Source organism: Lissotriton vulgaris, chromosome 4_2, assembly GCF_964263255.1.
Source record: "Lissotriton vulgaris chromosome 4_2, aLisVul1.2, whole genome shotgun sequence".
Classification (NCBI taxonomy): Eukaryota; Metazoa; Chordata; class Amphibia; order Caudata; family Salamandridae; genus Lissotriton; species Lissotriton vulgaris.
In genome coordinates this window covers 497,439-641,617 of record NC_141692.1, presented here as the reverse complement: position 1 = coordinate 641,617, position 144,179 = coordinate 497,439, and the positions used below count along the sequence as shown (strand labels likewise).

Genomic DNA, 144,179 nt, shown 5'->3' with positions numbered 1-144,179 from the left:
TTTTTTCCAAGCCTCTCTCAAGATCCTTGCTCTGTAGCCTCTCTGTTTGAATTTATTGAGGGTCTCTACGCTTGCTTGGCAAAAGTCATCTGGTCTGGAACTGTTGCGCTTGATGCGCAAGAGTTCCCCATAGGGGATACTGTTCTTGAGGCTTGTGGGATGACTACTGCGTGCATGAAGCACTGAGTTTCCCACATTCGGCTTTCTGAAAAGTGCTGTGTGCAATTTGTTTTCACTGACAAACACTTTAGCATCAAGATAGGTTTTCTCAGTCTCGCTAATTTCTCCAGAGAATCTCAGATTTAAGTCATTGTTGTTGAGATGTCTGATATACTCTACAACTGACTTTCTGTCCCCCTTCCAGACCAAAAAGAGGTCGTCAATATAACGCCTCCAAATTATGGTCTTGTCGACCCAATGGTCACAGGAGTCAGACCATGCCACCCGCTTCTCCCACCAGCCAACAAATAAATTTGCGTTGCTGGGGGTGAAGCAGACTCCCATGGAAGTCCCCCGTCGTTGGCAGTATAGTTGCTCCTGAAAGGTAAAAATGTTGTTAAACAGACAGAAATGTAAAAATTCAATGAGCATCTCACTATCCTCTCTGAGTTCATGTGGTCTCTGCAACAAAGTCTGAGTGATAGCATCTATGCCTTGTTCATGGGAAATGCTGGTGTATAAACTAGCTATATCTAGAGTCACCATCAAGAAATCTGGATCCCAAGGACTTCCCTCAATGTAGCACAAGAAGTCTTTGGTGTCTCTAGTGTAGCTGGTGAGTTCCTCCACAAAAGGAAACAGATAGAAGTCTATAAATTTGGACATGTTTTCTAACAATCCTCCGATTGAAGAGATTATAGGACGGCCTGAAGGTTTCAACTGGTCCTTGTGCACCTTCGGGAGGTGATAGAAGGTAGGTAACCTGGGTTCAGGAACCTGCAAGAATTGAAATTCCTCAATCTATAACATCCCTTTTTGGTGCCACTTTCTTGTCAGTGTTCTATATTGCATGATGCTCTTCAAATAATCTTTCATAGAAATTGGGGTGTGATTGTCACGATTGCTCAGTTGAAACAGAGCTTCCTTGCAATAGTTTGTTCTGGTCTGCAGAACCACATTGCCACCCTTGTCAGAGGGTTTGATTATTATGTTTCGGTCCGCTTCCAAGTTCTTCAATGCACTCCTTTGTGCGAATGTCAAATTTCATTGTGGTCTGGTACTCTCCAATGGGTAACCCCTCATTTTTTTGAGGTCACATATTACATGTTCATGAAACAAGTCAATCATATCCATAGTCGTTGGTGGAACAAATCTAGATATTGGTTTGAATGGGCTGGGTTGTAGTTTTTGAACAGTATTGCTGGAGGGTGTAGGAAGAGTGCATTCTTCTTGGCTTGCTGTTGAGCCTTCCACATTCAGGTCTTCCATAATGGCCAAGAGTTTCAACTCCTTTTCATTGATGGTAGTCTAGTTGGAACCTGTTATCATCTCCATTCCGTTTAGATTTTTAAGTTTGAAAAATGTATGTAATTTGATTTTCCTAACCAGTTTGAAAATGTCTATTCGTGTTTGCACAAATTCGAAGCTACTGGTAGGCCAAAAAGTTAATCCTAATTGTAGGACTGTAGTCTCTGCAGGTGTCAATGTTTTTGGAGTCAGGTTGATGATTGTCAAGTTCTCCGTTTCACTTGATAGGCATTACATAGATAGGCATTGATAGGCATTTCATTGATTACATTGATTACATTGATTACATTGATAGGCATTTCATAGGCATTACTGGGTTGGGTTCTTCTTCTTTTTGTTGTAATTGTTTGCACCTCTTTTTGGACAGGTGTCCCCCACCTCTCCTTGTGCGCCTGTGGCTGGTTCAGGTGGTCTCCCCTTTCCTCCCCTCAGCCACGCTAGCCTGACAAGTTCGATTTCCTCACAAAAATGGGAGGTAGTTGGTGTGCTTACTCCTGATGCTCCTGGTGCCTTGTTATCTGAAAGCTCAGCACCAGATACCTCCGATTCCGAGGTTGCCGGTGTGGTAGTGGGAAGCTGTTGTTGTTTCAGACGATTTTTTCTCAGATCCCTCCTTGGAGCATCATATTTACGAGCGAACGTCAGAATTCTCCCTTGCTCGTAATCTTGCGCGTCTCTTTCGAACTTTTGTTGTTTGCGTTGTTTTATTTTGCCCTCATAGGATTCCAGTCTCTTCTTCATGGCAGCTCTTAAGGCGCCATGTTCATCTTTCTCCTCCTCTTCAGCAATTTTAGTTTCAAACTCACTAATCTGATCCAAGGTTTCTTGTCGGTCAATCCACGCAAATTTTACTAGGATGACCAATAGACCTTTGGAGGAAGCCGCAGTGTACTCCGCCCATTCATCCAGCAACTTGGGATTCGGGTTTTCGTATGCCGGGATAGTATATATTCTTAGTCCTCTGGGCAGACGATTAACATCTATGTAGTGTTGAAGCGATGTTGCCTCCCACCACTTCCTGGTTTCACGTTCATACAGCCTTTCCAGGGTATGATACTTGGCTTTGAGTCCTTGCAGGGGCTGAGTTGAAGTCCCCGGGTCTACTGTCTGACGAGCGTCAGTTCTCGTCTTAAATATGTTAGAAGCAGTGTCGCGGCGGTCCGCCTCACTGTACATTAGATTCATTAAAGAAAAGGATTCTCAGTTGTGCTTTCCCCCCTCGCTGTGCTCTCAAATGCCCCAAAAGTCAATAGTCTGCCAAATTTACGTTGGGAAGTCATCAGCAGTGCATTGCGGGCGCGCGAGATATAGTTAGCTGAAGTAACTATAACGGGGGAATTTCAATGGTTTTATATCAGTGAAATGTCCAGCTAACTATAACATGTCTTAGACCTATGGTTTTTTCGGTGAATTTCATAGGTTTTGTAAATGCTACTTCCTAACTATAATGTGTGTAAAACCTATAGTTTTTTCAGTGAATTTCATAGGTGTTTTAAATGCAACTTCCTAAGTATAACGTGTTTAAAACCTATGGTTTTTTCAGTGAATTTCATAGGTTTTTTGAATGCTACTTCCTAACTATCACGGGTTTAAAGCCTATGGTTTTTTCAGTGAATTTCATAGGTTTTTTAAATGCTAATTATTAACTATATCATGATTGCAACCTATAGTTTTATCAATGAATTTCAGCAAATGTTTTTATCGGAAAAAAACAGTTTTCTTGACTAGCAGAGTTATTTAGGGACTCCTTGTAAAGCTCTAGTGGATTAGGGAATCTCTACCTTGCCTTAATTTGAACGTTTTGAAATTTGTCAGTAAATGGAGGAGATCGCCTTTCTAAACTTTCGTGCGTGACCGGGTGCGCGCACCCCGCTATATATTTCGAGGAAACATTGCAGTTTCGACTCATCGAGTTTCTTCATAGACCCCCAAGAGAAGTTATAGTAGGTCAAGGAGACTGTACCTTGCCTTCTTTTTAACGTTTTGAAACTTTTCACTAAATGGAGCCAAACGCCTTTTTAACCTTTCGTGTGCGACCGGGTGCGCGCACCCCGATATTTTTTTAAGAATAAAAAAAGGTTTTATACTTTATCAATATTCTTCTTGGAGCCCCCTGAGAAGGTGTACAAGATCAGGGAGTGTCTACCTTTCCTACTTTTCACGTTTTGAAACTTCAGTAAATTAGCCCGATACTTCCAAATGACGTACGTGACCGGGTACTGTCACCGCGTACACGTCCTAATGCGCGCATGTCAAGTCATGTGACTCAAAAACAACACTTCCAAATGGTTCTTAGTAGTTTCTGTTCTGGAATTTTCTCGGACCCCACCCACTTCCCTCACTATCTTCTTTACTCTCAAGAGAGAAGAACGTTTTACATCTTTCCGAAGACTTTGGTGAAATGGCTGCAGCACAGAATTCATCTTCAGAATCTGACGAAAATTATCAGCTACCTTTAACAAAGAAGAAGGAATCTTTCATCTGGCAATTTTTTACTTTTCCTAAGGAACAAAAAAAAGTGAATGCGCCCAAAGTTACTTGCACAATATGTGACGCAGTTCTTTCAAGAGGAAATCATTCGAAAAAGTATTTGTTTTCAATACATACGATGATGAGGCATGTGAGACAAGTGCACCCTGTGCAATTTGCACAAGCACCAACAAGAGCTCTGGCAACACAACTACCATCAGCTGTGGACAGCACATCTTCTAGTGGATGACCTGCATCTCCATCCAGTGCACAGATGGACTTGAGACCATATTTGTCAAAGGTGCATATGAAATGCAACTTGTGTGGAGAAATTATACTGTACGGAGAGCAGAGCCTCACTCTTATTAAAATAAAAATTGATAATCATCAATGCTGCGACAAAAGATGATTTTTTTCATTTCATTTTGATCCTGTTTCACAATTTTAGAGTTCAAAATTTCGGTTCCAGTTTAAAAAAACAAAAACAATATAAAACTTGTCAAAAAAAAAAAATGTTCTTTTCAGAACTAACTCATTGTACCAAAAAGAGCTCTATTCACAAGCTGAAGTATCGACACTTTTTTTCAGGACAATTATGCAAAAAGCGACAATACTTGAGGCATATTATGAAGGAGACGTAATACATTATCATCGGTTTCATCGACAGGACACTGCCGATAAAACGACGATAATAACCTTCATAGTATGTTCTACGAATTGCAACCAAAACCTATGTTAGTTGTCTTTATATCTAACATCAGGTTCGATTGCAATTCATAGAGCATATTATCAAGGCCGTTATCGCCGCTATATCTGCAGTTTTCCCCAGATTAAAGCGGCGTTAATGTTTTGCCTGTCCTTGAAAATATTCCCCAGCACCTTATTGAAAACGGCATTACAACGCCTACCGTAAGACCACATTGCATATGTGCCGCACAGTAAGTTAATGACATGCAAAGTGGGCGTACGTCAAAGCACATGCAAAATGTGGTTGGAAGGGAAAACACCCTATCACGAAAACAGGCGTTGCGAGAAAAAGAGGTGGAATAAACTTGTTTATCGTAGGACTGCTCTAATCAAGCATTCGGCAGCGTTAACATGGGGGTGTGGAAAATAAAACTGAATCCACCCCGTCCCCTTATTACAAGGCACACATTAGTGCGTGAAAACAACGCTTGTTTTCACGCGGTAATTTTAAATACCGCCGGCTGTTACAGGATTTACTATCACATATGTGTTCGCATTGATATTAACGTACTAATACCGCGGAAAATTTCGCCAATAGCGTCGATATTTTAAACGCCGAGCAGCGGCGATTTTTATCGCTTAGGAGCCTTCCTATTATGAAGGTTTATCTCCTAAGTCTGTAATTCCCAAACTGTGCACAGCGGCTCCCCTATGCGCCGTAATGAGGTGCCTGGGGCGCCGCGCACAGTCTAGGGTGACTAACCGTCCGTAAATTCCACGGACATCCCTACCCTGTTATCTGTAATTGTGGCCATCACAGGGAGCAGTGCTGCTCCTCTCTAAGAAGCCTAACTCCCACTGCTGCAGTGGCCTCGCTCTCCTCCAGGAGCACAGGAGCAGCCCCTCTCGCCCATTGAACTTCTGTATCGGGCTCATTGCCACTTACTGAATAAGAATGGGGAAGTCAAGGATGTTCAAGTATGTGGCGCTCCTCCTGCTACAGCGTACAGAAGGGATTGTGTTAGGTATAAAAAAGGGAAACGCCCACGCTACAATGTTATAGAACACTTCCTTTAAAGAAGCCTGTGAAATAAGTTTAAATGAACAGGTTACCGTTCTTTTACTGTCTCATAATTCTTGAACATAAGTATTTACAATATTATAATCAACAATGCCATGGTTGCTGCTTTTTTATTTTAAGAAACTAGCAACCATTGACAAAGCCAATAGTCATAGCTTGTTGTTCGTGAAAAAATACTTGCTGTATTATATATCTGCATTGAATGACAGAAACAACATAACACTGGTCGGGCGAAACACTTTGCTAAGTGCAGATTTTTAGCCTACGTCTTTTAAACTGCCCTCTGAATTACATCCACACTTCCTTTGAAGATACCCCCCCATTTTTTAAACACCTCTTAAAGCCCTGGAAACAACACTATTTAACATTAACCTCAAATCCTGGCACTGTAGAGCCTGTGTGACTCATGACTTCTACGTTTTTAGTCTGCCTATTTTCAAGGGCATAGTGAACTCTCCCCCACCGCACCCCACCCCTTGCTGTATTTCGTTCTTGATAGGCCTCTTCTCCCTCCAACTCTGAAGACAAAAGCTCACCTCATAATGTGGAAAAGTGGGTGAGTAAATAAGTATGGAATGTCCGAATGGTTGGATGTATTACTGAAAGGATGAATGGATAAATGAAAGGTGAATAAATAGGTAATGAAACAAAGGATGGATAGATAAGCGAATGAGTGGAAGTATGGATGAGAGAAAAGGTTTATAGATGGATGTATGGGACAAACGGTTGATGGATGGGTAAAAGGATGAATGGGTGTGTTAAAGGATGGAAAGAATACTGAAAGAGCACCTGATGGGTGAGTGAATTGGTGCATGGCTGTGTGAAACGATAGATGAATGGATGAATGAAAAGGTACATGATGGGAAAGTGAATGGGTGGATGGATTAATTGATAAGTGAAATGTTGAATGGATGGATGAGTGAAAACGGTGAATGTAAGTATTGATAAGTTAGTGAATGGGGGTACATGGACAAAAGAAATAGATGACTGAAGTAAAAGGGTGGATGGATGAGACAGTGGAAGACAGAATGTGTGAACAGATGGTTGTATAAGTGAAAGAATGGGTCCCAATTACTTTAAGGAAGATAACAAGAGGTACATACCACCCACCGGAAAAAAAGGTAGGGAGCCACGGCCAACTGCTGATTAGGTCAAGGGAGCTACAGGTTAAAAAAGTTTTGGAAACACTGTGTTAAGCGATACAAATCGGTCGAAATGCATGATTATTGCTGTGAAGTCAGCGATATTCATACATTATCGAGCTACTGCTCTTAGTCATGTTATCCACCTACCATTGAGTAACATAGGTAAGAACTGCTCAGGGGCAGGTGTTAGTTTTTGGAGATATTCACACTTAGCGCAAATGTCTCCAAAAGTGGGAAGTTAGAGATAACAAAGTCACCGACTGTTTCCAGTCGCTAACATTTTGGCATGCCCACTTTGCATGTCATTACTGATAAATATCACTGACAAGCAAAGTGGGGCCCAAGATGGTCGCTATCTCCTACTAGATATCGCTAACTGATGTTTGCAACAGCTAGGTAATAGCAACATAATTTTATCTCTGCTTTTTTGTTTTTTAAAACCAAAAAAGTGGAGATAAACCCCCTTGATACTATGCCCCAAAGTTCTTTAACACACATCATTTACCTCCAATGTTTTCATATATCAGCGTTGCTGAACTCACTCAGTAAAATGTCGCTGATTTCATAAAATCACTTTTAAGGCACTCCTTATGACAGTGCACCCAATCCTGCGTGGAAGTCCTCACATAAAACATGACACTGGTATGACCAGGATAGACAAAGAAATAACACAATGATGGAAAAGTTTCTTTATTTTTAATACTTACCTAAGAAATAGTAACAAAGTAAAACTAAATTTCTTTAACAAACATAGTATCTGTGGAAGAAAAATAAAAATAAGGTTATAATGTACATTTCATAAAACAAAACAAAGTAGGAGTGAATGAAACAGAAAGTGAAAGAAAAAAGACTGAGGGAGAGTAAGAGACAGAGACTGAATGTGTAGTATATAAACCAATGAGTAAGATAATTAATTGAAAGAGATAATAGCACTGAAGGAATGACTGTCTAAACGAAAGTAAAGTGAGAGACAAAATGAGAGTATGATCAGTGATTGTACACAAAATAAACAGTCTCTTAAAGAAACGGCCTAAGAGTACGGGAATGTCTTAAGGAGATAGATAAAATAAAGGAAAAACAGTAAGAGAAACAGAGTGAAAAAGGGTGAGTAACAGAAGATGAATGGAGTAGAAATAGACAAGGACTGTAAGAGACAGATAAATACAAATGAAGTAGGGTAAGTGAAGTAAACTATAGATTTAAGTTTAGGAATTGAGCATAATTAATGAAAGCAGAGTAAGGGAACAAATATTAAGGTACGGTAAGACAAAGGAATTAAGATTCAAGAAACAAAGGTGATACAGGGTCAATAAATGTGCATCACCATGAGACAACGGAAGTAACAAACTGATGAGATAGATAGACTGAATGAAATAGTGACAGAAAAGATTTTAGAGAAACAGGAGAGAAAATTAAACAACGCAAAATGTGAATGAGTTAAAGGGAATAAGCGTGATTGAACAGTACTGACAAAGAAAGGGGATGAAAGGAATAAGGATAAGAGTGCAGAGGAAACTCTCGGATGTTATTACTTGTACTTACCTTATAAATGTAATGTCTGTGGAAGACAATAAAAAAAATCTGTTATAATACATATTTCTAAATCCAATGTAACAAAATAACTTAGACAACATGTAACATGGTTTATTTTTGCCGTCCTCAGAATATATTGATTTTCACTATAAACAGTGATTTCAATAGTAATCATCATGTAACAGCAGGGGAAAAAAACACAATCTAAATGATTGTGTTTAAAAAACCTGTTCAAGATCTCTATACGTTATATAAATACCTGAAAAAAACATGTCTTAAATGTTTTTCTCTAATTCGCAATTTCTTGAGTAAGCACAGTACATCTTCCACAGTTACAAACTAATTAAACCATACCACTTATTTTAAAATATGTCTCAATAAAGCTCCGTGCAAGTATGTTCTTAAAACATTTATCTTAAGTACACATTTTCTTCTCTCATACCTTTCCATGTGGCCAAATAGTATGAGTTAACTCGTTATTTTTTAAAAACCTCTCAACAAACTTCCATCCAAATATGTTCTAAAACATTTATCTCAAGTACACATTTTGTTGTCTCATATTTTTCCGAGTGGCCAAATAGTATGAGTTAAGTAGTTATTTTCTCAAATTACTTAATCATAGTCTTATCCATTCTTTTCTCAACCTTTCGAGTAAAAATTCTATTGTGTTCTGTACCATCAAACATTAAGTAAACTTGTACCTGATGCTATCACTATGCCGAATACAAATTTCATTTCTAGATTTGCACACCCTCAGTCACATGATATTTCTAAACAACAGAGTTTCATATCTTTATAGTATTAATCTTCCTACACCAAGTAATTTTACTGAAATTTGGGTTGCAAAAATAGCAGATAAGAATTAGTTAAGTCAAAAGGCAAACGTTTCGTAAAAGTCAATTGACTATCATTACAGAGCGTCCAGCCTCTTCGAGACTTCAAATAAGCTGTGTAATGTCCTGATGATGTTGAAGGCCCTTCATGAAAAATAATGGCTACAGTTACAAATGTTCTTCTAGCAATAGATACTTGAGAAGCCACCACATTTTTAATTAAAGTTGACAATTTACTCCCATCAGCTCTGCATCATTGAAACATTAAAATTACATATTGTCCATTTCTGTGGAAAAATAATGTTGATAACATTTCAGAGTTACATTGAGAGAGGACCATGTTCTGATGCGCATCTTTAACTAGTTTATTAAAGGACACTTCTTTACAGTCTGGTAATGTTAAATATATAAATCTTTCAGTGTGTATATCAGTACTACTTGAAAATGAACAATTATCGCAATTATGTTCCCATTTATAAGAAAGGTCAAAAAGACTATCAATATCTACACCTTCATCTTCCAAAACTGTAAGCATATACATAATAAATTCCTGACAATCTTGCTGAATATTCTGAGAAAATTGATTTAGTCCTGCACATAAGTCTAAAACATTCCTTAGTTCTGAAACACTTGCAACTTCACTATTACCACTGCTACATTTTTCAAATACAGAATTTAACCAACAACAAAATGTTTGCTCCCGATTTTGTACAATCTGTTGCTGACAATATTTTAGAAAAAAAACAACATTAACTACTACATTTGCATAGCAGTTGACACCAGACCTGTTTTCAAACTTGAATCCAACAATCTCTTCAATACTAACCTTTTTCTTACTGCTACCAATGACAGCTACATCTTTTTTTCTTAGTTTCGCTACTACTTCGGTACATTTTTCCTCATTTCTCCTTTTCAGACCAACCATACACTTTTCAATTAAAGGATATTGAGGTATTCTCTTCTTAACCTATTATACTCCTTCACACAATTTAAATCTACACTAATCTTTGTCTCATCAAAATCAATTAGATAAAGTCCACATAAAGTTCTAACTCGAGATAAAGCAACATACGCCATACCCTCTTTGATTATAGTGCTTCCAATATGTACCAAAGCACAATCTACACTTAAACCTTGAGATTTGTGAATAGTCACTGCATGATTGATTGATTGATTGATAAAAATTTATAATGCGCATAAACAATAACCCGCAGGTATCAAGGCGCCCTGCATATGCCAAACAAATTGGAAATTGCTTCAGACGGACAAATAAGTCTTTCACAAGCAAAAAACAAGTTGAACAGCGACTGAATTGTTGAACTTCCTCAATTCCATCAAATGTGATTCTTAAAAATTCAATCTCATCTCTATTTGGGTAATTGACAAAACCAACAACATTACCCATTGCTCCATTCACCAAACCTCTTTTACATGTAAATTTCTCCGTAAATTAATCAGACAATTTAAACATACATACAGATTTTTTTCTAAGACAGCAGTTTTAGATATACATTTCTGAAGAGAATCCAAATTTAACTTCAACTTTTCAGACAAAACAATTGTACTTCCTTCATGCTCTATTCTATCTTTAGCTTCCAGTTTCTTAATTTCTTGATTTTCTAACTTCAAAATTTTTTCATTGAAAACCGAACATTCTTTGAGAGTTGGCATCAAGCATATGACTGACCTATCTGCTACCTCTTTACTATATATTTTCTCAGGTACATTATCTTCATTAGGAAACAGCTTGGAAAGTAATCGTGTTCGTAGAGTTTCTTTCGCATCTTCAGTTAGTTTTCCAATACTTATCTTGAAGAATTTTTCCATATTTAGCATCCTTTGCCTGTTGCATATTTTGAATCAGTTCAGTACATTTGAAATGTGACCATATATTAACATTTCTAATACTGCCCAGGCACTTTCTGGTCTCTTCATGCGTTGAAATACAGGTTGTCCTTTCACAGGAGTTAGCTGCAATAGGTCTCCAAAAACTATGACATGTTTACCTCCAAATAACACATCATACTCTGTCTTAAGTATCTGTTGCATTCTTAAATGCACAAAAGCAAGCATTACATTGGATACCATGCTTACCTCATCAATAATGAGATGTTTCATTTTTTTAAGGACTCTAGAAACTTCAAAACAAGCTTCTCCAGATAGCTTTGTGATATTGTAATTTATTCTCATGTTCAACTGGCAGCATCAGTAAACGATGTAAAGTAATACCTTTAATATTATGTGCTGCCAATCCAGTTGGAGCAGTAACAAAACAAGACAGTGTTGACTGAGTTCTTTGCTGTAGATATGTAGTAATTCCTTTAATTAGGAAACTTTTACCAGTTCCAGCTTCTCCACTTACATATAGTCGAATAGGTTCAAATGACATACATGAGCATTCTTTTTTCTCATGACGAAAGCCATGCTCAATGTGCTCTGTCACTTCATCATATATCTGTCTTTGCTCAAGATTAAGTTGCTTCTCCAATTCTTCTAAGTTTATTACTTCCTCTTGACCTTGCTGCATTGCTCTTTCCACCTCATCCATGGCAGGGCTGCTTCATTTTGGATAATTGGTTGTCCCAGTGGATCTTGACTTAACGAAGCTGAACTTTGACTACCTTGTGAACTGTCTCTAGCAATCTCCACTGCAATTGTTCCTTCTTGCTCTGTTTCGTCATTCAACATTTGGAGATAATTACTGGAAACAGGACATTCAATACTACTTTTAGATGCGTTAAATGAATCTTCATAACTATAAAAGTCACCAAGTAGTTCCTCTTCTGTACGCCATGGTTTAAAGAGTTGCAAGAGAGCTAAATAGTAAAATTATCTTTTGTCAGGTGTTTCGCAACTCAGTTTTCGGTGATTAATCAAGTGTCCTTTTCTTTGTTTCACCAAACATCCTTCATGTCCAATTACAGCGTGTACACCTTTATCAATATTCTCTGTAATATTCCTTTTAAAACTGTAGTTTTGAAGTATTTCATACAGACAAATGTTTTCAAGCAGAGTACTTCTATTTGGATAGTATGTTTTCAGGATGACTGTACTGTGTGGTTCTTTCTGTGCTAAATATTCAATTTATTGCACAGGTTTCAGAACACGGTTTCGTGTTTCTGCAAGACCCAAACTCACCCACAGGATAGTTCTTGATTTTGCATAAAGACTTGCTGATGATGATAAGCGGTCACAACATTCATATGCTCCAATTTCTTGATGAGATAACATCTTCAAACTGTACGTATACAATTTCTTGCTTAGGCTCTTTTCATGAGAAATGTCTTCCCACATCTCCTTCAGTTCCGTCTTTTCAGATTTTGTGATGTAAGACGTTACATATCAAGCCACAGCAATAGAGTTGTCTGCAACATATTGTATATCCATGTTAGCATTCCACATGGACAAAATGACTGGGTTATAGTCATTTATATATTTGGATTCTTCACCTCTTCTTAAATTGTACGTATTTTTAGGTGACCTTCTTGTGTTGTTATGTCGCAAAGATGACATAAAATTGTTGACTCTTCCTTTTGAAAGTACCGGTCGTGCAAATCCAAAACGACATTTGGTGTAGAATTTAGCCTTGATTTGAATTTTCGCCGACAATATTTTCCACAACGATGACTTTGAAAGCATAACACTTTTCCTCTTAAGTCCTTATCAGTTGTACTATTAGGTATGTCACAAGTAGCATATTGTTCAATAAAAGACAGTACAGTCTCATCCGAGTCTGTTCCAAATTTGGGAGCATCCTTGATCCATAACAGCATATGAACAAGAGGAGCACCTCTTGCTTGATATTCTTTTCTCCAAAAGAAATCCAGAACTTCACCAAGAGGTGGATTTTTCTTGTTTGTAATAAAATACATCATACCTTCAAATCTATGATTAAAATATCTGCAAACATTAACCGGATCCAACGAACACAGTTCTCCAGGTGTCTTGTAGTTTATATTTTCCATGTTTGCATTCGCCTCCCGAAGAAATTCAAGTAAATCTTCCCAAGCATAGTCTGCACAGCTTAGAGTAAAAAACCATGTAGGTGCTCCTAAGTTTCTAAGCATGCATTTCAAATCTCCATGACGACGGTACCAATACTCAATATTTCCACGCTGACAAGCCATTAAATTAATTAGGTGTGAATCCAAAACACTATCTTTCTGTTGCACTTTATCCATAAATTCCTTTGCTGAAACATTTTGCAGATGCACTCCACTTTTTAAGATATGGTTTACTGCATAAGAAAGACCAGATAAGTCACTCTCAAACAGAAGATGAAACAAATATGGAATACATTGACAAAATCTCGGATCTTCTGCATATAATCTTGTTGTCCGGTACTCAGATGCAGGAATCTGCATAGGTCGATCATCATATCATGTACCTTCACCTGTAGGGAATAACTTTGGGAAACAACGACCTTCCAAACTTTCTTCCCATACACTTATAGGACTTCCTTTTGCTTTTTTCATCTGAAATAATTCAATAGCATTCCCTATTGCTTCTTTGGAATGCGGTGGATGAACACTGTAATGCTCATAAATTTCTTCACTTCTGGATAAGTCAACTTTTTCAATTTGTCCAATAGACAAATCATTGTCCTCTTCTTCACTTACTTCTTCTTCTTCTACGTACACATTTTTATAGTATTTATTGTTTTTGACTAAATACAATGTTGCCTTTTTGACTTTTCTAACATCCACTAAATCTTTCCAGATTTTCTTACTCTTTGTAGGTACACCATTAACTAGAATAACTAGAGGTTCCTCTTCTACATTTTAAACACCAATTGTCTCCATATTTTTTTTAAATCAAGTGGCAAATATACAACTCTACCCTTTAATCCTCTTTGTAAATCTGAAGGATTTAATTTGCCAGTCTTAGGCTCCATACGAACAATAGCCGGAAATGGATGTACACATTGAATCAGAATAGTCTCATTAAATCCATCAGTTCCGATGGAATATTTATCAACTCAAGATTATTATGTACAGCTCTAGCAGGCATTCTATTTTCATTCAATTTATTATAACAATACTTACAAATACATTGCTCAAAACCCAAATCAAAATAAATTTCTACCAACAAATAAGTTGCAAAATCTTTCCACGGACTATTATTTTCATCTTCACTTTTTAAATATAAATCAACTAACCTAGTTTGACTTTTGAAATGAATGCGTCGACAACACACACAAGGAAAATTTGGTTTTTCACCTGCAATGACCTTAAACTTTGTTATTTCCTGTTCAAAATTATCAGTATTAAAATCTCCAACATTTTCTAACACATTTCCTTCTATAACTATTTCAGTTTCGGCATTGTCTTAATCTGGACCAAAATAACTTACCTCAATTTCTGCACAAATCTTCTTAACATCTAATTCACATCAATGCCAAAGAGCACTATTTAACTGTTTAAGTTTAAGTGCTGGACTTTTTGCATAATAGAACTTTCTCACTAATTTTCTCATTTTCGTATGATGCACTGCTAACATCCTGAAGTGATGAAACACACTCTGGCATATTTTTTTAGGAACAAGGGGTGGTGATGGACAGAGTTTCTGAATTAAGCAGAATACTCTCACCCAGTCAAGAGATCAGGGCTAGATCCAACTCCGTTGTTTAGCTCACTGCACCATCCCAGCTCAGAACCTGGCTATATGCAAATTAGTCTGTTCCTGTCCCCGTGCATGATGGGAACAGGGCAAACCAAACTACCAAGCCAATTCTTACACTGGGAAGGAAACAAGCTTCCGGGGACCAGTTTCTGGCATTTCAGCCATCTTCGGCCCGGCTTGCTTGAATCCTGATGGTGCAATGAGCAAGGGACTCCTATCTGAGTATACCCTTCCACGCTTATGGTGGACAAAATATTTAACAACAAGGGGTGGTGATGGACAGAGTTTCTGAATTAAGCAGAATACTCTCACCCAGTCAAGAGATCAGGGCTAGATCCAACACCGTTTTTTAGCTCACTGCCCATCCCAGCTCAGAACCTGGCTATATACAAATTAGTCTGTTCCTGTCCCCGTGCATGATGGGAACAGGGCAAACCAAACTACCAAGCCAATTCTTACAATGGGAAGGAAACAAGCTTCCGGGGACCGGTTTCTGGCATTTCAGCCGTCTTCGGCCCGGCTTGCTTGAATCCTGATGGTGCAATGAGCAAGGGACTCACATCTGAGTATACCCTTCCACGCTTATGGTGGACAAAATATTTAACAACAAGGGGTGGTGATGGACAGAGTTTCTGAATTAAGCAGTATACTCTCACCCAGTCAAGAGATCAGGGCTAGATCCAACACCGTTTTTTTGCTCACTGCACCATCCCAGCTCAGAACCTGGCTATATGCAAATTATTCTGTTCCTGTCCCCGTGCATGATGGGAACAGGGCAAACCAAACTACCAAGCCAATTCTTACACTGGGAAGGAAACAAGCTTCCGGGGACCGGTTTCTGGCATTTCAGCCGTCTTCGGCCCGGCTTGCTTGAATCCTGATGGTGCAATGAGCAAGGGACTCACATCTGAGTATACCCTTCCACGCTTATGGTGGACAAAATATTTAACAACAAGGGGTGGTGATGGACAGAGTTTCTGAATTAAGCAGAATACTCTCATCCAGTCTGGAGATCAGGGCTAGATCCAACACCGTTTTTTAGCTCACTGCACCATCCCAGCTCAGGACCTGGCTATATGCAAATTAGTCTGTTCCTGTCCCCGTGCATGATGGGAACAGGGCAAACCAAACTACCAAGCCAATTCTTACACTGGGAAGGAAACAAGCTTCCGTGGACCGGTTTTTGGCATTTCAGCCGTCTTCGGCCCGGCTTGCTTGAATCCTGATGGTGCAATGAGCAAGGGACCCACATCTGAGTATACCCTTCCACACTTATGGTGGACAAAATATTTAACAACAAGGGGTGGTGATGGACAGAGTTTCTGAATTAAGCAGAATACTCTCACCCAGTCAAGAGATCAGGGCTAGATCTAACACCGTTTTTTAGCTCACTGCACCATCCCAGCTCAGAACCTGGCTATATGCAAATTAGTCTGTTCCTGTCCCCGTGCATGATGGGAACAGGGCAAACCAAACTACCAAGCCAATTCTTACACTGGGAATGAAACAAGCTTCCGGGGACCGGTTTCTTGCATTTCAGCCGTCTTCGGCCCGGCTTGCTTGAATCCTGATGATGCAATGAGCAAGGAAGACAAGATAGAGAATGGCCTTGCAGACCTATTTTTTCTCGCACTCTGCAATGGTCTAATTCTTGCAACATTACATTTTTTTTTTAAGACTTTCCTTAGTGTACTTACATAAGAAATTGCAAAAGAAATCAATTGAATCCTGTCGTACACTGCAAATTCTACTACAATTCCAACAGTAAACAGGAACATTAGGACGTCCCTCTAAAACTTCTCCAGCTATCACCTCTTCTGCATTTCTAACCACAATTTTCTCTTTCTCAATAGCAGAACCATCCTTCACCTCATATGCTTGACCACTGGTGTCAACTGCATGCAACAAATCGTTGCTTTGAAAGTAACTCTCTTCATTAAAAAATGGCTCAGAAGTTGAAGTATGCATCCATTTCCCAGAAAACACTTTACAAAAATTACTTCTATTTATGTGTCTCTTCCATTTACTCTTAGCTTTTAAAACTCTGATTGCCTTATTTAGTGTATTTATTCTATTAATTACTAAAATAAATAATTTTCTTTTTGTCTCAAACGCGCGCTCAACAACATCATCTATATATTTTTTCTTCTTATAAAAAGCAGATTTTCTTTTAGAAACTTTTCCCTTTTTTAATAAATTCGAAACTACTCTGTTATAAAACATACGCTTCCTGATTTCCGTAAACTGATTTGTACGTCTTTTACTGTACATATGTTCCTCTTTGCTGATTTGAGAAACATTTTGCTTTTTTCTAGCATTTGTCCTTGTAGATACTGGTAACTGTTTTTCCTTTTGAGATTATCCTTTGCATTTTTCCTTTGACATAATCTTTTTAAAAATTCCTTGCTTTTCTTACCAGGAGCACTCTTCTTTTTGTTGTTTTGATAATTCTTCTAATTCTTTCCTCTTCAAATGGTATGTCCGTTTATACAGCTTTCTTTTTTCAATTCTGGTCGGCATACTAATTTATGTTTTTGATAAAAATGACAATCTGTAAAGAACAAAGATAACAAATATTATAGGTAGACCGCTACTAACATATAACATACAAATTATAACCACAGGTTCATTTTATAAGTAGAATAAAGACAAAGAAACAGTCTCTGAACAGAGTAGGAAATCCTGTAGTGAATGTTGGTTCTAAATTTATGACAGTCCATAGCTGTGTCAACATTATAGACGTATTTTCTGATTCTAATTTTTAAAGCATACAAACAGTACACTGTTTTTCAAGAACTGTCAGTGATCCTAGTGCTTTTAATTTTTTTTTACTATAATCTCTTATACACTTCATGAGAACATGTATTGTCACTCTCATAAAGCAGATCAACGACGAATAGTACAAGAAAACTGTCTTCAAGAATGCTTCAGTATGAACAAATAATTTTATTTATTTAAAAGTTCATATTCTAGAAGGACTTGTAGCATTATTTCATCGGGTACTTCTTCAGATTCAAAATTCTCATCCTCCAAACTCTGCTCTTCCCCTTCCACCATCTCTAAATAGGCACTGTCCAGTGTATTATCCATAAAGTCCTCATTTTCAGTATCATTGTCCTCCTCAAAAACTCCATCTAGTAATTCCTCCAGTAGTTCATTAGCGATTTCAAAGTTTAATTCACTTTTCTCAGAATAATTCTCCATTTTTGTAATCTTTTTTTGTCTTCTGTATCCTTTTAAAAAAATATAAAGACTAAATTATATCTGTTTCATCAAAAGATAACTTAAAACTACCTTTACTAATTTTTAAACTACATACATTTTTATACTTTGTAACTCATTAACTACATATATTAAGATAGCACCTTCCTCTTGTTTGAAAACAAATTGACACTATGAGCCTAGACATTAACACTGTTCCTTTTTGTCATTAAATAATTACTGCTGTAAAAAGACATCTTACTGTAATATCACAACTATTGCTATTCAAACTATATACAGTCTGAATGGGAGGCTCACATTGTACAAACCATAACATTTACTTAACAGATTACTACTTCACGCAGAGACAGTTGCTTTTATGTTTCAACAGCATACTCAGCATGTGAATTTCATAGCATGTACAAAATGTCATTCTAACCATGAGGAACCACATCATAATAAAGCTCTGCAAATGTATATAAAACAGTGCACACAGATAGTACAGTCACAGATATGCAGAAAAGATGCCCATCACACCAAGAGCCATATCATAATACACCTCTGTAAATGAAGAAAAAAGACTGCCAAAGATAATACAGCATGAGTTAGAGAAATAATGAAGACTTAGCAAGAATTATTCCATCAAAACAGCAAAGAATTATAGTCAAAGGATAGATGAACCATAACTGCATCGAAAAGAACACATGGACCAGGCCCATAAAAAGATAGTGTCAACAGACAGTGGAAAAGTATCTCAAAATACATATCTAGTGCAAGCAGATACACACATGGCAAAATAGAAGATAAAATCATGCACCAAACCGAAACTTTCCAAATATTCTAAAAAATCTTGCTTATTATTTTAATCTGCACCCCAAAAAATAGCCTTACAAAAATACCAACTCACCTGAAAAAAAGAATGTGATTGCTGAAAATTCGATAGCGTGGAATACAGGTTGTTGCTGTTCAGCACCAAACACTATAAACAAGAGAAATACTTAAATTGAATTAACATATTACAGACATATTTATTACACAACATACACCCATTGTAGCAAACAACAAGCCTAACAGATAAATTCCCTAAGATTCTCTACCATTAGATATCCTAATGCCTAAGTAAGTTCAATAATTGTTTTTTCACCACATCAAATTACTAAATATTAAATAAAATATTAAATATAGAGTAGAAAAGAGACACATGTCATAAGAGATACAGACTACAAGAGAGAGAGACACAGTAGCAGGGAGAGCAACATGCAGAGACAGACCAGCATTCTAAGCACAAATGAAGAGACCGAAAAAAACAGGAGCATAGAAAAGTCAAGAAAGAGAAGGATGGTACATTAAAGTAAAAGATGAACATAGAAAGGGAGTCACAGAGTATAAATAACAGATAGAGCACAAAGGAGACAAAAGGCAGGAGGCACAGGGACAGAGTGGACAGCAGGCAAACAGTATAATAGGAAGAGACAGAGCGGAAAGAACACAGAGATGGACAAGCAGAGCAGAAGAGAGAGATAGATGGAGAGAAGAAGAGTGAATAGGAGGGAGAGAGATATACACCACCATACAGACAATGTAGGAGGAAGACTGAGAACAGGAGACAGAGAAAGATACAAAAAGAGCACGAGAAGGAGAGAGATATCACAAGGGAGATTGAAGGTAAGACTGGTTTCAGGCCAGGACACAGAGTGAGGGAGAACAAGAACTGCATAGAGAGAAAATGTATGAGACACTGGAACGGTAGAAATCAGAGGTTAGGCAACATGGAAAAAAACTGCAGAGTAGACAGAGATACAGAGGGCGAGCCAGACACACTAAAATATATGAAGTAGGCAGCACAAAAAGAGTATGTTGAGAAAAGGAAAACAGCAACACATATATAAGTATACTGACTCCATTAACTTAGTGCAAGAACGTATCTGTTGCAGGAACTTCTGCATAACCTCATACTCACAACTCTTTGTTTCCCTTTAGCCCCAACCCTTTCCCCTCTGACCTCTCACCCACCAGTGCAGCTCTCGGCCACAAACCACACTGTAAATTTTGCCCTCCATATTTTTGCATGTAGGTATTGTACAACATATAACATCATACCTACAGCAACTGAGTACTAATACCTTTGACACAGATTCATAGCTGCACAAGTTAAGTAAACAGTCTGCCTACGCCAGGCCTCAAAAGTGGAGCCCGATAGACAGCAAGCCTACCTTTAACATACTGCCTATTCTGAGACCCGAAGAGACCCGGCCAACTTAAAGGCCTGAAACTATCTTAATGTCTCCTCTCTCTTTAAACCTTTACATTTCACTTTCAAACCACTTTTGCTTTCCATGACACATGCTTTTTTTCAGTGTTCCACATTCAACGCCTAGACACTTTTCCCTTTTTAGTATCCGAAGCCACAACTGTAACATGCCTAATGCACAAATTAATTAGTCTATCTTTCGTGTTTTTTCAGTGTTCAAATTCTATAAATTTCTTCACATAAATAGATACGAGCGGCTCAGTACCTCCTACAGTCATAAAACCAAGTCGCTCCCTTTCACTTACAAATGCCTTGGAGACGGCAAAAAAATGTCGGGCAGATTTACAATCCCCTTACGACACTTTATCTTCACTTTTAACATGGGACAAGTGAAGCAAAAGTGCCGCACAGAGCATGTTAATCTTCCCCTATATCTGTATACAGATAAGTGTACTGAAACATGTAATTAGTCGTTCACATCCAGGCACTTTCAATTACCTGACTTATTTAACTAGAAACGCTGTAATGTTGCATGTCTTTTCAAAGATACACCAGTGCCTGCTATAATGCCGACTTTTTCTTTATTCTTCAACAGTGGTTATTTTTTTTTCATGTAATGAGAATTATTATGAGTTTTTAAACGACAAAGCGTACGCGGTAATAGTCACTCTGCATATGCTTCCCTGTAAGAATGTAGTTTATCCACCCCCGCATGGGAACCTTGATGTTTCCATCTGGCCGCGAATTCCGGCCTTGAATTCAAAGTTGAATCACAAGACATGAACAGGAGCCTTATTGTCACAAATACAAGTTACCCTACCATCTGTTCACAAACATATCTCTTTCACTTAGCTAACATTCACAGCGAAGTGCATTCCTTATAAAATAGTGACCTTCCTTTACAATTTGCTGAGGTGACTCCCATAATCTTTCACGCATCCTCCACTTCAGGGCAGGCCTATTTTTTTATAACTACTAAGCAATGGTTTAGTGACATCTTTGCCAGAAATTATTTGAAGTCATTTTGCTACTCTTCACTCCATAGTCGCTGACTTATTTTTCTGGACTTCCTGTTCTACTACCAGTGGCTGCTGCTTTTGTGTTCCTATTTTGTTTATTACAAAATGGATGTCCGTCCTGTCTTCGCAAACGAGCCGAAGCACTTAGAACTGTTTCGCCAGAGGATGCTTGAATACTATGGCATCCTGCCACTCGCGACTTTGAGTGCATCATATAGATTATCATTTCGATTTCCCTATTTCATCTGTGTGCAGCCTGTATTTCATTGCCTGAACTGTGATTTCATGTGGGCCCTGGACTTATGTCTCTGCAACTTGGTATCTCCTGAAGTGAATTACTATCATCTCATGAATCCGTTAATTGACCATGAACAGCTTTGTTCCGACGGAGGGATTATGGCCTTTGCAGCGATACATGGAGTTCTGGGTCATTAGAATATATTTGCAGCGGCGAAAGATTTTTTGGCACACAGCTACATAGGAAAGGTCACCGAGTTGTCCTTTGATAGTACTAGAGGCTCCGGTAATTCAAGAGCATGTATGTTCTTTTCCTCTTTTCAATTGGATGGCTGACATGTTTTCGGATGATAACAGTGATTTCAGAAGCGGTAGCTGCTTATTTCGGCTACTCAATTGCTGGATGATTCTTATGCAAGCCATTGACGTCTACATTTTTTTCCCTCCCTATTTTTTTGACGTTTTCTTGGACTTCTTTTTTTATATGAACAGACCTATTGGCTTTACTAACAGTGGACATTACAATTTCGTGCTGGTCAGATTTTCATGTTTTATGTGGACTACATTTTTTTTCCTCACCTACTCCATTTCAAACTAAACTTTATAATGAACTCTAATTTCAACAGTTCAGTTCCATATCTTATCTTATCTTCTTTGAAACGTACTCGGAGCAAAGCAGGGTGATATATACTACATGTGCCCTGATTAATGTGTAAAGTTAGCATGAGTTTTTTATAAGTTTAAACACCATTTTCCCTTTCAGCTGCTTATTTGCGCCTCACACACCTCTGCTGCTTTAGTTTTCCATGTACTGAAGTATTTTCAATTCATAGGAGAAAAATATGTTCTTACACTAATATTAGCCTTACTTTTCGAGCTGTATCTCAGATGGAGTACTGAAACCTTCAAAAGATATGTCAATACAGTAGTTCTTCTCAACACTGATTTTCGAGCGTTCCAACAGATAGCATACATGCAGCTCCAGCCAACTTGTCGCTTTTGGCGTGTTTGTTTTTCCTTACACAATAGCATAAAACAAAGTTGATAGTGCTTCGCATGCAGAGAGCTGATTGTTAATGAGCTGTTGTCTAACCACTAGCATTTTCATGTATCGTTGCTAAACTTTAAGTCAAGACACCTTCTTAGATTTAATAAAATGTAATATACTTCCTCAGAATGGTGTAAAATAAATTTTGCTAAACCGTATTCATTTTACATCATACTATGCTTGCACCGTTTGTATTCTATCGACTAGTGACTATGCCGATTACTTTGTTTCTTACAATATCTGTACTCGGATTAGATAAAAAACTTCCCTTGAAATCAGTGCATTACTGAATAAACATTTCAAATATACACGTTGTCTCTTTTAATCTATATTATGAACTAACATGATTGTATACTGAAAGAGTATTCATGTATTCATGTGTTCCACATAACCTCAGCTGTACTAAGTTCATGTTTTCTTTTGTCGACCTGAGTTACTAATACTGTAACCCGCAGGCCTATGACGGCCCGTTAATCCTTTCTTAGCGGGTCGCGGACCATGCAAACAGTCGTACCTCTGGTAAGAAAATAATTTATTACTGTTACCAAGCACCCCCGCACTTCCGCTTCACTCACAGTGTTAATCACTGCTCCCCCGCTTTTACAGACCAGACACTATGTCGTATTTCACTACCTATCACGCTTTCATCTCCACTATAACAAACACTTCTCCTCCAGCCACCAGAGAACAGAGTGGAAAAGCGAAGGCACTAAGAAGTCAAATACGACATACCCTCTGCTCTGAGGAGCCAACCGAGCGGTAATTGTGAAAGTAGACATTCACTAGCGCTTCAAAAAAGCATCTCAATTATATAAATAGTTTTTTGAAAACCTGCCAAATACTTTGATGCCACTATCTGTGTGTGCCTGCAGAGCAAACTTCCTCAGCCCGAACTGTAAGCAGACACAGACAGACACACACACACTAAGATAACACAGGGAATGGAGATCGAAAGCCGGAGGGAGATAAAGATGGAGTCAGACGGCAGGAGGGAGAAAGATCTATGTATACTCCGTCTGCTACCTCAATGTATGAAGACATGTACTGCACGAACCTGTGCACAACCTCATGGTCACAAGTCTTCATTTTTTTTTACTCCGCCCCCCTCTCCCTCTCACCCCACCCCCACCAGTGCAGCCCGCGGCCACAAACCACACTGTAATTCTGTCGTATGACAGAAAGTTTATGAATACCTTAAGCATTAGCACTTTTTGATGACGGTATCACATGTAATGTACCCTTTCTCTCTCTATCTGCATTATCTGTGTCTCTGCTAATACCATTTTTTCATCTCTAAACCAACTTCTCTGAATATATGGAAACGCTTCAAAATCACACAAATAATTACTGTCTATTTTAAACATATTTTATATTCCATTTTTTGCTGTACACCAACATTATATACAAAACTATAATTTACACTTGAAAGAATGTGAAGAAAAGGCGCGCAACCCCCATTAAATTCACAGGACTTCAGGCCCCCACCCCTCTCCCGTCTGGTCTGGCAGCCCAAGGTAACATATATATTCCAGATACACACACAGCCACACCTGAACGTTTCACATCTCTGTAAACATCCATTTGAATGTTAATTAGGCCTTGCAGTTGTTTTACCCCCTCTAAAACCCCCTAAAGCTTTACTCTGCCTACTTATTAAACATTCATGTACGCCTAACAATTTTTTTTTACTTTGCCCCCCCAAAATTTAATTTCAGTTTTGTCTCTGACTGACAGTGAATTAAAAAAACTAACAGTAAAAGATTACATAAGAACATGACTGAAGACCATTCAGCTTATTGAAATTTATAATTCAAAATTTTAAACTAATAATTGCAAACAAATAATGTTGTTAAAGACTAATGAAACAAAATGGAAAAATAGTTTTAAAAATACAAGACATTGTCACAGTCAAAAATGAAGTTATTCAGAGACTGTGAGGGAAATGAACCAATTATAGTGACTAAACCACATTTTTCGGTACATGACAAAAGAAACAGTTACAGACTTACCTTTACCAATGCTTTGTAAGATGTAGAACAGTGACAGTCACAAAACAGATATTTGTTTGACGGAACTCGCAATACTGCTTCTATCACTGCAACCAAAATTCAATGGCACAGATATCCTGTCAATACAGACTCATATATGTCTCTTCAACCAATCATATTTCTTCCTGCACAATTTTAAAATCAAATTAACATTTCGGTTGGTTGTCTCTTTCAATATTTTCAAAGTCACATAAAGGTCACCCATCACCCTCTGCCTTCTCTGGCTGTTTCCATGGTAACACCTCATTCTGCACCTGGCTGAAGGCAGAGGTCAAAAGTTCATATCTCAACGTTCTACATCAAACCAAGAATGCTGATTTCCCTCCAAAAACACCTGTCTATCCACTCCTTTGTTACATGTCATTTTTTTTGACACCCAATAGTACTTTTCGTTTTACATAAACATTAACATGCAATGTAGTCTTCAATCTTGAGGTATTAGAATCAACCAATCCTTTTTAGTTTTTCAACCACACAAAGCCTTATCCACTTTTTTATCCTGACTTTCAGCTTCTAACTGCCATTCCACTTCCAGAACCCATCGGAATACTACTGCATCTGCCTTGAAAATGAAGGTTTGGCTTTTAGAACACAGCTATATTCACTTGAGTGAAAAATATGCAGCAAACAGACGAATTTCCAACCTTGATTTACCAAATGTGGACATTACGTGGATTGGCCAGAGAGGATTGAGATGTCACCAATTGATACCATTGGTGAAAACTTTTATGCATCTCCCAGAACCTGACCTTATAATTGTGCACTGTGGTGGGAACGATCTAGGCACATTGACTGGGGTAGGTCTGGAAATGCTTCTAAAAGACACCTTCGGCAATTGATGACACTTTTTCCTCGAACTGTCTTGGTGTATTCCAATATATGCCAAAGACAGAAATGGAATTGGTCCAATCAACATTGTCCACAGATTGAGAAAGCAAAGAAACATGTAAATAAATCTGTTTCTGCTTTCCTCAGAGATTATAGCATGGGTTCTATATACCACAACAACTTGCGTTACAACATGCAAGACAGCTATAGGGGAGATGGTGTTCATTTCACGGATGAGGGAAACAGAATCTTCCTCTGTAACATGAGACTCTGCATCGGTACTTACTTATAAGTGCAGAAAAAACTCAATTAACACAAGGGCTCTTTTAAGAGCCACCTTATATCTAAGCACTCAAACTTCTGATTTATCTCCATCATTCCTTTTATTTTTGTTCTTTGTGCGCGATCGGGTGCGCGCACCCCGCTACATTTTTGCAAAAAAAAAGCTACTTTGAGACTTTCTACGACCTTAATAAACCCTTGAGGAAACCTACCACATCAAACACTCTCCACCCTGCTCCTTTTCCATGCTCTACACTATAGTTTTTCACAGTCTTGTAAATAGGTGTGCGCGACCGAGTGCGCGCACCCCGCAACTTTTATTAAAAAAAAAAATCTTTTCGCGTTCAAGGGCCTTACTGCACCCCCTGAGAAAACCTACGCGGCCAGACAATCTCTACCTTGTCCCCTTTCCATGTTCCAATGCTTTGCAATGTACAATATATTCACTCACACTAACAAAATGGCAGTCAACACTTCCTGATTTCCTCCGAATCGAACGTTGACAGACGTCAAACAGCAAAAAAAAATTCCGCTCGTGCACAGCTGCATTAGTACGCGCACCCGTGCTATATAACTGAGTTCAACTTTAATTTTCTCAGCAACTACTGAACGGATTTACACCATTCAAACAACATACCCGGTGGGGGTTTCTGGAATTAGTCTGTACACTAATCCTACAGTGTATGTTGTCTAAATGCACAGATCCCATATAGATTTATAGGAACTACACAATACTAACACCAGAACAAAAGGCTTTCCGGATAAGGGACCTGAGATTTATTGGGAGAAAAGAGGATCAAAAGATACAAACATAGAGCCTGCAGGGCCATAGGCAAATCCCTGGAAGTACTAATAGGCAAACGTCTCGGATGCATTTTGGAAAATTCCGTAAACAACTGCTGATCTAAATCTTGGGAATCCATCAGAGTACCTCAGGGAGCTAAAAAGGCCCTGGTCGTAGCCCAGTGCAGCTTCTGAGTGAAAGGAGACACTCCTAACGAGAACCTTTCTTACTGAGACTGAAGGATGTTTGGAATCTGGAGACAGAGGCCTAACCTTCTGTTTCCCACACCATTTCCCAAAAGAAACCCAGGGCCTTATTTATGAGAAGTGACGCATCCCTGCGTGAAACCAGCGATGCGTCACTTCTCAGTGCACCCTCCTTGCAACATGATTAATGCGTCATATTTACTGTATGATGCATCATGTCGCAAGGAGTTACAGATATGTCAGTATTTGAGACGTATCTGTATGGAGCAAAAGTGCCCAGTTGCAGGAGTGTGCTACAAAAGTGACGCAACTCCTGCAATGTGTCCTTTCACATGGGGTTATCCCCATGTGAAAGGGCTTGCATCAGTCTTATGCCTGCTGTGAGGCAGGTGTAAGATATTGACGCATTTGCATCCTAGAAGTGGCGCAGTGAAATCTGGTGGATTTCACTGCATCACTTCTACAACCTTTTCTTGAGTGGGAAAACCCCACCTGCATACATTATACCTGGCGCAGGTATAATGTGGCGCACGGGTTTACAAAGTGATGCATCTACCTAGATGCGTCACTTTGTAAATATGGTGCAAAAAGGCACATTTTTACACTGCTGGTGCATCACAAAAAGTGATGCACGGAGGTGCAAAAGTGACGTAAAGGCTCATAAATAAGCACCCCTGTGCCTAGAATAGGAGGCCTTAGTCAAAGGTTTCCTAGCATCTTGGATAGAGGAGGACACTGAAACAGAACAACCCAGCACCATTAAACCAGACCACTCAGTCTCCAAACCGTCAAATGCAGCCAAATCAGAGACTCCTCATAAAGGACCCGTAAGCTCAGAAGGGAAGGGATTGTAGGCAGCCACCACTCCTTGTTCCTCCTCATCCTCACCAGAAGAGGAAACCAAGAAGAGCAACCCCATGCAGGAGCAACCAGGACTACCTCTGCTCCCTCTCTCCTCACTCTGGTCAAAGATTTCTGGATTAAACAGAAAAGAGGAAAAGCAAATAGCAGGCCCTAAGGCCATGCACAGTACAATGCATCTATGCTGACTGTTCCATCATCCTTTAACAAAAACAAGGATGAGGAGAGTTTTGAGACTCTGCAAAAAGATCCATCAAAGGGAACCACACAGCTCTGTCAAATCTGGTGGTACAGAAGGGGCCAAAGATAATAATCATGAGTTGAGGTAATCACCCTGCTAAACAGATCTGTCTGGGAATTCAGAAGACTCTGACTATAAATCACTGTCAGAGACAAGAGACGGGACTAACACCAATAAAAATGCAATCCAAAATGAGAGATAGGGACCTTGCCTTGGTTGCCTCCTGTCTGTTAATGTAGGACTTTGCTACAGTGTTCTCTGTCCTGATCAGAATACCCCCATTCAGAATACATGGAGAAAAATGCCAGTAGGGCTTAATTAATTGCTTTCAGTTCCCTCCAGGTTGCTGACTTTTCCCTCTCGGATAATGTCCACAGGTCCTGTACCTGATGAGAGTTCATCCAAGCCCCCAACCTTTCATGCTGGAAACAATTACCGGAGTAGAAGGAGATAAGAGGAAACTCTTCAAAAGATGCCAGGGATCCAACAACCAGGCAAGATCCTGCTGCACACATCTCACCATTGGACTCCCAACAAGTGCTTAACCCTCGGAGAAGGGGAACACAGAATGGCCATGAGATGCAATTGAATCATCTCGACAATGAATAGTTGTCTGGGAGAGTAACTATTCCAAGGTCTGTTCAAAATCGAGCTCCGATGAAGGCACGATCCTGAGCCAGAATCAACTGTAATTTCTGAGAGTTGATCAGAAACCCATGAGAAAATAACATCTAGATCACCTGGGAAACTGGCTCCACTACATGATCAGCCGATCCTAACATAATCAGACAAAATCATGCCCACTTAGAGACTGATTTTTACATAATGAAACAAGAAAGCCTGGAGAAATTGCGGCTTCCCTGTTTAATTTTGTGATCTGAGGCATGTATTTTATTTCACAAGCACTTTCAAATACATGATTTCAGAATACCAACTGCACTAAATCCCACTGTGTTTGATTGAATAGATCATAATGTCATTTCTGGGTTGAATAGGGAGCCAGAGAGGTGTCATATGAGATATTACCACCAGGAAAATGTCTACATGCAAATAAGGAAGGCTTTTGCTGCTTCTGTTCATGTAGTACTTCTAAGGTTTTGAATACATGTTTTTTTTATTAAAAAGCCAAAATGTTTTCTTTCTTCATTTTCCTCTCATGCATTCTCTCTTTTTCTTTTTCAATCCTGAAATCATTCCTTGTTTACACTTCACTCTTTGCAGTATTTCTCCATTATTGTTATTACTGTGATGCTTTGCTCTTCCTTTTAATTCTGTGTAATTTGTGTTCTTTTCATTCCATTTCCCTAAAGTAATCTTTTTGTTTCACTATAGCATTTGCATTGGATTACTGACTTGGTTTGCAAACTCTCTCTGCACCATGTCAGCCAAAGCTGAGGAGAGAGTCCACCTCCAAGCCTTGGTTCACCCCTGAGTTGAAGACTTTGAAACATACTTGTAAAGTATTCAACAGAGCATGGCGTTCCAGCGGTTATTGTTCCACTGCCAAACATGCTCTTAGAGCCAAACAAAAACTCTATTATGGGGCTATCGGAGTGGCCACAGGCCAGCATTACTCTGGACACATTGATCGGGCAATAACAATTTTAAAGAAATGTTTGCAATTGTGCTGAGTTTCTTGGACCCCAGCGCCCAGGCTTCTGTGGCACCTGCCTCGAACACCTGGTGTAACACCTTGGCGAAATTCTTTAGGGACTAATTAATCAGCATACAAGATACTTTTTCGACCACTTCCGGAAAGCTTATAGTCGCCTCGCTAGGGAGGCAGGTGGCAGATTCTGCGTCCATCTTTTCCACATTTAGACCTGTTGATCTGCCTAGCTCTCTCAGAATCCTCACGGCACTAAAGTCGGGATCACCATTACGACCCGTGTGCGTCTCTTCTGTCCGAAGTGGCAGATATTATCAATCCAGAGGTAAATTTAATGGTCAACAAGTTGCTTCGCGAGGCATGTGTTCCAATGTCATGGAAGCAGAGGGTGATTCTTCCCCTCTTCAAAAAGCCATCACTTGACCCTCTGCTACCTGAGAACTACCGCCCTATCTTGCTCCTGCCAAGCTAACCAAATATGTAGAGGTGTCAGACCTGCTTCATCCGGGACACAATCTGGCTTTCGCGCCTCGTATAATATGGAGTCAGCATTGTTAGAGATGACAGAGGCGATCCAGGACTGCTTGGATGCCGGCGGGAGAGAAGCTTTGGTTATGCTAGACCTCTCTGCGGCACTCGACACTGTGCCCCACTCTCTGCTCCTTAATCGTCTATTAGAAATAGATATTTCTGGATCGGCTCTGCAGTGGATCAGGTCCTTCTTGGAAGGCTTGTCGCAACAGGTCTGGGGTCCCTCCGTGTGCCTCCGTGCCTATGCAGGTGATAACTGGTGTGCCGCAGGGGTTTTTAACATCTATGTGACTCAGTTGGTTTATCTCATGGAGTCATTAGGGGCTAAAGTGATGGCCTACACAGATGATACTCAGCTTCTGTTTTCCTGGATGAAGGGGGACGACTCAGTTGTGGCTGCGCAGCACTGTTTGTCTTTTGTGTTTCACTTGCTTGCGAATGCACAGCTGAAGTTAATGAAGGAGAATCTTAGGTGCTCCTGTAAGGCTCTTTCCAAGCGGACTTCAGAGAAAGGCTGTGGCCTCCTGGCTTTCCCCGGCCCACTGCAGGAAATACTGCCACAAAAAATCTTGGTGTCTGGTTCAATAAAAATGTGAATTTTTTGACACAAGTGAAGAAATTGGCAGGGACCTGCTTTGGCACTATGAAAACCGTGAGGAAGTTTCTCCCCCTTCTCCCTGGAAGTGACAAGGAAACTGTGGTCCACGCTCTGATCTTGTCTCATTTGGACTATGCCAACGCTCTGTTGGTTGGTAGGCTGCTATTGGGTTTGTCAACTAGACAGAGTATTCGCACCCACTTGCGTAACCTGCACTGGCTCCCAGTTAATTCTCTTCTAAAATTCAAAATGCTGTCCATCGCGCATCGGGCCCTCTATGGCTTAGGCCGCATTTACCTTCAGAAGAGATTTGTATTTTATAAACCTAGGAGACAGTGGCGCTCGTCTGATCAGTTACTGATACAGACTCCCAGGTTCAATCCTCAAAGGCTCGTTGGGAGCTCCTTTGTTTGGAAAGCCGGTCTGGCCTGGAACATGCTGCCCTTAGTACTCCAGGTCACACAAGATCCATTGCTTTTTAAGTAAAAACTAAAAATGTTTATGTTTATGTTTATGTTTTTGAGATTTTTATTGCGCACGAATACCCTCGGGTGTCTCGGCGCATGCAGAACTTTTTAATAACAGAAGGCATCTAAAGGGATCACTGGTTAAATAACCAAGTCTTCAAGAGCTTGCGGAACATGATGAGAGTAGGGCAAGTTTTTATAGCCAATGGGAGGGAGTTCCACAGCCTGGGGGTTGCTACCAAGAAGCGCCTGTTGCTCTTTAGCTTCTGATCTGTGTGCATCTTTCTTTCTGGGGCAAGCGCCGGGACACTCTTGAGTAGCCATGCACTGTATATATTAAATATAACATAGCATACCATACTCTATAATAATCTGTTATTATTTACTTCTCTAGGCAGTTGTGGAACCCCAAGAAGGCTTTTCAGCCTTCCAGGGGTCCCTCGGCCACAGGTGAAGATTCCTGGCATGGAAGGACATTCATAGCTGTAAAAGATATCTGAATCCAATCAAATGGAACACTGTTAAGCAACCATTGAGACCCCCTCCTTAAGCATTTGTTTTCGAAGTGAAAAGAAACTGAAGGGCATACTTATGAGCTCATTTGCATTACTCTTGTACCACATAACGTGGTGGTACAAAAGGGGGTGGTGATGGACGGAGCATCTGAATCAATCAAACACACTCACCCAGTCAAAAGATATGGGTTTAATACATCACTGTTCTTTAGCCCACTCTGCCACCCCAGTTCAGACATGGCTATATGCAAATCAGTCTGACCCTGTGCCTCATGGGAACAGTCCAGCCCGAACTGCCAAGCCATGTCTTCCCTGGACCGGAAACAAGCTACCGAGGACCGGTTTCTGGCATTCCAGCCATCGTCAACCCGGCTTGCTTGAATCCAGTGGCAAAGTGAGCAAGGGACTCACGTCTGAGCATACCCTGCCACACTTATGGTGGCCAAAAGCGGTACAAAAGGGGGTGGTGATGGCCGGAGCATCTGAATCAATCAAACACTCACACCCAGTCAAAAGATCTGGGTTTAATCCACATAACATGGTGCAAGAGCAATGCAAAATGGGATTTATGAAGCCAGGCAAGGCCACCTTCAGTGTGGCTTATTAACGTTTTAACCCCTTTCCTATGCGGCTAATTCCCCCGCTGTGTTGGGGGGAGGGGGGCCATGCGCCGTGCTGCCGTGCTGCCGTGCTGCCGTGCTGCCGTGCTCGTGACGAGCTGAGCTATTCACCCAGCATGGTGACGCTGTGCTCATGATGAGCTGAGTTTGTCACAGCCAAACCCGTTTCTTTAGAATGCTCAGCACAGGGGGGGAATTATCCCTGCGTGCGAGCATTGCAGCCGTTATGACGAGCTCAGCTCATCATGAGCACGCGGCCACCGTGGCTCATGACGAGCTTAGCTGGTCATGGGCATGGGAGAGGTTAATAATGTAGCGCAGCACAAATTCCTGAGTTGCATTACTCTGCACCAGGGAGGCATTTCAAAGGCTGTTGTTCAGTGTTCCCATGCAATATCCATGGGTTTCGACTTGTTACAAGATTTATAAGAATTGTTAACATGAGAATGCACCAAACAGATATGCCACCCGGGAGAAGCATGACCAAGAGAGATATCTTTATTGCTCCTCTCTTTCTTCCTCTTTCTATGTGTGCTGTATTCTGCAACACACATAGAAAGATGACGATGCCTCTCAGGATTATTTTCGTGCAGGAAAGTGCTCCTTCCTGGCCAAAAACAATCCTGCCTAGAACATACGCACCCTCTCACCATGGTGCAGGGGTGCTTCCATTGCTACTCTGGCCTGCTCCACAAAAGTCATACTTATGAACATGGATTTCTTTTCCATCCTTAGCACTTTCACAACACAATCGGTGTGACTTGTGTGTAACCTGCACACTTTTCTCTTCACAGGTACCCGTGAGCTGAGGATCGTCCTGGTCGGGAAGACGGGAACAGGCAAAAGTGCGACATGAAACAGCATCCTTGGGCAAAGAGTGCTCGACTCCAGAGCATCTCTGAAGGCAGTGACACATGAATGCAGAGAAATGTCGTGTTTCAAAAATGGGCAAAAGATTGTAGTTGTTGACACTCCGGGACTGTTCGATACTGTGATTGAAAAGTCAATAATTGCTCAAGAGATCGCTAAATGTGTGGTAATGTCATCCCCTGACCCCCACGCCATCGTCTTGGTGCTTCAGACCAGTGGATTCATAGATGAAGAGGCAAACGCTGTCCAAGATATCCAGGACCTATTCGGCGAAGAGGCCACAAGATACATGATGTTCCTCTTTACAAAAATGGATGATGTGGAACGTGATGGAAATACCCTAGAAAACTACATCGAAGACTCAGATTCCAAGCTACAAGAGGTAATTAAGGGGTGTGAGAACCGCTACTTGGGCTTCAACAACCGGGCTGAATGGCCAAAGCGAGAGCAGCAGGTGTGTGCACTGATCTCAATGGTCGAGAAGATGGTGAAGAACAATGGGGGCTCATACTACACAACACAGATGTTTCAGAGGGCGAAGGAGGAAATCCAGAGAAGGGAGAAAGAGATCAGGAATGAGAGACAAAGATATGGTCGAACTGATGAACAGCTGCCGACTGCACATCCACAGACTAAAAGCCTGGAGTGGGAGTGAAAGAACAATAACTATGTCAGAAGGAAAACAGAAGCTGTGGGAAGGACTCTGGATATGGTATCTTGCTTGGTCCCTGAGATGCTTCGATGTCACTGCCTTGCACAAATGGCATAAGTCCTGGATGTTGGGTGCCATAGTTGAGGGTTCCGAGCAGCGCTTGTAACACTGTCTGAAGCTTATTTGCACCTGCTGCAGCTTCACTATTCTCAAAGTAAGTGGGGTTTGTTTGTTGACCTGACTGTATTGGAAAACAATGTGATGCGGTGCCTCCCTGAACCGCTTGACGGAGGCCCCCGAGATAATTGCGCCTGCTCCACACCTTGTCCCACAATCCGTTTGACCTGAAGACACATCCTGCGGTGCCCTGGTCCGACCATCACATATACGTGCGCCAGGAAACGGCGTGGGGTGCACTAGAAGGGAGAGGCGGCGTGAGCGAGCCTCCCCCACCTCCCCAGGTGGAGGTTTCTCAGCTACACACCAGCGCTTCACTCGACCAGCTGACTTGCGCCCGCTCTTGCGACACAGTGCCTCGGCCGGCCAGCTGAATTGCGCCTGCTCTTGCTATTACAACGTCTCACCCGCCATCCAACGGAATTGCACCCAATCTTGCGGTACAGCGACAGGCGGCTGCTACGGAGCTCACGAAATGGCGGTCGGCTCCACAGACTTGGGCCTGGCCTGCAAAGATGGCTCTGGGCAACCGTGGAACTCGGACGCTTGTCTGCTAGGGCATGGGCCCCATTCCCAAAAGAGTCCCCTCAGCCTTGAAGATTCTACAACAGTCACCGGGACCCCCGACTCCCGCAGGCTTCCGGTGGGGAGCGGCTGCCATGATTGCTCGCGGAATGGCCACGACGGAGCCACGAGATGGTGGTGCTCTCATGCTGACGCCAGCTTCAGTCTGAAACATCCAGAAATCAATCAATCAATCAGTGACACTTATTAAGCGCGCTACATACCCGTAGGGTCTCAAGGCGCTGGGGGGGGGGGGGTGCCGCTACTGCTCGAACAGCCAGGTCTTCAGCTTCTTCCTGAAGGAGAGGTGGTCTTGGGTCAGGCGCAGGTCGGACGGGAGGGAGTTCCAGGTCTTGGCGGCCAGGTAGGAGAAGGACCTTCCTCCTGTGGTCGCTCTTCGGATGCGGGGGACGGCGGCGAGGGCGTGGTTGGCTGATCGGAGGTGGCGTTTGGGAGCGTAGAAGTTGACTCGGCTGTTGAGGTAGCTCGGGCCTTGGTCGTGTAGGGCTTTGTGTGCGTGGGTGAGGAGGCGGAAGGTGATTCTCTTGTTGACGGGGAGCCAGTGAAGGTCTCTCAGGTGTCCGGAGATGTGGCTGGATCGTGGGATGTCGAGGATTAGTCTGGCTGAGGCGTTTTGGATCCGCTGGAGTCTCTTCTGGACACTGTAGACTACCTATTCGATCAGTTCCGGTGGAGCCCCAACGTGACCCGGTAGAGAAGAACTTGCCCTCCCCTCTTTGACGGATGGTTCTTATAGCCTGTCCCTTCTGTTGTCATTTGACAGAACTTTTTGGACTGCTGAAAGGGGTTGTGTTCCGACCGCTGGTTGGTGGAGACATTTTGACTATATTCTGGACCTGCGTTGTCGCGTAATGCGTCATATGACGCGCCGCGTTAGCGCACCCAGAAGTGCTCCGGTGCGCGAGGCGCAGCTTCCCGGAAGCGATCCAGAGCGTGGCGCGCAGCGCGTAACGTAAGCATAACAGGTCATGTGACTTGTTAATAAAACTTTTCATTGGTTCATTTTACTTTTGTTATTCTAATGATGGAAGGCTTGGTCATATGACCTAAAAATAACACTTTTCATTGCTTTCGAACATTTTTTTGTTTCCCAAATGATGAAAGCCCCACCTTTTTTTTTCTCACTCTGACTTATAAAGCAAAGGACCCAGATGCATTTACAGTTTACCACTAACAATGTTCCAGGCTAATGTATTTTCCCGGGAAATTTACAACTGTCCTGCAAGTAAAATATTCCTATTTCGAGAAAAAGGGCGTTTCTTCATCCCATGAGGGAGCCGTTGAACAAAAGAGGCTCGGCCTGCTGTCTTAGTTGCTGATAGGCATGAATATCGGGTTCTTATCGATCACTTTATGTTGCAGGAGTAGAAAACACAACAGCCCTTGAACATTTATCTTTACTGCGTTCCTGCGTATTATACCTTTTAACCGTCATGTAATCGGGCTGCTTTATTTCACTTGCCTTTTACTGATTCGAAAACAGTGGCTATTATTCAAAACTTTACCAATCTAGGTACTACTACCATGTTTTGTTTTAAAAACCTTTATTGTGAAAATGTCAGTATACAAATACGGGCCTATAACCACGTGGGCCGGCCACGGAGCAAACTGGAATTGTATATGATGAGGGAACATTTACACTGTAGAAGAACGTAACGGGCGGGCCATTAGGTTGCAAGAACTAAGGTGTCTAACAGTTGCGGAATCGGTGGACGTACATTTTATAATTAAAGTACGACAGGGCCAGTTACAATAAAATTATCTAGATATACATTTGCGGGCAAGTACCATAGGTGATGTTAATTCGAACTTTCAATAGTACAGTAATCAATAACACATCAGAACTTAATATCAATAGGGATGTCCAAATGTTCAATCAGTACTCGTCCACGCCCGCCATGTGCTTCAAAACTGCATACGTATCTCGTGATATCAAGGTTGGGCAACCAGTACACAACAAGGAGTTACGAGTCCCATTTATACCGACGCCATTTTGGGCGAGGCCGGGCAGGTCCAGGATATAGTCAAAATGTCTCCACCAACCAGCGGTTGGACCAGAACCCCTTTCGGCAGTCCAAAAAGGTTCCGTTAAATGACAACAGAAGAGATAGGCAACAAGAACCATCAGTCAAAAGAGGGGACGCTTTCGTGAATGGGGCCCATGCCCTAGCAGGCAAGCGTCCGAGTTCCAAGGTGTCCCAGGGCCATTTTAGTGGACCAGGCCCAAATCCAAAGAGCCGGCCGCCATTTTGAGAGTCCTGTTGCAGCCGCCTATCGCTGCACCGCAAGAGTGGCCGCAATTCAGCTGGATGGTGGGCGAGACGCTGTAGCCGCAAGAGCGGGCGCAATTCAGCTGGATGGCGGGTGAGGCTCTGTGCCGCAAGAGCGGGCGGAACTCAGCTGGATGGGGGGGTGAGGCACTGTGCCGCAAGAGCGGGCGGAACTCAGCTGGAAGGCGAGTGAAACGCTAAGAGGCGCCCCACTGCAGATGAGGTGCCTCCACCTGGGGAGGTGGGAGAGGCCCGTATGCGCCGCCTCCCCCCCCCCCCCGGGCACCCCACGCCGTCTTTCGGCGCAGCATTGTAGGATGGCCACACCAGTGAAACCTGCTGGACACCACCTCGGTGCCATCTGGATCTCGGCGCGTTGTGCTGCCTTCGGCATACTGTAGCAGCAAGAGTGACCGCAACTCAGCTGGACGGCGAGTGAAACGCTAAGAGGCGCCCCACTGCAGATGAGGTGCCTCCACCTGGGGAGGTGGGAGAGGCCCGTTTGCGCCGCCTCCCCCCCCCCCCCCGGGCACCCTACGCTGTCTTTCGGCACAGCATTGTAGGATAGCCACACCAGTGAAACTTGCTGGACACCACCTCGGTGCCATCCGGATTTCGGCGCGTTGTGCTACCTTCGGCCTACTGTAGCAGCAAGTGCGGGCGCAACTCAACTGGACGGCGAGTGAAACGGTAAGAGGCGCCGCACTGCAGATGAGGTGCCTCCACCTGGGGAGGCGGGAGAGGCCAGTTCGCACCGCCTCCCCCCCCCCCCCCGGGCACCCCACGCCGACATTCGGCGCAGCATTGTAGGATGGCCACACCACTGCAACTTGCTGGACACCACCTCGATGCCATCCGGATCTCAGCGCGTTGTGCTGCCTTCGGCCTATTCGCACATCGGTCCGCTACTGACGCCGCCTCACAGGCCAACGGATTTTGTAGGCTTTTTATAGCCCAAAGCCGCATAACAGGTCATGTGACTTGTTTATAAAACTTTTCATTGGTTCATTTTACTTTTGGTTTCCTAATAATGGAAGGCTTGATCATATGACCTAATAATAACACTTTTCATTGGAATGATGAAAGCCCCACCTTTTTTTTTCTCACTCGGCAATCCAAAAAGGTTCCGTTAGATTTATTTATTTATTTATTATAGAGTTTTGTATAGCGCGAACAAGACCCTTGGGTATCAGAGCGCTTAACATAGGAGAGGTAGAGGGTTAACATATATAAAAACAGTTAACATATATAAAACAGTTAAAGTACAACAACTATATATTCGTAACACGTGAGGCGTTCGCGTTAAAATATGCTATGGCTAAACTTGTAACTAAAACAGGTATATATAACAAATAACCAATATGAGGTAGCTCGGTATATGTTCGTATGGGGTGCTGTTCTCGTGATCTGTCACAATATCCATTAGTGGTGGCCTTTAGGTTGTTCTCATATCAAAGAATACGTGTTCCTTTTAGTATTGACTATGCTTCCCTTACTCGTGCCATACAAGCTCAGTACTAAGGCATTAGTATATCAGAATCGTGAACAGTGATCTTCACTAGGTAATGTATCTATTCATCAGTAGGCTCTTCACTTCCCGCTTGAATGTTACCAGATTCTGGATCTTCCTGATATTTGGAGGGAGTGAGTTCCATATTCTGGGGGCAGCTCCTGAGAACGCTCTGTCATAGGTTTTTTTCTTTCGGAAGATGGCTGGCCGTAGCAGCAACTCCTTAGCACTCCTAGCTGGTCGGTTGCCTCCGGACAGTTGAACTTTCTTGGCTAGATACCTTGGTGTGTTGTCGTGTAGCGCTCTGTGTGTGATACATGCTATCTTCATTTGGATTCTGGCTTCATAAGGTAGCCAGTTTAAAGCTTTCAGGTGCGGGGATATATGATCATATTTCCTGGTTCCGGTGATAAGTCTTGCCGCCGCGTTAAGGCAGGCTTTTAGAGGTGCCGTAGACATTTTTGGTAATCCAGCTAAGGTGGTGCAGCCATATTCAATCCTCGAGATAACTAAGGATTGGATTGCCAGTTTGAGGTCCGCCTCTGAGATGAATGGTTTCAATTTTCTTAAGTAGTTCAAGTGAAAGCGGGCACTTTTCGCCATTGAGTTAATGTGGGCTTTCATGTCAAGATTCTCGTCTAAGGTGATTCCTAGTGATTTAGCTGAGTTGACCAGGGTTGGGGTGCAGTTTAGCACAGTCACGACTTTCGTCCATTCCTTTATTTCTGTATTGTTCCTTGGTGGTGAGATTAGTAGGAACTCTGTTTTATGTGCGTTCAGCTTCAGATGGTTTGTAGTTAACCATTGAAGTGCCATTTTTAGTGTCTCATTCATTAGCTCCAAGTCTTTTAGGGATGCGATCTTTAAGTATATTTGCGTGTCATCAGCATACATGTGATAGGATAATTGAGACTTTTGGAGAATTTCTGTGAGTGGTTCGACGTATAGGTTAAAAAGATCAGGGGATAGAGTCGATCCTTGAGGGACTCCTAATGAGATAGGGCATGGAAGTGAGATTGATTGGTTAACCAGGAAGCGCTGCGTTCTGTTCTGTAGAAAGGATTCAAACCATTTCAGCACAGTGCCCGACAATCCCATCCTGTCCCGTAGCCTGGTCAGTAATGCTTCATGATTTACCGTGTCGAATGCCGATGACAGGTCAAGGAGAATCAGTAAACATGCTTGATTTTGGTCAAGGGCCTGTAGCGCATCATCAATAATATGGAGGATCGCTGTTTCCCTGCTCTGCCCTGCTCTGAATCCTGATTGGTATTCATCTAGCAAGGAGAACTTGGTGATATGTTGGCTCAGTTGGTTCTGCACATATTTCTCAGTCAGCTTGGCCAGTAAAGGGATGTTGGTCACTGGGCGAAAATTGTTTGGATCTGATGCATCCGCTGTGGGTTTTTTGATTATGGGAACAACTTGACCTGTTTTTAGGCAGTCGGGGAGGATCCCTTGTGAAAGTGAAGCATTTATTATTTCGGTCCATATTGGAATCAGGATGTGGTTGATTTCTTTTACGCATTTTGCAGGCAGGGGGTCTTGGTAGTGGTTGTTTGGTCATCAATCAAAAGAGGGGAGGGCAAGTTCTTCCCTACCGGGTCACGTTGGGGCTCCACCGGAAGTCATCGAATTGGTAGTCTACAGTGTTTCTGGATGTTTCACACTGAAGCTGGCGTCAGCATGAGAGCACCACCGTCTCGTGGCTCCGTCGTGGCCATTCGGCAAGCAATCATGGCAGCCGCTCCCCACCGGAAGCCTGCGGGAGTCGGGGGCCCGATGACTTTTGTAGAATTTTCAAGGCTGAGGGGACGCTTTCGAGAATGGGGCCCAGGCCCTAGCAGGCAAATGTCCGAGTTCAAATGTGTCCCAGGGCCATTTTAGTGGACCAGGCCCAAATCCGAAGAGCCGGCCGCCATTTTAAGAGTCCTGTGGCAGCCGCCTATCGCTGCACCGCAAGAGTGGGCTCAATTCAACTGGATGGTGGGCGAGACGCTGTAGCGGCAAGAGCGGGCGCAACTCAACTGGATGGTATGCGAGACGCTGTAGCCGCAAGAGCGGGCGCAACTCAGCTGAATGACGGATGAGGCACAGTGCAGCAAAAGCGGGCGGTAAACAGCTGAATGGCGACTGAAACGGTAAAGGGGCGCCCCACTGCAGCAGAGGAGCCTCCAGCTGGGGAGGCGGCGGAGGCCCGTTCGTTCCGCCTCCCCCCCCCGGGCGCCCCACGCCGTTTTTCGGCGCAGCATTGTAGGATGCCAAGACCAGTGAGACAACTTACTGGACATCACCTGGGTGCCGTCCAAATCTCGGCGCGTTGTGCTGCCTTCGGACTATTCGCACAAAGGACCGCTACTGACGCCACCTCACAGCAGCCCATTGTTGCTTTGTTTAAAATGTTTTTTTTTAACGTGTTTACTTTGTTGGAGCGTTGTATATATTTATAAGTTATTAAAGTGTTATAATCCTACTACTTTGTTGGAGTGCTATATATTTTTAATGTGACACATAATTGTGAAGACTTTAATGTACAAAAAGGCATCCCTGGAATCTTCCGCTTCAGGCTCGATCCCACACACCCTCACAGTGAGAATCCCCTCCCCAATCACAATACAGGATCGTTATCAGATAGTAGGAACGCATGTGGTGTGACGGATCTCATGGGGTGGGGGACTTGATCTACTGTAACTCCTTTGAAGAGGGGTGATTTTTTACAGTTGGGGCCATAAACTACATCCGCAGAGAGAGAGAGCGGGGGTGACCAGTGCGTGGAGGAGATGCTTGCGAGGGTGGGGAGCCAGGCTGAGGATCGGCGGCGTGAAGAAAGTGGGTCGGGTCAAAGCATCTAAAATGGCTGCCGTGCACGACAAAAGTGTGGCATTGGAAAAAAGGCAAAATGGCGCAAACAATGTTTATCAATACGAATTAATTTATAACAATTATTTTTAACAATATATTTACTCGCAGTGACAAAATGGCGGTCAACACTTCCTGATTTCCTTCGAATCGAACGTTAACAGACGTCACGCAGCAAAAAAAAAAAAAAATTCCGCTCATGCGCAGCCGCTGGAAGACATGTATCAACATATATGAGCATCCTCAGCCACCCTCAGAAAACATAGGGGGTCAGGATACGTCTCCCATACCCCCTTATACCCATTTCTCACATTGTTTTTCCTCCATCTTGTAATTTAATTAAAACGAAACACAAAATGGCGAATTCCCGTTTCGCTACCGGTTCGCGAAGCTGAAAGCGCTTCTACCGTGAAAAATCAAGATCCTACCGAGAGACAAGATGGCGGCCGTTCCGGACTGTTTAGAATGTTGACAGACACCAGAGAGCCAATCAGCTTCGCTTCGCAAAGTTCCGTAACGTGAAAAGTACGCAAACCGGATCGCTACCCGGGACGCTGTCACAGATATATCTGTTTTTTAAAACGTTAATTTCTCAAAATCCACTGGAGCACATATATTGAGACCCAGCAAAGGCACATCGGGCTAACAGTCCCTACAATTTTGCCAACTTTCGTGCAAATCCATTCAGCCGTTCGAGCTAAAAGTGAGGCCAAACGCCCTATGGAAAAATGAATGGGAAAAACACCTTTTGGGACGTTTTGGGACCCCCCTTTTTTCTCGGCCCCCCCTTAGGGATTAGCATTTAAAAAACCTATTAAATTCACTGAAAAAAACATAGGTTTCACACCAGTTTTAGTTAGCTGGAAATTTTACTGGCATAAAACCATTGAAATTCCACGTTATAGTTAGTTGGACTCACTATAACTTGCGCGCTTGCAATGCACTGCTGATGACGTCACATATTACATCACTCTTGACATGGTCAGTGACATCACTCATGACATCACTGATGACACCATCCTTGTGACAGAGTGACAGACCCCCTTTCACTGTAAAGTAACCCTTGAAATACATATTCAAAAATAGTAACTAACATTTTCAAAAAAGAGGAGATACCCATACCAGTTACAACAACCAATTCAGTAATATCTAATACACATCCACTCATTCACCAACAGTTCAATATAGTCACTTATACATATATTCACTCATCATATGTAGTGATAGACCTATACATCCTGTTACACACCGAAAGTCATCCAAAAGTTACTCACACACATATTCACACATGCAAATAAACTATTGAACATCCATTTATTTGTATATACAGCTATACAAACACTACCACTTTACTTCTAAGGAAACGTATACAGACTTACTCTCTAAAACAATCACTTATAGAAACACATACTTATTTAAACAGGAACTCTTACAACATCTCACTCTCACATATACTCACTTTTATATATCAATACTCACATATACTAGATTAAAACATATGTTGTTACTGATAAAGACAATAGTGAGACAGTCGTTTACTCACTAACACACACATATACACGCTCATCCATCCATACAGTCATGTACATATGCTGTCTTCAAAACACATACAAACAGTGAGTCAGTCACCAACCAATACAGCCACTTATACACAAAGTGAAACACTGATACATACATTTCAATATTTAAAAGTTACTTCGCTAATGTATGTATTCACTAAGATACACTTAATAAGCCAATTAACCAATCAATTTTTTTTTTAAAAACGTTCATTAAAACACTTATTTAAACATTTATTCGTCCATCGACCTTTACAAATACATATATAAAACATATTGATATTTCAGAAAGACACACATTCACTGAATGGTGTCATCAGTGATGTCATGAGTGATGTCACTGACCATGTCATGAGTGATGCAATATGTGACGTCATCAGCAGTGCATTGCAGGCGCGCAAGTTATAGTGAGTCCAACTATCTATAACGTGGAATTTCAATGGTTTTATGTCAGCAAAATTTCCAGCTAACTAAAACTGGTGTGAAACCTATGGTTTTTTCAGTGAATATATATATATATACATATATATATATACCATATCTCTGCTGATATGGGCAGAGGAGAAAGACTTCCATGCTGGCACACTGACGCGAGACGCTGAGGTTCCTGCATGCAGACATTCCAACTCCCAGTGGTCTAACATACCTCGCAGGGGTGTCCATCTTGCAAGATGGGGTACCACAGTCTCTCACTTCAGGTAATAGGGTTAGCTTCATCCTAGGGGGATTCTTGGCTTTACACCTACATACATGCTAGATACATTTAGGTGTTCTAGTTAGGGCTGCATTGTAGGAGTACGCCATCATTATTATCATCTATTTGTATACCTGTCTGTATTCTTCGTTTTAGCACTATGGTAGGAATATACCATCCATTTACTCTGTTGGTGCTCATAATCATTTATATCTGTTTCTGTCTTATGTTTTTTTTCAGCACACCTATTTTATACTTGAATGACGCTGGTTCAATAAATTCTTATTGAAAAACGTCCCTACCATTTATTCTGTGTATTTCTCTGAGACAAAGTGAGCATGAGTGACAGAGCGTAAAGTACTATACTGTTTCCACGATCCCTGATGAGACATGGTTGTCATGTTCGATAGTTGCTGAGAACTATTTTCTTCTTGGTAAGAGTAGTTTACATTGGCACTATGAGCTAGGTGGTATACAGGCTAACATACCCGGATTACCATTTCAGGATAAGGGACCTGAGATTTATTGGGAGAAAAGAGGATCAAAAGATACAAACAAAGAGCCTGCAGGGCCATAGGCAAATCCCTGGAAATACTAATAGGCGAACGTCTCGGATGCATTTTGGAAAATTCCTTAAACAACTGCTGATCTAAATCTTGGGAATCCGTCAGAGTACCCCAGGGAGCCAAAAAGGCCCTGATCGTAGCCCAGTCCAGCTTTTGAGTGAAAGGAGATAATCCTAACGAGAACCTATCTTGCTGAGACTGAAGGATGTACTGAATCTGGAGACAGAGGCCTAACCTTCTGTTTCCCACACCATTTCCCAAAAGAAGCCCAGGGCCTTATTTATGAGAAGTGACGCATCCCTGCGTGAAACCAGCGATGCGTCACTTCTCAGTGCGCCCTCCTTGCGACATGATTAATGCGTCATATTTACTGTATGACGCATCATGTCGCAAGGAGTTACAGATATGTCAGTATTTGAGACGTATCTGTATGGAGCAAAAGTGCCCATTTGCAGGAGTGTGCCACAAAAGTAACGCAACTCCTGCAATGTGTCCTTTCATATGGGATTATCCCCATGTGAAAGGACTTGCATCAGTCTTATGTCTGCTGTGAGGCTGGTGTAAGATATTGACGCATTTGCATCCTAGAAGTGGCACAATGAAATCTGGTAGATTTCACTGCATCACTTCTACGACCTTTTCTTGAGTGGGAAAACCCCCCCTGCATACATTATACCTGGCGCAGGTATAATGTGGCGCACGGGTTTACAAAGTGATGCATCTACATAGATGCGTCACTTTGTAAATATGGAGCAAAAAGGCACATTTTTTACACTGCTGGTGTGTCACAAAAAGTAATGCACGGTGGTGCAAAAGTGACGTAAGGGCTCATAAATAAGCGTCCCTGTGCCTAGAATAGGAGGCCTTAGTGGAAGGTTTCCTAGCATCTTGTATAGAAGAGGACACTGAAACAGAACAACCAAGCACCATTAATCCAGATCACTCAGTCTCCAAACCGTCAAATGCAGCCAAATCAGAGACTCCTCTTAAAGGACCCATAAGCTCAGAAGGGAAGGGATTGTAGGCAGCCACCATTCCTTATTCCTCCTCATCCTCACCAGAAGAGGAAACCAAGAAGAGCAACCCCATGCCGGAGCAACCAGGACTACCTCTGCTCCCTCTCTCCTCACTCTGGTCAAAGATTTCTGGATTAAATGGAAAAGAGTAAAAGCAAATAGCAGGCCCTAAGGCCATGCACAGTACAAGGCATCTATGCTGACTGTTCCATCATCCTTTAACAAAAACAAGGATGAAGAGAGTTTTGAGACTCTGCAAAAGATCCATCAAAGGGAACCACACAGCTCTGTCAAATCTGGTGGAACAGAAAGGGCCAAAGATAATAATCATGAGTTGAGGTAATCACAGTGCTAAACACATCTGTCTGGGAATTCAGAAGACTCTGATTATAAATCACTGTCAGAGACAAGAGACGGGACTAACACCAATAAAAATGCAATCCAAAATGAGAAATAGGGACCGTGCCTTGGTTGCCTCCTGTCTGTTAATGTAGGACTTTGCTACAGTGTTCTCTGTCCTGATCAGAATACCCCCATTCGGAATATATGGAGAAAAATGCCAGTAGGGCCTAATTAATTGCTTTCAGTTCCCTCCAGGTTGCTGACTTTTCCCTCTCGGATAATGTCCACAGGTCCTGTACCTGATGAGAGTTCATCCAAGCCCCCAACCTTTCATGCTGGAAACAATTACCGGAGTAGGAGGAGATAAGAGGAACCTCTTCAAAAGATTCCAGGGATCCAACCACCAGGAAAGATCCTGCTGCACACATCTCATCATTGGACTCCCAACAAGTGCTTAACCCTCGGAGAAGGGGAACACAGAATGGCCATGAGATGCAATTGAATCATCTCGACCATGAATAGTTGTCTAGGAGAGTAACTATTCCAAGGTCTGTGCAAAATTGAGCTCCGGTGAAGCCACGATCCTGAGCCAGAACCAACTGTAATTTCCGAGAGTTGATCAGAAACCCATGAGAAGATAACATCTAGATCACCTGGGAAACTGGCTCCACTACATGATCAGCCGATCCTAACACAATCAGGCAATCGTCCAGATAGGGCTGGCCGCAAATCCATTGCCGTTGAAGAAGATCGATCAACGGGCCAGAACCTTTACAAACACCATTTGAGCAGACTTCTGGTCGAATGTGTGTACACAGAACTGATTTTGAGCACCCTCAGCTCGGATCTGAGATAGTCTTGATGTGTGAGGTGAATGAGAATCAATGATAGCCAGAAAGTCTTGCTCAGAAACCAGAGAAATAATGGTTTGCATGGTTACAATTCAAAAATGCAATGTCTATCCATGGAACACTGGACAAAGGTCTATTGACACCTTGTGTACCAACAAAAGGATGGAGGACACTCCCCGTCTGGTTCCTCCTCTGGAACTGGGATGGTGGCTTTCTTTTGCAGTAATCCCACCAAACTTGCTTCCAGAATGGATCTGAACTCATTAAAGTAACCATTCTGAATTATTTTCAGCACACACTGGTCTGAAATAGAAGCTTTCCAAAGAATGAAGGCTCCCTGCTGGACCCTGGGACTTTCCTAACTTGTGGGACTGGAATTTGAGCCATTTTGATGAGTGTTTAGCATCTCCTTTGTGGAACTCTTTAGAATCCCTGGCCGATGGTTTAAAGAGTCTGGCAGAAGAAGACTTCTAAGACCAGGAATGTTTCTTGTATTTATATGATTCACTCATCATACCAACCAGTTGGTCACCAAAAAGTTTCTTTGCCTAAAAAAGAAGATTTTTAAATAATGGTGGCACATCACTACCAAGCTAGAAGCTCAGAAGCTGCCTTGGTGATATTGGCCGACATGTCTGTCAAAAACCCGCTGTTCCATATTGACCAGGAGATTTGACACATTTACACCCGCCCTCATCGGCTCAGCAAAAGAATCAATATCCTTAATTAATTAAGGAAGATGAAGACAGCATCAGAAGCAGCATAAAGAGTCAGGTTAACAGCCCCAAAGCACAGTTTCATGCTTGCATCAACTTTTTTTATCAGCAGAGTCTAAGGGGGGAACAGTTGTTAGAATTTATCGAAGACCTGCCTAGCACAGGAGCCAAAATTGAGTCCACTTTAATGTTCGGGGGCAACACAGATTCAGACTGTAAAAATCTCAGCATTTGAAATTGATCCGGCTCCCCATAAATTGCTTCCTTAATCTTGTGTTCATGGTGATGACAGAAATAAACAGAAGGTAAGGAGGAGAGAGTTTTTTATAATCAAAGTTAGAAGGGGTGTCGGTGGAGCATGAGTACTCTCATACTGTCAGGAAGCCAAGCGAGAGGGAAGAGGAGGTAATTTATGTTCCACAGTAAACAGAATGAAGATGGACCTTTCCATCTGAGACCTCTCAATTCTAACACCAAGAGCTCACTCATTGAACAGTGAAAGAGAACTGCTTATTTGGAATTAAAGCCTAACCTTTACAAAACAAAGACAAGCATTTTTTATAAACTATGTAGAGTTTTTAACTAATCATTCATAATTTTTCTGTTAATATGCATGACTGGTAATGAATTAAGTTAAATCTAAAAAAAAGATTTTTAAAGTGCAAACATATGCTCAGGAAAGATTTTATAGCTGCTATTACCTGATTGGGACAGACCCTATGAAAAGAAACAGAAACAAGTCTAATTAAAAGTTTGAGTACCACTTAGGGGGATGACTAATTGAGTATTGTTTGCGTAAAACAATAATTCAATGTCATGCCCCCTACAGGGTGGTCATGTATTTTTTAAATACCCTACTGGACCAGTTTTTATGTTTTTGCTTAGCTTGTTTTTTGTGGGCTTGCACAAGAAAGAGGAAGACAGGGGTCACTGTCTAACTAGTATTAAAGATAGAAGTGGTTTATTTCTGTAATATGGGCTTTACCTGTTAGTAAGAGATTTATACAATTTTAACCATTTGTACAATTTTAATTGAATTTCAACTGCATTTTTTATGAAAGGGTCTATGATGAATTTGATAATTTTAGCAGATTGGTCTCTAATTTTTAACTTTTGAATATATGGTCATATTATATGTTTTGCCATTTTAGAATGAATGTATACTTTTATGACTTGTGTAACCAAGTCTGAATAAAGTCGTTTGATGATTGTTGGACTTGGCCCTTTTGGTAGGTTCACCCCCAAACTTTTTGCCATAGGCTCTGACATTGTGGTAGTGATATTTGGCCTCTGCGCACTTTAGCACTATGGCCCAGTGTAAAGTGCGTGCGTTCTCTGAGTGTGTGTGGTGAGATTGTCCTGCCCTCCCATAGGAATGCATGAGGGATATGTGTGTCCATGGTAATTCCTGGTATGAGAGGAGTGCAAGGGCGACTTTGGTATGTATGCACTAATGAGAATAAATGCTGGAAATGGTGTGCGCAGATTTATGGTTACTGGTGGAGAAATGCCACTTTTAGAAGTTGGCATTTCTGTGTACTGTGTGTCTGCCTTCCTGATGTGAATTGCATGTCTGGCTTGGGATTGACAGGAGCTGAGAGGTGTGGGTGGCTCCAGGAGCCAGGGGGAATCTGCCCAGTGGTGAATAGGGAGATCTGCATGTAGATGGGAGGAGTTGCACCTGGGACCTGAATAGGACTGTGTCTTCCATCCACAATGCTGGCTCCATCACCTGTGGTGTTTTTAATCCCTGAGCCCCCAAATGACAAAGGAGAGAGGAGCTGAGCAAAACAAAGTGCTGCAAACCTCCCCTGAACCAGTTGCATCTGGTACCCCCATGCCCTGCACCTTACACAAAGGGATTTGCTAATATAAATATAGGGACTATGACCCCATGAAAATAGTCAGTTGTTCACTTGACTGGAGGGGGGGTCGCTGCTGCTGGTGTCCAGGAGGGACCGCCATGGGGACTGCCTCCCTGCTGAATGGCCCTGTGTGCTGGCCCCTGGACCCAGCTCTGCCCCTGAACGCCTTCCTTGGACTTTGCCTTTTCCTGTACTGTTCCTGATGGAGGTGGGGGATGGCTGCTGCGAGGGCCCACGAGGGACCACCATGGGGGCTGCCTCCCTGCTGGAGGGCCATTTGTGCTGGCGCCTGGGCCCAGCTCTGCCCCTGGAACCTCTCTTGCACTTTGGCTTCATCTAGCGCCTGGGAGCACTATCTTTTAATTTGCCCAGCTGACAGAGAGTGTGGGCTGCACAGCGCATAGCTGTGACCCTCTTGGAGAGAAGCCCCAGCGTAGAGAGGCTTTTGAGGGTGCCTACCCTGCTGCCTACCCTGCTGGTGTGTTCACTAGCGGGTGCCCACCCTGCGTTTCTCTTTAGTTGTGCCTGCCCACCCAGCATAGTTTGCTATTTTGCTTATGACAAGAGCCACCCCGATTTATCTTTATTTAAATTGACAGGTGCCCATCCTGCAGTTTTGCGCTTCTGTGGGGGGCCCACCCCGGCTTGACTATTTGTTTTCTTAGCGGGAGCCCACCCCGCTTCAAAGAGAGATCACTGCCGCGGCCCCGGGCAAAAAGCCGAAGTCAGGCACGTCTGCCTGACTCGGGACGGAGCTATCACTGGAAGGAGAAGTGCTGTGGCAGTTCGGCCGGGCTCCCGAGGTGAAGGGAGAACCCTGTGTGTGCCGCGCTGCCCTGAGGAGCCTGTAGACCATGGTGTTGGAGGTGGAGGGGGCCCAAGGCAGATTGAAGGTGCCTGCCCCCGCCGCACAAGTGAAAACCCTGCCCATCTGGCTGGAGGAAGCCTGCCCCTGCCACACTGGAGAAGAGCCAGCAGCGAGGGAGGAAGACCGGCGAGAGAGAAGCTCTCTCTAGGTTAGGTCTGTGCATCAAGGTAAAGCCTCGGTGCAACATTCCTGAGTGGCCCCCGCCTGATAGGGGGCTGCTACAACAATGGGGGCAAAGTGTTGTTTAAGGGCCCTACTGGATGTCCTGAGGGCCAGAGGGGCCAGTTCTGTTCCCCAGGTCGCAGCCTATCTTTCTGTGTGGACCAGCCATTGCGGGCCGCTCCGACAAGGCAGGCATGTTTTGCCTAAAGCGCCAGTGCGATCCATGATGGGGATCAAGTTTATTTACCAACCCATGGGGGCCCGAATGCCACGTAGAGCCAGGCCCCTAACTCCATTTACAGCTGCCCGCTTGCTAGAGGGCAGCTCCCACGCTTTGCGGTCATGATGGTTGGAGAGCCTGTATCCTCCATCTAGGGGGACAATGTGATTTAATCAATCAATAAATCATTTGTAAAGCACACTACATACCCGGAGGGTCTCAAGGCACTGGGGTGGGGGGGGGTGCTACTGATCGAACAGCCAGGTCTTGAGTATCCTCCTGAAGGTCAGCAGGTCTTGTGTCTGTCGTAGGCTCAGTGGGAGGGTGTTCCATGTCTTGGCGGCGAGGTGGGAGAAGGATCTCCCACCGGTGGTTGTTCTTCGGATACGTGGCATGGTGGCGAGTGAGAGGTTGGCGGAGCGTAGCTGGTGGTTGGGGATGTAGAAGGAGAGCCGTCTGTTGAGGTAGGCTAGGCCGGTCTTGTGGAGTGCCTTGTGTGTGTGGGTGTGGAGCATGAAGGATAATCTCTTGTTGACGGGGAGCCAGTGCAGGTTTCTCAGGTGGGGTTGATGTGGCCGCGGCGTTGTACGTCGAGGATCATTCGTGCCTAGGCGTGTTGGATGCGTTGTAGTCGTTTGATGAGCTTGGTCGGGATTCCCGCATAAAGGGCGTTTCCGTAGTCGAGTCTGCTGCTGGCGAGGGCCTGGGTGACTGTCTTTCTCTTATCTGTCGGGATCCATCTGTAGATCTTGCAGAGCATGCAGAGGGTATTGAAGCAGGAGGAGGAGACGGCGTTGACTTACTTGGTCATTGAGAGCATTGAGTTGAGGATGATTCCCAGGTTGCATGCATGGCTCCCTGGTGGGTGACGGGGCTGCCCCCAGTGCCGTCTGCCACCAGGAGTCGTCCCAGGCTGAAGGGTTGAAGCCGAGGATGAGATCCTCCGTCTTGTCCGAGTTCAGCTTCAGATAGCTGGTCTTCATCCCGTCGGCGACGGCCTTCATTCCTTCGTGGAGGTTGGCTTTGGCGGTTATGGGGTCCTTGGTGAGGGAGAAGATCAGCTGAGTGTCGTCGGCGTACTTCGTGGAGGTTGGCTTTGGCGGTGATGGGGTCCTTGGTGAGGGAGAAGATCAGCTGAGTGTTGTTGGCGTAGGAGATTATGTTGAGGTCGTGCTGTCGGGCTACGTGTGCGAGAGGTGACATGTACATTTTGAACAGCGTTGGGCTGAGGCAGGATCCCTGGGGTACACCGCAGATGGCTTTGGAATGGAATGGGGGGAGGTGGACGCTCTTGGTTCTGCCAGAGAGGAAGGAGGTGGTCCAATCTAGAGCCTTGTCTCGGATCCTTCTGGCGTGGAGGTTTGCTCGTAGTGTGCAGTGGCAGACGGTGTCGAAGGCGGCAGAGAGGTCTAGGAGGATGAGTGCTGCGGTCTCGCCATTGTCCAGCAGGGTCCTGATGTCATCGGTGGTGGCGATGAGGGCAGTCTTGGTGCTGTGGTTGCTGGGAAACCCTTACTGGGAAGGGTCCGGGATTCTGTTTTCTACTAAGTATCGAGTTAGTTGTCTGTTGACGGTTTTCTCGATGGCCTTGGCCGGTAAGGGGAGCAGAGAAATGGGCCAGAAGTTCTGAAGGGCTCTTGGGTCTGCCTTAAGTTTTTTGAGTAGGGCGTTGATCTCGGCATGTTTCCAGATCTCTGGGAAGGTCGCCGTCTTGAGAGAGAGATTGATGACACTGCGCAGGTGAGGTGTAATGGAGCTGCTTGCTCTGTTGAAGACGTGGTGCGGTAATCGGTCTTACAGAGAGCCAGAGTGGATTGTGCACATGGTCTTGATGGTGTCATCGATGCTCACGCTGGCCCAGGCTAGCAGGGGGTCGTGGTCGATGGTGTACGGAGGGGTCTGTTGGGTTGCTGTCTGTTGGGACTGTCTGGGTGTTGAAGCTGTCGTGGATGTCTGCTATCTTGCGGTGGAAAAAGGTGGCGCGGGAGTCACACAGGGCTTGCGACGGCGGGATGTCATTGGAGCTGGGGTTGTAGAGTTCCTTCACGATGTTTAAGAGATCATTGCTATTGTGTGCAATGTGGTCGAGGCGGTCTTTGAAGGAAGTCCTCTTGGTCGCCCTGATGAGGTGGTGGTGATGGTTGCGGATGGCGTCCTTGTGTGCTGCATGGCTGTCCGGAGTTTGTTCACTGTGCCATTTCTTCTCTAGTTTCCGACAGGCTTATTTGGAGGCTAGGAGTTCTGGGGCTAACCAGCTGGCCCTCTTGCTGGTGTCTCTGTGGGGGGTTTCTTCAGCGGGGCGAAGGTGTTGGTGCAGTCCTCGATCCATTGTCTGAGGCTGTTGGCAGCGTCATCGGTGTTGGAGGTTTCAGTGGGTGGGCTAAGAGCAAGGTTTCCGTGTAGTTGGTCTTCGGTGATTCTGCTCCAGCAGCGGCGGGGGATCTGTTAGGTGCAGTGGTGTGTGGTGGGTTTCTGAAAGGCAAAGTAGATGCATCAGTGGTTGATCTATTCGTTGGATACTGTACGTAAGGGCCTCAATTAGGAAATCATATGGGTTGTGACCACCTAGACATTTGCCTATGTCAGTTATGACATTTACATTTATCTCTGTAGGGTCAGACAATTACAATATTATATTATTCTGGAGCCCACGGTTGAGGGGTCATGTTGGCCTATTATTAAATATAACTTTATCTGGGCTTGGCTTTATATACCTAGTAAGACTCTGGGTTAATATAATTCACCCATTATAACATATAGGATATATTATCCCTCCTTCTTAGATCTGACAACTATATCAGCTTTTCTCCCACATGTGTCTAATAATCCCATGCTTTTACGACACCATTTTAGAATTCTGTTGTGGGCTATAATCAGCATCTCATATCTTATAAAGACATTTATCTGGGAGCGGGTTGGTCTCGGCTTAGCCTTTCATACTTTGAAAGACCTTTTATATCACCCAGTAGTACGTATAGGACACCTTATTGCTTAGATCTTACGTCTGTACTAGCCATTCTCCCACATGTGTTAATTAACCCCATGCTTTAAAGACCTAAGTTTTCCACTTCAGTATGGTCTATAACCATCATCTCAGACAAACATCTGGGAGTGTCCTTACGAACATCTTTTGCTCTTTTCAAACAGGATATCGAAACGGGCTACTTCTGCAGGTTTTGTTTAGGTGATAAAAAATATTATATCTTCAGTGCATACTTACTGAGCCACCAGTCTGAACGCCGTATTTTTAAAACTGTGACCAGGCAAGTATGGCGGCCACATTCTAATAGGTTGTGTATTTCTCCCCCCCCCCCCCCGAGGCATTATTTCCGCAATTTACATTTGAAGAGTTTACACGATTTTCTTCTGTAGTTGCACTTTCCTAGATATGCAGTGCCCCAATTCTAATATGGCGCTTGCTCTTCTCTGTGCAAAACTCGCGTATACACTTCCACTCACGCAATGTATCACTTAGGAACTCCCGTGTATCCTTACTACATAAAAAGCAACCAGGGTAGTGTCTCTGGCTATCGCGAGATTTTGGATACAGACGGCTGCAAATTTCGGCATTTCCTTACTTTGAGACAAGGTAAGATTTAGATCAGGACGTGCTTTGTTTAGACCTCGGTTAGCTTTGTTTTCTTAGTTCCTTTAGTTTTATTAGAGATATACTTCAGTAGGCATCTTGCTTGATTCTGGCCAGTTACTTCCCCTATGTCTGGGGGTAAGAAGATTCTATTACAGGACCGGATGCTTCGGATTATGCTTCTCTTTCTTATATTTGCTGCTCACAGCAGCCAATAAAAAACGTTTTGTATGCAAATAAAACTACATTTCCCATGATGCTTGTACATACATCACATCCTGTATAGCCCCATAAGAGCTGCTGTACCCTGTGTCTCCTCATCTTTCTTTGCTGCTCACGCAGACAGTTAAGTGCTCACTGCATTATGCTATGATTAATGTCTTAGTTGGCTGTTGGATTATCTTTGATGTTATTACCAGTATGTTTGTGCTCATATAGCGCTATATTACATGCTTTGCGCTTATATCGCGCTATGTTTAATGCTTGTGGCTAGAAGGTGTTTTGAAGTAGTGTGGCTCACTGGTTAGAGGCGGCAGACCCGAGAGCAGAGGACGGCCCGGGACCAGGGTTCGATTTCCGGCGCGGCAAGTTTCTGGACCAGGGTCTGCGGACTCGATAATTCTCTCACCTCGGTGCCCACTCTGATCAGCGATCACACTCGGCAACTCTGGGCATTAGCTTGCCTCATCTTCACTAACGGCCCCACCAGACCGCCGGGGATGCCTGGTCTCACCCTGGAGATACCCATTAAGGGACCATCTCTCAGGGAAGCCAGGAAGGGTTTCGCAGCGGTCGAAGCGCCTTGGGACCCGACGGGTAAGTAGTGCGCTATATAAATGCCTATACACATACATACATACATGTACTAGGACTATATACTTGTCGACCTAAACAGAATTGTCAAACTTTTCTTGAGTCAGCGCTTGCGGGCGCCATTGATTGTTTTTATGGTTGATAAGGGCGGAGCGGCTCCCGCTGGGAGCGGCGTACTCTGTGGACGTTTTTACTTCATTAACGGTTGGGCCTCTCCGGCCAGGTTTTACGTCCCCCGATGGCCTGCGGGCATGGCAGTGTTTTATCACGGGGAGCGGCGTACAGGTGTTGCGCCTCCTCCCGCAGCAGAGTCTGTAGATTGGTCTGTTGGCCCGTTCGGGTGCGGCTTCAGTCCCTGTTGGCCGCGGAACACCGCAGAGCTTCATGGCTCATTTAAATATTAGGCAGGCGCGCGTCGCCTCATTGTCACATCCCAGGACTGTGGGTAAGGCGGTGTATCCTCTATGCGGGTGGCCTTATCAGGCGTTCTGTACTCCCGCTTATCCTCAAATGCCGCGCTTCCCTGCCGGGGTCTTCAGGCCTCATCAGTTTCAAGCTTATTGGTTTACATGTGGCCTCGGGGCAAGGCTGTTGCCTCTTATCTCCATGGTGCAGGGTTCGATCCCAGGTGCATCAAGTCATGTTTTTCCGATTATCAAATGATGTTTAATGTTTATAATTTATATTTTCGTATTTTTCCTACAATTTAAGTTTAATGTTCTCCTGGTGTATGTTTTCATTATTTATACTGCAGGCCAGTAGTGCGCTTGGTAGCGTTTTTTGTTTCACCCACCGATACAACTTTCAGATGGCTCCTGCGGGAGTGGAGAGGTCGCTCTGCTTATGCCGGCGGCATTGATCCTCATGGGAGGCCTGGGCTCGGCCACATACTGAATCAAACGCTCCCTCTAGAGCTGAAATGCGGTGCAAGCGATGCGCCATGATGAAATGGGTAACTGTGGTTTGTGTCTAGGATTTTGCTCCTAGATTAGGTTCCAACGATGCTGTTTCCAAATTGCAAAAGATTTTCCTGTCACTTCCATAGGGATGTTTGAATTATTGCGCGGCCTCGCGCTTTCTCCGCCAAAGGCTTTCCCTAGTAGCCGAGTGCGGTTATGGAGTCATAACGCTCCGGTGTTCGTAACCCACTTGGGCTTAATTTTGGGCGATTTGGCCTACGCACGTCGCACGCGTCCCCTGTTTGTTTTGTTTCGAGGTCTCAGTGCCTCCTGCTTTACCTGAGCAGATTTCCTGGTAGCCTCCAGGCTTTAACAATAGGCTGGCCCACGGAGTGCGCACACGCTCCTTGTATTTTACAATGACTCCGACACCCTTTGGGCTGGTATAATGACTACAGCTTTGCTGAGGAGCCGATACATTATTCATTTCTCTGTTTTAGTGTGCACAGGGTTGGCTCCCCCTCTACTCCTCCATTTCGCTGTGCTTTGCACTAATATATATTGAATACGGATATCCCTTGAGGGTGATGGTGGGATATATATATATATATATATATATATTGGAGGATGACAACTAACCGATAGGAGCGCAAGAGCCTCCTGAACTAATTATGTTGACACCCAGGTTCTCCACGTTCTTGTGTGATCAACAGGGACTCGAGTATGATTTTCCCTAACTCAGGGTACAGGGCTTGATTGATGCCCATTATTGTTCTGCTACCACAAATCCTTGTGCATGATTTTGTTTTTATTTTAATGTATTTATTATTTTATTTCGTATTTCCTTTTCGCCAATACGTAAGGCAGCCGCGCAAGTGTGACGGGATTTAGCCTAGGGCATTGCGACCCCCCCGCTTTTGGGTATAGCTGAGGAATTGCCTGACGACGTCGCCAGGCTTCCTTATTCTAGTCTTCTCACAAAGGGATTCCCAGACTTGACAGGCTGCAAATCTATGTCGTAGTCAGCCACGATCGGCGATAGGCGTCGGTATGACGCCATTTGCGCCAGATCGTCTGAGAGGCGCAAAGCCTTTCACAAGGTTGGGCACCAGGACACCCGATCCAGGTTGGCCCTTTGAGACAGGCCCCTCTGGGACAGATTTGTTATTCGTTGCGTATATAAAGGGTAGACGTATTTTGCTTATGGTCACATTCCTACTAGTTGATCAGTTCTTTTCCCATCATATTCCACTGCTTCTTGCATATGTTTTCCATCATTTTCCGCAGCTTCTGGCTTATAGCGTTCAGGAGAGAGTCTGGCGGTCTCCTCCTTCCCTTCATTCGCAGTTGTTCCGGTGGCGGTTCTAATGGTTGATGCTAGGTATAGGTTATCCCAAGCTCTCAGCTCTCTAGTACTCTCCGAATACCGAGTTATTTTACCTTTCAAGATAGTGGGATATATATGTACGGATAGATCTATCTTCACAGGCCTTGGCATCACACTTCCAGACATCGGATTATGATGTGCTGGAATAGCCCGGTTATAACCTTCCTACATTTGTGGCTCTTAGATTAGGTTTCCAGGTTTATCTCAATCCCTCGCGACTCAATTGTCTACGACCCAATCTACAGTGTGAGGAGGAATTTCCGATGGTATCAGTGCAAGAGTTTCCTTCGGGTGAGTGCCACAGTAGCGGTGTGTTGGGCACAGTCATTCAAACAGTTTTTCCGATCTTTCAGTTATTCGGGCTCTTTATCATGCAAGCCTCTGGAGGCTTACTGTTCAGCATGCGCAATATCGCGATTGCGAGAACGATCAGCGGGTATGTGCATATAGGGCATCTTCTTAGTGGACTTGTTCCAGGACTCAGGCCAGTTTGCCGAAATTCTCATATTTACGTTGTTGCGGAATACCACCTTAGCGTACAGGACAGTAAAGGTTTGATCCATCCGGTTTCCTGGTATTTCCTGCAACTGGGTTGCAACTTTCACGCATGGAGGACTCAATTTTGAAATTCCAATGCTCCTTGGGTCGGCGGAGGCCGGCTCGGTTTCCTGCCTTTCCTTACAATTTTCCCTTTTTTTCTCATGAAGTAGCACTCATGTAGATCAAGGCAGATGCCTTTATGGTTCACCAGGGAGCTACGGCTCGCAGGTTAATCGTTGCCGTTTAGTAAGCACAGGTCTGGGTTTGACACATGGCAATGTGGTAAGTACAGTTTTCCCCAGGTGGTATGTATTCCGACTTTGCTTTATTTACGATCAAGTTTCTGGTATCTACAATTTTTTCAAGGTTTTCGAACGCGCTGAGGGCGTTCATTAAGTATTTCTGGGTCCTTCCACTCCCGCCATACGTTTTGGCGATAGAGGGTCGCTTTGTTGATTTGTACGCCATGTGGCGGCTTTGTGAGGACTGATTTTTCTAATTGTGTATTATTTACCAAATAATGTACGGGGAATTCAGTAACGTTCACCTTATAGCGTCCATTTTGGCCGTTTTTCTGCGGCTCATTCTCGGTTCAGGGCAGGTTGCTGAACTTGCGTCGGGTTTTTCTTTTGAATTCTTTTTGGTGGCGTAAATATCCCGAACCGGAATAATTCTCGTGATTTCCTTGTTATTAATAGACATATAATAGTATGTCGACTGGACATTAAATATTGTCAGGCTGTGTTACGAAGCATTCCACCTTTAGGTGTTCCTATGGCGAGGCAAGCCCGCGCTTTACAGGTACAGTATATACTCTAGGAAGTTGCTCTGTAAGCAATGTCTGAACTGTATGTGGTAAGGGCCTGGTCACACGAATTCGAGATAATGCACTTTATGGGTGTTTCTTCCCATTCCTTATGGCTTACAACGATGATTCTCGGATTTACTATCTGAGGTTTTCGCGTATAATTGTTCATATGAGTGTTGATGCTTATTGACATTTTATATGTGGGTCCGAGGCTATTATAGCCGATGGTTGAGGGCTTTTTGCCAGAATGGGTGTTTAGAACCAATTGTGAGACGCAGTTTGTTCAAAGAACAATACTTATCATTCTTGTTTTGATAATTCGCATTGTTGAGCAAGTTTTAATTCTGATGGAGTTTCTTAGACTCTATTTAAACAGTGTATTATGTACCGGTGGGAGATTTAAGACTGTAGTTGTGTTGATAAGCGTTAAACTAGCATAATCCGAAGCCTCCGGTCCTGTAATAGAATCAAAAATTAGCTAGCATTCGCGCCAAGAATTTTCAATTCTATTAAGGACACGGAGGCAAGGATTATGCCACCCGGTTTATTACAGTATTGGTAATTATTACCCACCCGCATGTACATGATATTCTAGGTCAGCAGAAGTTACGGGTTTTCCTGTCTGATTCCTTTCAGCTTCGAGTAAAGAAGGAGCAGGTGTTCTTCTGGCTTAGAAGACGTCATCTTTCCAGTTTGAAGATGGTTTTCCATGTTGAAGGATGTTTATTGGGACTCATATTCCGTGGAATGGACTAGATTTATTAATGTGTGGACTATATAAGTACGAGCAAAGAAAGAGGAGGAGACACAGGGTACAGCAGCTCTTATGGTGCTATACAGGATGTGATGTATGTACAAGCATCATGGGAAATGTAGTTTTATTTGCATACAAACCGTTTTTTATTGGCTGCTTTGAGTAGCAAATATAAGAAAGAGAAGCATAATCCTCGCCTCGTGTCCTTAATAGAATTGAAAATTCTTGGCGCGAATGCTAGCTATTTTTGACTCCTCGTCAGATATCTTGCCACTGAGTGACTTTCAGATTCTAATAACACAGAGATCAGGCGAGCAGTGCGCAGTTTTTGTAAACCCGTAAATGCGTGCTGGGTCGACCAATATGGGAGGTTCATCCCGACGTTACATCGCCACAAACCGTGCTGCCTGGGGTTTTTGCCTATCTAGGTACTGGCACACATAGAGTAGTTTAAGGATGCTTATACTAGAGGACTTTTCTCTATACGCTACAAACTATAGAGATACCTACATACGATACGAAGCACATAGCTATACATATACAATCTATCTTGAAGCAGCCAAGGATAGCCGTTACCTGTATATGTTGGACCAAACTGGTAGTTAGTGTATTGCCTTATATTTTCCAGGTAATTGGCAAACTACGACCTAAAAAAACGTGCTGACACACGCTTGGAGGAAACTAAAAGAGAAACTGACCTACTCAAGCCCCTAACACATATAATAATGGTAACTCCTGAGCAATGTACAACTATATATTATCTGGCCTCAGAATCTGTTTTATTGTTAAACATATGTGATTCGAGCCTGTTATTCCTTCATAGGACACATAACAATATTTTCTTCCTTCTCGCTGAAAAGTTATGTGAAACTTAGACGCCTGATTTATCCTAACAAGATCTTATAGACACTGCCTTCAGCCCTCTATTGTAAGTAAGGGTGGTTGCCAGGATGACATGCACTTTAACATTGTGTAGAATAGTTGCATGTTTTGTAGACAGCTTTGCTCCTTTTCAGATATTTACCTATAAGGACGTCTCTGCCACCTGTTGTAACAGGACACCTCATGATCTCACACTAAGATTTACTTCTTGATTTCTCTACCATGTAGGTTTTTATATAAAGATTTATGACGCTATGGTGATGGTTGGACTATCCTACACACATTTATATTCCATTCATTTCTTTAACTTGCTTGAAACTTGCGAAAGGTAGTGTTACCAACTTTTATCACTATTCACAGTGGCTACTCTTCTTCTTCATTTTCTTGAATTCAGTCTCTTTAATAAAGGAAAGTTCCTGGGGTCCTGGGTTGTTAACTGTCAATTAGCAAGAACAGAAATAATTCTTATATGTGATATATATCAGCGTGGATTCTAGTGTACAGCACAGTAAAAACTAAATATTTTGTATATATGTTGTTTCAGATATTTCGACTCCCCACTTTTCACTGTGGATATTGTTATTGTTTCTTCGGCCCTGATGAAGGTGATATAAATATCGAGTCACCGAAACATACACAGGCCACTTCTGCACATCTGAGAGATACATCATAAGAAAAACAGCTAAAAGAAAGTCTCAGACAACTAAGATGGTGAACTAATGTCCCTCATATGAATATGGTTTTTCAGCCCAGATCAGATCAGATGTGCCTCTCCTGTTTTTTTCTCTCTCCTTTGAAACATTGTTTTGTGTGAGTCCGTGTGTGTGAATAGTCTGACTGATATGGTAGTGTGCATGAGAGTATGATTTGTGATTACTGCTTTATTATGTTCTTTTGTGTTTGTGGGGATGTCTAATTTCTGTCATTTATAGAAAAATATTGTGAAACTTGAAAATAATCATGTATACTGAAAAATGAACTGTTCTTTTTTATGTACCAAAAAAAGAATCAAAAAAAGTTTTTAAATTAAAAAGGTGAAAAAATATTTTTGTACAAAATAAATTCAAATTACTTGAAAAATATAACTAATGTCCCTATTGTATCTGTGCTGTACACATAATGGATTATAACAGGGCAATTGCCTGATTTAATTCTATTGGGTTTGACAAGAGGTTATATCCAGTTACAGTTTTCCTTGTTCTTTCCCCCTCCTCTTGAACCCTAAAGTAACCAGGGGGTGCCTTAGCTTCACTGTAGCGGTGGTCGGTCCAGAGGAGTTCGATGGTGTGGCTGACGGAATCATGCGGTCTTGAGGAGAAGACGGGGTCGAGCATGTGGCTGTCGGCGTGGGTGGGCGTTGTGATGAGTTGCTTCAGTCCGAGGTTGGTGAGGTTATCGATCAGGGTTGTGGAGTTGTTGTCGTTGCTGTTCTCAAGGTGAACGTTCAGGTCTCCGAGGAGGATGTAGTCGGTGGAGGTCAGGGCATGCGTGCTGATCAAGTCGGCGATGGAGTCGCTGAACTGGGGGCGGTAGACGAGGGTGCGTCTAAGGGTGGAATTAGGATCTGTGCGGATCTGGAAATGCATTTTTTCGGCGGTGCTGAGCACGTCCTCGGTGATAGTCAAGACCCTGATGCTGTTCTTGTGGACGATGGCAAATCCTCCTCTGACTCCTTTGTTGCGGTCTCTGCGGGTGATCTTGTAGCCTTCTGGGATGGCTATGGTGATGTTGGATGCGGAGGAGTCGTTAAACCAGGTCTCTGTCAGGAAGGTGACGTCCGAGGATGTTTGTGTGCGGGCAGAGCGGGTGTTCTGTAGTATGCATCGGAGGTGGTAGGGGTCTTTCTTGGCGGTTGGTTTGTCGGCTCTGAGGCTGGTGTTGCTGCAGTTCGGGCAGGTGAAGGGGCCGTGTGTGCGTTTCTGGGCGGCCTTGAAGCAGGCGTTGATCCGTCCGGAGTTAATAGCGTGCAGAGTGCTGGCGTTGTAGTGGTGGCGTTTGTCGTGGCGGGTGCGGGGGCCAGGGGTTCTGGCACTGGGCGTGGTCCAGGTGCGGGAGGGCGCACACGGGCTAGCCTTAGGCGCGCCTTCGGCGCCCAGCGGCTGGCATATAAGGGGAGGTGGGAGGGAGGAGCAGCTGGGAGGCGGGAGGCGGGGGCAGCGAATGGGCAGTGGGCAGTCAGGGGGGAGGGCCGCAGGGGACGCAGCGGCGAGGGCGGTGAGGGACAACGAAGGTAACAGAAGAAAAGGGGCACAAAATCAAGGGAAAAACGATTGGCACAATAGGCAAAAGGGCACAAAAAATTTGTGGAACAAAAGGCAAAAGGGGGACAGAAACAAGGGAAAAATGAGTGGCACAAAGGGCAGAAGGGCACAAAAACACTAGTGGAATGGAGGGCAGAAGGGCATAAAAAACGAGTGAAACAGAAGGCAAAAGGGCCACAAAAACAAGGGAAAAACAACTGGCACAGAGGGCAGGAGGGCACAAAAAAACAAGTGGAACAGAGGGCAGAAGGGCACAAAAATTGATTGGAAAATAAGGCAAAAGGGTCACAAAAACGAAGGAAAAACGAGTGGCACAGAGGGCAGAAGGGCACAAAAATGAGTGGCACAGAGGCAAAATACAGAAAACAGAAATATAAGGGTGGCTAAGAAGAGAAGGCGGAACAGGCAGAGCGGCACGGGGGAAGCGAGGGGAACAGAAGGGAAAAGCTGGCTGAGACACGGGCAGTGAGGGGAACAGAGAGAAGAAAAAGGGACACAAACCCCGTATAGGCAGCGGGGGAAGACAGACAACAGCAGTCACTGACGCAACAATGAAAATACAAGCAATACAATAAAAGCAATATAGCGGAGGATGAACAAACCTACCTAGGGCCTACCACTGGACACCAGGGATGAGGCGCAGGTGGAAGCCTGCGGGTGGTGAAGCGCCTCGAACTTCCTCAGCAGCAGCAGCTGGGCAGGGAGGCACAGGCTGTGCTTTGCGAAGGGGAGCAACCTACCTGGTGGGGTCAAGGGTCGCTCTCCTCACTGTGCAGTGGCCGGCCTATATGGGAAGGTGGGAGGGAGGAGCAACTGGGAGGCGGAGCAGCGAGTGGGCAGTGGGCAGTCAGGGGGTCGGGCCGCAGGGGGCACAGCGGCTGGGGAAATGAGTGGAACAGAAGGCAAAAGGGGCACAAAAACAAGGTAAAAATGAGCGGCACAGAAGGCAGAAGGGCACAAAAAAAAACGAGTGGAAATGAGGGCAGAAGGGCACAACAAACGAAGGAAAAACGAGTGGAACGGAGGGCAGAAAGGCACAAAAAATGAGGGGAAAACGAGTGGCACAGATATCAGAAAGGCACAAAAAACAAGTAGAACAGAGGGCAGAAAGGCGCAAAAAAAGAGTGCAACAGAGGGCAGAAGGGCACAAACAATGAAGGAAAAATGAGTGTAACAGAGGGCAGAAAGGCACAAAAAAGTAGGGGAAAACGAGTGGCACATAGGGCAGAAAGGCACAGAAAATGAGGTAACAACAAGTGGAACAGAGGGCAGATAGGCACAAAAAACGAGGGGAAAACGAGTGGAACAGAGGGCAGAAAGGCACAAAAAACGAGGAAAACACGAGTGGAACAGAAGGCAGAAGGGCACAAAAAACGAGTGGAACAGAAGGCAAAAGGGCAACAATAATGAGGGAAAAACGAGTGGCACAGAGGGCAGACGGGCACAAAAAAACAGTGGCACAGAGGCAAAGTACAGAATACAGAAATACAGGGGCAGCTAAGAACAGAAGGCAGAACTGGCAGAGAGGCACAGGGGCAGCGAGGGGAACAGAAGGGAAAACCGGGCAGAGACACGGGGCAGCGAGGGGTACAGAAGGAAAGACCGGGCAGAGAGAGCACAGCGACAGTTAGGGGAACATAGGGAAAAAAAAGAGGCACGGACCACGTACAGGCAGGGGGGGAGACAGACAACAGCAGTCACAGACACAACAATGCAAATACATTCCACTGGCCACCAGGGATGAGGCGCAGGTGGTAGCCTGCGGGTGGTGGAGGGCCTCAAACTTCCTCAGCAGAAGCAGCTGAGGCAGGGACACACAGGCGGTGTTGTGCAGAGGGGGAGCGATATACCTGGTGGGGTTGAGGCATCACTGATTTAAAAGCCCCTTTCCATACTCACAGCTGCGCCGCACCAACTCGGGCAGCTGCAATGTTGACAAATTATACCAGAAGGCACAGTGGTGCCAGGCCTCATTTTGAGAGACACAGCTGCCCAGCAAGTAGTGGGAAGCTGCATTGTTTAGGCCGTAGTACTTTGGGGGACATGTCTTTTGAAATTAGGAGTGACATGTACTCCCTTTGCCCCCTTAGATTCACAGCTGCGCAGCACTTAGTGCCAGCTGCAACGTTTAGGTCTGCGCAAAGAGCGCACCCTTGACTTCCGCTGTCTTGGGACATAGGGCATTTGCGCCCCTTTTGGGATGGCCAGTTACCAGGAGGACTGTGAGTTTTGTAAGGCGCCAGGCCCTAATGTGATTATGTGGTGATGGAAATGTAATATATGTAGTATGATTTACGCACCCTGTTCTGTACCTCAAAATGTGTTTTTATGATTATGAGGTTGTTTTGCATATTCTGGTTTATGCTAGTGAAATTATGTTTCACTGTGTGATTTATGCCCCTAATGTGAGTTATGCTTAGGAGGTTAGGGTCTTATGTGTTTAGACTTATGAGAGGATTGCATAATTAGTTTATTCTGGTGAGGTTGGCGCAGAATGTAATTTGCGTTTGATGTGATACTATGCATAATGTAGTTTATGTTACAGGCTGATGCTAAGTACAGTAATCACCAGTGGTTACTGGTTGTATGTTTATGATCTGTTTGACTTTTACTAAGTTTGCTTTGTGATGGTTCTAACAGTGATCCAGAGGGCCTTGTCAGGTGTAAATAATCCCTTGTAGATATGACTCAGTGCCAGGAGGCACCATGTATATTAAGGGTTTACTATTCTATTGTGTTCTGAGAACACAAAGGCTATGTTTGATATAACCTTGTATGGAGTTCCATTTGTAGTGTGCCTGGGATGTTGTTGCTATGTGCGTGTGCAAATGCTTTACACATGGCCTCTGGGATAAGCCTGACTGCTCATGCTAAGCTACCAAGGGGGTGAGCAGGGGTTATCTTCGGCGTGTAACTCCCTTGCCCTGACTAGAGTGGTGGTCTCTGCCTGACTTTGGAGCAAGCCTTAGTCAACCAGAGATCCCATTTCTAACAACGATGATGATGAGTAACCCATCTGCCAAGAAGTAAATCATGCCCTTAGTCTAATCAAGACTCGGGCTGATCTGATTCTGCGCAACACGCCTCTTAATTAGTCTAATCTGAGCATTGACTGAACCAAAACAATTCTTGCAGAAAAGTCTAGATTCAGCATCAAAGTGGGTCTGGTATGATTGTGGTGTCATCAAATGAACCCATTCAATACCTATCGAGGGAATGTGCACACTGCTCTTTTAACTTTGGTAAGTAATAGGAAACACATTCCCTTACTCCATTTCTAATACAATCTTTCTGCCCCTATTTCATAGCTTTTAAGCTGGACTAAGAGAACAGTAGATCTACGCAGGAAACAAAATCCAAATGTTTGGTGAATACCATTAACCATATATGTTTGTGGAATTTGACCATATACTCACCTGTACCAATCCGCATCACTCACAAGACTATGAAGCGCATGCATCAACATTGTAAATTGAAAAATACCTCATTGTGAATTCATGAGATTCGGAATTAGTTAATCGCAATTTACAAAAAGAGTTTCAGATTGCAATTCCTAGGTGGTCACACATTGCTCTATCTCATTAATATTAATAAGGTAGATCGCACTTTGTGACCGCCTAGGGATCACAAAAATCACAGGGATGGTGGCCTGCTGAGGTCAGCAGACCACCCTGTCTGTGATTGTTTTTAAATAAAGCAATCTTTTTTTGTAGAGTAGCCCGTTTTCCTTAAAGAAAAACGAGATGCTTTACAAAAAGAAAAATGTAACATTTTCTTTGCGAATGGGTTACCACCTACTTGAAGTAGGTGGTAATATGCAAATGTTTTGTAACCATTCACGGTCACAAAACATTCATTCATACTGTTAAGATTCCACATTTGGAATGGACGCCATCAACACGCCCCTTCCAAATACCAAACCGCGAAGCCCAATTTGTGATTCGGTACAGGTTACTGAATCGCAATTTGGGGTTGATTCATGTGAAAAACCTTTTTGTATTCGGAAACTGACTGATTCTGAGAATCGGTCCATTTGCGAATACAAAAAATGCTTCATTCATGTGCCCCAGTTTTCCTAAATTTTCAAATTCCCAAATTCCATGATGAGGTATGCTATTCTTATACATGGATTGAAGAATGTGACTTTATCCCAACTAATGATATGTTTTACACACAATAAGCTTGATAAGTTGGTACTATATGTTTCTGAGAAAATCATACTGGAGACTGATACGCTAATCCGTTATCTAAATTCCATTATGGTTCTTGCACATCTTCCAGACATGTTTTTTTAAAAAAGTTTTTGGGGGATAAATTATTGATAGAGATGTTATTTTCAATGAAGTAGCAATTTATTTTTTTGAATTTGGATTTCAAAACTGTGGACAACATACATATACAAAGCTACTCCCCATTATCTTTATATCAAATTCTGACTTCCTTTATCCCTTATGCAAGAATAGCTACAACTCTACCAAATAATTATAACTAATGCAGATGTTGAAGTTATATAGGCGATCCCCCAGAGGTCAACTGTACGAACCCCATAGAGCACTAATCCTGCTTCTGAACTTGTTGGATGACGGAGGGTAGGGGAAACAGGGTGGGAATGGGACTCCGTAGTAAATAGGAGAAATGTTGAGAGAGTGTGCCCACATATAGAGTAGGTTACATCTCTATACTAAGTCTTCGGAGCTGCTGAGCTAATTGTTTGAATACCTGAATAGTGGTTCCTTAATACAATTGCCACCTGCCCTAACCGGGTTGTTGGCATGATGACTGTGTACTTTTCTCAGAAAACTGGTCTATAGGCTGTGACGTCGATTAAGTGTGATGTTGTTTCAAGGTATGTAGTCGCTTATGTTGTGATGCGCCTTCATAAAAACAATTTAAAGAAAAAAAAATCTAATATTTAGCAGAAAGGTTCCTTCCTGTATAAGATGTGTCTTATCTCAAACCTGTTTCAACTGCCACTTGGGTGAGGACAACTTTTCCAGTGTCTTGGTTCGGGTTAAGAACTTTATTCATGTTGAGCTCTTTTTTTTGCAAGTTTGTTCCCTATTTTTCTGTTACTTTTGGAGTCTGTTGTGTCTATTTGATATGATTTACCAGCTTGGCATGTTATTTTACTCTTTCCATCACAGTTGGATTTCCTATCAGCCTACCTGTACATTTCAGGGGTGTACACTGCCCCTCCATTTTTCTTTTGTATATGTTTTATTAAATCCACCAGTTCAGAGCGCTGTTTTTTCTGCTCTGCCCCTCTCGCTATATTATTGAAAGCACAGTAATTCTGCGCACACCTTCTAATTAATTCTTTAAGTTTTCCCTCAGTTTCTTCAACATATGTTTGTATTGACAAATTATCATTATCTAAGTCATCTTTGTATGTGAACAGCACCATCATGTACTTCGCTGCTTCTTTTCCAAACAAGCCTTGGGCAATGGAGAGCGCCTTCGCCTCTTCTTCAGTGAACCGTCCCACACGAACCACAAAGATGATGGCATGCAGCCCTGGTGAGGACATATTAACCGCCTGATTGATATCCCTTTTAATTTGCTCATTGGAGAATCTTGTATCAAAAAACCCAGCTGTGTCCACCACAGTGATCCGTGTGCCATTGAATTCACAGCTCGCTCTCTGACACTTTGTGGTCACTGACATAGATGAACTATTCGACACAAACTCTGTCCTTCCCAGGATGGTGTTTCCGGTGGCACTTTTCCCAGCTCCAGTTTTACCAACAAGGATTACTCTCAACTCATCTTTTTCAAACTGACGGTTCTGCCATGCAGAATCTGTGAAGAATAAAATGTGTTAAACTGTATTATTCGAAGCAAACTCTACATAGTGAATTTCTCACAAATGTTTACAGCAAAGCTTAACTATTATAACACTGTATGTTTTCAATTAAACATGTTTATCAGTTTGCCAGACAATGTGTTTTATGGGCATTAAATACTTTAGTATTTACTCTTCATCTCTGCTGACAGTTTTGGGGAGTTGTATGAAACTCTGGGAACACATAGAAAAAAACTGTAGAGGATGGAGTAGCATAGACATCTCTGGAGTTCAGGTTAGCTCCCCATTGACAGGCAGCATACTGGAAAAACCTCACCTAGTACTGGTATGAGTGTGTGCCACATAGGAAGCATCACATTTTGACAATATTTTGGCACTGCCAATTCTCAGATTAGTCACTTTTCGCCTTTATGGTACTCACCATAATTGTTATACCTGAAAATACAATTACATATATAGTTTGTACAAAACCTGTTTTAATACTCTAATACATTACTACTTTAATAATATTAGGGTGGATTTCTTGTGTGCGTGCATCTTCTGTGGGAAAGTGTTCCCAGGGGCCCCTAAAAGTATACATTTATTTTTGATAGACTATGGAAAGATTTGATTGGTCACCCAATATGCATTATCTTCAGGTAAGTTGGGGATGCTGTGGAATGGAAAATCAACTTGTATTGATGACACTTGACAAAGGACATATGGATACTCTGGTGTATAAGATTATCAAGACTGCGTCCTTCCCAGTGCTACTAGGTACCACTTGGTTAGAAACACATAATCCTAGAAGTGATAGGAAAGAGAATGTACTCTTGACAACAATGACGAATGTCATCACTGTTGTCCCAGCTCCCCAAAGCAAGTGAAAAAACTATTAAAATGGTTTGCCATTCTAAAACCAGGAGAAGGAGGTGACATATCAAAGGCATAACAGAAGATCAAATAGATATAAAGATATATTTAATAAAAAAGAGGGCAGACGATCTCCCCCAACGCGATTGGGAATTTTATTTACAACATCAACCTTCAGTCTATGACAATATTTTTCATGAACTTGATTACCATTTGACTCTAAACTGAGATGCACTATTCTGGCAGTATTGTGAAGAAAACCTTAAAAGGGCTTCATTAAATATTCAGTGTCACCAGCCAGGGCCTGGATGGAGAGTACTGGCTGTGTGTGGAGTTTAGTATCCTCATGGGATAACCATCTTCAATCAAGATCTACCCCTGCTTATTTTGACCCTACTGGATCAAGTTCAAACTGCCAAAGTCTACTCAAAATTGGATCTGCAAAAGGCTCATAACCTGGTATGATAAAGAAGAGAGACAAGTAGAAGACAGCATTTAATACAGGGTGTTATTAGTACCTAATTATGCCCCACAGCGTATGTAATCACACTACAGCATTTCAGGACTTAGTTAATGATACACTTCAGAACATTTTGCATCCATTTCTAGTGGTGTTTCAGGATGACAAGTGACTTTTCTCCATCACTATGTAATAATATCACTATCACATGAAGGATATTCTCATAAGATTAAGATTAAGCAGTAATTCCCTTCATGAAAAAGCAGAAAACTGTATTTTTGGAAGGCAGGCTCACATACTTGGGGTTCAGTATTTTTAGGAAATGATTAAGATTCAAAAGACATAAATACTATCAAAGACATACAAAGGCTTCATGGGTTTTATAATTTCTACAAACACTATATAAATCATTTTTTACAAATAATACAAGGTATTTAGGCATTAAACAAGAAGAATCAGACTCCTCCACTGGGGTAAGAACAGGACAAGGGCTTGAACTTCCTTAAAATAATGCTACTATCATTTGACACTCGGATTGCTCAAAACTCTTAATAGTTGAAACAGATGAGTCAGCCTTTGCCACAATTTTGTTACAAAGCCGACCGCGGAATTACAATGCAACCGCACATGGTGTGGTCACATACCCCTAATATAGGGTATTAGGGGTATGTGACCGCACCATGTGCTGCGGCCAAAAACCACAAGCTCCCATAGACAAATGGGAGATGGTGTTCATCCGTGCACCGCATGACAGTCACCTCACAGTGCCTGCCACACGATGCAAGGATGCCCCCTCGACCCCCAACCAGAGGCCACAAACAGAAGGGGGCCCGGGTAGGGGACCCAAAACTTGCTTTCAAAATTGGCTTTCCATGTTTGAAAGCCCGGCATGGTAAGCTCATCGTAAACCAAGCATCGTAATCCCAAAGGCAGAAAAGGCATCCATTGGGATTTTGGGCTGGCCTCTGACTGGCCACCAGGCTCCTTGAGCTCATCAGAGTCCCACCGGAATTACTGTCTGGTTAAGTTTCTGACTGCCTCTATTGTAACTAGTCGGTAGGAATTGAAACCAACACTGTCAGTAAAAAAGCCTCTGACCCTAGATCGTAATATGCCTCATAGTTTTTTCAGGGTTAAATATTCACACTTATCTTTCTTCAAACAGTTAAGAAAAATAGGTAAAGTTAAGAAATGATGAAGAGGGCAACTAGATACATATATATTTTCTATACACAGAGGAAACAACCATCCAAATACTACAGCGAAAGGCCTACATGTGCACCATAAAGAGAGTTACAACAACCTCGTCACCAATCTCCTCTAAAACACATAATTTATACTCAGCCTATAACAAATTTTAAAAACAAAAAAGAAAACAAAGGAAAGAGCAAACAAGGGAAATAAGCCCAAGAGCCTTAGGTTCAAAAACAGGAGGGGAAATACCCTCCTTATGTTCGGGGGTAATGACCCTTTCTATATTCAACAACAAGATGCCCGATAGGGCTTTCAAACTGTCGCAATTTTGGTCACACTCCGAATGTCTCTAAAGATCATCTTTGCGACAATGACAAGAGTTATGCATTTATAGGTTACAACAAAATAACATAGTGACAAGATTATTTTAAGAGCTCCATTCATTACCCATCTTTTGCTACATTTAACTAACAGTATTGATTTGAATGGAGATAAATCTCAAAGTTAGCTTACGATATAACATATTTGAAACAAATGTTAGATTTTTGATTAAATAAATTAATTGTCACAATCATTTATTTATTCTATTTCAATTGATCCTTTTAGACAAGTGAACTCAGATGACCGATAGCAACTTAATATTCAATTTGATTTATACCCCCCAAAAATATAATCATGTTATACATTTTAATTCCATTTATAGGCTTACAGATTTATATTGTTCCCAATGAAAAACACTTCAACATTATTATACATTTTAGCATTGAGGCAACATGTGTTCGCCTAAAACTCATTTCCACAGATAGCGATAAACTTTGTCAACCGACAACAAGCCTTTCAGCATATTTTTTGTAGTTAAAGAAAAAGAACTGAAAGAGGAAAAAAAAGGGTAGAACAAACAAGAGATCTGTGTCATAATTCAGACTTTCACCCTTAATAAGATTTTACAGCAAGTGGTTAGCTGCATCAGGATACAACATTATCAAATATCAAGACAAAAAATGCCAGAAATAATCAATGGTGTCTTCTTCCAAGACCCGAGCAATTGGTTAACTGTGACCCATGCCAGATAAACATCCTACACAGGCATCCAGGACAATAGTCTTTATAGATTAATAAAAACCACCTAATCAGACATATACCCTGATTGTAACAGAGAAAACTTCAAAATGCTACACGAGCTGTGTTACATCTGGCATCCTTGGTGTGGTTTTCCTTCACTTTTTGCCTCTATCTCCTGTGTTTTTGATGATGTGCTGGATTTCAATTTTGCTGCCTTAGATGCTTTGGGCACTTTGCCACTGCAAGTGCTCCCTGTGTACATTGGTATTGTGATTGATTCTCCCTGATTGGCATATTTGTTTTACCAGTAGGTCCATAGTAAAGTGCACTGAGACTACAAACATAACCCTTTGATTACTATTGGACATATGTGTGGAATCAGTTATACTAAGAGTATGTAGAATACTAATAAACTGAATTTGGACCGTCAATGGAGTACCATGTCCTTTTCAAGTGTTGATTTGAATCTTTTGTACTTATTCCAATGCTGGTGGGCCCACCACCAACAAGTCATCTGTGGCAGGTTCACAACATCTACAGGAGTGATCCGAATCCGGCAGTCGGAGTTATTGGGTGGAGGGACAGACCAATACTTTTCCGACGGGTTCTAGGAGATTGTCAGTGCAGTGGTCGGACTGTAATCCCTACAATAGGGGCGATGCCTGCTCAGACTCTAGCTTCCAGACCACAATTAGATCATTCAGCAGACTGAATTTCCTTTGATCAACCTAAACATAAACCAACATTAGAACATTTTAGAGTAAATTAACATTTAGGGTGACAACTTTCTTATTCGTATTGATGACTATAGATACCATTTGAAGTATCTGCACCACTCAACTCCCCCAAAATCTTTTTCTGACTTTTATCTTAATACTTTTATAGCCTTAAGAAAGCCGTAGTCCTGCATGCCTACAAGGGGTCAACAACATTTTAGCTGTGAACTGCACCTTCAAGTGAATATTTCAATGCTGTAAAAAGACTCTGGACGTCCTTTTTTTATTTTTGACTGTTTTGTTTACAAACTAAGCAAAACCAAAGGAGATGATGGACAGAGCATTTGAGCAATGCAAACACTCACCCCCAGTCAACTGATCTCTGTTTAATCCATCATCGTTCTTTAGCTCACTCCGCCACCCCAGTTCAAACATGGCCATATGCAAATCAGTCTGACCCTGTGCCTCATGGGAACAGTCCAGCCTGCACTGCCAAGCAATGTCTTTGCAGGACCGGAAAAAAGCATCCTGAAACCGGTTTCAGGTTCATAACCCTCTTCAGCCAGGCTATCTTAAATCCAGTGGCAAAGTGAGCAGGAGACCCATGTCTGGGCATACACTGCCAATTTAGGGACAACAAAGCAAAACCAAAGTGATTGATGGACGGAGCATTTGAGGAATGCAAACACTCACCACAATCAACTGATCTGGGTTTAATCCATCATCGTTTTTTAGCTCACTCCGCCACCCCAGTTCAGACATGGCCATATGCAAATCAGTTTGACCCTGTGTCTCATGGGAACAGTCCAGCCCAAACTGCCAAGCCATTTCTTCCCTGTACCGGAAACAAACATCCTGGGACCGTTCTCATGAGACACAGGGTCAGACTGATTTTCAAATGGCCATGTCCAAACTGGGGTGGCCGAGTGAGCTAAAGAAAGATGATGGATTAAACCCAGATCAGTTGACTGGGGGTGAGTGTTTGCATTGCTCAAGCACTCCGTCCATCATCCCCTTTGGTTTTGCTTTGTTTACAAACTATACATTTATGTACATGCAAAATATTTCATTTGGTGTTTTCTACAATAATATCTTAATGAAATAGTGACAGCACATTGCGAGTTATCATAATAACTAATTTCCGGTGTCAGCATCCCACACACAGGTATTGATGGGCATGCACGAAAACACCACACTTACTACCACACCTAAATTGAATCTCTACTTCTTTAATTAGTCTCACTTACTCTGGCTCACTCTTTCTTACTCAGAGTCACAGTTCCTCACTCTCACTCACACCCACACATTTTCATTTTTTCATTGTTATTGCCTGACATTCTTTAATACTCCTCATAATCATTCTAACTCATTCTCGCAAACTTTCTGGTTTTATTGCTCTCTTCCTGCAACTCAATTACACTAAAACGATCCTACTCATTTGTAATAATTCTCAGACATTCAATCAATCAATCAATCAATCAATCAGTCAATTTATAAAGCACACTAAACACTCGCGAGGGTCTCAAGGCGCTGGGGGGAAGGGTGGCTGTAGCTAGTGGTCAAAGAGTCAGGTCTTGAGTAGTCTCCTGAAGGTCTGAGGGTCTCCTGTCTGTTGTAGGAAGAGAGGGAGGGAGTTCCATGTCATTGTCTGTCACTAACTCTTTGACTCAGTTTGACTCTCAAATACACACACATGCTTTCAAATCTCAACAGTCATATGCTTTATTTACACACTCTCTCATGCAAATACACTCTCACCCACATGCATGGACAAAGCATACATTTAGAAGCATTTTGTTTTACTTACCTCAACTGCAAGTGAATGTCTGTTCCATCCTACTTTCACTACCTTACCTGTGAATCATATATTACTATTACTACTATTATTTCTATTATGGTTGTTATTGTTATTATTATTATTATCATTAGTAGTAGTAGTATAAATAATAATACACTAATTAATTCATGCACAGAAAACAAGGAAAGGAGATCCTCAATCCACAAACCAGGTGAGCTGCCCCTGTGTACTTGGCATTGATTCCTGCTCAAAAACAATCTTTGGATGTCTGCTGCAGAATGAAGGAGAAAGTAAATAGGAGAAATAAAAATGTTTCTCCTTGTTACGTCTTACGTGAGAAAGCATATCTTTTTGGCGCATTCCCAGTTCAACCAGTTTGGTAAATCAAGAAAATTCATCAAACACTATAGGAGTGGTGTATGAGCACCCACCTCATGCCCATGGAATGCTTTCCCAAAGCAGAGTAAGGCAATGCAACGGTTTGAGCTTTGTTGCCTTACTCCATATTTATGGAGCCTCGCAGGGCTATGCAAAGCGGCCTTAAGTGGCTTCATAAATCAGATGTAAGGTTTGCATCACTCTTGGATCACATTGCATGGTGCAGGAGACCAAATAGACTCATAATAAGGCCCCTAAGTCCCTGAACCCTGAAGTAGCATTGTTATAATACACAGTCCTGCTATAGGTGTAGGAACTGTAAAAAAGTTGGGGTGGCAACTTCTAAATGATATCCATCTGCCCATTCTCCCACCTCTCAGTTCTTTCTTTCCATCATACTTATCGTTTTATTTCAAGTCTCTCTCACCTGTATACCCCTCTTTGTTAGTCTCCCTCTGTCTTTGAATTGTTCTCCCAGATGTCTCTTTTTCACCTGAACCATCCTTTTATGTCTCTTTCTATGCAATCTTTTTATTGCCCCTATCTTATACCTGCCTCCCCCTCATTTTCTGTCTCTTAACTGTGTTTTTTTTACCTGTCTACCTGCTACATCTCTCACCTGTCTTCCTCTCTTTGGCTCTTCACAGTCTCTTCTTCACCTCCGTCTGGCTTCATCAGCTTTTTTATCTGTCTCATCCTCTCTCTCATCTATGTTTTCCAACATCAGTCTCCTTATTCCACTATCTTAACAGTCTATTTTTCTCTCTCACTATGTATTTCTACATATATCTTTATCGAGTGTGCTCTCTTTCTCAAACACCACAAATGCATATATCGTTGTACCTGTCGGATGCATCTTCATCCTCACTTCTGTTCTCTCTGCTTTCCTTGATTGCCTTTCTTATTTGCCTTATTACCCTTTCCTCTGACAAGGCCCAGTGACAGCAAGGAACATTTAGACAACGTTTACCAGGTTCTCTCAACCAGTAACAATAAAGGAGTTCTGTTGTAAGTTAATTTTATTTTCTGTTTGTGAACTCTGTGTTGCCTTTACGAAACACGGTAACAGCAACTTATGCTAGAGCTTCCAGAATACAAAGAGTGACCCCATTGTTTTATTTCAGTGGGAGTTTCACTGGAATTTCCATCCCTGGTCATTGCAGAATAAGGTGAGTTTAAAAGGTGCATGAGAGCAAAGTTAAACTTGTGTTCCAGGCAATTCTCTAACAATCTATTACTCAAGGGGTCACAGTGGCATTGCCAGGAGGGACAAGAGACACCCAGGGGTCACCAGTTTAAGTCATGTAAACCCCCAAATCGCACCCATATATCCTGGATAAAATAGATTTGAGTTTCAGCTGTAGAAATGTTAGCTCAGACTTGAATGCCATATGCCACTGTTCAGAAATATAAACTAGCTCCTGTCAGGGAGCCGCTTGTAGCCGTGGACACTGTTTTTTTTGGTGGGATTTAGCGCTGGAAAAGTGAACCCTGAAGATCAAAGGGCCCGGAGCCCAACGTACCTGTGACTTTCATCAGTCCTGCCTCCTCCTCCTTGGAAGCGGCTCGTGGCCCCTGCTTCGTCGGACGCGTGTGGGCGCACGACGGCCGAAGCTCAGGCCAAGGGCGGGCCCGTCTGTGCCCGTCAGGGCCAGAAGGGCTCAGGGCAGGGCTACCTTCCTTCGATTTAATTTTTATTTTTGAGTGTTTCATGGTTCTTTTTACTCTCGTAAATCTTCATTTAATTCCCAATTGAAACTGATAGGCACGGTCATTTTGCTCCTCGAGAAAATGTTTCCAGGTGCTTATTGCCATTTAATATCTGATTAAACCCAAAATGGAGAAACGTAAGGGGGCAGTTGGTACTTTGGACGCATTTTTGGTCCGAGCTGAATCTCTGCGGACCCACGAAATACAGCTCACGGAACGAAGGCTTTCGCTTGATCCCACACTGTACCCACTAATTAGGGGGGCAGAAAATCGTATTCCATTAACCCCTAAGGTCATAATTCAGGACAGTGCAGTCACTTTAAATTCCACTATTGTAGCCATCTCATCTGAAAACGATTCTAGAGGGGCTGTAACTCCAACTCCAGAATGTGCTGGCCCGCAAACTCGGAACCAACAAAAGTCTAAAAAGGGAGCAAAAACAATAGCACTTTTAAATAAGAAGGGGAAAAGGGGGAAAGAAGTTGAGAATCCTAAGGCTCCTCACAAACCATCCCAAACGGAATCCAGTCCACCTATTCAGGAGTTTGACTTCATTCAAACTAAACCCGGCCAAAGCAAAGAGTACAACCAACTCAAATCTAAATATTGAATCTCTTATCAAGGGTCTCTTAAAAGAACACACAAAGGCCATAACATTATTGGTCAATACTGCTATTACCAAAAGATTTAGTAGCATAGAGCGTAAATTAGAAGATCATAAAGTAGATATTGAGATATATAAATCACTGGTAACGACGCAACTACAATTACAAGAGGATAGTGCAGGCCTTTCTACCCAAAACTTAGATCAAGGGAGGGGCACGCAGAAGGTCATGAGGGGAAATCCAAGCTATCATAACTCAGAATACCTGAAAAATGCAGGAATAGATAGCAACTCACTAATATCCACCCCAAATGTCACCCAGAATTCTAGACAGGATACATCCAGAATGGTGGCACACTCCTCAAACCTACAATCCTCAAATGCAGAACATCTGGACCTCCCGCCTGCCTCATGTCCTTACGTTTTAATTCTGACGGGGGTACCACCTTTGAACCAATCTCAATTTAGAACTATGGCCGTCTCTCCAGAATAAAGTAGTTGACTGGCTGACTAAATACAAACGTTTTGTGTTGAAATTTTTTTATTGAAATATTCAAAGAAGAATACACATATAATAATAAAGCAGAAAAAATATCATTGTAAATGAATGAGAATATAAGTGATAAGAAATCTTACGAATAATAGAGCAAATATGAGGAAATACATAATAACATATATTTCATAATCCAATATAAGGTAACAGTAGTAAGAGTGATGGACGGATCATGATAGAACAAGTAAAGTAAATAAAAAGGAAAAGAAAAAAAAAGAAGAGAGAAGAAAGAAAAAAAGAACAGGAAATTAAATTAAAAAAAGAAAAGGAAAGGAGAAGAGTACCAGAGCAACAATAGTGGAGAGAGAATGAATTAGTAGAAGGTAAGGGGAAAGGACAGCTATAGGAAAGTAATAGAAAAGGAACCACCAGAGGAATATAATTAGGTAGAGACAGTATGTGGAGGAGAAGAAGGAGTAGATGTAGAGTCATAATCTACCGTGGTTTTCAAGAAAGGGGACCAAATTGTGAGAAAAATGGAAGCCTGATCTTGAAGGTTATAAATTGTGCATTTGTGGAAAGCTGTTTGCATCATTGCAATCAACCATTCTTCCTGAGAGGGAGCTGAGGGAGATTTCCAGTGACGTAGGATACAAATTTTGGCCATGGCGAAAGCAGTATGAAGAAGATGAATTTGTGGTTTGGAAAGCTTTGGGAAACCTCGAAAATTGTGTAGCATAATGGTGGCGGACGTAAACGGTAGTGGTAACGACCTTGTAGAAGTCAATGTCTTCCCCCACAAAAAGCCAAAAGGGTCTAGTATGGGGACATTCACCAATGATGTGTGTTATGTCACAACCAGAAGCAGAACATCTCCAGCAAGAGGTACGTGATAACAATTTAGCTTGGTGTAACTTAACAGGAGACCAATGCCATTCATGGAGAATTTTGAAGATACAGAATTTAAGACAAGCTTCCCGAACACCTTTATGTAAACTTTCTAAAATTTGATCCCATTGAAGATTGGAGTATACAATTGATAAAAGGGATTGCCATTTCATCTGAAGAGCATGTGAGAGAGGCTGTGAGGAGAGGATGCAGGAACGTTCTATAAAGACCAGAAGTCACTCCTTTAAGATTTCCCCACAACTGTAAATAAGACAAAATGGGGGACACTGAAAGCAGTTCTGGTGGAGAACCCAAGTGTTTTGTGATACATTGCTGAGGTTTAATATATTTAGAGGATTGTAAAGGTGGTAAATGAAATTCCTCACAAAGTTGGGGAAAAGATTTAAAGGTTCCATCATGAAAAAGTTGATCTATAGAATATATGCCAGCCTCTTTCCATAAAGGCCAGGACAAGGTACGGCCACAAATACGAATAGCTGAATTATGCCATAGGGGAGCTTTAATGTGAATTCTCAAATTAGATTTAAGTATGCAATGACCTCTCTGCCAAGATTTATGCATTGCAGATAAAATAGGGTTTTTAGTGTCAGAAGAACAAGTCCCTGTAACATATAAAAGGGACAAGCCTAAATTTTGAGCCAAAAGGTGACGTTCAAGTGGAACCCATTGATGGATATCTTTAGATTTTGGCAAGAAAGATGAGAGTTGAGAGATATGAAGGGCAAGTGAATAATGCTCAATGGAGGGAAGACCCAAACCCCATGTAGTTGATTGGCCTTCAATTTGGCCAAGGCAAGACGTGGCTTAACCGTGCCCCAAATAAAGAGTTTTATTTTGGAGTCAATGGATCGAAGGGTAGTAAGGGGAATGTGGAGAGGAAGCATACCTAGAACATAAAGAAATTGTGGTAAGGTAACCATCTTAACCGCTTGAACTCTCCCCCAAAGAGATAGTCCAAGAGCTTTCCATTTATCAAAGTCTCTTTGCATTTGTGTAAATAAAGGAGTCAAATTGTCCATGACCATATTATCTAAACCTCTTTTAAGAAATATTCCTAGGCACTTAAGATGCGATGATTGCCAATGAAAAGGGAAGCCAGAAATTGCTGTCTTCGTAGTACTAATTGACATGGGTAACTCTTCACTTTTATCCCAATTTATTTTGTAACCTGAGAAATAGGAGAAATCATTGATAATGTAAAGGAGAGAGGGAAGAGAACGGGGAAGGTCAGTAAGAGTGAGAAGAATGTCATCAGCATACAAGTAAATTGTAGAATGACCAATCGGAAGAGGGACACCTACAACCTCTTTTGATTGTCGTATTGCCGCAGCCAGAGGTTCCATCGCTGAGAGGAAAAGAAGAGGGGATAGCGGGCAACCTTGACGAGTGCCTCATCGAATAGGAAAAGGGGTAGATAAGAAACCTCTACAATTAACTTGAGCTAGTGGACTGTCATATAGCAAACGCACTTTATCAATAAATTGATCACCCAAGCCAAACCTTTGCATGACTGTAAAAAGGTATTCCCATTCAATGCGATCAAATGTTTTCAGCATCAAGGGAAAGAAGCAAAGTATCCTCTGTGAGGTGTTTAGCGGACCACAAGGCATGAGATAAAGTGCAGAGATGAGTCCGAGATGAACGACCCGGAATGAAACCCACTTTTGAATTATGAATTAAGGAAGGTAACATTTTACGAAGACGGGATGCAAGAATACTAGCTAGTATTTTAATATCCGAATTCAAGAGAGATATATGCCGATAAATACCACATAGCAAGGGATCTCTGCCAGGTTTTAGTAAGACAGCTATAATTGCTTTGTTAGAAAGAGATCCTAGAGAGGATTCCTCATCAGCTTCTAGAAACGCGGCATGTAAAGTATCGATCATATTCTGACCAGTCCATCTATAAAATTCAGGAGGAAAACCATCTTATCTTGGGGCCTTATGATACGGTAAGGCAGTAATAGCTGAAGAAATCTCTTCTCTTGTAATAATTCCATCAACTAAAGCTCTACCGTCATCCGAAAGTCATGGAAGGTGTATCCTATCTAATCAATCAATCAATCAGAGCATTTATATAGCGCGCAACTCACCCGGAGGGTCTCAAGGCGCTTGGGGAGGGGGGTCCGCTACTGCTTGTACAGCCAGGTCTTGAGCTGCTTCCTGAAGGTGAGGTGGTCCTGGGTCAGGCGGAGGTGGGTCAGGAGGGAGTTCCAGGTCTTGGCGGCGAGGTAGGAGAAAGACCTTCCCCATGTGGTAGCTCTTCGTATGCGGGGGACGGCGGCGAGGGCGTGGCCGGTCGATCGGAGCTGGCGTTTCGGAGCGTAGAAGTTGAGGCGGCTGTTGAGGTATCCTGGTCCTTGGTTGTGCAGGGCTTTGTGTGCCTGGGTGAGGAGACAGAAGGTGATTCTCTTGTTGACCGGGAGCCAGTGCAGGTCTCGCAGGTGTCCGAAGATGTGGCTGCAACGGGGGATGTCCAGGATGAGTTTTGCTGAGGCGTTCTGGATCCGCTGGAGTCTCTTCTGGGGTTTGGCGGTGATTCCGGCGTAGAGGGAGTTGCCGTAGTCCAGTCGGCTGGTGACGAGGGCCTGGGTGATCGTCTTCCTGGTCTCGGTGGGGATCCACCGGAAGATCTTGCGTATCATGCGTAGGATGTTGAAGCACGACGAGGAGACGGCGTTGACTTGTCTGGTCATGGAGAGGGAGGAGTCCAGGATGAAGCCCAGGTTGCGTGCGTGGTCTGTTAGTTTGGGTGCGCTGCCTAGGGAGGGTGGCCACCAGGAGTCGTCCCAGGCAGAAGGTGAGGATCCCAGGATGAGGACTTCCGTCTTGTCCGAGTTCAGTTTCAGGCGGCTGTTCTTCATCCATTCGGCTACATCCTTCATCCCTTCGTGTAGGTTGGCTCTGGCGGTGGCGGGGTCGTTGGTGTATCTAAAAAGTTGGACATTTTAGGTTTATCTATATGAGCACTCGGGGAGTAAAGAGATCTATAGAAGGAAGCAAATTCTTCAACTATTTCTTGTGGCCTAGTAAGTATGTCGCCATGACTGGATTTGATAGCTGGAATCGCCATAGCAGCCTCCCTCTGACGCAATTGTGCAGCCAATAGCCGACCAGCTTTTCCCCCTGCTCGTAATGTCTCCCTTTCATTTTTTGCAAGGCGTATTCGGCCTTAGAAGTAAAAAGACTATTAAGAGACATTTGTGCCTGCTCCAATAACTTACGATTCTGGAGGGTAGGATTAGAAATATACAAATGGGAAAAATGTTGAATGTCTTGTTCAAATTCTGCTTGTTTGGCGGCATTGTTCTTGTTAATAGGAGCAGCATCGCACATTAATTGACCTCTGATGGTCGCTTTAGCTGCTGCCCAGACCGTTCTCTTAGAGGAAATTGAATCCTTATTAATAGCGAGATAATCTTGAAGGTGCGATTGTAAGAGAAGTTTACCTGCGGGTGTCTTGTATTTGTTTATGCTCATTCTCCATGGTTTGCGTCCCAGTTTAGAGAGACCTAAATTGAGAGACAAAAGAACAGGAGAGTGATCGGATATGGCTGCTTCTAAAATTCTCGAATCAGTAACCAACTGAACTGCCTTTTGTGAAAGAAGGAAATAGTCCAGACGTGAAAATGTGCCATAGACCGAAGAAAAGAATGTGTACTCTTTATCTTGTGGATGACTGAGCCTCCAGCGATCAACAAGACCATTGTCGGCGAGTATATCGTGTAATATGGCTCTATCAGAAGCGTTAACATTATCAAGGCGGCCTGTTTTGTCTAAGACAGGATCTGGAGCCAAATTCCAATCCCCTCCAATGAGGAATTGAGAGGCATTGATTTCTGTGAGAAGACGATTAATTTGAAGGAAAAATTGTTTTTTGGCACCAAGTGGAGCGTATATACAACCAAGACAAATGAAAGAGCTTCCAATTTTCAATTTAACAAAGACATAGCGACCCTCCGGATCTGACCATGTCTTGGAGATTGTGAAGGGAAGTGACTTCCTAATAAGGATGGCTACACCACATTTACGAACAGGGTTAGGATTGGTGGGATCAGGTTTAGAAATACTACTATGAATAACCTTTCCAACCCAGTCTCTCCTGAGTTTAGTAGATTCAATATCACCCAAGTGTGTTTCCTGCAGTAAAGCAATATCCACATGTTTAGAGTGCAAATATGAGAGAACCTTTTTTCTTTTAATATAGTCGGTGAGACCATGAACATTCCAGGAAATCACTGATAGAGGATGAATAGGAGACATAATGGAAGAACTCAAGAACAAAGTAGAGAAAAAGAGAGGAAATAAGTATACAGGGGAAAATGGATAAAAGTGTTACTCTGGATAGCAAAAGACATTGGGGGTCATTAGGATGGAGGATTTTCCGCATCCTCCGGGCCGGCGGAAGCCACCGCCGGCCCGGAGGATGCGGAAAATCCTCTGCGGACCCACCAGGACCCACCGCCACATTAGGATGGCTGGTGGGTCATGGTTTAGGTCCGCAGCTTTTCCGCCGCGGCTGGCTTACAACCGCGGCGGAAAAGCACTAAAATGGTGAAGGTGTCTCTTAGACACCTTCAGCCAGATTAGGATGTGCATGGAAACATGCTTTTCCGCGGCGGCTTTTCCGCCGTGGAAAAGCATGTGTAACTGCACTGCAGGGGCCCATTGCGGGCCCCCTAGGTGTAGTGGGGGGTGGGGGGTGCACATGGGGGGTACCTATGGTACCCCCCTGCATTTGCGTGCACAATGCAGCAGGCACCGCGCGGTGCCTGCCGCTTTGTGCACGCAAATGCTGTGCATGCATTTTTAACATTGCTGCGGGTGCAGCTTGAAGCTCCACCCGCAGCAATGTTAATAATAGAGGATGTGACCGCCACCCTGGCGGTCACATCCTAATCTGCACAGAGGGAACGCCGCAGCCCATGCGGACGTTCCCTCATGCTCTGGGGTCGCGGACGGACTGAAGTCCGTCCGCGATCCTAATGACCCCCAAAGTGTGTAAAAGTCTAAGAAACTAATAAGAGAGAAGGAAAAAAAAATATATATATATAGGATGTGAGAAGTTTTTAGAAAAGCAAAATAAATATCCTATACAGAAAGAAAGGAGAGATAAATAGAGTAGGGAAGATAGAGGAAGTGGAGAAAAAATAGGATAGGAAGATAAGGATGGAACCGAGACTGTTAACCGCGGGTCTGGGCGCACTAAAGCAACGCCGTGGGACAGGACCCCATCGGAGGAGAGAAGAATATGGATCAAATGAATAAAGGATAGTATGGAATATATGAAAAATGTCAAAATGTAAAATATTCAATATAACATTATCATAACCATAATAAACTCTAACATATTACTGTGTAGCATAAAGCCATGAAATAGGAATATTGACATCTTCAATATGATATAACTATGATAAAGGAGTAAGAGAGCATTGCAATAAATGAAAACAGAAAGTGTAGATAAGGAAAAAAGGTCATAATATATAACATAAGTAATATGAAAAAGAAAAAAGGAGAAAGAACATCCATGGATTAATGAAGATAACAGAGTAAGATACAGAAATAATCGAGAGACAAACAAAAGTTATAGACGCATAAAAGACAAAATACAAGAACAAAGACTGAATTGCAGGAAAGAATATAGAAAGCAAGAGAAAGGAGGAAAATGAGAAAGAAAGGAAAACTTGTAGAATCAGAAATTAGAATATAGAAATGAAGGAGGCAACAAAGCTTACCTACAAACACATACAACAATTAAATAGCAGGACCAACTGCAACCTTTACACAACTAAGAATATTAAATATGCAATGGCAAAGTAAGTAATACTAATGTCTCCAATTAGAGAAACAACAAAGCACAGAAGTAAACAAATGAACAATAAAGGAATGTTCAATCAGCATCCAAAGGCGTTTTAAGAGGCGATCTGGATTTGTCTCCCTGCGATCTAGATTTATCTCTCTGCGGTTCCTTAGTAGGAGTAGAAATAGAGTGCAGAGCTGAAACCCTATCATCCAGAGAACGATGAGGATGATTCAGATCTCTACCACGCTGCCTGGAAGGACTAGCATTGCGTGGATGTGGCATTGACATATGTGGGGAAGTAGAAGAAGACGGTTGAGATTGCTCACAGTGAGAAGATTGTGTTTCCATGTCGTGAGATTTCATGTTGTCTAAGAATTGTTGCAGAAGTAAAGGGTCAAAGAAGTCCTTGGATTCTCCATTCCTGGTAATACGAAAGCGTGCAGGTTCAAACAATCCATACTTGATGTCTAGCTGACGCAATTGAGTTTGCATGGAAAGAAATGCCTTCCGTGGTTCATTGTCTCTTTAGAAAAATCTGCAGCTATATGAATAGTATGACCTTGAAAGAGAAAGGGACCTCTTGAACGAGCTGCAAACAAAATTTGTCGAGTTTGCTCATGCCGAAGAAAACAAGCAATAATTGGTCTTGGACGCGCAGAGGAATCTGGGCGTGAAGGGCCAAGTCTGTGAGCGCGTTGGATTTCAAGAGATGAACGAAGGAGATACCAGTCATTAGTGGAAGGGTGTTGCAGAGAAACAATTTCATGTCATTCTTTTCAATGTTCTCCGGAACCCCAAAAAAAACAGACATTATCTCTTTGACTGCAGTCTTCCAGATCGATGATTTTGCTGTGCAGAAATAGAAGATCCTGATCCGAACTTTGAACTGTATCCAAACGACTCTCCATGGCCAGTATTTAAGAATCAAGGCTTTCAATTCTAGTATGAAAAGTGGTGAGGTCTGCTCTAATTGATTTGGTTCCTCCAGCCAAAGATGTGATTGTGATGTCCAGTCCCTCTAATCGACGATTGACCCCAGAAAGTTCCTGCAATATTCTTTGCATGGTGTCGGATAATTATTATGTTTCTTATATAGCGCCTGCATCGACCCCTGAAGGGGTATCTCCGCGCTTGCCTTGGGAACCCGTCCTGGCTTTTCCCTGTGAGATAGCCCCTACAGGGCATCCCGAAGGTGAAAGCCAGGCATCCCGCCGCGGGGGGCCGTTGTGGAGATTAAGCAAGCTTAATGCCCAGTGTTGCAGAGTGTGAACCCATGATTAGGTCAGGCACCGAAGCGAGAATTATCTAGTCCATGGACATTTGAGCTCAAGACCCTGCCGCGTCGGGAATTGAACCCTGGTCCCGGGTCTGACCTCTGCTTCAGGGTCTGCCTGCTCTAACCAGTGAGCCACACTTCTCCAGGTCTGTCTCCAGGTCTGTCCAGGAATGTCTGGTCAATAGGAGGTGACGAAGCTTGGGTGATAGTTGATGGTGGAGACAGGTTCCCTTTCGCTGACAAATTAGTAGAGTGTTTCAGTAAAGAGTGGTTGTTTAGGTACTTTGCTACCATTCCTGGTGTTAGACATTGTTACTTTCTGCTTCACAGATGCTCTGCAGAAGCGAATGGATGTGGTAACGTTATATGAAGCAATGGTGAGAACAACTTCGTAATGAATGACAGTAAGAAAGAAGAATAGTACAATATAGAGTGCAATGTCACAGACAGAATTGAGTATATATCACTTATGAGGGCAATAATTAAATTCTGTACAAAAAAAAGATGTTGAGGGGAATTAGACATCATCAAAAAGGAAATCAACAATCACTCTGTATTATAACAAATAATCATGTGTAAACTGCAGCAATTCAATGAAGAAAAGGCCTGTAACAAGAAAAGGGTTAATGCCTAAATCAGATATCACATAACATCAGGCCTGGCGGTGTTGAAATGGGTAATACACATAGTATGTATCAATAATATACGTCAAAAATCAACAATTCTTAAGCAAAGATCGCTGCAACATATGAAATAAGTAAGTGTCTTATACAGACTTGAACCCCAAAGCTGGTAAAATGGAAAAGAAAAAACACATTAAGAATATATCACAGGAAAAACTGGCACTGTCACATATACAGGCTCAATTCAGTAGTAGAAAGCGTTGCGCGCCCTAAAGGATCATGAGGAAAGTACAGCATACGTATCAAAAGACAATGAAGGCAAGAAGCATCATGCTTATGAGGAGAGCTGTAAAATTCCTGCATGAATAAGGAAACGTTGTCACAACATGAAGAAGAGGCGCAATGTAAGCATGAATGCACACAAAGAATAAGGAAGCGCACTCTTATGAGGCGAGGAAATGTTGGACAAGCGTTGTGTGACAGGATATCTCATAAGAGCATGACATAGCAGAGTTATCTTCCTCAGAAGGTCATGTCGCAAAATAACCGGCTGAAGTCATTGAAGGTGGAAAGACCATACAGGGAAATTGGCCCTGAGAAAAATATAAGCATGCTTCTACCAGTAAAGTTAAGTGCTCTGCGTATAAGTCATGAGGAGACAGCTTTTGACGCAATGCATGAGGAGAAAATTTGCAAAAATAATGACACCTGCCCTCTTTCATAGAAATCCATGCAAATGTAAGTCAAAATGAATGATATTGGAGTAAGAGCAGAAACTGTGAGGCCCCAATACTAAAAAGGGCACTGAAGAAAAGGCAATGTTAGTTGGTGCCCGTTTATTTTCCTTTTCCTTTATTGTGCTCCCTACGGAAGAAAGAACCTTGCCGGCAATGTAGATAAAAGCCTCTCTCTATGTGAGCAAGAGGATGTACTTCAAAACGGGAACACACGCAATATTGGAGGAGGCGCTGCCTTGTAATGCGAGGAGGCGCTGCCCTGTATTATGAAAGGCACGGCCCGTGGTGAGGAGAGGCACAGCCTCAGATGACGCACAGGTCCCGCAGTCCGTGAACAAAGCGAGCAGTTACCTCACCACCAGGCATTGAAGATGAAGCAACGCCGCTCTGTGGAAAACAAAACCACCAGGACTGACCGCATGCCCTCCGGTAGCGATGTAGCACAAAAAGGAAAGTACAGCTGCACAGGTACAAGAGAGGAGCTCCTCAGGGTTCCATACCACAACGGAGCTTGATTCTCAGGCGGCCTTCGTCCTGCGTGGCCAGACCACGCCCCAATACAAACGTTTTGATCCTCGAAACTCAAACGAAATTCTTACGGCTCGAAGGGTGGGGTGGATAGGTTCTTCACCTAAAACAATCAAGGGCAATTGTATTGTTCTAAATTTTAGGTCTCCACATATGGTTTACTCTGTCTTACAAAACAAAGAGCTCACCTCATCCTTTGATTCATCTATCATGGCTGTCCCGTTAGGATTCTTTTGTAAACCCACATTAACTCTCAACAAAGGAAGAATTGGTCAAATTGAAACTTCAAACAGGTTCTCCCAGTTAACCCCCCTCGAAGAAATAGATTGAACACCAAACCGTAACTTAAGATCTTCAATGGGAGCAAAAACTATTAAAAAATATGGAAATCTAAGTTATTTCCGAAGCCAATCATCGTTACCAAATCCAATTGTGGATTCAATTTGTGGTAAATAAAATTACCGGGACTATTTTTCAATACATTAAATGACAATAAGGATAGCTCAATAAAATGAGAGGCAGAGTCCGTGGTATCTGAGTCATACGGGCTTTAATTAAGCATCTCGAGACGCTGGACATCGGGTTCCATCACCACTAAGGTTCAGGAAGGGATATTCAACATTGTATTAACATCACACATTATATATAGTAAAACTGTACAATTGAAATGAATACAGTAGGCGTAACAAGTGAAAAGAGAAGAGATAAGAACACATGGGCGTAAAAGAAGGCGTGTACAGGGGCGTACACGGAGATGCATACTGGAAACGTCACAGAAGTGTCATAGGTGGGTGGATGCATAGAGAGATTCTGCAGGGTCAGCAGAAACCTTTACCCTGAGTGCGTGCGCAACTGAGCATGACGTGTAACTAGGGGAGCTGGGGGGCTTGACTTTAGCACTAGTAAAAGAGTCTTGGTGTTCGGGATGTCAGAACGACCTGCACCTAGAGCATATCTGGTATCTTGTGTTTGGAGGATGTGATGTCTGAAGTAAAAGGTCTCTCGGGCAGAGGCCGTCCAATACTGAATGCTAGTGGGTGCATACGTGTCTTGGTGCAATGCGCGGGGGCCATGGGCCTACCATGGTAACGGGTTCGGTAAATGACTTGCATGGAGACAGGAAGACAGGGCCCTTTGCTCTGCAGCCGGGAACATGTTTACCTATTTCACTAGACTGGAATGTGTTTTCGAGGAGGCTGAGCAGATAACTGTAGGCAAAATACTGTCTTGGCAGGCAGGCAAGGCCGAGCCGGGCACCGCTCGCTGGGCAGGAAGTAAGGCAGAGGTCAGGGATGCATACCTAAACTGCAGCTTTCAGAGACAGAACAGACTCGGAGCCTCAATTAAGGGCCTGGCTCGACTGAGTCAGAAAAACGTGGAAAACGTGTGCTTCGCGTTATTTAAAAAGTGCACCATGTAAATGCATTGGAAACATAGGCTTTGAAGCTGAATTATAGTTTCGTTCATGGAGGGCTTGGTAGATGACATGTTAACGTTGGACGCAAATGCATATGCGTCTTCATGGCAGACACGGAAAAGGAATTACACGACATACATGGAAAATGGGTGCATGGATAGGGTGCGAGTGGGAGACACACTGGATACCTGAAAATTTCTATTTCCTCATTCCCTCCTTGGCCCCTACTGCGCCCTTTAGGATATATCTATTTTCATGAGACCATCTATCTGTTCATATAACATAATTTGCTCATCTTTCTTCATTCGGGAACGGGAACGTGAACTTGGACGGGGAATACAAGCTGTGGCGCACAAGCCGCAAATCGCTGGCCCACATTGCAGACAGAGACAACAACTGAATACTATGAGCAGTATGATTCCTAGGAATGACAGTACTTTCCATCCCCAGGCGAATATCACACTCCAGAGCCAACCGGACCAAGTCCAGGTACCTGGATTCTGGTGCATCTGGTGAGCTATCTCATGAAGCCTTGTGATCGCTTTATACACGGACGGTGCGTTATTAGGAATGAAAATACAACAACTAGATCCGATCACTCTACAAGCCCCGCCCCTATCGGCCAGGATGACGTCAAGGACAAGGCGGTTTTGAAGACCAACAAGTCTCATAGCAGACTGCTCTTCGGTCAGGTTACCCAAAGCAGAAGTAGTCTCATTCACTACTGCTTCAAGAGTTCGTGTTAACCTATGTATTAATTTACTATTTTGAATGGGGCCTATGAAGAAAAAGAATCCTTTATTGAAATCTGTATATTGCTCCAATGTTGTTTCAGTCTGATCGACAATCGGGGTCTTGATCTCCCTTCTATGTCTTACATGCACAAGATGTGAATTTCGATGATAATCAGGTGGGGCTAGAAAAACAGGTGGCAGTAGGAACGCAATGTAACACATTCCATCCCAATCTAATGGCAGACGTACATAGGCTGTCTGACCACAAATAAAATAGGAATGGCGGGAAGCTTTGAAAGTAGACTTTCCTTTATCACTGAATTCGACCACAGTATTACAATCACTGTGTCCTAGATGTACCGAACCATTCTTTCTGACGCATAATTCACCTTTCACTGGTAAAACTGTAATAGACGGCAAGTCCGAATTAGTCTCGGACTGAACGTTCAGAATCATGAGGTTAAGGGTAAAATTACCTAATCCATACACTTCATTTTCTAGATCGGTCCCTGTCCTTTGGGGAAAACCTTCCTAGTCTGGGAAACATGCTTCGTTCATAATTGTATTCAAGTTTCCCCATATCCAATTGCCTTGGGAAACTTTAGACTCACTGTCTAATGAGGATATTAAAGTAAACCATGCACCACACGAACCATTATGTGTAAACGGGTAAGGAAAGAGGGGCAAAGCTCCCTTGTATTTCTGGTAAGGGGGGATTCGGCCACATACCTAACAATTCGTGGCATTGCTGGTCTGGTGAGAATGGTGTAACATACGAATAAAAGTGTTGTTGCGCATCGCTAGTCGATAAGACAGCTTGTGAGGGGGCAGATCACTAAAAGTGTGCTCTATAGTGTCATTGAAAGAAGTATGTACATGTGAACCAGGAGGAGGAAAGAAAACATGTAGCATTAAACTTATGCATACAATCGATATACTCAGAACAAACATAAAAATTAAAGTAATGACGCATCTGCTGTGCAGGTTTTTGCAATATTTTTCTCTCTTCTCGATTCGCCTATCTCTCTGACTATTTGGGTCTATCTTATACATGTCAGAAACCTGTCTAACCGCCTCACCCGAGGGGGACTTAAACAATTAAACGCTGTCTGACTTACTAGACCTCAACTTTGTTTTATACTCCTGTTGCAGAGTTTTCTCTAACAGGGGAAGTTTAGAGTCAGTATCTGTAGCGGGGCAGTCCTTGGGAGAAGTCTTTGGACACAGTCCATGAAAGCGCTTGATGTGGCTGGAATGGAGCCACCCTTTTCTTCCTTCAATCTTCACAGCGGTCCGCGTCGTCATCAACACCAGTTTCGGTTCCTTCCACCTGGGCTCCAGAGGGCTCGAGCGATCAAAGTTGCGGACCAACACCAGGTCTCCCGGAACGATTTCATGCGGTTTCACTTGGGTGTTGTCCGGGAAGGCAGCTGCGACCTGTGAACAGCAAGAGAGTAGTGCAGACATCAAGGAAGCCAGGTAATCTGTCAGCATATTACTGTCGACATCAGTATTTTTACGAGGCATAGGCGTACCCCACATATTGGGGGGACGACCGAAAACAATCTCATAAGGAGACAGTCCGGTTCTGGAATGGGCTACCATACGCATGTAAAAGAGGGCAACCGGCAGGGCTACCATCCAGTCTACTCCTTTTTCTGCACAGACCTTCGCTAATCGTGTTTTCAGAGTTTGATTATGTCTCTCAACGAGACCGGCGGCTTCGGGGTGTCGTACGCAGTGAAATTTCCACTGGTACCCTAACAGGAGTGATACCTGTTTCATGAGTTCGGACGAGAATGGCTGTCCATTATCTGAATACACGACACGGGGCAAGCCGTATCGCGGGAAAAATTCACGAACCAACTGTTTGGCAGTGGTCACGGCAGTGTAATCTGGGACTGGGTACGCTTCTGTCCATCTGGAAAGGGCACATACAACTACGAGGACATACTTGAATCCTCGGCATCTGTCCATCTGGATATAATCCATATGGAGGACTTCAAAAGGATGGTCAGGAGGATGAAATCCACCTTGTTCCACGGGAATGCCTTTGCCTGGATTGAACTGACAACAGATCATGCAGGTACGCACCTTCTGTTTTGCTGCTGCACGTAAATGCTTGTTGAACCATATATTCTGAATGCTGTCTAACATGGCTTTTTCTCCTAAGTGTGCTGGACTATGTGCTGTATTAATGATAACTTGAACCATAGAGTCGGGGAGAAACCATGTGGCTTTTCCCTTCGTCATCCATCCCTGATCTGTCTGGACCCCTCCTTGTTCAGTCCATTTCTTGATTTCATCTGGAGTGGCATGTGACTGTATGTCGAGTACATCTTGTGTGGGATCCCTGACCGCCATGCAATGCGTCAGTGGAGATGCTTCAGTCTTTGTCGTGTCAGTCGGAATGTCTGTATGAGTCTGAGCTGTAAGCTTAGCTGTTCGATCTGCCAGGTCGTTACCCTGGGAAATAATGTCAGTGACTTTAGTATGTGCTTTGCACTTCATGATGGCTATGGCTGTAGGCAAGTGTATTGCTTCTAACAGAGCTTGAATGAGGGGACCATGCTGGGTCTTGGCACCGTGGGAGGTCAGGAAACCTCTCTCTTGCCAGAGAACACCGAAGTCGTGTACGACTCCGAATGCATACTGTGAATCCGTGTATATATTTACTTTCAGGTTCTTGGCTCGTATGCAGGCTTGGGTCAGAGCGATGAGCTCTTCTGCTTGAGCAGACAGTGTGTCAATACGATGTGTTTCTATGACTTCAGTGTCAGTAGTCACTGCATATGCGGCCACTAACTCTCCTGTACTTGTTCTCATACATGAACCATCCACATAAAGTGTCAGGTCTGGATCAGGCAATGCAATGTCTGTCAAGTCTTGTCTTGGCTTCGTTATTTTATTAATGTCGTCCACACAGTCATGTGGTACGGGATCTGCTGTGATTGAGGGTAACAGTGTAGCGGGGTTCAGTATGTTGCAACGTCTGATCTCTATGTGTGGTTGAAACAGTGTCAGTTCATATCCTGTCAGTCATGCTATGGTCAAGTGCTGAGTCTGTGTCCTGTTTAAAAGAACTTCCACGGAGTTTGGAACCTGTACTGTCAGAGGATGTCCTAATACTATGGAATTGCTTTGTCTGATTGCTAGAGCTGTTGCTGCAACTGATTTCAGACACGCAGGCAGAGCCTGGGCTACTGGATCCAATGTACTAGAAAAATAAGCACAAGGCTTGTGTTTTCCTGCTTGATCTTGTGTGAGAACAGATAATGCTGTGCCATCGCGTTCAGTGACAAAAAGTGTAAAAGGTTTGCTGTAACATGGTGTCGCTAAAACAGGTGCTTGACATAGAGCTTTCTTTAGTTCATTAAAAGCTTGTGTAAGTTCCTGAGTCCAAGGGAGGACAGTCGAAGTCGCTGCCTCCTGTGTTGTCAACTGTATGAGTAGTTTGGCTAGATATGCATACTGGGGAATCCATTGTCTGCAGTAAGAAGTGAGGCCAATGAAGGCCCGTACTTCCTTTTGTGTCTTGGGCTGTGGAAGGTGTGCAATTAACTGAATGCGATCTGGTGTCAACTGTCTACCCCTCTTGGACAGCAAGTGTCCAAGGTAAACCACTTGCTGGGCACAGAATTGTAACTTCGAAGGGGACATTTTATGCCCCTTTTCGGCCAGAAAATACAAGAGTGTCAGTGATGCACGTTCGCAATCACGTTCCGTTCGTGCTGTGATCAATAGATCATCAACATACTGGAGCAGGGCAGTGTCAGTTGGCATGTGAATACAGTCTAGTTGTCGTTTCAGTGCTTGGCTGTAAATACTAGGGCTTTCTGTGAACCCTTGAGGTGCACGTGCAAATTTGAAGCTTCGGCCATTTAAACAGAATCCGAAGAGATACTGGCTTTCCGGATGTATGGGGACACTAAAGAAGGCGTTCTTGAGATCGATAACAGTAAAGAACACAGCTTCAGAATCAATGGCAGTCAATAAAGAAGAAATATATGGGACCACTGGGTACTGGGGTATTATGCATTTATTTAATTCTCGAAGGTCAATCACCAGTCTGTAGACCGGTGGTGCATTAGGGTCAGTTCGTTTAAGAATCGGGATAATTGGAGAATTACACACATTGGAGTCAGTTTCTACAACCACTCCTTGCGCAATGAGTTCGTCAATAATTTTCAGTAAGGCTGCTACAGCCTCAGGTGGTAGCTTGTATTGTCGGATTCGTGGCAGTACAACTCCTTGTTTGAGAGTAACACGGTAAGGTGTAATATGCATACAACTTACATCGGTTGGACCTTGTCCCCATAAATGCTGTGGTACATTCTGCAATCGTGGATCAAAATCTCTTAACACATGATGTCCTTTAAAATCGCGTAAAAACAATCTCACTCCTTCCGGAGAACAACAAATCACTGCTCCTAGTGCTTTCAATGTCTTTATACCAAGCACGTTTTCTGGACATGATTTCGTAAGTAACAAGTCTGTAGTACGAGACAATGGACCAACTTCTAGGGAAACTGGCTTTGACACTTCGTTAACAATAGGCTTTCCTGAAAATCCCAGGGAAACATTCTGTGAGCCTGAGACGGGTGCCCCTGGAACCTCGTCATAACTGATGGTAGTTCTGCTCGCCCCTGTATCAATCAAAAATTTTCTGTCTTTCCCTAATACCTGACTATGTACATAGTGACCCTCTTGATCTACAGGAACCTCGATAAGGGGCAAGCCAACCTCCCTCTCTAGGCTGTTTCATGAATACTGTTGATAATCGGGATAGTCTGACTGAGCATACTGGTACATTTGCTGTGTAACGTGTTGTGTGGCAGCGATAGGTTGGGGTTGGGGTACAGCTACTGTCTGTTGTGTGTTCTGTGGAGTTTGCGTGTTCTGCGGACTATGTTGTGGAACATGTTCTTGTCTAGGTGGACGCGGTCTTTCTTTCGTTTTGCCTGTAGCTATATTGTATTTCAGGACTGCACATCCGTTTATATAGTGACCTGGCAGTTTACAGTAGTTGCAGTTCCCTTTAACAGGAGCTGCAAAATGACTGGACGGTGCCATACCCCTCTTTTGGCTGTCGGCTGGAACTGACTGAGCGACTAGTACTTTCATTTTCGTGTCTTTAATACGTCTCTGTTCATGTTCGTGTTCTTCTCTTATTCGGTTCTGGTGGTACTGTAACATTTGTAACATTTGGGAAGGACTATTTGCTTGCCATGTACTCTCAACTTTCAGTACTCTATTTTTAACTTGGGGTAGGGAATTCTCTACTAATTTGGTCACAAAAAGATGTGGATATGATTCACTAATTGTTTTCAGGCCACTATTAATAATAAAACATTTCTCGAATCTGGAATAAAAATCACTAGTGTCTTCGTCTTGTTTCTGTTTGCAGGCTGAGATAGCATCCCAGTCTTCCTTTTTAGTTGTCAATAACCTCGGCAGGACCTGTACTAAAAATTCTGGTAATCCTTTAGCTTTTTCTCCAAGACCAGTACCAGGGATTCGCGTATTTTCTTCGTTTTCTAATTCTGCCCAATCAATCTTTTTCTCTCCCACCTCCCATTCTTTTTCTTTCAGTTTTTTGTAAATCCCTGCAGGTAACAGAACTTTCAACATTTTAATAATATCGGGATACGTATACTCCCCCATGCGGAGTATGTCTTTTAATTCTCGGTGAAACCCTGCTGGATCTTTGTCATGACAGGGCACTAATTTTTTCATTTCCAATAATTCCATTTTCATTAAGGGGGTGTAAACAAATACTCGTTCAAGTGTACCGTCTGTCTTCCGGACGGGATGAACTTCTCGTAAGGGATTCTGTCTGTCTATGTAAAATGTCTTCCTTACTGGGGGTGGAACGGGAACAAAATGTGGAGTCAGGAAAGTTCTGTAATTGTGTCGCTGTTCTAGAATGACATTAATTAAATCGGTACCTAGGCCTCTCCATCTATTCAGGGGTAACTCTTCCAATACATTATATAGGGGACCTGGATCAGAATGCTGACTCTCATACAATATAATGAGATGTTGAATCATATACATACCAGCTAGTCGCTGTTCGTCTGGGGAAAGATTCAAAAATGTTTGCGCTACCGAGTCATCTTTATATACGCTAGTATTGCCAGCCCATTGTACTGCTGAGCGGGCTAATTCCTGTTCATGCCTGGTACTAAGTTCACTGTAACCTATTCGTTGTTTCAGTACTTCATCAGTGGCTTGGAATAGATGTTCAAGAGAACACTGTTCTGGTATGGGAGAAAGAAAACGTTTCTTGCATTCTAGGCGTATGGGTTTGTCAAAAGGTTTGTCAAAGGGTCTCACCCTACCTACGTACGCTATTCTATCTGCACTCGCAGTTTCTATATCTTCGTCTTCTGAGACTTCATCATCCGCTTTCTCGGCTTCTCTTGCTGCTTTTTCCCTGGCGTGTATGTCTAGAATTTCTTTACGAATCTTTCTATACATGGATTCTATACAACCTTGTTTACTATGTTTTCCGTCAGCTATGTTGTCACTCCATTTTATCAGAATTTTCATCTCTTCTTTATCTTTACCTGGCTGGTCTTGTTCCCTTATCAAACAATTTTTCAAAAACTGTAAGATTATATTTTGAATCTCCACCTTCCTGTGTGCCATGGCCTCGTGAATACTTTCTGGTCTCTCTCCTGTTCTAATAAAATGATATATGTTGTCTAGATGTTCCTTCATTTCTGGTAGAATAGTCAAATAGTTCGTAACGCGTCGTATACGTATTGAATATAGTATCATCTGGTCTTCGCCTGGTATTGGATCATATCTGCAATCAGTAAGGTACTGTTTAAGGGCTGCGTATGTAGTTACTTTCGGTGTGCGCTGTAATGCTGCTTCTCTGAGTGTGGTTTGTTTTACTTGAGGCGGGGTGATAGGGAGACCTCCTACTGCCCCTCCGGAAGTGTGATCTTCAATCATTACTGGCTGTGCTGTCACTGGTGGTAATGTAGCTGGAAAAGTAGGTGTAGGTAATGTCGGTTGGCCCTGGGTTGCAGGTGGAGTAAAAGGATTGCTAGGACCAGTGGCAGGAGCAGTGGCAGGAGAAACAGTGGGGGGAATCGTGTCTTGAACAGGGATGTGAGGGTTAATATTTGGAGTAGGAGTTCTGTTTGTATAATCTGGGACAGTGTCATCTAAGTAAGATGAAAGGAAAATATCAGCTGCGGTCTGTTTATGACGGAGTTTAGTTGGAACTAGTGGTGGCAGTAAATTACTGGGTACTTCCGGGGTCGCCTTAGGTAGGCCCTCGGCAAGAAGAGGATACATGCCTTGAATAAGGGCATTTCTCTGTCGGTCTAATTGTTCTGCTCTAACTCGTTCACCTTCTTCTAGTAGTTCTCTTTCTTGGGCTTTTTCTGATTCCTCTCTACTTTTCTCTGCTTTCCTAATTTCTTTCTCTGTCCTTCTATGCGCTTCTTTACGCCACAATTCTATGGCATCTTTCTGGGATTGTCTGGCTTTCTTTTTCCACAATGCTTCCTCTACTCTCATGATGCATTCAGGATCCCATGTCCCTGAGACAGGCCATCTATATTTCTCTTCCAGATCCTTGGTATAATCAACCCATAAGTCTAAGTACAGTATGGCATCTAAGCCATGTTTATGGTACATAAAATGTCCGGGAGTGTCCTTAGGAGGGACGGGAACTGCTTCTTCGAGTATCCCTTTCCTAGTTCCTATCTGACGTAATTTCGAAAACAGCCGCATATTTGAACTTACTTGAACTTGAACACAATAAACACAGTAATGTATAGCAAACAATCATTCATACCACAACATAAAACACATTAAAACAATTCAGACTGATACTACCTGGTACATAGAAAAACACAATTCTGAAAATCTCGAGAAACAATACTAGAATACTGGATCACTAGATGCAGTGCTAAAACAGTACAGACATACCGGTCCCATAAAGAGACACGTCATACCGTATCCACCTGAGTGAACACGTCTGGACCGGGTCTGTGTACCCAGACCCGTCTTGACCGGGCACAAATTAATGAACCCGTCTAGATGCGTTCCCAACAACGGTACTCACCGGGAAGCAGAACTGAAGGCCTCGGAAACTTGATACTGACTGGACTGGCCTGCTACGGCGTCAGGCTGCTACTACTGCTACTACGCATGCGCTTCGGAACAGGTGGGCCTCCGGATACCTCGGATCTTGCTCTCTCGGCTTGGGCTCTGGTCGGGACTCTCCGCATTCCTCACCGCCTCGTCTGGATGCCGGACCGCAGTCTCCGTCTCCTCCGTGGGCCTGAGGGAGTTAGCAGGAAAACCCACAAGTGTGCACAGAAAGGGGTCCGTCACGGCTGTAGAAGGGGTCAGGGGCCTGCGTTACATCGCCGGCGTGTGATGAAGGGGAGGGGTTCCTGTTCGGGCGCCAGATTATGTGGTAAATAAAATTACCGGGACTATTTTTCTATACATTAAATGACAATAAGGATAGCTCAATAAAATGAGAGGCAGAGTCTGTGGTATCTGAGTCATACGGGCTTTAATTAAGCATCTCGAGACGCTGGACATCGGGTTCCATCACCACTAAGGTTCAGGAAGGGATATTCAACATTGTATTAACATCACACATTATATATAGTAAAACTGTACAATTGAAATGAATACAGTAGGCGTAACAAGTGAAAAGAGAAGAGATAAGAACACATGGGCGTAAAAGAAGGCGTGTACAGGGGCGTACACGGAGATGCGTACTTGAAACTTCACAGAAGTGTCATAGGTGGGTGGATGCATAGAGAGATTCTGCAGGGTCAGCAGAAACCTTTACCCTGAGTGCGTGCGCAACTGAGCATGACGTGTAACTAGGGAGAGCTGAGGGGGTTGACTTCAGCACTAGTAAAAGAGTCTTGGTGTCTGGGATGTCAGAACGACCTGCACCTAGAGCATATCTGGTATCTTGTGTTTGGAGGATGTGATGTCTGAAGTAAAAGGTCTCTCGGGCAGAGGCCGTCCAATACTGAATGCTAGTGGGTGCATACGTGTCTTGGTGCAATGCGCGGGGGCCATGGGCCTACCATGGTAACGGGTTCGGTAAATCACTTGCATGGAGACAGGAAGACAGGGCCCTTTGCTCTGCAGCCGGGAACATGTTTACCTATTTCACTAGACTGGAATGTGTTTTCGAGGAGGCTGAGCAGATAACTGTAGGTAAATACTGTCTTGGCAGGCAGGCCAGGCCGAGCCGGGCACCGCTCCCTGGGCAGGAAGTAAGGCAGAGGTCAGGGATGCATACCTAAACTGCAGCTTTCAGAGACAGAACAGACTCGGAGCCTCAATTAAGGGCCTGGCTCGACTGATTCAGAAAAACGTGGAAAACGTGTGCTTCGCGTTATTTAAAAAGTGCACCATGTAAATGCATTGGAAACATAGGCTTTGAAGCTGAAATATAGTTTCGTTCATGGAGGGCTTGGGATATGACATGTTAACGTTGGACGCAAATGCATATGCGTCTTCATGGCAGGCACGGAAAAGGAATTACACGACATACATGGAACATGGGTGCATGGATAGGGTGCGAGTGGGGGACACACTGGATACCTGAAAATTTCTATTTCCTCAAATTAACATCATGATCTATTCTTCCAACACAGTAGATTCAAATAAACTAGAACAAAATAGCACTGCCCATATAACTACACCTGTGACAGCTCTCACAGTGCAGAGTAGTATTGAAGACACTAATCCCTCGCGGTTAGTGGTCTCTGGCTCAGATTCTACTCTAGGGGTAGGAACCTCGGGTTGCATAGTTCCTCCTCTTTCATCCTTGTTACAGATAATTTATTGGAATATTGCGGGCCTTGCTGCAAAGGTGACATTGGGTGACTGGCTGACTTTTGTGCGGGAGTACGACCTTATTTGCCTGCAGGAAACATGGGCTGTGTTCCGGGTCCATATAACCAGCTACAAAACTTACTCTGCCCCCGCTATTCCATCCTTAGCAGGACGAGCAAAGGAGGGTTTAGTGGTATATGTTACCAACTTAACTAATTTTCAGAAAATCAGGCTCTTAAAAAATTCAAATTGTCCAAATAAATGTAACCAAATCGGAACCTATTTTAACAGTAAATTTTTATAATAACCTTTCTCAAATGCAGCTGATTGTCATTTTTAAATAGGCATGAAGGTAACAATCCGATAACCATATGGGGTGGTGACTTCAACTTAACTCTCTGTCCCCGCAATGAAAAGAATATATGTGGCCTCACTGATGAAAATGGTACTAATATTACACATTTCACCCATTCACAAAGTGGGGTATGTCTGAATGACACGATCATGAGCCTACAGCTAATATTTGCAAATGAAATGGTGTCCCCCATGGTTCCCTTAAAACCAACTTTTCACGGCAAGGGCGCATTTACTTGCATTGATTTTGATCTTATAACATCTAGTGCATCTACTCTGATTGAAAATTTCCATAACCATGACTCTTCATTTAGTGACCACTTTCCCTTAACTGTTAGTTTAACTCTCTCTAAAAGTAAGGCATAAACAACAGATCTTCCACCGAGAAGAATCGATTAGTTTGGTGAGGCCAAATGGATATGCACTGAAGTGTGCAAAAATTGATCCGGCCCACATTACAGAAACAATAGTTAGAAACTCACTTATGGAAATAAATGTCTGCTTAGCAGATACCTCTTCTGCGAAGGAGATCATTGATAATTATTTGATAGTAACCCAATCAATTCAAAAAGCCCTAACTTCCAAACTCAAAGCACCAAAAAATAACCAAGGAGGGTGGTTTGATTCTACTTGTACAAAAGCATATAAAAACTTTTTTTTATCCCTCACGCTACAGTGAGGGATAGAAAAGAGATCGCCCTACTTAGAAAGACCTATAATAAAGTAATAAAGGTAAGAGAAACCTCACTAAAAGAAGAACTCTGGGCGGAATTGCAAAAAAGCTGCCACTTAAAGGACAGCGCCACTTTTTGCAAAGTGATAAACTCACCCTTCTTGGCTGGTCTAAAGGATTCAAACAAGATAGAGATTACAATAGACGAACAATCATGGATACCCCACTTTTCAAAAATATTTGGATTAGACATTGTCCAATTACCAGTTTTTTCCCTGCAAACGCCCAATGAGATTTCAAATTGTATTTCATCTACCATGCTCGATTTAATTTTCTCTCAGGAAGAAGTGGAGAATGCGTTGACAGCTAGTAAAGGAGGGAAAGCTCCGGGCCCAGTTCTCGTAGATTTGTACAAATTTAACCCAGACTTGTGGGCACCTATTTTATTAAGGGTCCTAAATGCAACTTGTCAATTTGGTCTACTAGAGTCATGGTCAAAATCTATTTTAATCCAAGTATTTAAAAAAGGCAATCATTCAAACCCAATCTGTTACCACCCCATCTCCCTATTAGATTCATTTGGAAAAACAGTGGGCCGTATTATCCTAGATCGACTTCAGACCTGGTCTATGGATAATAAGATTATTACGGACATCCAGTACGGCTTTAGGGAAGGATTGGGCACTGTTGAACAGGTTTTGAACTTATCGTTAATAAGGGGGAAATACGTGGACGTAAAAGGTGGAAATCTTCGGCAGGCCTACGCAGATCTTACTGCTGCGTTCGACTGCGTGGGCCACTCAAAGCTATGGTCTGTCCTAACCACCCTGGGCATAGAGGAACCCTTAGTGTTATTCCTTCGGGAAATGTACTCAAACGCTACAGTGAGGGTGAGACTTGGTGCTGGGGAAGAACTGACTGATTCATTTAAGGTAGAGCGAGGGGTCATACAGGGTTGCGTCCTGGCCCCTTCCTCTTTATTTTATACACCAACGGACTGGAATTGGCAATGTTGGAGGGGGCAAAGGTCCTACCCATGATCGAGCGTCGTCCGATCCCCGCTCTGCTTTACGCAGCCGACGCTGTGATACTAGCTCGTACCGCAAATGTACATCAGCTCTCATTGTCTCGCTACAGTAAATTTATGTCCAAACTTGACTTAAAAATTAACATAAAAAAAGATACGTCATGAATTGTGGTCCCAAACGAGGTGCAGTAAAGCAGATACATATTGACAATTCTAGTATAGAGAACACCCCAACATATCCATACCTAGCTGTATTGATAGATGAAAAGGGTACCTTGAAACAAGCGATTGAAGCAAGAAAGCTTCAGTTTTTAAAATCCACTATGGCTCTGATTAATTTCTCACAAAGGTTGGGAAAAAGAGCACCAGAAGAACTGCTTCAAATTTAAAAAGCCAAATGTATCTCCACAGCAACCTATGCGGCGGTGGGTGGGGCTACTCTCAAGCAGCTTGCATCCAAAAAGTAGAGAATATTTTTCTAAGGAATCTTTTAGCAGTCCCCTAGGGAACATCTACTTTTAGCTGCCATTCCGAGCTGGGCCTGCCATATATTACTGATCTTATTAAGGCAGAACCCATTCTCCTATGGCACCATATATGGACCTCAGACAAGCTATCTTTTACTCAATCTATTGTGAGGGACTGTGTTTTGTTAGATAACGTGCGCCTCAGAAATAAGATGGCTCGACTACGTCAAAAGGTTTTTCCACGACATGGGTCAAGAGCGGCTCTATTTATTCCCGCTGGAACTGAGATCTATTACCAGGAAAGCGCATAAAAACAAATGCTTATCTCACTGAATGGTGCTCCGCGTGTGTGTTGAAATCCACAAACCATGAACCCAGCACTATTTAATGATACAGACTTCAATGAGGCTCCAACCCTATCTAGCATGGCCCATAGGTTCTTACGACAGATTTCTCCTTCTCACGTTTTAGGTTAAATATTATCTTTAGGTTGACTACTTTTCCTAAAGCAAATGATTGGTCCCGGTCACTTCTCGAATGCCCTTTTGATGGTTCCTCCCCCCAATCCACTATCCACATGACTTTCTTTTGTAAATTTTATACAGACCCGAGAAAATGATATCTTATACCAATCTTAAAAAATCTAGGCTTACGTCAATGTCGCCCTGCTTTATTGTCACTCCAGTTTTTAGAAATTGAATCTTTTGATTTACCTATTGTTAAGTTCTTCAAATTCTGTATTAGACACAGGAAGAATTTATAATTTGCACCTTGAAGGGTATTCCTCTTAAGGCAAAACAGTCGGCTGCATATTTTTTACCATGTTTAAAATTTCATTTTATAATTCACTTGTTTCCCCTATTGGATGACTCCTGAAAAATGTCTATGTAAAAATGTACTTTTATGGTTTTATGAATATTGAGACCGAATAAAGCTTTATTCATTCATTCAGTGAACATTATGATTTACCTTTTAACTTTAGGAATTAGACTGGTACAACTGAGAGAAACAAAGTTGGTATGCCCCTAGTAAGGTTGTTGACAAAAACTACAGGATCCACACAGTTAAAAGGTGGTATATCCTGTATTTACATCTTGGAACATTATGGTATGTATAGACAACTCAACGCTATAATTCTAACCAACTGTCTGTCTCCATACAGCACACACTTACATTATCATTCACTCTCACCATTCAAGGCACCAAGTCACACATACATAAGCATTCTACACACTGGTCCTGTGGCTGAATTTGTGGCAACCTTCACTTAAGAGTCCAGACAGGGATATAGTTTTGGAAACAAAGACCACCTTTTTCTGGAACTTGAAGGTAGGAGATATACTGCCCTGAGAACTTTTATTCAAAACAATGGGAATAGGATTTTGCTTCTCATCCTGATCCAAGGATAATCAACACTGACAGCCAAGCTCTCATTACTCTCCTGATTACTCCCACACAGAGAGAAAACTATTGCTGTGCCCAGAGATTTAGAGTGTGAGAGAAAAGCTCACGGACAATATAGATCAAACTTTTGCTAAGTTGCTGTTTGCCTGATGAGATATGTCTTGTCCCCAGTAGTGATGCCTGTTCATTGCCTATTGATTGTGGGGGTAGCCTTGAATTTGCTGAAAGAGAACCCACTTTGCAATTGATACCTGTATTCTGTCCTCAGAGACCAAGGACTTTTCTACCACATACAGTTGCAAGAGTTGGCAAGCCCAAAAAAGCTATAAACAGGACTAACCAGAGATAAATGGGACAGACAACATAGCTCTGAGGCAATTGTTTCCCTCAACTGAAGATCATGATTACGGACAAACAGAATATTAGGCAGAACCTTGTACTTTAGTTTCACGTATTAACACTGGACTAAAGGGCCCATGCATCAATGGGCCCATTTTCAAATGTAAAAAGGCCTTTTTACTTTGCACGTGGGTTTTGGCATTCACAATTTAGGTAATAACCATTATTGGTATTATTTATCAAAATCAATGGGTGTTGCGGTGGATCGCCTACCGCAACTCCCATGTCCTCCCCTTTCACGCTATTTACAAAGTGAAAGGGTGCCTTATTTACAAGTCAGTGTTAAGCCACATTAAGTAGCCTTATGCTGCCTCATGAATAAGGCAAAGCCCCTATTGCCACCACAACATCACTGAAAGTCATATTGTGCTGGTACTAGGGGCTTGTAAATATGGCCCTAAGTTGGGAATAGTTGAAGACATCCCTCTTTACTTAGAATTAGCATATACAGTGGGAGTTGATTAACTAATGGCTTCTTATATATTCAACTCAGCAGAAAAAGTTTCATGAAGAAGAGTAAAACATTGATGGGTTAATGGGAAAGAAGGATGAAAGTATGAGTGAAATGTGTAATATGACTGGCACAGGATTTGTGGGTGAAAGAATGGCTGATAGGATGAGTGGGTGGGTGAATGATGGGTGAAAGGTGAAAGAAATTATGCCTACCTCTGAGTTTGAAAGTGTATGGGTGAAAGGAATCCTCCGGGCCGTTTGACGGGTCACAGCAAGGATGCATTGGTGGTTAAAATGACAAAGGTATGTTGGTGAAAGGTTTGTTGAGAATGATGTTTGGTTGGATGGGTGGTACTATCCTATCTATGTACTCATCCAATGAGGCGCAAGTTATACACTCATCAAATCACACAGGTGCTACTTTTGCACTCATCCAGAAGACTTGATGAAGGGAATGTAAATAATAAACTGTGACCTAGAAGAAAAGCCAAGGGATAAGAATAAAAATAATGCTAGAAGAAAAATGCAGTGAAAAAATTGAAAAATCTATAGGAAGAAGAGTAAACATTGATTTTTTTGTCAAGGTTTTCTATTCAAAGGTTTGAGTGAGGTTGTTTTTCAGACTACTCCCTTTATTCACAGTAGTTTTCAAGCACAACATACATTATGTAACCCTGGGCGGAGTTCGCAGAGATGCGCTACGGGAAGCTCTACAAGCAGTGTAGTGCGGTAGAAAAATGCAATGATTTTCAGTGCCGGATGCTTGTCTGCGCAATCCTCACAAATGGCACCATGCACAGCGTAAGCAAGCGCTGCTTTCCTTTCTGCTGCTCGAGTACATTTTTACTCAAGCAGCAGCTTTCTCAACGCGAAAAGGCAGTTATTCAACGTTAGCAGTCGAGAGCATACATGAGCACCCACAATGAAGAACCTGACCCTCTTGCATAGAAAAATATCACTGGGAGGTTTATTTTCCACACTCGCTCTCGCCAACTTGATGGGAAAGGTTTGAAAAAGACAAACAATACACAATGACAACAAATTCATCTTGGCAGCCGACAATCATTAATTTGTTATAGGAGGAAAATTAAATGCATGCATGATGATGAGTACTAGTACAGATAACCCAAGTCAAATTGTCGCAACTCTCAGGGATACCCAAGTAACATTATGTTCTGTAACTGTTTTACAGAGCTTTGAAAGATATCAAATAACGTTAAAATATATGTAGGAGTCAAGTAACAAGCATAACCAGGGCTGGGATCTGACTTTGGCGGCCATCTTGGGTGTAGGCCTCGCTGTCCACGCGCTCTAGCAGCGCTATAAAAAGAAAATCGAGTGTTTGCTCAGGGATTACCACTTGCTACGACCTTTTCCCTCATGAGGCAGAAGCCGGGAGGTCTCCTCTCTTTTCTTGCACCTTTTAACTTGTGTGTCTTGACTTGTCTGTTTAGACATTTTAATATTGTGCCGTTTTTGCTTTGCGCTCCGCGCTTGAATAATAAGCGTCTGTGTTCAGAGCTAGAGACTTCCCAGCACTCCTAGGCGCTTCGTTGCTCCCTCACCCTTTCTTGTTATTCAGACCGCCCTCGGACGAGCATTGACGCCGAGAGCTGGGATCTGACTTTGGCGGCCATCTTGGGTGTAGGCCTTGCCGTCCACGGGCTCTAGCAGCGCTAAAAAAAGCACGCATCTACCTCCGCGTAGCGGACGCGTATTGCGGACGCGCCGGACCTGCGCCGGAGTCGTGCCAGAGTCCTGCCCGTCTGCACCCGTCAGCGTCCCGGAGGCGTACGGCGTGGCAGACTGCTATCCTCCTTACACATTATACTTTTGTGTCACCATGATATCCTATACGTCCCAGGAGCTCTGCTCTTTTTATAAACCAGCCGATCTCTGGCATTCCTGGCCGCTATAAGGGTAAGCGCAAATGTCTTGGTTGTGGCTGGCATCTCGCAAGTGTCCCCCTTCTCATATCCAGCAAAGAGGAGCAAAATGCTAAACATCTCTGCTTACTCCTCAACACTAGATCAGTCCACAGACATGCCCAGGAAATCTTCGATCTCCTGGCCACTGAAAAACCTGTTTGTCTGCTGTTGACTGAGACATGGCTGAGTGAGTCATCACACTCTGACATTGTATCCGCGATTCCCCCTGAGTATAATATCTTCAGGCAAGACAGGGGGAAGGGTAGAGGGGGGGTGTGGCTCTCGTGGTGCAAAAAACTTATACGTGTTCTGTCATTCACACGGAGGCCATCACGGGCGCCGAATCCCTTGCTTTCTCCTTATCCCTGTCATCCCAACAATCTCTCAAGGGGCTTTCAGTTTACAGACCTCCAGGTCCTGCAGGATCCTTTTTCGAGGAACTTCAGTCTGTAATTTCTACATTAGCCTTAAGAGCAGAACACTGTGTACTAGCTAGAGATTTCAATTTCCATATGGAAGACTGTTCTGATCTGGATGCTATCAAGATGATCGATATCACGGCCTCTTTGAGCTTGCTCCCCTATCTTTCTGGACCTACCCATGATAAAGGCCACACATTAGATCAGGTGTTCTCTACCCTCCCGGTTGAGGTGACTGCACTGCTGCCGGTATTATGGTCCGACCATCGTCTAGCCCACTTTTTCATACTAGGCACTAAGAAACCAGCAGCTATTGCCATGAGACAGCAGGGATGTGCCTTTAGGGCATTTCATCGGGTGACCCCGGAGTTGCTGGCCCAGGCCCTCCAGAACCATCCCGTCTCTTACACTGGTAACCTGGATAATGATCTAGAAATCCTGCAGACGTGGCTCATAGATAGGCTGAATGAGCTTGCCCCTGTGCTGCCCCCTCGAACTACCGCGAAACGGGTTTCGGCACCATGGTTCACTGAGGTGCTGGCGCACTCCCGTAAGCAGTGTAAAGTTGCCGAACGGACGTGGCGGGCTCAATATAATGCCGAGGCGAGGTTGACCTATAGATCTATGATCAAATCTTACCATCGACAAGTATTTCAGGAAAAAAAATGCTACTTTGCCAGGAGAATAGAGGAAGCAGCAAACTCCTGTAAGGAGAATTTATAGATTGTCAGGGAATTTACAACTATGCGCTCTAACTCAGTTCAGGAAGTTCCGTCCGAGACTTGGGCTGCCACCATAGCCAATTTTTTCACCACTAAAATCAGGTTGATACAGGATTCTTTTCCCATTAGGCCGACGGTCGATTCTATGAACCTACCGGAGGGACCAGTCCACGCCATTTCCTCTGGTCCAGTGTTTTTTCCGCCACTCACGTTATCTTCATCACTAACACTCATGACGAACCTCAAATCTGGATCGCCACGTGATCCCTGCCCGGCTAAATTCCTAGCTAAAATGTCAACCCTTTAGCCAACCCAATCCTGAATCTTTCCCTTAGTCAGGGGGCTATCCCGCAGTCATGGAAGCAGGCTATGGTCATCCCTCTCCTTAAAAACCAAGCCTTGCCCCAGAAGTCCCTGCCAACTACAGGCCCATCTCGCTCCTTCCGGCATTTACTAAAATTCTTGAGAAGCATGTACATTGTGTGCTCTCCAACTTTTTGGAGTCCCACGAGCTATTAAATGCCTCTCAATCAGGCTTCCGCCCCAATTTAAGCACAGAGACAGCGCTATTGGAGGTCTCGGAGGTCGTTAAGGAGATGCTGGATATTGGAGGGTGATGCTGGTCATGCTAGATTTGTCGGCGGCTTTTAACACCGTCCCCCACGAGGATCTCCTCGTAAGACTTCATGATATCGGTGTGAGGGGGAAGGTGCTCAGTTGGTTTCGTTCTTTTCTAGCCAACCGCCGACAAACGGTCTGGGCCTCCCCTGGATCCGCTGAGATGTCGCCGTTGGGAGTCGGAGTTTCTCAGGGCTCCGTGCTGAGCCCAACTCTATTTAACATCTTTATGACCCCTTTGGCGACATTGGTGGAGTCCTTCGGGGCCCAGATCGTATCCTACGCCGATGACACCCAGCTTCTCTTCACCAGCCGGAAGGGTGAAGAATTTGATGGCGAAAGTATCCGTGGGTGCCTTGGGGCTGTTTTTAATTGGTTCCAGCTGAACAGCCTCAAGTGCAACTCAGATAAATCTGAGATACTTTTCTTTGGATGTCCATCTGATCCGGATTGGCATGGGTGGTGCCCCGCCAACATGTTTCCTCCAGCTCATTCATCCCAGTCAGCCAAGAACCTGGGAATTAAAATCGATAATGGGTTGACGCTCAAATCCCAGGTGCTGGCTCTTACAGGAACATGTTTTGGCATTCTCAGGATGCTCTGGAAGTTCTTTCTGTTGCTCTCTGAGGAACACAGGAGAACGACAGTTCAGGCCCTCATTGGATCCAGATTGGAATATTCAAACATCTTGTATCTTGGCCTCCCGGAGTACCTATTACGACGTCTTCAGGTGGCCCAGAATGCGGCCGCGCGAGCCATCTTTGGCCTTCATAGGCGAGCCAGTACCTCTAGCCTATTGCAAGCTTTACATTGGCTCCCCATCCGGAAACGGATAGTATTCAAGGCTATGACGCTGGCCCAAAAAGCTTTGCATACCACGGGAGCTCAATACTTGCAAAGGAGGCTGGCTTTTTACCATCCGGCACGATCCTTGAGATCGGAGTCCCTTTTCTTTGCGGTAGTCCCCCGAATAAAAAAAGCCCGCATTGGAGGACGGTCATTTAGGCTGTTAGCTCTGTAGCTGTGGAACTCCTTACCTTTGACCCTGCATTCTACGCCTAATTTACTTGCGTTCAGGAAGGGCTTAAAGACCTGGCTTTTTACCTGGTAGAGTCCTCCTGGAACCGTGACCTGCTTGTTCTTATCTCTACTGTTATGTTACTGTCTGTTCCTTCTTAGGTCATGTGGTACAAAGAGCCGGGACACTCCTCGGAGTAGCCGCGCGCTATAGAAGACCTATCTAACATAACATAACATAACCAACTCACAAATTGTAACAATGATTAAAGAGAATAGAAGATCCTGTATTGCCAAATTGGGATTTGCATCTGCATTCCTCCTGGGCTGTCCGTCAATATCGGGTACTTGGCAGATGACGTTCAGTAAGGTAAGTGTGAGTATGTTAAATTGTTTTTCCAGTATGGCGCAGGGTAAATGCCCGGGCCTGTAGACTGAAAAGCAAAAATTATATTGAATTGTGAAGGAGAACAGTTAAACGGCATAATGAGGAGTGCAACAAAACGAGAAGACTCAGAGGCAGCATGGCTAAATGTCTGTTTCCAGCAGTTACCTCAACAACAGGCCCCCCCACCCAAGTACCACTGAGCTTTGGATTAAACAACACAATTGAGCCGGACAGCACTGAGCAGTGAGCACACATACACACAGCAACATAGCTTTTTCACAATCAAGTAAACAATCAATGCACCGCTGTTAGTCATATCACTCACTACCTCTACACAGACTTGTGTAGGTCTTTTATTTACCTTTAGGCCACTTCAAAGCCATCATCATCAAAATAGGTTGATTTCACTGAATTTGAAAACTTCCATCTTCTTGTGGCAGCAGTCATGCTCACACCCACTCCCTGAGTCATTACATCAACTCTGATCGTCCTTAGTATGACTACGAGTATGGTGTCCAACTCAGTCCGGACTCAAAATGCAATAGATCTGTCTGTAGAAGCCCAATTGTGTTATTGAACAACAAGAAGAGAATGATTGAGTCACTTTTGATTAGACTAGATTTGTGTTAGCAAACTTTGCATTATCTAAGGGACCGGTCGGGTCTGAATGTTTGAGGAGTATAAATATAAAGCATAAACAATAAAAAAACAAAGCAGTATGAAGTGTGGACAGTGTGGAGTGTAGTTGGACCTGGTGATGGAATCTCAATGTCCTATCATTCAAAGGGTATGAAAAAAAATAATCTTCAGGGGAAAATGTAAAATTATTGATCAATCGTCGGTAGGCCACCAACATTTTGAGAATCTTAAATTTATCACTTACACTTTAAGCGTAATAAACGTAATAAACTGCCTGCCAGCACATGAATCATATAATCTCTTCTCAATCTATTCTCAACGCATTGATGATGACATATCACAATAAGTTCACACATCACAAAATACAATCAACAATCACTCAGTGTGCAATGCTTGCCAGTATTTACCCGTTCTTCCGCTGTGTTCACCATGGTCAGTTGGTGGTACATTGCAGAATGCAGATCCTCCATTTGTTCACGAAGCAGAGAATTGCCAGTGTAGATCAAACTATGTCACATGTGGGTGGAATAGGCCCTATATGGTGGGAAAGCATAGCCAGTCACAGCACAGGGTTGGAGGCAAGCATACATTTGTTTATATTCTCGGTCTAATATCTGACTTGAGGAAAATGGCTTTGGAGGACGGACTTCTTCACTGACTGCACGCAGTTGTAATTCCAATCCGGCAATAAAAATGCATCTAAGAATATGTCAGTGGGTATGAATTGGTCAACCAGAATCAATCAATCAATAAGGGGTTTATGTAGCATGCGACTCATCCGTGAGCGTCTCAAGGCACGGGGGGAGCTCCGGATCAGACGAAGAGCCAGGTCTTGAAGTCCTCCTGAAGGTGTGCAGGGTTTGTGAGAATCTGATGTCCATTCAAGTTAAAGGGTAAGTCGCAGTTACAATTACATTGTGGACGACAGGAGGATGGAGAGCCACTCCACCCGTTGATAGCTAAGGAACCGGGCTATGTGTTTGTGGCGTGGGGTCCCGAGGACGAGTCTGGCGGTGGAATTTTGGATGGTTTGGAGTCTGTGAAGGAGAGATCTGTTGATTCCTGGATGTAGGGCATTGCCGTAGTCCAATCTTCTGGTTATGAGCATGTGGTCTTTCTGCAGTCAGGGGGATCCATTTGAAGGTCTTGTGGAAGATGTATAGGCAGTTGAAGCGACATCATTGACCTGGCAGCTATGGCAAGGGAAGAGTCGAGGATGACGCTGAGATTGTGTGCATGGTCTGTAGGGGTGGGTGGGTTCACTAAGGTGAAGGGCCACCAGGAGTTGTCCAAGGCAGAGTTGCAGGGTCCTTGAACGAGGACCTCGTTTTTTTCGGAGTTGAGCTTGAGGCAGCTAGCATTCATCCAGGTTGCCACGTTCTTCATGCCTTCTTGAAAGCAGAGTCTAGTGTCTGTGGGGTTCTTCATGAGTGAGAGGATGAGTTGGGTGTTGTCTGCGTAGGATATGTTGCTGAGCCCAAGCTGTCTGACGATGGTGGCTAGGGGGGCCATGTAGATGTTGAAGAGATTAGGGCTAAGCGATGAGCTCTGGGGCACTCCGCAAGTGATGTCTGTGGGTTCGGTGAGGAAGGGTGGGAGTCTGATCCTATGGGTTCTGCCGGAGTGAAAAGATCGGATCCAGTCAAGGGCAGCTCATTTTGTCCTGTCTTCATGAAGTCTGGCTGCAAGGGTGTGATGGGATACAGTGTCAAAAGCTGCAGAGAGGTCTAGGAGGATGAGGGCCACAGTGTGCCCCTGGTCGAGCAGCAGGCGGATGTGGTCTGTGGCGGCGAGGAGATAGGGTTCGGTGCTGTGGTTGCTGTGTCACGGTGTTAGTGGTGTGTGACAGGCATGACTTTTGGTGGTGGCGGGGTTGTTGTCGATGGTGAAGGATCTGTGGCAGGCTTTGCACGCAAACTGTCCCTGGGTGTTATTTGGTGAGGTTCTTGCGCAGTCGGTGTGTCTTCCGGGGTTGAGTGTGTTGAGGGTGGTAGAATCAAAGTGGTGGGTCCTGGGAGAGCCTAGCTTCCTGGTGCTGGTCACGTCTGGGTCACGGACGGTCGCAGATGGGCTACACTTAGGCGCGCCTTCAGCGCACCAGTGGTGCAACTATGCAGCAGTCTGCACTATGTAAGGGAGAGGGGGGATGCTCAGCTGGGAGGAGGGAATGGGGCAGGGAGAGGGGAGGGGAGGGGCTGGGTGTGCAGTGGCGGTAAGCTTGGGAAGGGGATGGTGCTAGGGGGCAAGATGGGGAATGAGAAGAAAAACAACACGGAGGCAAGAATATTACAGTGGCAAAGAAGTATAGAAAGAAAAGCAGGCAAGCACAGTTACAGAAAAAATCTCTGGTGTTCTTAGAAAACCATTTGAACGGTCTCTAAGTGGTAGCTCTGGAGAGCAGCCTTCAGGTTAAGTCCAGAAGGAGTGTAAAGTAGCATGTTTTACCAGAATATGAGCTGATTGATAAAGATTAAGTGAAAAACACAGTGTATATAAAAAAATATGTATTTATTAAGGACAATCGCTAACATATACACACACATATCTCCTAACCCGAGATGTACATAATGCACATTAATAGTTTGCATGAAACACAGGTAAATAGAACAGAAATACAGTGGTTGCCAGGAGGAGACCAAACCATATATTAATATAGCGGTATGCGAACCATGACTCGAGACAAGACTATCCCCAGAAGATGGAGAAGTCCTTGGGACCCAAGGAATCACCAGAGAGAAGTGCCCAGGAACCCCGTGGAGGCCATGTGCATAGTGGGAACGCAACTGCATGCTCAATTCAAGTCAAAGGGTAAGTCGCAGTTACAATTGCATCGTGGATGACAGGAGGATGGAGAGCCACTCCACCCGTTGATACCTAAGGAACCGGATTACCTACACCATGGAAGCTGGGTGCATAGATGTGAAGTGGAGTCAGAATCTGCAGTCGAACTCAGTGGAGGACTTCGGGAAGTTGCCACCGCTGGACAAGTTGAAAGTGTCCAGTGTAACCCAAAGGTAGATTCAAGTTGAGAAGAACTTGCAAGCAAATAGGACAGACTCTATGCCACTAGTGGCCAGTAGGCAAAGAAGACAAATGCCCACAGAAGTCGGGGTTACAGGAGAGATGATGGAGACCTTTAAGCTGCAGATGTGTGGATCAGGCGACGCAGTGGAAGACCAGGAGCCGTTTACAAGCTGTCCCATGTCGGATATCAAGAGTTGAAGGGTTGGTTTCCGTCGGAAGCACCAACAAGCCTTGGCAACTGCAACCAATGTGGAAAGCGAAGAAGATGCAGGGTCGAGGCCAACACGGTCCAGGTGACTCACCACAAGCAGGGGAAACAGGGAAGGCCCAAAAAAATATGGGGACCCCACAGAAGCCAAAGGAGACCCTCAAGAGGACCCACAGGCCTTATTTTTGCTGTTCTATGAATGTTAGTGTGGGTGAATAGGTATGATAGGTGAGTTTGCAGTTTTGATGGGTGAGTGTGGGGTTACCGATGTAGTTGTGTGCTGTTTTTCCAAGATTGTACAGTTTTTTTTATCATACTTCAATTTATTTTATTTATGATTTTGAAACTCACATGAGATCCACATAAAAAATGACAAAAGATAAAATATACATTTCCATACAATCGCAATATAAAATACTGAAAAAACATTTTATAAACATCTAATATATTTCTAAAAAGCTTTTAAAAAAGTTAAAAATTCTATGGCAAAACATTTCATTTGGTGGGTTATATATGGCGTCTATGAATGCGGTAGCAGACAGAATAGTTAATTGTTGGCAAATTGGTCTCAATCACTTACGCCGATGTAAAAGTAGAGCCGGGCAGACAAAAAGCACATGAGTGACATCCTGAGTTAGATTATTACAAAGATTACACATAGCTGAAGATCCATACCACCTGGACAATACATTATTCAGAGGAAGAAGATCCTGCCTCAATAAGAACCAAAACGGCGTACTGCTGAGGGAGATTCCAAGTAACATAAGGTTGTACTTTTCTTATCAGGCAAGAGTCAAAAGTCCGAACAACACATTTCTTTGTGATATGGGCTTCCCTATCCATATTAAAGATTAATTTCCAGGAGGCCAGTTTCACAGTGGCCTTTAACTGATAAGAAGATAATGTAAAGAGTACATATTCATTCAATTGTAAAAGATCAGCTGAAATTCTAAAATTCTTTACAATTAGAGAATGCTCTTTTAAGGTTCTAAATAATTGTTTCTGAATAAGATATCTTAAGGTACCAGGTTCTCCCTATGCGATGCTAGAAACCCATCGCACTATCCCTGCAAGGCCCTGAACCCAACTACTACGCAGACCAAATTCCAACCTAAGAGCAGCCACAGAACAGGCTGTATTAACTGTGGTTAAATACCGCAAAATTTTGCCTTCCGTTGTATTTAGAAAACCCCATTTTCCTAGATCAAGTAATTCAATGCCATACAGTAAGGTAGCTGGAATTTTAGCACGGAAAACCTCTAGCAAAAAAGCAAAGTGTCTTCTGCCTGTAGATCTATATAGGGAGATTAACCTTTTGCCTTGTGCCATGGCTTTCTGAGTATTATTTGCTATGTGAGCCTTATCACTTAAATTTCTAACTATTGTTTTTCCTAAGAAGACATAAGATTGTACCACTTCCAATTTTTGTCCGCCTACAAACCAGACGAAACTTCCATAATTCGGCTTTTTTTGGAGACAGAGGAGAACATGGATGTCTGACCATTCCTATATCCTAACACCAAACACTTTTCTTACTATTTGTTGGTAAATAACTAGTTCACACTAGATTACTGGTTGGTTCGTAGACACCAGTGAACCTGGGGAGTGGACAGAATTACTAAATAGAATTCTATCTGAGCACTCTCTAATGATCAGAAATTGCTGCCTGCAGCCAACAAAGGCACCCTTGCACCATGGTGTATGGCTGCCTGCGTTGTAGGCAGGATTGTTCGAGGGACACCTTCCTGCACACAAACAATCCTCAGAGGCTTTTTCCTCTTCCTTAGCATGCTGCAGAAAGCAGCTCACTTAGAAAGAGGTAACAACATTCCTGATGGGGAGGCATACAGTTCTGATGCATTACCAGGTTGGAAAATGTGGGATTGTGATAGCATATACGTGGAGTTCCCATCTCCTCAATGAGAAGCCGAGTAGGAAAGAGAATAGTATACTTGACATCCATTTCTGCAGCTTTTTCATTAGATTTAGAATGATTTCCTAGGTTCCGTGAGAGCCACTGTGTAATCCCAGTAGGTATTACCCACATCAATTATATTTTCATTTTATTTAGTGAGACACGGAATAGTGCAACAATATTGTTGAATAATGAACCCCTCTGAGAAGGACTCCTTGCCAAAGATTCACATAACAATTGCTCGACCCATTGCTACATATGGTTCTGGTGTGCCAAACATTCTGAGGTTATTGTGCCTCAATGGGTCTGTAGGTTTTTCATTTTTTAGCTTGAACCATTTTCAAAGTTTTCATAAATGTGCACATTCATTTATTTGCCATGTTGATACTATACAACCAAAGCGTGCTGTCCTGCACCGTCAATGCAGGTTCATGTATATCAATCTTAGGCTTCCGATGATCAGAGCACACGGAAGGGGTTCATTTTCCTATCTTGTGTTGCCAAGCTTGTTTTCATTGCCATTGTCTTTAATTCTAAATCATCCCTTTTATTCACCTCCAGCGTGGGGTGTCTCCCTGCTACTCTATGAACTTTCAAAGAGGAGTCTCCCCTGTTTAGGATCATTCCTGTCCAGGTTTTGAACAGTGTTGGTAACTGGATGATCTGGAGGTGCCATTTCACCACAGGAGGCTTCCCCACAGGAGGCTTCCCCACAGTGAGCCCACACATAAAACAGACTAGGAACCTACCAGGTGGCCACAAGAGGGCATAATATCAATTGCCGCTGACAGCAGAGTCCAGCCAACTACACCAGTGAATCCATGGTGTGTGGGTGTGTACAACACTAACTAAGGCCAACCATGGTGTGCCCCCAGCCCAAATGCACATCCCCATGTATACAAATCAAGCTGACACATTAGAGTCACAAACACACCCGGCGGGCAACTATGTACAGAGCGATGTCTTATGAAGGGGGTTTAGACCCAGTAGATCCAGGGCCACTGAACATGCTGGGTCAAAAACCACAGCACGAGGAACACTTTTTCAAAACTTAGGAGGAAATTCCAGAAGGAGCCAGATCACTGCACATACCCAATCCCCCCTGCATAAGTGGGCCTCGCTCAGAACTCCTGGCTGGCTGGTTGCTGCAGCGATGGTCCCACCAACACCCAACAATGGAAAGCTGCACTACCCACGAAGAATGTCAGGTGGCTGGAAATGCCTAGAAAGCTGTCTCTGACCTGCAGAGCTGTCTACCCCCTTCAACATTAGTCAGGGGAGTCTTCTGAATACTTTCTGAAATTTAGGCGGTACACATCAGTCACAGGTCCAGTAAGTGTCCCAACAGACCCAGCACCTCTCCTTGGTTATTTGTGTACAGTTTCTTTGTACCGAGTGAGAGGCAAGTCACTTAAGATGTAGGGTTATATTTACAACAGAATAGAGGAGCGTGGCGTTAAGCAAAAATTTGTAACGCCATGCTTTGTCATTCTGAAAAAGCAGGAATGCGTCGTAATCACAAGAATGCAGTGCACCACTGCGTTTCCCCTAGCACTTGCTCTAAATCTAGCAGGCACCCTTGCCCATACCTATACTGCAAGCGTGCCTGCAATGGGAGAATGATTGTTTATGTGCATGAAGGTACACCTTCCTGCACATAAACAATCCCGAATGCTAATGGGCATTACAATGGGAAATGTGATTGATGGAGGCCTGTGTTTCTCCAATCAATCTGGCATTAATGTCATAACATTTGAGTTATGAACCTCTACGCATACATCCCCCTCTATAATAACTCATTGACCAGTATTATGTTTACTGACAAAACCTGTTTCACTGATCAGAACTCCAAATGAAGCAGGTTATAATGTGGTACATCATCGGGAAGTGGGAATATGTAGTGAGTGTTGAATTGCAAAGTTAAAATAAAATAACAGCATCCAATACACAATAAACAAATTGTAAGATGCTATTTTTGAGCCCTTATTTTGAGAAAGGCTTACATTTTAATAATTGGATTGAAAAATGACCACAGGAATATGTAAGGAAACAAATTTGCTGAAGCAAATTAGATATCTTTTTCAAATCCCTAGTTCTGAAAATTAATACAATTCCTGCATCAATTCTAATGACAAACTAACACATTTACTGTCAGAAGTGCAATATTTTTTATTCATTTTTGGATGTTTTGTCTTCAAATCACATAGAGGAAAAATGAAAAAATAGAACAATACACACGTAAAATTAGAACAAACACTACTCACATTTGCCTTGTTTTTATAACTATGTACAGCACTGGTAATGAGCTGTCCCAAACAATTTTGAAAAAAACAACATGCAAAAATAATTGAAAACAAACCATCTCTACAAGTTGTTTGCCTTCATCAAGAGTCGAGGTTGATTAGTGGTCACATCACGTCTGAATTTCACAGCATCAACAGAATGGTTGAACAAGGTAGTCAGGGCCATACTTACAAGCCCCTTGCGCCCCCGCAGCTTCACTTTTTTTGACATACTGACGGCACAGTGTGGTGCTCCATATTTACAAGGCAATGTAAAGCCACTGAATGGCTTTTCGTGGCCTTGTAAACACGACCCCTTTTAATGCAGCACTTTGCTTGAAAGGGGCTTTCCACGGATGTTGTAATGGTTAATCCCAGCCAACACCTATGGATTCTGCCGCATTCAAAGATTTAAAGCTTTCGAAAACCTTGCAATGGGTCAGAATCCTACACCTCCCATGGGGAGGTGTGAGGAGACACAATGAGGAGAAATACATACATTTTTCCTCATTGTTTCCTCTTTCTATGCATGCTGCATTCAACAGTACACACAGAAAGAGGAAAACACTTCTTGTGATTGTTTTTCTTGTGCAGGAAAGTGTCCCTTCCTGCACAAAAACTCAGACACCCTTGCACCTAGGGTGCCTATGTTGGTGCACGGCAGCCAATTGGGCACCAGCAATGTGGAGAGCTCAGGGATACGTTGTATTGTTGTAAATATAACGCATCGCCAGTGTTGAGAAAGTAACGCAGCACAGCGCAACCAAATGGCTTGCTGTGCCAAGCTGCATCACTTTCTTGTAAATAAAGCCCCCAGTGTGGTAAAACAGTTGAGAAAGGAGGACTGGAAATATCTATGAATATGTCGGAAAAGATTATAATATTCTACAGCACATGGCACGCAGAACAACAGAACTGTACACGGATTAATACACTGCTCTTCTAGAAAGTGGATATGAGCTCATTTTTTTAATTCACATATAGTAATGTGAGATCAGAAGTGTGCCATGGTTATAGTCTGTTATGCAGATTTATGTCTCCACACTGTTGTGACATTTCACATGACACAAGTTTGACAAGCACAGGGAAATCATTTTTAGTGCATGCAAAGGTCAAAGACTTACTTCCTGTTTGTGCTTGTCTTTTTGTGGTGTTGAACAGATTTCCCATGATGTTGTCTGGGGCAGATGATGACACACCTGCAAACAGATACGAGCACATTGTCAGATGTGGTCAAGATGTTCTAAGTATTTGAAATGGAGGGTACCCTAGGCTGATGTGCAAACATAATAGAGCAATGCTTTGCAAATTTCCCCTGCAATCAGCAATGGACCAAAGTCCTTTCAAATATAGGGGCATATTACCAAGGAATAGCAATATTTATCGCTAAATGAGCTTAGCGCATTTTTTTTATCGCTGCCTATCCCTGGATATGTTCGCGGAGAAAACGTGCTATTAGCAACGTTTTTCTCCATTGTGCTAAAATATCCAGCGATAGCAGCGAAATGCATGAATATCGCTGAGAATACAGCAATATTCACGTATCAGCGACGAAATGCTCTTAGCCATGTTATTCACCTCCCATTGGATAACATGGCTAAGAACTGGTCTGGGCAGGCGTTAGTTTTTGGAGATATTCGCGAAAAATTCCATTGCTACACCTGCCTTGCTAATAGGCGATAGCGACGTTAGCGACTGCTTTCAGTCGCTAACTGGTTGGGTACGCTCACTTTGCATGTCATTAGCGATATACTTCGCTGACATGCAAAGCGGGCCCCAAACTGCTCACTATCGCCTAAAAGCTGTTGCTAACATCAGTTGGCGACAGCTTGCTAATATGGCAATAGAATTATTGCCGCTTAGCGGCCAAAAAAGGCCGCTAAAGCGGCAGAAATTGCCTATCGCCCTGCCTGGTAATATGCCCCAACATTCTCAGATTATGTCCAGACTACAAATGTACATGACTTAAAGGGTTTGAGCCATCTCTTTCTCCATATTTTAGTAGTCAAAATAAAACTAGTAGAGTCTCAAAGTGGCCATGTCAGTATTGAAAGCAATATTTCAGGGCATAATTCAGTAATTAATCTTTGCTATGGAGTGTCTTTTTTTAGACAGACCTCATAATAACAGGATCGACCTGAAAATACACATTCTTTAAAGTCTTGGGTAGATGATGCAGCTGATTACTTTCCATGAGGCGGTTTTAGGAGAGTTTAAGAGAGAACGCAGAGATGTGGCATGCTAAAATAATACAATAACAAGCATTTGATGGAATCAATTGGAGACTATTATGAACAGATACGTTTCAAGAAATATTTCTGTAAGTTTCATTTTAAAATACCCCTGTGGAGAAAGCGGAATTTTAACAAAGAATAATAGGAACTTACATTGCAATGTCACTAATTATCATTTGGGACAATCGTGGAGGGAGTGCATTGTGGACTGGGGTTAAAGAAAACTCTGGAAAATGGAAGATTGTTGTTTTGTCATGAACAACATTCTTAACTAAATGTTTTATTTTTAAAGTGGAGCCTAAAAAATGTTGAAATGTAAACGTGCCACTGCATTAAATTGAATTAAAAAAATGACGTTAAAATAGGGGTTTATAAATTTGGACCAGTTAGGTAAAGATTAGTCATATCTGAATATATATAGTTGGGATAATGATAAACAGAAGGATTAGCAACTGTGTTAGGTCTCAGATTGGCATTAAGGTAAAGACAGGGTGAGTCTTAGAGACAAATTGACAAATGTAAAACAAAATCCTTCGGAGTTAATAGAATAATGCACGAGAAATATTTTGGATGTCAAATATCTTCTCCTGCTGTATTCTTTTGTTTATTGAAATAATATATCAAAATTACAGTATGCCGTGAGTGTACTTGTGCTTTTTAGTTGCAGAGACCCAGGCCTTGTTATTGCCAAATGTCATGTTGTGTATTAGTTTGCAGATGTATTATTTACAGTAAGGCGTAGTAGCCCAGATGGTGATAGCAACACATGGAGGTGGCAGCAGGTGTGGTGATGACAACACAGGAAGAGAAAGCTGTACAAGCAGAATGAATACAGAGGGTGTCGGGACAGACAGCACGGCAGGACGATACATTCTGAATTGTTCTTTAAGGAATATTTACTATTATCTAGAAAAGTTTAAAATGCCAAGCTGCACTTTTGTCAACATTACTACACTGCTCTGCTCCAAGAAGTGTGCTCTATTCTTTTATGGCTTTTGACAGCCGCAGCTTGATTTTAGGGAGATATTTGTTTAACAAATTCCTTGTAGAATAATTTATTCACCAATTGGAAAGGCACAATTACAAACCCAGGTACGGGGGGCCAGTTTGAGTCGGCTCCTTTCCCCGCCTGCTCGCAGCATAGTTATCCACATTGATGAACAGGGAGCGGGAAGGCTGGCCCTTACAGGCTTCGCTTGTCACTTTTCAAGTGAACTCTGAACCCCAATGGCTGGGGCTCACTGTCACTGTGGTTGGTGCTAGACCCCATTCCTTAATTGTTATTGTTTTTATATTGTGTGGGCAATAGAGGCAGCAAACACCTCACTCAGCCCAATTTAGCTCCCAAGTGCATGTCCAGGCCTGGTCATTGCAAATGTTACCGTCCTAACCTCAGTAGCCATGAACCATATGAGATTTGCAAGAGCACACGCCTTCTAAGCTCGCACACACTCTTATCTTGTCAGTCTCTCTGATAATTGATGGTGCGAGAGTGCAAGACGACTCAGGACTTACTATCTCTTTGAAGATCTGGACTCCAGTTGTCTGAGGGGCCTTTAAGACTAAGCATGAGCCGAGCACCATGTTACCAGGCTAACTTTCCCCATCCACACAGAGAGTGTACCTTCTCCTCTGTGACTGTGAGATGCGGAGCCTTGTTCTCTGACCCCTGTGCGTCCTGCGGCATTGAATCCGCCCCAAGTCCCAGGAAGTGACTCTCTGGAACCCAGACACACTAAAGGAGGCTGCTGCTAGGTGAGCCCACCCGAGACCCTGCATTGGGTGTAAACTGGCCCACACTCTGAACGACCTTCAGCCCGGACTTTGTTTTGGAAACTCTTAAAAAGTCAAGAACTTATTTACGAGCCCCTTCAGCCGCTGCACCTTACCCTTCCCATAATAAAAGTAGCTTCCGGCGGCGCACGGGACTTGTATATAAGCCCCCAGGGAGTGGATTCGTGAGCGGGGGCCTGAAGGAGTGGCTCGGGACCTGAGTTTCTGAAGATTCATCTGCAGCGGTCAGAGGGTGCACAGCTCACCTGCTGCAGCGCCTCACAGCTCTGATCCGTGTGATCTTCGACAGTCACAGCTCACCCGCACAGCTCTTCTCCGTGTGATCTCCGGCAGTCACAGGTCACCCCCTGACTGCCAGCAGAGACTCGACATCAACACCTGAAGCAGAAGTGCCGTCCTCGGCCGCTGGGGGGCGCTGGTATCCACGGATTCTTCCACCCACCTCCCGGGGCCGTGAACCGAGCACTCAAAGCGCAGAGGGAGTTGAAACGTGTCGTCTGTGCGAGGCGCTATGGAGACAGCGAGGCACAGAGAGGCCTCAGGGCTGGAGTTGAGTGTCAGTGAGTGCGAGGAGAGATATCTGACCTGATAATGGCTACAGTGAGCTGTGTTTGTCGGTAGCTTAGTGCTTTGTCTGCAATACCACGGAGACCAGAGCGCTATACAACACACACAAGAATTCAAAGCTCAGGCCTCCCGCAGAGCCCAGCAGGGAACTACCGACCAGTGGGGACACGCTTGGGAATTACCGAGGGCCTCAAGCTGCCTCAGTTTGTGGATTTCATTCTTTCACAAGACTTAGGTGTCGTGGAATAGAGTCTGGGGGTGAGCGTAGCATTCGCCAATGTCAAATTGGTGATCTTAAGCAAGGAAAAGCCACTTCCCAGGGAGATTTTTTCCTGGTTTGCAATTGTCAACATCAAGTAGGCCATCGCAAGCATGGAAAATCAACATACCGGCAAGATTTCTTAGTGCGTGAGGTCAGATATCTCACTGCAAGTAGTCAATGTCTGCTCGCAAACGCTCACGTTGAGAAACTGTCCGTTCGTGTTGAGGAAGCTGCCCTTCGAGTTAAAATCTACTCGAGTGGCAGAAAGGGAGCAGCGCCCGCTTGCACTGTGCATGGTACTGTTTGCGATGACTGCACTGTGCAATCAAGCACCAGGCACTGAAAATCGCAGCAAACAGTGATAGAGCATGCAGGTCACAGGACTATTAATTTACCATACTCCCCTGGGCCCATAATCAATAACTCATTTCTTAATCAAGTAACCTTCGCTCTACTACCAGATATTTTACCTACTAGGTCCTGTACCATTTACTTACCAAAACCTTGTCATTGGTACCTATAACCTATTGGATCAGGGAGTTAGTTTGTAGATAGATAAGCACAATGAAATTTGCACTCATATAATAACCACAGACTCAGGAAATGTTGAACTCTTTATCTAAGTTCTTAAATGGTCATGATCCAAAGATTAAACACCAAAAGACTCTTGATAATGAAAATCAGAATTAATGTACAACTATGCAAGAGATATATTATACTAAACATTTAGCAATAAGGGAAGGTAAGAAAAGGGAACATGCTATTTAATCAATACACCAATTTTGAGCACTTATCAAAGGGAGGGTAAGAAAAGGAACATACCATACAAACAAAAATTAATTTCAAACAAAAAAAGGGAGGGTAGAGAAGGGAACATATGAAATCAAACCTTTTAACAATTAGGGAGGGTAAAGAGAAGGAAAACAAAATACAATGACGAACCCAGAGAAACTTATATTTACCTAGAATGGAGTGAAGACCAACCCTGCCCACGGGTAAATTAAAGAACAGGAAACCTCAAAAGTTGCAGCGCCAGTAGGCCAGCAGGTGCAGATCAGAATCAAGACAGGGTAAACCAGAATTGGATCAGGACAGGACCACCAAAGGGTAAGGCCAGCACTCGCAGTTCAGTTGCAACGCCTGCGCTACTCCCTCTCTGCAGCTAATAGCCAAAACCCCGATTTGGTTATCAAATTCACCAACAAAGTGCTTCGCCAGCACTTCAGCTTCCCGGACCCCGATTGGTTCGGCGAATCTTCTGACAGAGTGCTTCACAGCATTTCTGCTCTCGATCACCTATTGAGTGCGTTGGGTCACTGACAGGTCAGCTACTCGGACAAGTTGGACAAATTAACTAACTAAGCCTACCCTAGTTCTACTATTTTCCAGGTCACTGTACCACCCCCCAATGTTGCAAGTGTAAGAATCCCCAATTTCGTTTGGGCAAAGAGTGAGGAGTGGTCATCACACCATACGATTTTGAAACTTTCTACATTTCATATTTAAATTATTGTCCCCGCCCATCAATTTAGGTTCACATGACGTTTTCATCCCACCCAACAATGGAGAATTTAATACTAAATACAATGTATTTAACGTGAGTACAGTTGGTCTTCCTCTCGTGGGGTTATTAGTTGATATTCCCAGGCAAATCTTGGCTGTGACTGTCCTTGGCTGTGGTTCAATGACAAATGGCTTCGCCAACCTCTGGTGTATGACATGCGCAGGAACATTTTCAAGATGGAGTAATAACACATCCCAGGCCCAAAGATTACGATGCATGAAAAGTAGAAAAGAAACAGGTTTAGAACACTGAATAAATGAATGCACTGTATACCATGTATCTCTACTCTATTCCCATTATTTTATTCAAACTATTGCGTTATGTGTTAAGCAGTACAAACAGTTTAGCAAAAGCAGCATTGCAAGCTTCATGCATGCGGTTACACAAAGAAGCCATTTTAATTCTAATGCGCAGAAGCGAAAGTGTCCCCCAAGCGAAAGATACGTCATGTCACGTGAGTATGACAGACACATGCGCAGTAGAAAATCCCGCGTAGCAGCATCCATTTTAGTTGCAAGCGAATTACAGTTAGTGAAACACATAAGCACGCTTCTCTCGGACACCCATTTGTGTCGTATAATGTAATATTAATAGGACAAAACATATTGATTTAGTGTATTAACGTTATTCGAGATTTATGAACACAAGCAAGTCGCCTTAGATGCAAATCCTTGCTCCATCAACAGCATTTATCTAAAGAAACTCTGCCGCTTGCCAAGCTCCACGAAGGAACTCCACGAACTCTGTCCAGGCTTAGACATAGACACTCGGGCGCTGGAGAGACTGTCTCTGACAGGGATTATCAGTACGACCGGGCCGGAGAATAACCTGGCCAAAGATAGGGCAAGAAACTCAAATAAAGAGCAAACGGTGCAAATGACGTCACAACAAATTGCTGTTAATGATCAAGCCAAGTTAACGTTTTGGTGGGTGTTTCAGGACACCCCCCCCCCATCTCCTGGCAGTGACTGGGGATAGGCATAAGCTGAACTGCCTTACTTATGTTTGTCAAAACACACAAGATGATGGACAGAATGTTGCACAATGGCAAAACATTCACCCCCAGTCGCAGATCTGGGTTTAATCCATCGTTATTTTGCTCACCAAGCCACCCCAGATCAGACATGGCCATATGCTAATCAGTCTTGACCCTGTGCCTAATGGGAACAGTCCAGCCCGAACTGCCAAGCCATGTCTTTCCTGGTCCGGAATCAAGCATCCTAGGACTGGTTTCTGGCTATTAGGTTGGCATGGCCTAGGGTGTCAAATTAAGTAAAGTACTGCACCAAATAAGGATATACTGCCAATTAGAGTCAATACCACTGAGTGGGAGAATTTAGAGATTATTAATGTCTATGAGCGAGGTACCCCAGGGGGCAAAGCATCTGAGGTCATTAATAATTTAGAAGAGTTTTCAGGGCCATTGCTCCCGAATTCCCTTCCCCTGGTAGCAGGGGATTTTAACACCACCTTTGAGCCCTTAGGACATGATGACCCCCTGTTAACAGAAGAAGAAGACCTAAGATGGGGTATTCCTACAATTGAGGAAGCTCCAGTAAAAAGGTGGACTGAAGCAGCAATCCAGGTGAAAGTGTTGTGCATGGGCAGCCAGTTGAGTGAAGCTAATGGGCGTAGCTTGTCAGACAAATCCGGTAGAAATACTTTTGATAACGGCATTAGGTAAAGCCGTATTGATTATCTTTTAGTCCATTTAAAGCTGTGGTCCCATTTAGTAGATATGGAGGTTATAGAACGAATAGAGAGTGATCACCATCCGCTTACCTCCATTTTTAACTTGGCCATGTCGGTGGATACATTACCCCTACAGGGGACTTTAGCACCTGACCACGATATATCCAACGATATGCGCCATCTAAAATGGTGTAGAATCATTGAGATCCTGGAAATTGTGTGTCTGATGTCCATACAAAACTTTTTGAAGTGCTAAAAACATACTTTTGCAGACCAAACACAAAGAAGAAAACAAAGGGAACTAAACAAGAGGGATGGTACAACCAAGCTTGTCGGAACTCTCGGGCCAATCTAGGCAGAGCACTCAAGCTTGGAGATGTATCATCGGTTAGGTCTGCCCGTGCCCAATATAAGAAACTGATGATAGAGGCAAAGAAAATTTGGACGAAGAAATGTGGAAGGAGCTTAAAGAAGCTAGTGCAGCGAGGAACCCCAAATTATTTTGGGATGTTGCTAAATGGGACAAGGGAGGTCGCCCAGATCGCCCTCAGAACAATGTGGTACGAAATGATTGGGTTGACTACTTTAAGTCACAGTACGCTAGAAGTGATGACGTCGTGGCCGCTGACATGCCCCCCAACATACACTATAGCGTGGAGATCTTTACCCCAAGAGATGTAGACAGGGCATTAGACGCAGTGACTGAGGGTAGTGCGCCGGGTATGGATGGCATCCCAGCAGACGTCTTTAGAAATGACATCCAAATGTGGCGTCTTTACATTGCGCGCATTGCTAATGCACTTTCCCAAGGGGCGGATATCCCACCTTCTTGGAAGAGGGCAGAGATTGTCCCAGTTTTTAAAAAGGGCGACAAGTCCCTTGCTGCTAATTATAGACCAATCAGTTTAATAGATTCTATGCAGAAGGTGATGGGCAGACTGGTTTTAGAAAAGATCCAGACTTGGATTGAGCTCCATGATATATTAAGTCCTGTACAAGCTGGGTTTCGGTCTCGAACCAGCATAATAGACCAAGTATTTCAGTTTATCAATCTGTATTGGAGGACGGTGGTTATAGGTAGAGGTGCCCTCTACGCGGTATTTGTCGACTTAAGGGCATCTTTCGATTTAGTACCGCAAGAGAAACTATGGCAGGTCTTGAGGGAAATGTTGATGGCTCCAAATCTACTATCCCTAATCATCCGATTACATGAGGGGAACTTTGCTTGGGTCAGGTAGGGGGGCATGGGCGAAGTGACAGAAGACTTCCCTGTTGGCAGGGGTGTGAGACAGGGATGCGTTCTGGCCCCTACCCTGTTTTCGCTCTTTGTCAACGGGGTGGCCGACTTCCTCGCTCTGTCTCCCACGGATGCCCCGAGGTTGGCAGGAACACTCATCCCAATCCTCATGTTTGTGGATCATACCCTAATAATCTCCAAGACGCCTAGTGGCCTGCAAAGAGCCCTCCGGCTCTTTGAAGAATTCTGTACATTGCGTGGTTTGGAGATGAACACCGCAAAATCAAAGTTTATGTCCTTTAACGTGCATAAGTCGTTCAAGGGCAATGTACTTATGGATAATATGCCCCTTGAACAGGTCACTTCCTTTACATACTTGGGGGTCATGTTACAGAGCGATATGCTATGGAACTGCCAATTAGATCGGGCAGTTTTGTCGCATAAACAACAAGCTGGAATTCTTTTAACTAAGTATAAAACCTCGCTCACAAAACTCATCAGTCCAGTTCTGGATATTTATGGGATGAAAGTTTTGAGCTCTTGTCTTTATGGAGCAGAGCTGTGGGGTTCGAGAATTTAAAGGGTTTGATTACACTGGAGAATGCTTTTTTATGCAAAATAACAAGCCTCCCCCAAAGAACTCCCCTAAGACCACTATTACTTGACCTTGGTAAGAAGCCTGTGGAACATCTTGCAAAACTTCGCCTCTTACTTTATTGGCGGAGGCTTTGGTGTACAGAGTAACTTACTCATTATTCTAATGGTCTTATGGGTGTTATAAGAGCTGATTCGTCCCACAAGGTAAAATGGTTAAACAAAATTAGATCCCTTTTGATTTATCTGATCTTTGGACCAATCCATCTAATGTTACATTCCCCTCGAAAGACAAGTTGAAGGAACGCTATTGGGAAATGGTATTTACAGCAGAAACCTCTAGATGCCTTTCAACCCATCTTACAGGCCGCTTTCTCGAGCTCAAGTCCCGCCGAATTTTCGAAAGATATTGGGATATGATCGAGAAAGTAAATGATCGGAAAATGTATTTTCAACTTAGAGTAGGGGCACTGCCAACACGTGTATTCACTTGTAGACGGGGGTTGCAAGCAACGATAATTGTCACAAGTGTTCTGAACAATCCGAAACAGTGGGGCATATATTCTTTTTCTGCCCGCTGTACACTGTGCCACATAAAATCTGGTTAAGCCTATTTGTAGAGTGATGGGAATCTGAAGGTACGCAATAGCTTTGAGAATATTGTGCTCTGATCCTGAGCCTCCAATTTCCCTAGCTGTTGAAAAGTTTTTGGGGTGGGCTTGGCGAATCAGGTTGAGCACATTGCACCTAGGCTCTGATGAGTAAATACTACTTTTTCTTGTGTTTTCCTTCTTTTTTGCTTTAATCCCTCGGGGTATATGTCTGCACAATGCTCTGGTTATCTATCTGCGCTACTTGTCACTTTAGGTCTATAAATTATGTAATATCTTATGGGCTGACGAATGAATTAATTGGTTAAATTTTTATATTCAGAGTTTTTAATATGTGTGTGATTATTTATTCAATGGTTAAAGAATGGTTTAATTGTATTTTAACTTTTTTTAGCTGATTTATAAATTGTTGACTGTATTGTAATATGTGCTTTTATGACAACACTGTTGAATAAAGCTTTGTGAAAGGAACACTCACACTGGCTGAGCAGCTAGATGCAGAGGAGTAAATGAACATATTTACAGCCTGAGGATACTACATTATCCTCTTCCTCTCAAAATGAAAAACAAAAGGAGAAAATAACTATGAAGTGAAAAACTATACACAGTAAAAATATACAATTGTTGCAAGAAATCTGTAAACCCAGGGATGAATGTGAAATAACATCGCAAGAGGGAAAACAGACAACCAGAAAAGTAAGAAAGAAGAAAGAGATAGAACAACAGTAACACTATCCTCCTCCTTAAATGAACAAATAAAATAAGTAATAAGACAATGAAGAGCTCACATAATAAAAGTGAGAAAGACAAACATGACATAAGTAAGGGGAAAACATGACCCCAGACAAAATACAATGAGTGGAACGACACCCAAGGAAGTACTTCTCACGTGAGAAGACTGTGGCGGAAACCCAAAATGCCACCCCTCATGTGAGGGACACTATGGGACTATCACCCAAGTGAAAAATAGTTTGGGACTAAAACCCAAATGTACAAATTATGTCACATGGGACTATAACACAAGGACTAGTGCAGCATGAGAAATAGAAAGCAGCACTATGTGGCATCAAAAGATTACAAACCACACAAATCACAACGTGCATAAAAGTGAAAGGACTGACACCCAACACCAACGTAACAAAGGTGGGACTGAAACCCCCTTTAAACAGAGAAATAGGGCTAAAACCCATACCAGAGGTAAATAACAGTGAACATGGGGTGATGTGACTTAAACCCACTGCCATCCCTAGACAGGGATAAAATATGTGAACGGGATAATGGGACTAAAAACCCACTCCCATCCCTAAGTAGGGATAAAATATATGCACGGGGTGGTGATGGGACTAAAAAAAAGCACTCCCATCCCTAGACAGGGATACAATATTTTAATAGGAAATGGGACTAAAACCCAATCCTATGCTAACAAACATCTATAAAGTACGCATTTAGCGATGTTAGCATGCTGTAAAAATTCACTGAAAGCAAAAATATTTCAATTGTCTGTGAAAGAAGACATTTTTGCCTTAAACTTGTAATAACACATTGACAATGGTGTGCCTGTCACCAGAATGAGGTAGACAGGTATTCAAATAATTTAAAATAAGAACTATGTCGATTAACCAAAATCATAGGTCTGCCTGTCACCGCAATGATAGACAGGCGTGGCTTGAAACATTTCTTGAAGAAGTGAAGGAAAGAAACACACATGCATTAAAGCCACAGAAGATAGATGATCACAAATTCAAAAAAAGTATTCCAATGTGGCCCACTAGATGGCAGTATAACCTTGTGTATTACATTGAAAAGTGTTGATGTATAAAAGTCATCGTCTCTGGAATGATAAATATTATAGCCATGGAATGACTTCCAAACGTTGCAGAAATATGAGCAAAAACAACATTAAATAAGTCTACTTAGCTGAGGAAAAACTGAAATGACGGGCACGTTTCATGCTCTTGGCATTGTGGACGTCTGATGTGCTGTAGCCATTAGTAGAAACCAAGGATCTTTACAGCATATTGAACAGAAAATGGTTCCCTTGCTTCTGCAAACATTCGACAGTTGTTGTCACTGCATTTGGATCATGTGGCACAGGACACACTGAAAGCTGTTGGTAACGTATTTCTTAATGTAATAAAATACCATGATGAAGACACAGCACGCCTTGACTGGGCTGTCCGGTGTAGTGGACACTGGTGGGGCAGACTGGCGTTTTTTGGCTCGTTTCTTGCGTGACAGGTATCTTTTCCTTTAGTTACTGGAGTCTTGATGCTCTTCATCTGTAAAAGTAGTAGGTTCTTTGCTCCAGATCGTCTCCATAAATGTAGTGGGCTGGTCCCACATGTCCAGGTGTCATAAGTAGACACTGTAGACGTGGCCAGGTAAAAGCAGATGATATTTATTAAGTTCTTAGATGTAGATATAATAAGCCCCACCAGGAGCAGCCTCCTGGCCGCTCAGCCCATCCTCAACTGACAGCACTCACACCAGGCCCCCAAGCATTCCACTCACACTAACATTCTAACTGGAACACTCACACTGGCAGAGCAGCTAGATGCAGAGGAGTAAATAAACATATTTACAACCTGAGGATACTACAGTATGGTTTATTTCTAAAATAATATTACCATCTTACACTCGATCAGATAGGAAAGGAATGAGTCTCCTGGATTGTTTGAGAGCTAATAACTTATGGTTATTGAATGGGAGATTTCCAGATTACTCCCCTGCCTCCCTTACTTTTCATGCTGCCCAGGGGCAGTCACTAATCTATTTTATGATGGTATTTTACCAACTTGACACTGAGGACGGAGTTGAGTGACCATAGCGTTTTATCTGTGGATGTGAAACTGGAATTTAAGATGCTTAATCGATGGAATCCAAGAAAGGAAACTATGACATATAATAGAACAAATGGGCTCACCTTTTGGTTAAATAAAAATCTGATTTGTGAAGGGGGGCTATGTTAAAAATGCGAGCTCAGGTCCTGGTCAGGAGAACCCCATTAGTTGGGATGAGAAGCATGTTGATCTATTTAGATTGTGTGGGAGTAAAAAACTACCTAATGTCATCAACCATCCTGTGATTTCATCGTGAAAGATAAAAAAGCTAAACCGGGATTTTAATGCTTTAGTAAGGGAGCAAATTAAGCAGGAATCATTGCCCAGGCAAAGGGAAATCAATAGTTTAACACGGGTTACAACTAGACCTAAGGTCTCAGAACATACTGGGGTGGAGGTTTCTAAATGGATCAAACTGAGAAAGGTCGCACAGTCTGGTGATTCACGAAATATTGAGCCCTCATCTCTGAATTCTGTGATAGTAGAACTAAGGCAGAACCTATTTTAATATCGGACGTAGACTGGACCGTATACATCTCACAGCTGTAGGCACTAAATACTATGAAAAGTTTCAATTTGGTGCAAATTTCTGAGTTCTCGCTAGAGAATATCTATGGTTCTCCTTCTTGTAAGGAGATAGAGAGTTTTATTAAAGGGAAAAGGTACTCTGGTGCAATGGGTCCAGATAATCTTCCAATAGCTGTCATTAAACAAGATAGCTCGGATTGGGCTCAGTTTCTTTACCCAGCGTTTTCTCACTTTCATTCTAACAAAATCATTCCATCCTCTTAGAGAGGAAGCATAGTGTTATATTATATGAAAAGGGTTCCCAAGACGTGCCCTCCCAGATTTAGGCAGATTTTGTTACTAGATGCAAACGGAAAACGGTTTGCCAAAAGCATATTCCTTCACCTTCAGGATTGGGCATTTGGTAATGAACGAGTCCCAGTATAACAACTATTTTTCCGTGCTCATAGTGGCACTATGGATAACATCTATGTCCTTCAAACTCTGATTTAAAAAAACTTCCAATTGGTAGGGTGATGACTTTATATGTTGCCTTTTAGATTTCTCCACAGCTTTTGATCGGGTTGACTGGGGGTCTCTGTGTAGAGAACTGGTCGCAATGTGGATCCAGCTGCATCTGTTAAGATTGATCATTGCTTTGCATTCCTCTACATGGACAAAAGTGTTGGGTGGTAATGGGAGTCTGTCAAGCCAAGTGGTAACCCACAATAGGTTGAAGCAAGGGTGCCTTTTAACCCCTCTCCTCTTTTCTTTGTACATGGGCTATGTAGAGGGGATTCACCAAAATAAGGCCCTATGGAACTGAGCTGTCTGCTTCAGCGGACGATTCCATCCTACTGGATTTAACTCCAATAGGTCTGCTATTCTGATGATAACTTCCCAAAAATAACTATTTAAAAAAGTAAAATAATGGTTTTTAGGTCGGGGGGGATGGAGAATTAGGAAAAATATGAATTGTTTTTTAGGTAAAAATAAACTTGAATTTGTGACGCAATACCCGTATCTTGGTAGAGTAAATGACCACATTGCCCAGTGCACAAGTAAAGTTATTTCCCAGGTTTCCGCACTTGGTAGGTTTTATTCATGCTGTGGGCAATGACATTTTGCACATGTTATATTTGTTTATAATATCAAAATCCCACCATCATTTAGTAATGCATGTGAATCGGTGGATGCACAGCAGTGAGATTAATTTGAGAAAATGGTATTTGGCACCAAATCTGTAATCTGAATCATGCAGCGAGCATAGCAGCACTTTGGCTTGAGTTTGTGCTTCTCTTGACCTATATGTTCGCCATGGCAGCATGTTTAAGGTGGACAAAATTCCCATTGGAAAATGCTGCAACTTCTATCTGCGCTGCTCTAAGACATGACATCTTTGACTATCTGAAAGAAAAAATTGTCCTTTTTAGAAATTATGAGAAAGCTTTGGACATATTTGAAAATGCGTGGAGTGGTGCATGTTCTAAACTAAAATCTGCAGTGAAAGCTTTAATCCAAAAAACTATTTACAAAGTCAGTCGTAAGAGAGATATATCTTTGTGTATAGGCCCATTTGATAAGGCTCTGGTGCATGCGCTAACTACATCTAATTGCAGTTTGAAGTTTGAAGTTTTATTAGTTTAGCACAGTTACTTAAAACCATTGCTATAAAAATACAGCATTAGCACATATATAAACAATCAGCAGTAGCACATTTGTCATGTTTAGGGTAAAAGGAGGAAAACAGAAACACAAAGCTGAGAAACAGCTCACTGAGCTTAGTGACCGTTGTGCTTCTAGGAAAAACAGTCTTGTAGTTGCCGATATAAACATTTTGCTGCGCAAAACTAAATTAAAGATAATAAAAACGAAAAGTGCTAAACCACGGGGGAAAAAAGTCTGTAATACGTTTTTGAAGGGGGAAGACGTGGGAGAGCGGGGGCCAAAGAAGGTGACAGAAGATTGTCCAAGAATCTCACAAATTTTCCGGGCCTTGCAAACACTTGGATGTCAGTGGATGCAAAACAAAGAGCCGAAGCCTCCCAGCATGTCCTGATGCCCCATCTTAAGTACAAGTGTTTTAGGAGAAACTTTCTTGGGGCAGCTAGGGCCGGGCAACAACACAGGAGATGCAGCCATGACTCAGAGAGGTAATTGGACAGTCTGCAAGCCCCCCCTTCCCTTGTTGGAGCCCATCTGTTAAAAGCCGTTGAACGCAAGCCAAGAAGTCGCATGAACATAATATTCTTCCGTGCCACTGCATTTAAGTTTTTCTGGAAATAGGCTTGCGGTTTCCCGGGAAGATACACAGAGTTCAGTGGGAGCAAAATGGAAGATGTTTTTACGGAGTGCAAATCCATGCGGTGGGAAATTGATTTGACCTGTCTGTTGATGGCATTTTTCTGGGCCGAGTATAGAATGGAATCTAAAAAGAGGGATGCGTTGTCCATCTCTAGCACTCTTATGGCCTTTGCAATCTGAGTGTTCCAAGGATTGCCAGGACTGGAAAAGGTTTCTTTTAGATGGGATTTTAAAGTGTTGTCACCGGCTTTTAATAACCGTATAAAATATTTCAGGGTATCGGTCTCGCAATAAATTGATTGTCTTTGTAGGCGCAGCTCCAGATGTAGTCTTGCTCGCTGAATGAAACTTGGGAGGAGGAAGATTTTTTTATAGGTGGAGATTTGGGTGAGATCAAGACTAGCGGAGCATGCCCCGGGAAAGGCCTGATGCCCATAGGTTAAGGCAGGAAGTAGAGTAGCTTTGATCACCTTCAGAATGGCTTCTGCAGAGGGACTGCACAGGGACAGGTTCAACCGTGTCAGGGAGTATGTGATAGCTCCTGCTCTCTTTCGCAAGGCAGCTAGATGAGCTGCAGGTTTAGACGTCTTGTTGAACCAGACTCCAAAATAAATATATTTTACGGTTGTGTTGATCCTGGCAGGCCCGATGTTCCATCTTAAGCTTTTCTTATTTTTACATCTGCCAAATATCAGTACCTTGGTTTTTGCCTGATTGATTTTTAAGGTATTAGCGATGTTGTATATATGGAGCGTACTTAACGCTCATTGGAGATCCGATTTGGCTTGGTCCATTATTACAATGTCATCCGCATATTGTAATATATGCAGAGACTTTTTACCAGGACTGAGTTTTGGCAGGAGGAGATTGCTGTTCTCTAAAAATGTTCCAAGATCGGCTGTATAAAGATTGAATAAAAGAGGGGCGAGAGCGCAGCCTTTCTTTAGCCCGTCAGCGACACTAATTCTTGGAGAGACTGTCTCTGGGCCGGTTTTGATTTGCACCCATGTGTTGTTGTGCAGTGAGATGAGTGCTCTTAGGAGGCTCTGCGGGAGCCCCCACTTATTCAATTTCCTCCACAAGGTGTTCCGAGATACTTTGTCGAAAGCCGCACTGTAGTCAATGAAGCAGCAGTAAAGTGGAAGATGGTTTTTTTGGGCTGCTTGTTGACTCAGGATGGCTAGAGTGGTGATATTGTCTATTGTGGAGGCCGATGCTCGAAACCCCGTTTGGTAGTAGGGTATTATGTTATTGTCAGCAACCCATTTTACAAGCACCCTAAGAAGACATCGTGCATATGCCTTTGCCTCAAGATCTAACAATGCGATGAGTCGGTAATTAGCCTGGAGCGTGGGGTCTCCTTTCTTGAATATGGGGCATAGAATCGAGCCTAACCATGAGTCTGGTAGCTGGCAAGTCCTGCAAAAAATATGTAACAACCTAGGCAATTCAATACTTAATGCTTAATAGGAAAGTGATAGGGGAGAAAGCATAACTAGACAGAAAATTAAAATAACTTTCAGTTTATTCTCATGAAAAATATAAATAATCACTTAAGAAAATAAATCAACATTACATAACATCAGAATAAGATTAAAAATTACAGTTTCTTTGTATAAACAAAGGAATTTTCTCAGGAGAGTGAAGAAAAGTGGCATAAAAATGCTTCTTGATGCGCGTTTCGGCGACCAGCGCATTCTTCTGGAGTTTCCACGAATTATCATTCGCAAACACCAGTTGCCGCAAAAAACAACAGAAGTGGGGCAATCATCGCGGGCCGAACTCCACACCTTGGCTAGAAGAATTAAATAGGATTCACTAGGCTCTGTCAAGGTTGGAATTTGGCTTAAGGCCGAAATACCTAGCATCAGACTAGAGGCCCCCACAGAATTACATCACCTGTGGGATAATGCTTGGTAGGATCTCTTGGTAGGCCATGTGGTTCAGCCTAGATCATCTGGGCCATGTCCGAAGCAAATTCACGATCCAGCACTATCCTCCCAAAGAAAGACCCTCAGGAGGGCTGTGCGCAGGCACACACTGATTTGAACTGTACATACTGCCAATAATGTGGCATCGCTGCGAAAGACCTTCAAGAAATCCTTATGGGAAAACAAGAGACTAAATGAACACTCTGAGTGGCTAAAAATATTCAACCTGCTTAAGGGCAATAGCCAGTCCAAGTTTTGGACCTACAAGAACAAACTCCGTTCCACGAACAAGATGAGAGGAAACTCGGTTTTTGAAGAAGATTGGGCTCTGCACGTGTCCCAACTTTACCGCAGTGACACCTCAGACCCAGCGGTGATCGGACTAGGAGATCGTGTTGAATCCACTCAAACAGAAACTCATGAGCTGACCACTGCAGCCGAGGTCTCCATGCATCTGCGAAATATGAAAAAGGACGGTGCTCCAGGGCCCAACGGTCTCCCGGCTGGGGTATTTAAAAGTGCCCTGGAAGAGTGGGCGCCCCCTCTTGACTCGTCTATACAATAACGTGTTCAGGACTTGCCAGCTTATTCATAGGTAGCAAGGACCCCCTGAGTAATTGGATATGATAATTCCTAGGTCAGGGATAAACAGAACAAAATATGTAACAACCTAGGCAATTCAATACTTAATGCTTAATAGGAAAGTGACAGGGGAGAAAGCATAACTAGACAGAAAATTAAAATAACTTTCAGTTTATTCTCATGTAAAAATAGAAAACAATGATTAAAAATTGATTCTCAAAAATAAATATTCACATAAGAAAATCAACATTACATAACATCACAATAAGATTAAAAATTACAGTTTCTTTGTGTAAACAAAGGAATTTTATCAGGAGAGTGAAAAAAAGTGGCATAAAAATGCTTCTCGACGCGCGTTTCGGCGACCAGCGTCTTCTTGTGGAGTAGCCACGAATTATCTGATAACAAAATAATTTAAAAAATAACATAAGCAACAGTATTTGGCATTTTATTAGTTAAAAACAACCATTGGATACGACAAGTCCCTAGAAAGGTCTCTAGAAGCATTGATTCTGATTCTGCACATTACAACATGTCTCCCCTGTTGTCATTCAATAATACTCAAAAACTAATATTTCATTGCATTCAAAAGGGCCTAATTTCATTGCTCATTCTTGTTCACCTATGTACTGAGGGAAAGGGTCTAGTGAATAAGACATAAAAGGCAACAGGGCTTAATCGGTTCGCTAATCATATTCGTAACCAATAGACTTCTTTTATACCTATATTATATATTCAAGGATAAGTTATTTTGTGATGGTTGATGATAACTGATGTACTCATATCGTTTTTAATTATATTTACTGCAACAGCAGTTTTTCAGAAATGAGATAGAAGGATGTAATCCGTGAACTGGAGATGGTTAAGCTATAAGGAGAAGGATATTGTAGTTTCAAATATATTTGATCTTATTCTAAGCAGATTTATTTCTTACGGATCAATTTAATTCAGATAACTCCTAGAACTGATATTGCAAGACACTTACATTCTCAGCTGATCTGGATATGTTAATGGTTCATCGAAATACAAGCCACTCAGAGTGTTCATTTAGTCTCTTGGTTTCCCATAAGGATTTCTTGAAGGTCTTTCGCAGCGATGCCACATTATTGGCGGTATGTACAGTTCAAATCAGTTTGTGCCTGCGCACAGCCCTCCTGAGGGTCTTTCTTTGGGAGGATAGTGCTGGATCGTGAATTTGCTTCGGACATGGCCCAGATGATCTAGGCTGAACCACGCGGCCTACCAAGAGATCCTACCAAGCATTATCCCACAGGTGATGTATTTCTGTGGGGGACTCTAGTCTGATGCTAGGTATTTCGGCCTTAAGCCAAATTCCAACCTTGACAGAGCCTAGTGAATCCCATTTAATTCTTCTAGCCAAGGTGTGGAGTTCGGCCCGCGATGATTGCCCCACTTCTGTTGTTTCTGCGGCAACTGGTGTTTGCAAATGAAATGGGTTGTGGTCGCTCTCCATACGATCTAGAATTTCCATCCTGGCCAGATTATTGTCCAAAAGTTGTGATAAGAAAAGATAGTTAATAGTTGAGATGGTTCTAAACGTGGGCAGAAAATGAATACCCGGGTGCTGTTCCAGTATAATTTGCTGAGCTGACCGGAGGCTGTAAGTTGTTCGAAAAGTGGCCATCGCTTACTGCTCTTTGGTTTTCCTTGCTAGGAGACCATTAGTTGCAAGGTCTTTGATGTTAAAGTCTCCTAATAACAGTACCTCCTTAAGTGCGAATTCCAATAGAAGATCTTCCAGAGGTTTTACCAGTAGATCAGTTGCAGTTGATTTTATGGTTTTCACTATGTTATGGTAACAGTTAATTAGGAGAATTGGGAGGGCCCTACCTGACAGTGAGAGGCCGGTGATAAGTACTGTCTGCCCTGTTGTCAGGTTCCAATGCATAGGTGTAATCTTGCAGCTGTGCTTGATGTAAATTGAGAGACCCCCATAGGGTCTTCCGTAGGGGTTGGCCTGGACGGCTCGTTGAAAAAGTTTGTGATAGCCAAGCAGTGGCGATGGAGAAAGAGCCCAAGTCTCCTGGAGACATATGACATCGCTTTTGTTCAGGAAATCCATGGCTGATTTTGAGGCAAGAATTGACTTTAGCCCAGCCACATTCCAGGATGTGATGGTTAATTTAGGTTTTAAACCGGCTGGCCCGTGTTAGGAAGGGCGCTGCTGGACTAAGTTAGTAAGAGGCTCAAGGGCAGAATAGCCGTGGCGGATACCGTTTGCATAGAAGGCGGAGCAGTTAGGTTTTCAACTTATCAGACGTTGGTTGTTATGACATTCGATGTTTAAGAAATTGTCTATTTTCAACGCTTCCGGAAGCCAAGCATGGGTTGCGCCCCGGGACCCCTTCAGTACGCTAGTGTGCTGCTTTGCAGGGGCCTGGGGGAGGAGAATGTGGGAATATTTTTGATGGGTAGGAACCCACATTTCGATGCCCCAATTTTCAAATCAATTGGCTTCCCTAAGGATTGCATTCCTAATGGATTCCTGGGACCACGATGTAGTGGTGGCCTCTTAACCCTTCTTTTCCTGGTATTGTAAAAAACTTGACCGATGTAAGGTCTGAGGAAGTGACCCCTGACAACGCTGGAACACATTTGAATAGACTGATGAGATTGCCTTTATTGAAGACGTCATATGAGCCCTTATGCTCGTAGTGAGGAAAAAAGACTAATTCTGCTCCCTTTTCCAGGTTCTGGTGATTCTGGGTCCTAACTGGGTCATTTGAAGGTGCTAGCACCGTCAGAGGTTGGAAGTGAACTTCAGGTTGGTGATTGTTCCCCCCCGAGTGGCTTACCGTTTCTGACACTTGTGGCAATTGGGGAGGACAGGGCCACTGCATGTGCACTGTGGAGAGCCAACCGGCTCTAGATGGATCTTCTGATGGATGATAGGCACAGCTGCTTGTTGCATCACCCTCTATTGCACTTTGCGGGTCCGCTTTCAATGGTTTCGCCGTTACCTGACATTCCAGTGGACTTTTCCGTATTTCTGATGTTGCTGCAGCAGACTGTACATTGATGGTCTGATTCCTAGGTCTTTGATCGTGAATATTTGATACTGTAATTTTGTTGGACAAAGGATCATTCACTGTTGGTGGGAGGTTTAAGTCGATGGCTGCTGTGGCCCCAGGACCTCCCTGGGTTGATAGACCGGGCTGTTCACTGATGACCTTTGAACCCACGGCAGACGGGATTATTTCGGTAGGGTTTGTTTTGGATTTTGAAGGCAAGTTGAAAATTGGAAAATAAGGGAGGCCCCTTGATTTAGTGTCTGGCAAACTGAGTGCTGCTGAGCCTTCAAGCCCCGCTCTCCTTTTCGCTAAGCGTTGTTTTTTGGATTGTTTTTTTAGTTTCTTTTTCTCCCTCCTTGACAATGAGGGTTTCAATAAGGCATTAGGACAGTGTCGGAGCAAACAGATCATGTTGTTAATAATTGCGTTGGTGTTTGACTAGTAACTTCAGTGTGATCAGAGACTGCTTTAGGGGGGCTGGGACTAGTCCCCGGTGTAAACCGGGCTGGACTTGTAGTGACTGGACCGACACAAGGGGAAGTATTTTTGCTCTCTGGAGATGGACTGGGTACTATGGCTGAGAATGAGGGCTCTACAATGGTAAGTGAGAGATGAGACTCTCGTGTAGGCTTTAATGGTCCTTGTCAATTGTTATGGCACTTCACACTTTTCAAGATTGCACTCAAGATTTTGGGGAGAGACGAAAGTTTGTTGATTATTGGGGAGCAAGGGCAAGAATTTGGAGTGCCCGTTAATGCCGCCAAGCCTTCAAGAGAGGTTATCCTGGAGCCCAGGTCCGATAGTGCTGAGGCCAGAGTTTGCATTAGATCGATCTGCAGCTCCATTTTCTGCGGCTGCCATAACGTGGCTTTAGCTATTGCGTCTTGCTTTGCATGCAGAGATGTCAGTGAGACCAATATAGAGTTTGTTGTGTCCGAGGAAGTAAACACTGGAGATTCCCGGTCCTCTGTTAACGTTCAAGAGAGTTTGAGAGTGGGCTAATGCCCGGTGAGTGAGCAAGTGAATCTTCGATTCGGGCTTCTAAGGAGGCCAGGAATCGGTTGGATAGTTTGTTAGATAAGGAAGAATCATCATGGTTGTAACTCTTGTTTGAAGATGAATGGTCATTATGTCCAATTAAGGGAGCCGCTGAACATAAGCTTGGGCTGTGTTGAAGTTGGTGCTTCAAAGTTGGATTAGCCATGTTACAGTTATCAAGGTGATCTGGTGAAGTCAGCTGGGTGCTGCCATAGACCTGGGCTTGGACTTGCAGCTTGGTTGCAGTGTTTAATACAGTAGTATTTAAGGGGTCAGAGCTGAAAACAGATGAGGATGAGTTTCCCAGGGCTGCAAAGGAGGCGCTCAGTGAGGCAGAAAGACTGTCCTGGGTCGTAAAAGCAACCTACTGAGATAGCATATGTAGCTGGTAAGCCTCGTGTGAGGCGAGGGAATCAGGCGAGGACAGAGAGGGTTTCTCCAGAATTGAGTTTTTAAAGTGAACGGGCTAGGAGAGCAATAGTTTTAGTGTCAGCATCAAAATCTGCATCGGGCCGTGGTGGATGAGTGGAAGGAGAGCCTTTTTGGAGAGCCGTTTTTCCAAAGAAGTCGCTGATCCGAGATTGTGATGATAGGCCGCCTTGGTGTAACGTTATATCTTGAGATGGTGGCGACTCCTGTTGAACCTCCCTGGGAGAGGCGGAGCAGTGAGTGGTACCCTTTCTCTGTGGTAGTCTTCTAAGCGGCTTGATGTTTTCCATGGTGACCACAAGGTGTTGTTTGCGGGCTAGGCAGGGCCGAATCGTAGACACCTTGTAAAGATGAGGCGGAAGCAGGAATTTGTAGATGGGGATTTATTCAGGAGAAAAGAGCCGTCCAGCTTGAGGGAAAGACACAGCAGCTGCAACTGCCAAAACAGGGAACACTGGGGAGGAATCTTCAGTACATGGGAATCCAATGGGTGACATCACAAGGTGATGAAATGATAGCAATACAGATCACCACACACCTCCCCCCTTTTTTAAAAAAAACAATTTTGAGAACATAGTAAAACAACAAGGAAAAGCAAATCAGATATAATCACGGTATTTGTTAGGCCTAACAGTTCCCCTCGAACTTTTCCTCAAACCATTACCAATATTAACATTCGAATCTTCCTCTAAGCCATTACCAACATTGACATTCGATGAGGGAGCAGTTGCACGGGAAGGATCTTTAGCAACCCGAGAAGTGCTCCACCAATTGCCATTAGACAGTTTGACAGCATTCTTGCGAACTTCAACAACCTGTTGGGATTCAAGAAATTTCGAAAAACCTTTCTTAACTATGACAGGATTCTTGATTCTGACCCAATCACCAGCATGAATGTTGTGGGAAGACTTTTTTCCTGACTCCACATAGCAAGGCAGAGAACCAGAAGATTTTTTATTCTCACATTCCCACACTTCTTCTAAATCACAGCCCCGGTGGAGACTTTTGACCATCCAAAAGGGGAAAGCTTGGGAGCAAGCTTTTCTTCCTCTCATCAGTTCGAAAGGAGAAAAGCCTGTGGCAACATGGGGAGAAATCCGATAAGACCATATAAGATCTTTTACAGCTTGAAAGATACAGTTATTTGATCTGAAAGCAGCTTGCACACATTCAACAATAACTCTATTAAATCTCTCGGTTTTGCCATTGCTCTGGGGATGGTACAACGGAGTTCTGGTATGTTTAATACAGCAATTATTCAAGAAAACACCCATTTCCTTAGAAATGAATTGTACCCCGTTGTCAGTGAGAATTTCTTCCGGACAACCCTCCCTGAGAAAGATTCTGCTTAAACAATCAATGACACTCTTAGAGTTCGGAACATTGATGGGTTCAACTTCGACCCACCTGGAAAGATGATCAACAAGGACCAGGAAGTATTTGGAGGTGTTGGGAAGAACATGGAACGGACCTAAAAAGTCCAGACCAATTTTTTGCCAAGCTCTAGCGGGAGGGGGAACAACAGAATCACAAACACCTTCTAAAATAAGAACTTTGTCACTGGTGTTGCAACGTGAACAAAGTTTGATGGCTTCAACAATCTGGTTGTCCATTTTTGGCCACCAAAATTTCGATCTGACGTTTCTCTTGGTAATGGTGGCTCCTAGATGTCCGGAATGTGCATCAGTAATAATTTTCTCTCTGTAAACAGAAGGGGGAATGATTTTATCACCCCTAACAATTTTGCCATTTTCCAAAGAAAGTTCTGAGTTAATTTTCCAATAAATTTGAAGTTCAGGAGAGAGGGATTTTTCTTTGGGCCAACCTTTTTGTATGAAAGAGGTCACATCTTTGAGAATGGCATCATTTTCAACTGCCTTGATCCAATCACATTCAGCAAAAGAAATGGAGGTTTGAGAAATATTGGCTACAAAACATTCCTCAATGTCAGTTTCACAATCATTTTCATCAGGTTCTTGTAAGGGTAACCTGGACAAACAGTCTGCCCGTTTGTTTTTACCACCAGGGATATAGATAGCTTTGAATTTGAATTCCAATAATTTAGTGGAAAGTCTAGCCAATCGTGCAGTTGTGCGATTGATGTTTCTGCCTGACAGAATATCAACAAGGGGACGATGGTCGGTTTGAAGAATGAACGGTCTACCCCATAAGTAAGACTTGAATTTCTCAACACTCCAAGCACAAGCAAGCAGTTCCTTCTCTATGACTGAATATTTCCTTTCAACAGGACAGAGAGTCCTGGAGGCAAATCCGACGGTAAATTCTTTACCATAGGCCACTTGAGAAAGAACAGCTCCTAAGCCATATTCGCAAGCATCAACAGTGACAACAGTTTCTCTATTGCCATTAAAAGGTTGAAGGGCAGGAGCGTTAGTAATGTGCTCTTTAATGAGCTGAAAACCCTTTTCGCACTCATCAGACCAGCTGAAGGTGGCACCCTTTTTTAGTAAAAGCCTAAAACATTCAGTGGTCTTGGCATAGTCTCTCATGAATTTTGAATAAAACTCACAAAGACCAAGAAAGGACAAAAGCTGTTCTTTGTTGGAAGGAGCGGGAGCTTCAATGATGCTTTTCACTAGACCTGATCTTGGTTTGATGCCACTTTCAGAAATAGTATGACCAAGGTATTCTACTTCTCTGGTTTTGAAAACACACTTACTCTTCTGTAAGGTCACACCTCTTTGTTCTAGAATGTGAAAGACGTGGTCAATGACTTTGTCATGTTCGCTCTCAGTTTGAGTGAAAATAAGAATATCATCTTGGAAGACGACTACATTGGAGAGTTCCTCAAACATTTCGGACATGATACGCTGGAAAACAGCGGCGGCAGAAGCAAACCCGAAAGGAAGGCGACGAAATTGGAATACACCATCAGGTGTTACAAAGGCAGTGAGGTGTCGTGAGAGAGGATGCAACTCAATCTGGTGGTAAGCTGCCTTTAAATCAAGTTTGGAAAACCAAGTGGATGATCCTACTCTTGCTATTAAATCTTCAGTGCGAGGGAGGGGAAAGCCATCAACCCAGATAGCCTGATTGAGACTGCGTAAATCCACACACATCCTAAGGTCACCGGACCTTTTCCTAGCAAGAACAATGGGAGAAAGCCATAATGTTGATTCTACTTTTTCAATAATTTCTTGTTCGCATAATGATTTTAAATGTTTGGACAAATCCTCTCTGATACTGAGTGGGACATTTCTAAGTTTGTGTTTGACTGGAGTAATGCCATCTTTGACTTTGATAAAATGTTGGAAATTAGTGATCTTACCAAGACGATATTCAAAAACTTTTTTATATTTGTGCTCCCACAATTTGTCATTCAAAATGTTGCAAACAGGGGCAGAAGATGAAGACATAGAACAGGGAAGATTGCACTCTTCAATAAATACAGGATTGGGCAAACCAGGTTTAATGGTAACACCGAATTCTGCCTGATGAATGAGACCTAGAACATTGATGCCTCGCTTGGCAACATAAACCTTCCCTTTAATACATTTGCCAAAGATGGAATTTTCAGCCCAGAAATAACCTAAAAGGTTAATTCTACTTCCTTCAAAGGCTACAGAAAGAACATCAGGAGGAAGTAAATACTTGTCTTGCCAGAAGTGAGAATATTTTTCGTGGGAAACAATAGTGATGCGAGCACCGGTGTCTACAAGTAGTTGGACATGATGTTTTTCAATATTAGCATCAACTTCAGGATCCGGAACAAGAAAGGTACAACTAACAATGTCATTGTCTTTCACAACAACTACATACTCCTGATTGGTTACATCACATTCCGAATATTCGGTTGAATGCTCAAGGGAATTTAAATCAGGGGAAGAATCATTCTCATTCATAACACAACGCACACTACCTCTTCTACCTCTCATACAGACCTTAGAAAAATGACCATTTTTGCCACACTGACTGCATTGTTGGTTGGCGGCAGGACAGTTTTTGAAGTTGGAAACATCGTAAGAAGAACCACATCTAAAACAAAAAGTACTTTGACTGAATTGTCTATTGGGCATAAAAGGTCTTCTAGTACTGGTATTTCCCATTCTTCTAAAATAACCACGTGAATCACGAGGAACAAAATTAGAAGTCTTAATAGGAGTAGGTGTTTTAGTGGAAACCGCGCTAGAAATGGAAGTATTAGAGAGAGAAACTTCTAATTGTTTGGAATCCT

The 144,179-nt window shown here is 43.2% G+C and overlaps 1 protein-coding gene and 1 pseudogene across 1 annotated transcript; one reads left to right on the top strand and one right to left on the bottom strand.

Annotated features, from left to right (window-relative positions):
- Positions 1 to 32,949: 32,949 nt before the first annotated feature.
- On the top strand, positions 32,950 to 33,708 carry LOC147718084 (GTPase IMAP family member 9-like; annotated as a pseudogene).
- Positions 33,709 to 66,266: 32,558 nt separating this feature from the next.
- On the bottom strand, positions 66,267 to 121,236 carry LOC147718083 (GTPase IMAP family member 9-like). Its single transcript, XM_086919181.1, has 3 exons — positions 121,040 to 121,236; positions 117,891 to 117,965; positions 66,267 to 67,694 (listed from the first exon to the last, which is right to left on the bottom strand). Exons 2-3 carry the CDS (start codon positions 117,934 to 117,936, stop codon positions 67,057 to 67,059), a joined length of 684 nt encoding a protein of 227 aa, XP_086775307.1. The 5' UTR covers positions 117,937 to 117,965; positions 121,040 to 121,236; the 3' UTR covers positions 66,267 to 67,056.
- Between the last annotated feature and the right edge of the window lie 22,943 nt (positions 121,237 to 144,179).

Bases quoted from the DNA above. Each gene is read 5' to 3' on its own strand.
- LOC147718083 (XM_086919181.1), bottom strand. From the start codon at position 117,936: ATGGGAAATCTGTTCAACACCACAAAAAGACAAGCACAAACAGGAA. The intron at 67,695-117,890 runs GTAAGTCTTTGA...TATTCTTCACAG, and splicing joins AAGACAAGCACAAACAGGAA to ATTCTGCATGGCAGAACCGT.